Source organism: Salvelinus fontinalis, chromosome 12 (genome assembly GCF_029448725.1).
Source record: "Salvelinus fontinalis isolate EN_2023a chromosome 12, ASM2944872v1, whole genome shotgun sequence".
NCBI lineage: Eukaryota > Metazoa > Chordata > Actinopteri > Salmoniformes > Salmonidae > Salvelinus > Salvelinus fontinalis.
The window spans coordinates 38,079,187-38,196,789 of record NC_074676.1 but is presented as its reverse complement, the minus strand read 5'-3'; the positions used below and the strand labels follow the sequence as shown (position 1 = coordinate 38,196,789).

Here is a 117,603-nt window from a genome sequence, read left to right as displayed (position 1 = left end):
TGCAATGGGATGTTCCACAAAATGTTGCTACACTTCAGAAGTCTGATGCAACCTTGAAACTTTTGTTTGGCTGTCCCCTGCTAAGGCCTTGTCAATCTTCATGTGGGGGGGATTTACACAGTAGACAACCACATACTCTACATTGGGTCCGAAGCAGATAGCAGGAAGTTAGTGGTGCTCTTTAGTTGTAGACCACTTGTTCTCAACCTTGCACATACAGCTCCAGAGCCCTGATTTTCAGAAGAGGTTTCTCGTTCAGGTGGACGCTTCAGCTATGGGAATTGGAGCTGTACTGACCCAAGGGGAGCCAGGAGAAGATCTCCCCGTGCTGTACCTGAGTCGGAAGGTGTTGCCCAGGGAAACCAGGTATTCGACAATCGAGAAGGAGTGCCTGGCTATAAAGTGGGCACTAGATAGCCTCCGGTATTACCTCCTTGGGAGGGAATTTTACCTGCACACGGACCACAGAGCTCTGACCTGGATCCAGACCGTGAAGGACCGTAATTCTTGTGTGACCAGGTGGTATCTGGAGTTCCAGCCCTTCGGGTTCTGTGTCCGTCAGAGAAGTCCATCACTGGCCGCGGGCAGCGTTTGGTACACTAACACACATAGACACTCATCGCCCCCTCCCTGCTCTGTTATCAGCAACGTTACCAATGTGGGTTGACACACAAGTTAACTTCGCTATCTTAGTACATACATTAGATACTTTATTCTTACCTCCCGTCATTAACAGTTTGTTATGGTTTAAAGAATATTCAGACAAGCATTCATGTTTAAGTTAAGCAACGTTTATTGTACTTATCAATATTATGAATGGACGCACTGTTTGTTTGGTTCTGTTCCTCTCTCTCCGTCTCTGTAGCTTCCAGGTATGCTGGGATAAGGACCAGAGCTACAGCAATCGGGCTGGCTTTGTAGTGCCTGTCCCGACTGGCTCATTCATGTGAATGGGCATATTGGAAGTCACCATGTCAGTAGTGATGGGGTTTTGTAAATGTGTTATATTGTATCATGAGAAAGACTGCAAAGGTGCAATGTATATAATTCATGATGTTTAGCTGAGTGGAAAATGTAGGCTTTGATGATGGTAATTGCTTAATGAATTAGTGTTTGGTATGTTCTAATGGGATGGGATTCCCCTACAAAAGGATCCTCTCTTTCAGTTCAAAGGGGGGGGGGGGGTACCATTTTGGATTGAGCTGTTGCTGGGGAAGCATTGTTTTTAGCTCTCCCATAATGTATACTTTTGGTGGCAGTACTGTTGTTTTTCACTCCCAGATTCACTACGTAAATAAACACCCTTGATGGCTCCGCCATCTTTTTATTTGATAGAGGTTAGGTTTTTCAGTTTAGCCTTCTGGCCTACTCTACGCGACAAGGACCAACCTTGAGTCCTCCTGTGGTTGGCGATTGCAGTAAAAATAAACAATATATAATATATACTGTACATATAATATATACAGTATATCTGGGAGTGTGGTGCCAGGAAAATAACCTCTCACTCAACATCAACAAAACTAAGGAGATGATTGTGGACTTCAGGAAACAGCAGAGGGAGCATCCCCATATCCACACCGCAGTGGAGAAGGTGGAAAGCTTCAAGTTCCTCGATGTACACATCACTGACAAACTGAAATGGTCCACCCACACAGACAGTGTGGTGAAGAAGGTGCAACAGCGCCTCTTCAACCTCAGGAGGCTAAAGAAATTTAGCGTAACACCTAAAACCCTCACAAACTTTTACAGATGCACAATTGAGAGCATCCTGTCGGGCTGTATCAAAGCCTGGTACAGCAAATGCACCGCCCACAACCGCAGAGCACTCCAGAGGATGATGCGGTCTGCCAAACGCATCACCTGGGGTAAACTTACCAACCTCCTGGACACCTACAGCACCTGATGCCATAGGAAGGCCAAAAAAATCATCAAGGACATCAACCACCCGAGCCACTGCCTGTTCACCCCGCTATCATCCAGAAGGCGAGGCCAGTACAGGTGCATCAAAGCTGGGGCCGAAAGACTGAAAAACAGCTTCTATCTCAAGGCCATCAGACTGCTAAACAGCCATCACTAGCACATCAGAGGCGGCTGCCTATAGACATAGATTAGGAATCACTGGCCACTTTTAGAAATGGATCACTAGCCACTTGAATAATGTTTCCCTTTCTATATTATGGTCAAGTGCCACAAGTTGGCTCTTAAATGTACACAGAGAGCTAACATCAATGACATGCATGTCAATCTCTCCTGGCTCAACATAGAGGAGAGATTGACTGCATCACTACTTGTCTGTGAGAGGTATTGACATGTTGAAAGCACCTAGCTGTCTGTTCAAATGACTGGCATACAGCTCAGACACCCATGCATACCCCACAAGACATGCCACCAGGGGTTTCTTCACAGTCCCCAAGTACAAAACTGATTTGGAAAATGCACAGTACTACACAGAGCCATGACTACATGGAACTCTATTCAACATCAAGTAACTCATACAAGCAGTAAAATCAGATTTAGAAAACATAAGTACACCTTATGGAATAATGCAGACTGAAGAGACACACACACAGGCACACAAATTCTAGCACACTCACTACACACATGTATGTATGATGGTATTATACATGTTGTATTGTAGATATGTCATGGTGTAATATGTACTGTTATTTGATTTTTGGCTTAATTTGTTTGGACCCCAGGAAGAGTAGCTGCTGCCTTGGCATCAGCTAATGGGAATACTTAATAAATACAATACAAATTAAAGAGTAACTTATTTCTGACAAGATGCTCTTCTCAAGTGACAATTTCCACAACTTCTAATAGAATAAGCCATTGACAAAGAATGCTTTCAAAATATTTTAGTTCATGGAATTGATGTAATGAATACTATGTGCAAGCATTTGTAATATATAACAGCCTTGGACAGTGAAGTCAAAATTTGAATTTTTGCTCTATTCCAGCAATTTGGATTTGAGATCAATTATCCGAATGGGCTGATTGAGGCAAACGTACACCTTCTGCTTTTATTTTTTAAACAAATTTAAATACTATTACACCTTCTGCTTTTTTGCCTATGGTTACACAATTTTACTAATTGAAAAACCTTAAGAGGTAGGACAACTTTATAGCTTGATAAATCCAACTGAACGTGCTACTTATGCAATAGATCAGATGTATCAATATCAACTATTTTAAAGGTAGGTCATTTTTATAGGATGAGTGGGCTACTGATGAAATGTTGCAACACCCATCTCAAAATTATGTAATTTATTTACCAGATTTTGTGTCTAATAGACAAACTTGTGCATGCATTAGCTGTGTAATGTTGCCATGGCCATAGGCTATATATTGATGGGGAAAAACACATGTATGCTTAAATTCTGGACAGAATGTGTAGTTTATTTCAATCACCGAGATCAAAACATGGCCTAGCAAATATAATGCTGACGAATATTTTTGAGGATTCAACATAGGTTACACGTCTTTGTTTTCTTGCAGTCACCACCGTCCTTGGCCCGCTTTTAGCTAAATTGACGACACATACATTTGGGACAAACAGCGACCAAGACGCTCAATCTTAAACGACACGAGGCTTGTAATTATGAATGAAATAAACCCCAAGTTGTTGTGAAATTAATGTTGCTGCCTGTCCACATTGATAGCATCAGCTACTGGAGGTCCGTGTTCCTTTCTCGTGCCAGATATCTCCCAACTCCATCACCATTCTTCCGCGGCCCGGTTAGAATCCTCGTCTGCGACAGCGCAGTCCAGGCGTTGAATACCGGGAAGAGCCAAGTCTCTTTGATTCAATTTATCAAGAAATGATGAGAGGAGACGTTTATTTAAGTGGTCTGTAAGGGTCCTTTCTTCTTCAACATTTGTATCGGATTCTTCTACTGCCTCAGGCCTTGGGGTTTGTGGTGGTAAGGCCCCCGACTCATTGGACGACAAGCCGTTCGAATATTCCTCCTCCCCGGACTCTTGGCCTCTCTTACTCCCGGTATCTGTGGCTGATTCCGACTCCATTCGTAGAGAATTCAAGCTCGTTTGCAACGCAGAATTTTCCAACTCTTTTAATCTTTTGCTGTGTGTAGTGCCTGCGTTAGAGCATGCATGACTAGCTTCATTTCCAGACAACTCAACTTCGTTGTCGAGAGCTTCTTCAGCTGGCTCCATAATGCTTCATGTGACGTCATGAAAATAGATACGTCTGCTCCTCCAATTTTGACTGTTTAAATGTTCTATTTCTCTGTGTAGTGAGAAGGCTTGTTTGTTTGTGTTGAAAATAAATTGGGTTTATTTTTTAGATTCATTCTAATAATATCAACAAGCTGGTATGAAACTGGTGGAAAAAGCAAGTCCTTTTGCTTTTGAAATTTCAAAACCTTTGCTTGGAAACCATAATAATACTAAATATATAACTAGAATTTATTAGACACAAAGTGTAAATCTAAAAAACAAGTCAATCAAACAGATTGGGTTAGTTTGGGACGTCACTTAAACGAGCCATTTAAAAAAATGTTTTATTAACAAATATCAACAAACAAAAGAGGATTAGTCACCTACAAGCATACACACAAACTATTTACATTGCCAGGAATCCTAAATAAACATATCATATTCATTAATAATACAAGTTTTAATTGCCTTTTTGTTTTTCATTTTAGTTAAAGTAGTGCCATATTGTTTAAATTAATTTATAAAGTGAAAAAAGTTAGGTTTTGAATTAGACCATTTTCATTTGTGAATATGAAATTTACCTAGTATTATTAGCAGTTGAATTAAATATACTACACATTTATGTAGTAATAAACAGAAATAGGAATATTGTTTGTAATACTACAATTCCCTCAGCAATATTCTTTTGGTCAAATATCTATGGTGATATACAAATGTAAGAAAGCATGGAAAATTGCTAACAAATATTGTATCAGTAACAAAGTAAAGGAAGTTTCATTTAAAATGTTACATCGAATTTATCCTTTGAAACATGTTTTGGAAATATTCAAGCTGAATATTGACTATAAATGTGATTTCTGTGGAATGGAGAAGGAGAACATTTTGCATTTGTTTTTTGTCTGTATTTATAGTATACATTTTTAGATTGACATACAGAATTATGTTACAAAAAAATAGGACCGGTTGTACTATTTAATGGTTTTGATATAATGATTTATTTCAGAAATTATGACATTTATCTCTTAAACAAGCCATTTCGTTCAGCACGTCATCACGGTGCGTCGTCACGAAAGGGTTATTTCATAGCTCAATGGTCTGACACTCAGATGCCTTTTTCGAAACAACATCTGTCGCTCAGGTATAGCCCTTCTCCTTTCACACTTTTATTTATTTTTACATTGGTTAAGAGATTCAATTGGCACGGAGACACTGAAATATTGGTCTTGGCTAGCTAACTTGCTCATAACAGGCTGGTTAGCTAGCTAGCAGTAACTTGCTCATTTATACAGCCATCGCTATGGAAGCTGGAAACTAGCTAGGTTGCAAGACGTTTTATGTGTGGTTACTGGTAATATGTTGGGTAAATACATAACTCGTATGACTAAAGTATCTTGCTAGGTAGTTAACGTTTGTCGAATGTTTTGTAAGCGTGTTACTAACGTTACCTTGCAGGATTGCTGGAGTTAGGCTACATGGTTGATATGTATAACTTCTAATGTAATGTTACTTATATCAGCAAGCCAGTGTGTAACATGCGTTTGCCCGGTTTCCCAAAAACATCTGACGGCAAAGTTCATCCTTCGAAGGTGCATCATTAAATGTCCGAGCTGTTAACCAAAACCATCGTTAACGTTGCCTGCCTTATAACACTAGGCTGGACAATAGAACGAGTTAAAATTCACCTAATGCTTAAGAACGTTGGCTAAACTGGAACACTAGCGCGATCCCATAGCAAATTAATGGAATCGAACGTTCGCAGATCCTGTTTTGACTGGGGTGATGTTTTGAACTAAATTTCGCCTAAATGGCACAAAATGTATCCCTTTTTATTTTACCACTACAATCTGTTCTTCGGACGAAACTGAAAGAAAAAAAAACTTGTGTAGAAAGTAAACATCCGCACCTCAATGGTGTCAACTGTGCTTATGTCTGCGTAATGAGATAGTAAGGAAAAAATAAAAAGGTATATTTCTGGTTTAGCGATCGCCGCCCAAGACTTATACAATTACAGAGGAGATTCACATGATTAAAATGGCGTCCGACTTGAAAAAAATAAAAATACACACATTGCGAGATATTTGGCGAAATGGACAGACATGCCTATATTTCCCCATAGGAAACGATGGGAAGAACGCAGAATTCCAATATAATTTTTGTTTAAATTTTAACTATTAACAACGTGAGCAGGTATCATTGCCAACAATAGCCAAGCAGGTATTGTGAAGTTGAACAATAAACTGGGAATAGAATGTTCGGAAGGCAAGTTGGGGGTGCCACAGTGCTCAATAGAACTAATAGGGGCTGGCAGGGTGAACAATGCACTAAAATAAGGCCTGTTTTTTCGCGATTACTTTAAAACACCGAGTTAAAGACAGTTTCAAGTTGGATATTCGACGGATATTCGCTCTTTCAAACCTCAATAGCTTTCAAACCACTTGACCCACATACTCCAAAAAAGTTTAACGATGTTGGAAAAATTGCGCACAACATTGCACAGGTCTCATTTTCACGATTTGGACATTAATTCGCGTTCCAAAGCTAATACACGTGGAAATGTGTCCAGCATTTTGTATTTCTAGTTGAATTAGTTAGGGAGGTAAACAAAGTACAAACTTTTGTTTACATTCGAACTTCAATAGCTCCTTGGTCATGTGACCTACTTGACTCAAACAAGGTTCAGAATGTCCACTGACTGCCCTTCTATATTGCACATCCTTTGGTTTGTCCATTGTCATCTCACACATTTTTACATGAATTTTTCCAAAGTTAAAATTTCAATAGATCATTGGTCATGTGACCTACTGACTTCAAACAAGGTTCAGAATGTCCACTCAGTGGCCCTACACATTGCACACCTTTAGTTTGTCAATTTTCATCTCACGTTTTTACATACATTTTTCAGAATTTAAAATTTCAATAGCTCGTTTGTCATTTGACCTACTGACTTCAAACAAGGTGCAGAATGTACCCTTCTATATTGCACACTCGTGTTTGTGTAGTGTAAAATCACGTGGTGTAACGTACATTTTTCATAATTTTAAATTGCAATAGCCCCTTGGTCATGTCAATTACACACCTAAGAAGCGTGCAGTGGATATACACCCATATTGCATAACCTCTAGTCATGTATCTTCTATATTGTTGTACATTAATATTAGTTTGACAATTAGGGGGTTCAGTCCAGTGTTGTTTACCCTTTTCTTTCATATTTATCTAATAATAATTGGTAGTTCTAAGTAGTTATTTTCCCAGTTTTTAAAATATTTTTCCACAGTATTTAACAGCGCTACACAATAGGAGAGAGACAGATAATCTCTTTTCATCGTTAATATCAACCATAAAGGAAAAGGGCAAAAAGTACGAGTGTCATGTTATTAATTGTCCAAAACAGGGATGGAGAGTGAGCTAGTGAGGTAGGCTGCAGTGGGTTTGCTGGTCAATACATATAATGAACATGTAACCATAGTAATGTCGGCCAGTAAATCAATGAGTAAAAATGAAATATTGACAAATGAAACATAAATTGTAGACCTTTAATCTTTTCCAACGTGTCAACAGACACTTCAAATAGGTCTTTCTCTTTATCCCTGGTTGATGTACATTTCAGAGCCTCTTCAGTGTGGGTGGGGTATAGCATACATTTTCAACAACAAAGACTGCACTTCCAGTTTGTGTTCTTTACTCTGTTGAACTATTTTGTCTTCATTCCTAGGCACAGCACATGGAACCACCGTTGGCATGCAAAACATTCAATCTAAAACAAAGCGTAACACGTTATAAATAATATCAATGCAGTATGACAAATTAGCCATCCATTGGGTTATATCTTAAATTGTCTTACATGAAGCAGTTGTTGGCTTTGTTGAACTCTGAAATCATAGGCATGAACTGAACATATGGCTGTCCCACACAACTACATACAACTATAGAATTTACATTTACTTTGAATTAAATGTCATTACATACCAGAAAGTTTTAGTATATCCTCAGCCATTTCTTTTTGCAGTTGCTCCATGTGTTTTTGAAGGTTCTATATCAATTTGGGAGGGGATGTTGGGGAAGTTCTGTGCAAATTCCTTGGCCATCTACACCAAAAAATAAAATAGTTTTTGACCTAATTGTCACATAACAGCTAACCATTCATTATTGAAAATATAACTATCAAACCTGCATTACAAAGACCCCGCAGCTGAAGGTGTCCTGCTGCATGGTGTGAGTTATTACCCCTCCTTTCCACTTTATGTCCGCCCAGTCGTCTTTTCCATGGCAGGATCTTCTCATTTTGAAGTATTCTCTTTTTTTATGTAAACATAATGGAATTCTGATTAATTATAGGCAAATGAATACACAATCCACATTTGTATGCTGTTTTCCTTATCACCATAATCTAGTAGTAATTTATTAGTAGAGGTAATTTCCTTTATGCCCCATTCTACACTCAGCCTAAATGATAGGCACTGAACCATTTACAGGACAATAATAAAAGTAGCATATAGGATCCAACCCTATCACAGAGTGAATAAATGTAGAGCGTTTGTAGACTTTAAGAAAAAAATATTAAGTGACAGTTTCATCAGTACGTGCTTAAAGAAAGTCATATCACAAAGATCACAGATGACAGTGCCCACCAAATCTGACTTGTAAGCACAAAAGGGTGTTAAAGTGTGTTCTGAAAATGTCAGTTGTTGAACATAATACTTCTATTTGCAATAGTAATTTATGACAAATGCAGTTGAGGAATATTCCATGTATCAAAACTACATGTAGGACGGACATAAGACATTCCCACATACAGTATACATATGCATAGAGGCATTTTTCAGCTATTATTTTACCACTAAGAATCCAGAATGGATATGACAATGGGGCCAGCACAGGATGTAATACACCCTTACAACAATCTACTTTTTGATCTTCTTGACTTCTTATCTGTTAAACTGCTACTATGTGTCAAGAAAAGAGCCCCAATTAGAGGTTAGTGTACTCTAGTAAAAAAGGGCTGGTTTAGATTAAAAATTATTGCCCTGTGTCCCCGTTCATAGGGGCATGAGAGACTAGTCAGTGGTAGAATTGAGTTGGCACTTTATTGGCCCACAGACCCACAAGGTTGAGGTTACTCTTTTTTTTGTTTTGTTGTTGTTGCATTGATGCATTGTGTCTTCTAACTGTCCAAGAATTGGATCCAAAGTGTTGGGACATATTTGTTCCCATAAATACAAAGGAGGTTGTCTCTCCTCATACCTCTGGCACTTTGGTCAGACTGCCAGACTGTGTGTAAACTTTATGATGGGGCCGGCAACGGAGTTCCCATTGACTAAGCACCACAGAGCCAATCAGGAGAGAATGCACAGGTCAAGGGTGCCAATTGAAAGTCAAGGGGTGTGTCTGTGCCTTTTTGGATTACTCTCGCTTTACAGAGAACCCCTGTGGTTCAAGTCAAGAGCTACCCTTCCCCTTTCAGTCTGCTCTGTGCAAGTCTGAAAGTGACAGAGCCAGCATCCAAGTGTTTTTCACAGTATGTCATAAAAAAGTATTACACTTATGAATGTATGTAAAATGCTAATATGTATTAGATCCAGTACAATGGAATAACTAAGACCTGAATTTGAATGCAGCGTGTTGCGATTCCTCCTTCTCTTTCTGTCCAGCAGATTCAAACAAAAATACTTGGCCTGATGGTTCATGCAGATACTGGGGGAGCAATATAGAAATGTATTGATCAATTAAATTATTTAACTATTAAATGACCCATATCACAAAAAAATTATTTTGGAAAAAGGATTTTACACACAATGAACTTCCAGTGGTTCTGGTTCACATTCAAGAAACTCATGACAGCATTGTAGTTACTGAAGTTCACCTGAAATAAATAATTTCACATGCTTGCCACTAAGCCAATTCCACTAACAGATTGTATTAGTATCTTGGGCAGACTTTGCTTGCACACTAAACCTCTTTCTCCATTTAGAATGACTTGGGCTGAGTAGTGATTTAGGATGTAAATCTTTGTCCCATGACCACAGATTTTTGGGGTTGCTTGAAAGTACAATTCGATTGTCTGTATAAGGAGAGAAAGTAAAACTACAAATGCTTTGAATGTGAAGAACATTATACAAATAATTAAGCATAAACTAAAATGCATAGACATTTCAGAGAATATTGGTTAGTTAGAAGGATTGTTTATCGAGATTTAAAACAAACGTAATTACATGTGCCTTTTTATTTGTCTAATATATTCTGTCTACATGCAATTTAATGGGTAATTGTCACATACAATTGAAGTCGAAGTTTACATACTCTTAGGTTGGAATCATTAAAACTCGTATTTTCAACCACTCCACAAGTGTCTTGTTGACAAACTATAGTTTTGGCAAGTCAGTTAGGACATCTACTTTGTGCTAAATCTACTTTGTGATTTTTCCAACAATTGTTTACAGATTATTTCACTTATAATTCACTGTATCACATTTCCAGTGGGTCAGAAGTTTACATACACTAAGTTGACTGTGCCTTTAAACAGCTTGGAAAATTCCAGAAAATGATGTCATGGCTTTATAAGCTTCTGATAGGCTAATTTACATAATTTCAGTCAATTGGAGGTGTACCTGTGGATGTATTTCAAGGCCTTCCTTCAAACTCAGTGCCTCTTTGCGTGACATCTTGGGAAAATCAAAAGAAATCAGCGAAGACCTCAGAAAAAAAATTGTAGACCTTCACAAGTCTGGTTCATCCTTGGGAGCGATTTCCAAACGCCTGAAGGTACCACGTTCATCTGTACAAACAATAGTACGCAAGTATAACCACCATGGGACCACACAGCCGTCATACTGCTCAGGAAGGAGCCCCATTCTGTCTCCTAGAGATGAACGTACTTTGGTGCGAAAAGTGCAAATAAATCCCAGAACAACAGCACCAGAACTTATGAAGATGCTGGAGGAAGCGGCTACAAAAGTCAAAATGGCTTAAGGACAACAAAGTCAAGGTGTTTGAGTGGCCATCACAAAGCCCTGACGTCAAGCCTATAGAACATTTGTGGGCAGAGCTGAAAAAGCGTGTGCTAGCAAGGAGGCCTACAAACCTGACTCAGTTACATGAGCTCTGTCAGGAGGAATGGGCCAAAATTCACCCAACTTATTGTGGGAATCTGGTGGAAGGCTATCCAAAACATTTGACCCAAGTTAAACAATTTAAAGGCAATGCTACTAAATACTAAATGAGTGTATGTAAACTTATGACCCACTGGGAATTTGATGAAAGAAATAAAAGCTGAAATAAATCATTCTCTCTACTATTATTCATTTCACATTCTTAAAATAAAGTGGTGATCCTAACTGACCTAAGACAGGGAATTTTTACTAGGATTACATGTCAGGAATTGTGAAAAACTGAGTTTAAATGTATTTGGCTGAGGTGTATGTAAACTTCCAGACTTCAACTGTATATATGCCTTGTTAGGGAGATTAAGTATCATACATAAGGCGTTATGTAGTCAAAAAAAGTGTTATTGCTGACATTACTGTGTTTACGTGATGACACATCTTCACTATTTACTTTAAAGTGACAGAATAAGGACCATAAATATTCAAGTGTGTGTCATCAGAAACATTCAACTCCAATTCCAGTTAACTACATAATGATATTACTTGGTTAGGTGCACATCTAATGTACTTCTATGTTCATCCTTCATACGCTATGTTTACAATTGTGATAAATGCTTATTGTCATATTATGACTAGTATTTATTACCTCACCCACAAGCATTTGTGGGACTGCAGAGTTTTAAACTCTTAATTAATGATGGCGAAGGAAAGAGGACTTTTTGTCTGTACCACCTCACAATTGTTTCTTCGCCACAGAGCTTTGACCTGCAATATTTTATTTATTTATTTAACCTTTATTTAACTAGACAAGTCAGTTAAGAACAAATTCTTATTTTCAATGATGGCCTAGGAACAGTGGGTTAACTGCCTTGTTCAGGGGCAGAACGACAGATTTTTACCTTGTCAGCTTGGGGATTCGATCTTGCAACCTTTCGGTTGCAGGTCCAAAGCTCTAACCACTAGGCTACCTGTCGTCCCAATGTGCAAATGAAACACATTTAGAAGAGTTATTGTCCTCTTAAACATGAACTGAAAACAAACTCACAATCCTTTAACATTTGAAAAACAAACATTGTCACTGTGTGCTTGTATGTCATCTTTCCTGCCCTCTAGATTCTCTGCCTCATCTTCTGTCCCTCTGTCTCTGGAGTAATGATCTAGTTGGTGTTGAGTGAATTTCTGTCCATCATCAAGATTTCCCTTTCCATTGTCATCTTTATTTTCCAGTTTCATGACACGCTCTGTTTCTAATGTGTTAACTCAATCATTTTGTTTTCTGTTTTCTTTAATGACATTAAAAGTTAATTAATCACTATGTCGATACCTTTACGTCACTCAGAAATACAAAAAGCTAAGTTGATCACTGCACAGGAAAAAAAACTGTAGTTCAACATGTAGTTGTGGTTGGAATGTTAGACATTTTGGTGTTACACAAAAGAAAGGAATTTATTTTTCCAGTTAGAAATAGTAGGCCATGCATCAAATAACTATTTTCATCAGTAAAAGGAACCCTCAAATGCACTACAGCATTTTGTAAGTTGTCTGCAGGTGGCTTGTGAATGCACTCAAATATCAAGTCATTATCAGGTTATGTAAACTGTGTGCTAATACTCAGAGTAGAAGGATTTGTGTTAATGTACAGTATATGAAAGTGATTATTATTTCACGTCATCAATCTCACTCTGACAAATCCCTGCCTATTACTGTGATTAAAAAGAGCATATGAAACATTGTTTTTCATGAGGCCTACCTGTGCACCTTCCTTTAAGCACTTCTGTTTGAACACCTCTCCTGTCCTTGATCCATTCCACATACAGACATTTTTGCGGATCTTTTCAGTGTCCATGTGAAAGATAGTTATTGCGAGGATAGAACATTTGTTGACTTCAAATTTTTTTAAACACCCATGTAAAATGAAGGCCTGCAAGCTTACAGATTTAAGTCTAATAGCATGAGATGAAAGTAGACAAACATCAAAGTGTACGATATGAAGGTATAGTCAGTGGACATTCTGAACCTTGTTTGAAGTCATTAGGTCACATGACCAAAGAGCTATTGAAATTTTACATTTAGAAAAATTCATGTGAGATGAAAATGGACAAACTAAAGGGTGTGCAATATAGAAGGGTAGTCGGTGGTGGACATTCTGAAACTTGTTTGAAGTCAGTAGGTCATATGACCAAAGAGCTATTGAAATTTTACATTTAGAAAAATTCATGTGAGATGAAAATGGACAAACTAAAGGGTGTGCAATATAGAAGGGTAGTCGGTGGTGGACATTCTGAAACTTGTTTGAAGTCAGTAGGTCACATGACCAAAGAGCTATTGAAATTTTACATTTAGAAAAATTCATGTGAGATGAAAATGGACAAACTAAAGGGTGTGCAATATAGAAGGGTAGTCGGTGGTGGACATTCTGAAACTTGTTTGAAGTCAGTAGGTCATATGACCAATGAGCTATTGAAATTCCAAAATGTAAATAAATAATTGAAAATAGTGCGAGATGTAAATCGAAGAAAAAAAGTGTGCAATGTGTATCTATGCCAGTGAGTTAGCTACAACCAGTTTTAGGAGTAATGGTTAAAGAGCTATTGAAACGTGAACATTTTGATTTGTCACTGTTGACTGTCCCTAACTGCTGTTGGTGGACATAAGGAAAACTACAGGCAAATATGTGTCGAATATCCAACCTGAAACTGTCTTTACCTCGGTCTTCAAAACGACGGCAAGCAACTGGGAAATATGGTCATATTATGAAACTGGGTTCCACGGCGGATGCAACTAGTTTTTCTCTGAAAAGAACGTTGTTAAAAATGTAATGTGTCCAGCCTAATAACACCATGCCCAAACTGCGGACTTCATCGTGCGCAAAGTGATTTTGTCCCCCCACACCAAACGCGATCACGACACGCAGGTTGAAATATTAAAATAAACTCTGAACCAATTATTATATTAATTTGGGGACAGGTCAAAAAGCATTAAACATTTTATGGTAATTTAGCTAGCTAGCTTGCAGTTGCTAGCTAATTTGTCCTATTTTGCTAGCTTGCTGTTGCTGGCTAATTTGTCATGGGATATAAAGGTTGAGTTGTTATCTTACCTGAAATGCACAAGGTCCTCTACTCTGACAATTAATACACACACAAAACGGTCAACTGAATTGTTTCTAGTCATCTCTCTTCCGTCCAGGCCTTTTGTTGTTTGGACTTTATATGGCGATTGGCATCTAACTTTCATAAGGTGTATTACCACAACTGACCGGCCTCATTTCATCATTCAATCACCCACGTGGGTATAACCAATGCTTCTATTGCCCAATGCTTCTATAAACCAAAGATGAGATGGGAGAGGCAGGACTTTCATTCAGCGTCACAAATAGAACTCACTTCTATTTTAGCACTTGGCAGCGCATGAGCAGTATGGGTGCAATGATTGAGTAACATGTATGTGTACATTTATTTTGCAATGAGAGTGGTGTGGTTAGCATGTTACACGCTGCCCAAACCGGACATGTCGCGTGCGCTGCAAAATACATTTACATATGTTATTAAATCATTGCATCCACACTGCTCGCGAGGGTCTGCGTTGCCAGGTGCTAAAATAGAAGTTGATTTATATTTGTGGTACAGAACGTGCTGCAAGTTCTGCCTCCAACATGTCCTCATTGGCTTTTAGAAGCATATACCCACGTAGGTGACTGAAAAATGAACTGAGCTCAGTTATGGTAATACACCTTATTATGATAGTTAGTTGCCAATCGCCATATAAAGTCCAAAGAAGAAAAAGCCTGGAAGGAGGAGAGATGACTAGAAACGATTCGGTTGACCGTTTTGTGTGGATTAATTGTCAGAGTAGAGGACCTTGTGTATTTTAGGTAAAATAACAAATCAATGTCTATATCCCAGGACAAATTAGCTAGCAACTGCAAGCTAGCTAAATTGGCATAAATGTTTAATGCTTGTCGACCTGTCCCCAAACTAATATAATTGGTTCAGACTTTGTTATGATATTTCAACCTGTGTGTTGTGATCGCGTCTGGTGTGGGGGGACAAAATCTCTTTGTGCACACGGTTGTCCGGTTTGGGTATGGTGTCACATGCTGACCAGACCGCGCGTGCGCATGTTGATTTTGTCCACCCACACCAAACGATCAGGACACGCAGGTTGAAATGTCAAAACAAACTTTGAACCAACTATATTAATTTGGGGACAGGTCGAAAAGCATTAAACATCCTGGGATATAAACATTGGGCTGTTATTTTATCTGAAATGCACAATGTCCTCTACTCCGACCATCCACAGATAAAAGGGTAAACCGAGTTCGTTTCTAGTAATCTCTCATCCTTCAGGCTTCTTCTTTGGACTTTATATGCCTGTTGGCAACCAACTTTAAGGTGCATTACCACTACCAACTGGCCTGGAGTGTGGACCTCAGTTCATCTTTCAATCGCCCACGTGGGTATATGCTCCTAAAAACCAATGGGGAGAGGTGGGACTTGCAGCGCGTCACAAATAGAACCAAGTTCTAGTTTAGCGCCTGGCTACGCAGACGCTCATTGACTCGCGCAATGATTGAATAACGTGTACATTTATTTAGCAGCGCATGAGATGCAGTGTGGTCAGCATGTCAGCCACTTGTCAAACTAGCGGGTGTCGTGGATGATTTTTTTTGTTAAGTGCATTTTTATTGGTTCTGCCTAAAGAATTAGAATAAGCAGCGTCAATATTTGCAGCCGTAGGTGGTAATAGGTGCTGATCCATCGTCAGTATTGTGAAATAATGTTAAGGTAAGGTTTATATGGAGAAGGTTGATCCGAGAGCAGTGCTCCCTTTATTTCAATACTATCAGTATTGACACATGCTCCAACGACGCACTTAGCGAATGTTCTCTCTGCATGGTGTTTTGAGAAACGCATGTTACATCTTCAGCTGTTGTAGGAAAGATGCATTGTTAGCAATGGAAACCTGGCCCTTGTCAGATTGCTTGCTATCGGAATGGGCTGGCATCCTCAGTTGATCAGTGCCCGGTTTCCCAAAATCATCTAAAGGGATTTGCAGACAGTACGATTTTGGCTGTTTTATGCCACGATTTTGCCATCCCAGACAACATTTCCAAGAAGGTGGTCAAATTCTTAGGTCGGACATCTTGGCTCATTCAGTGTGACAGGGTCTAGGTCTGCCAATCTTTTTTTTTTTAAGTACCGCAACCTGCGGTACAATAGGCTCTGACAAAGTTCTAGCAGTGTACGATTTTTTTGTTGTTGTTGCCTTTATCGTGTAGTCTGGCTGGTGTTATGAGCCGATCCCAGTGACTGACCAATAGAAACATGGCCGGCACCAAGATTTAAACGTTTAGTCTACATGCTGTCAAGAAGAACGATTTCCATAATAATGACACATCTGAAATGACACATCTGAAATCAGGCTACCTGATGGTGATTTTGCGCATTTATCAAAATCCCAATCAAAATAAACGTTCTACCACTGCGACCATGTTATTTTGGGGAAGCCTATTTGATTCTGAGTTCAGACATATGAAGTTTGTATGTGAGAACTAATTCTAAGATGCATAATTACTCACTTTATAATTTTAATTGTCACACGCTTCATAAACAACAGGTGTAGACTAACAGTGAAAAGCTTACTTACAGGCCCTTCCTAATAATGCACTATACTCCCTCCAAAAAATTGTAACACAAGGAATAAAAACTCAATGATAGCTTGGCTATATACATGGGGTACCAGTGCTGAGTCGATGTGCAGGGGAACAAGGAAATTGAGGCAGATATGTACATATAGGTAGGGATAAAGTGACTAGGCAACAGGATAGATAAGACAGTAGCAGCAGTGTTTGGCGATTGTGTGTATGTGTTTGGGTAGTGTCCAGTGTGTGTGCATAGTTAAAAAGAGTTGGTGCAAAAAGGGCCGACGCAGACAACCCAATAGCTACTCGGACTAACTATTTAGCAGTATTATAGCTTGGGTGTAGAACCTGTTCAGGAGCCTTTTGGTCCCAGACTTAGCGCTCCGGTACGGTTTGCCGTGCGGTAGCAGAGAGAACTCTATGACTTTGGTGGCTGGAGTCTTTCACAATTTTTAGGGCCTTCCTCTGACACCGCCTGGTATAAAGGTCCTGGGTGGCAGGGAGTTCGACTCCAGTGATGTACTGGGCTGTAGGCACTACCCTCTAGCGCCTTACAGTCGGATGCCGAGCAGTTGCCATACCAAGCGGTGATTCAGCCAGTCAAGATGCTCTCAATGGTGCAGCTGTATAACTTTTTGAGGATCTAAGGGACCATGCCATATCTTTTCAGCCTCCTGAGGGGGAAGAGGCATTGTCATGACCTCTTCACGACTGTGTTGGTGTGTTTGGACCATGATAAGTCCTTAGCGATGTGGACACAGGAGCTTGAAGCTCTCGACCCGTTCCATTACAGCCCCGTTGATGTGAATGAGGGCATATTTGTCTCTCCGTTTCTTGTAGTCCACGATAAGCGCCTACCCTCACTACCCGGCCCATCAGGAAGTCCAGGAATCAGTTGAGGAAGATGTTCATTCATTACCAGGGAGCTTAGATTGGAGGGCATTATGGTGTTGAACGTTGAGATGTAGTCTATGAACAGCATTCTCACCTAGGTGTTCCTTTTGTCCAGGTGGGAAAGGGCAGTGTGGAGTGCAGTAGAGATTGTCATCTGTTAGGACTGTATGGAATTGGAGTGAGTCGAGCGTTTCTGGGATGATGGTGTTGATGTGAGCCATGGCCAGTCTTTAAAGCATTTCATGACTACAGATGGGAGTGCTACGGTGTGGTAGTTGTTTAGACAAGTTACCTTGGCGTTCTTGGGCACAGGGAGTATGGTGGTCTGCTTGAAACATGTAGGTATTACAGACTGTGTCAGAGAGAGGTTGAAAATGTCAGTGAAGACACTGAGTACTCGTCCTGGTAATCTGTCTGGTCCTGCGTCCTTGTGAATGTGAACCTGTTTAAAGGTGACATCACATCGGCTACGGAGAGCGTGATCACAGTCGTCCGGAACGGCTGGTGCTCTCACGAATGGTTCAGTGTTGCTTGCCTCAACGTGAGCATAGAAGGAATGTTGCTTGTCAGTGAAGCTCTCAGTTGGGTTTCCCTTTGTAATCTGTGATGGATGTGGCAGGGCTTGTAAACTGACGAGCATCCTGTATTGTTTAATGGTTTGCCTGAGTGCGTTTTGGGCCATAAGCCAATGGCTTTGCCTGTTTAATGGTTTGCCTGAGGGCGTAGCGGGATTTCTTTATAAGCGTCTGGATTAGTGTCCCGCTCCATGAAAGTGGCAGCTCTAGCCTTTAGCTCAGTGCGGATGTTGCCTGTAATCCATGGCTTCTGGTTGGGAAATGTACCTACTGTCACTGTGGGGATGACTTTGTCAATGCTCTTATTAATGAAGCCGGTGACTGATGTGGTAAACTCCTCAATGCCATCTGATGAATTCCGGAACATATTCCAGTCTGTGCTAGCAAAACAGTCCTGTAGTTTGGCATCCGCTTCATCGGATCACTTCCGTATTGAGTGCGTCATTGATACTTCCTGTTTTGAGTTTTTGCTTGTTAGAAAGAATCCGGAAGATAGATTAATGTAAGATTTGCCAAATGGAGGGTGAGGGAGAGCTTTGTATGTGTCTCTGTGGAGTAAAGGTGATCTAGAGTTTATTTTACTCTAGTTGCACAGGTGACATGCTGGTAGAAATGAGGCATCCCCCCCTGCATTAAAATCACCGGCCGCTAGGGGCACCCTCTGGATGAGCATTTTCTTGTTGGCTTATGGCCCTAAACAGCTTCTTGAGTGCGGTCTTAGTGCCAACATCAGTTTGAGGTGGTAAATAGACAGCTACGAAAATATAGATGAAAACTCTTGGTAAATAGTAGGGTCTACAGTTTATCATTAGGTATTCTAACTCAGGCAAGCAGAACCTTGAGACTTCCTTAATATTTTGGATCGCATACCAGTCTTTGTTGACAAAGAGAGACACCCCATGAGCAGAGTGAGGCTTGCGTTGCTGTCACATGCGCAGATCAAATACACCGCTGCAGTTGACGTAGCCTACGTCGACTTACGTAGCATCGCAAGTAGTACTGACTCAGATCTTTTAAACTTGTTCAGTCAAAATAATTGATCTTTCTACTAATTTTGTTCATTTAAGTAATGCCCAGAACACGCAAAACCCCCTACCGGTGAACGATGAACTGGAAATTTGAGTCATGATTCTACAAGACTCTCGTTCACCATAAGGGTCATATTGGAGCTGTCATTTGTGACTAAGACTTGCAAACGTGTGCTTTAAAACAATGTACATTTGTTGATTGCTAGGCATACAAATAAGATTATTTCTTGATACATTTGAAACTGTTTAGTTGTGGCCGCAACCGGACTAGATTGTGATTGACTCTCTGCGGAATGCATTGCTTGACTGCCGTGAGGGTGATGAGCACAATGTCGTTTGCGAACTGCAGCCCCACCCCCCAAGCGATTTGTTCTCAAGTTCGAGTTTGTTGAGCAGAGGCTGTGTACGTTTTGGTTCTACAGAGCTGTGTCCATAACATTCAGTAATCAATTAATTGCGTTAATTCTTGCACCATGCGATCAATTATGAGTTCTAAACATGTATTTTTCTTTATACTCATGATCTATTTCCCTGCACTCATATGACAGAGTTGGTAGTCTGAGCACATCTCTGGAGATGCTGAGCTGGAGGAGCGTGTATTAGTCCTGCTGTAGGACTCATTGCAGCTAGCACTAGCAGGTCAAACGAACGATTAACATTAAGTCTTTTCAGAAAAGCTAATCATAATTCTAGTCAATATAAAGAGTAGTTGGGGAAAAAAACAATTGTTCGAACTGATCATCACTACTCGTAAGCCAATCGCAGAATGTGATGACAGAACTGAAGCAAATTGTACAATCTGGCCAGGTTGATATCAAGATTTTGATTAGGTAACATTACACAGTGTGACTTGATAATTGTAAAAGACTAACATAGTCTGCAAAGGCCTTAAAGGCTAAGTTCATCGTTAGAATTGTACGGTTCTATGGTTCTATTGATGATCTTAGCCTTAAGATGCTTTTGGTTTGTTTAGTCTTATCTTTGGCCCATGGCTCAATTAGATGGTGACTCGGTAAGTTAGCTTGCCACCTGGTTTGGTTTATGATAGAATGTCTAAATAATACTTTGTTTGTGTCAGCTGAAGAGTAGGCCTAGTTTTAGGAATGCCGAAGAAGTTCCAGGGCGAGAACTCCAAGGCGATGACTGCCAAGGCCCGCAAGGCAGAGGCCAAAGCTGTGGAAGACTCCCACAAGAAGAAGGAGCTGGAGGATGCTTTATGGCAGGAGAATGATAAACATGTCCTGAAGAAAGAACAGAGGAAGGTGACTTTTCTTGCTCTGTTTCTTATTCCCACACTGGGTCAAATAGTCTGCAGCACTATTCAATTGGACTATATCACAATCCAATATCTGGCTATGTATGTACAGACCAGACGAATCTGTAATTCCCTGATATGTTGAAGTGGGTCTGATCATTTAGGCTTTAAATGTCTCCTCTCTGAACCTGCAGGACGACAAGGAGAAGAAGCGCCTTGAGGCCCTGGAGAGAAAGAAAGAGAACCAGCGGCTCTTGGATGAGGAGGCTGCAAAGATTAAGGGCAAGGCCAAGGAGGCGGCTGCTGCTGTGGCGGCGTGCAAAGTGACCCGGGCCCAGATTGAGGAGACGCTGCGTATTGAGCAGGCGCTACAACAGCAGGAGCAACCCAAAGAGAAAGGCAACGACCTCACCATTATTCCTTTAAGCATTAACCAGGCTCTTTTTCCTCTCAGGGTTCTGTTGTATTTTTATGTTCCCCCTCTCCTATGTTCGTGTCCACAGAGAAGAGTCAACTGGAGTCACCCCTGGAGGAGAATGTGAATCGCATCATCCCTGAGGAAGGTGCAGTGGATGCTAGATCCATAGAGGATGCCATTGCTGTGCTCAGGTACAGAATACTAAAGAGGCATAACCTCTCAATGTTACCCCCTACAAAAGCAATATTGAAATTACTGTATAGAACTAGGGGAGCCTTTCCATCAGTTTACCATACGTTATCAACATAAAGTGCTTTTGGTGTGACCTACAATGTAGACGTATAACAAGTTACTTTTCACACTCCAGGCTATATAAAGCAGACATGACAGGTATCATAACAAGTATGGGGTTCCATAGAGAACCAAGTTTCAGCCCTCTCCTCGTGTTTGTTTGTTTCTTTCCCAGCACGGCTGAAGAGCTCGACCGCCACCCCGAGCGCAGGGTGAAGGCAGCTTTCACCTCGTACGAGGAACTGAACATGCCCCTCCTTAAAAAAGAGAACCCCAACATGCGGCTGTCACAGCTCAAGCAGCAACTGAAAAAGGAGTGGATGAAGTCGCCAGAGAACCCCCTGAACCAGCGCTTTGCCAACTACAATGCCAAGTGAACCAACTCCAGCAGCAGCTAACACAAAACTGTTACCTATGCATATTGGACCTTACAATGGAAGATGCCTCCAACCTAGAATTATTCCCCCATTATGAATACGTTGCTGGAAAAGCTGCACTCACTCCCTAGGAAGGACCTCTGATGCAAGGATTCACCTTGGGACTTCAGCTTGTTTCATTTAGAGGAAAAGCAAATTCCCCCCATGTTCCTGATGATTTTTCTGTTACTGTGAATTCCCACTTGTGAAGCATCTCAGCGGTTTATGGATTTTATTCCCATTATCAGTTTTTGGCACTTAAGTTGAAAACGGGCGGGGGGTGTGACAGAAGTTTGAGATTAAAAGTAATTTATTACAGTTCACAATACTAGCATCTAATTGTTTCTGAGCGTGAGACTACAGGTATGTCGCTCTGTATAACAGCGTCTGCTAAATGACTCAAATGTGGTCTGCACTCTTGCTATAGTAACCGCCTCCTTTTAAAGGCCCGATGGAGCTGTTTTACACATATGACATTTCTGGGTTACAATTAAGTACCTTACTATACTAGTTTTCCATTAAAATTGTAAATTATTTTCAGCAAAACTTTCTCAGACTTTTCCTAGGACTGTCTGTCTGGGAGTGGTCTGAGTGGGGAGGGGAAAACTCCAAACTAGCTGTTTGGAACTCTTTGTTATTGGTCTAATTTACCACCTGGTGATGACCCAGGCAAGCTGAAAATCACCTGTTTCCATACATTTCATTTTAAAACCTGCTGATTTTAGATGGTCTTGTGTATATTGTATTTTCAACCAGCAATTATCAGGAAATTACTTATGAAATGTTTTATACTTTTACAGTTTTAGTTTCATCAGCTGTTGTACAATATGATACGAAGCATACAAACTGAGTTGTCTGCACTGGGCATTTAACCCTTAATGATAAAAATGACCCACAAAAGAAAATATCATGACCAGAGCCAGCTGTGGACTTATAAGAGCACTGCCCTGTTATAAACTGATATTTTCAGCACCATTGGAAATTACTACCCCTTTACCTATGATAGTGTCTTGTTGCACCTGTTTCCCATCCTAACAGGGCCTTATTAGGTGTACCTAGGGTTGCAAAGGGTCGGAAGCTTTCTTGTACATTTCCATGGGAAGTTACAGTAAGCCTGGGAATTTTGGGAATTTTGCTTAAATTCATCAAAAAAGTTAGCTTATAACAGTGAACCTTTTTTTGTGGGATACACAAGGCAATTCTAGGTCTTGTGGCATATTTTGGTTGAACTATCTCCAATTCAATGGAATTGCAACCCTCTGCATGCACAATGAATTCTTCCATCAAATGTGCATTGCACTCTTCATCACATGTACAGCTGATTCTCTAGCTCTTGCACACTAATGAGATGCTATTGAGCCCACATTACTACACTGTCTGAGCCAAGGACTGTATGCTTTCTGGTAAGTTTTGATTACAATACTGGGTGGGGGGAATATATTTTGACAATTTTTTGTTAACTAGTAAATAGTAGCCTACAGTAAAGTGTGTTTAAATAATTTCTAACTTAACTATTTCTGATAGTTTTTGCTACCATATGGGTTTTAGCTTGCTTGAGCGTGTTAACTGAGTGTTAATTCACCTGTTTCCATACATTTCATTTTAACACATTTATTTAACAAAGGAGTTGTTTAATCTAACTGCCTAACTATTTATCTGTACATGGAATTGTATTAGGGTTTCCCCCCCCAAAATTCTAACCTTTACAGGAAAATGCCACGGGTACTATCTGATGTGTGGAGACATTTCACTGCAGCTAATGTAGAAGGAAAAGCTGTGTACATTTGCAAATACTGTGCCAAATCATATGTGACGAATGCAAGAAAGATGCAGAATCTGATCAAGTGCATAAAGTTCCCTCAACGCTCACAACAAGCAACATCTGACAAAAGTCCCTGTACTTCTATTCGAGGTGAAAATGATGAATTGGACATCTTATCGATAACAACAGCTCATGGTCCTCCTGGAATCAGAAGTGTTTTTGACTCAATGGAGGAACGTAGTCAGAAATGCTGATGAATGTCTCGCTCGAGCTGTGTATGCAACTGGTTCACCTCTGATGCTCACAGGCAATGTGTATTTGAAGAGATTTCTGAATGTTCTTCGCCCAGCATACACCCCTCCATCCAGACATGCTTTATCTACTAATTTGATGGATACAGAGTTCAAGTGACGGTCAAGCAAATCATAGAGAAAGCAGACTGTAATGAAATCATCTCTGATGGGTGATCGAATGTTCGTGGGCAAGGAATAATTAACTAGATTTCCACCCCTCAACCAGTATTCTACAAGAGAACAGACACAAAGGACAACAGACACACCGGTCTCTACATTGCAGATGAGCTGAAGGCAGTCATCAATGACCTTGAACCACAGAAGGTATTTGCACTAGTGACAGGCAATGCTGCGAACATAAAGGCTGCTTGGTCTAAAGTAGGGGAGTCCTACCCTCACATCACACCCATTGGCTGTGCTGCTCATGCATTGAATCTGTTCCTCAAGGACATCATGGCACTGAACAATGGATACACTCTACAAGAGAGCCAAGGAAATGGTTAGGTATGTGAAGGCTCGTCAAGTTATAGCAGCAATCTACCTCACCAAGCAAAGTGTGAAGAATAAGAGCACCACATTGAAGCTGCCCAGCAACACCCGTTGGGGTGGTGTTATCATCATGTTTGACAGTCTCCTGGAGGGGAAGGAGTCTCTCCAAGAAATGGCCATATCACAGTCTGCCAATATCAAGAGGATCCTCCTGGATGATGTATTTTGGGAGAGAGTGGTAAGCAGCCTGAAACTCCTGAAACCTATAGCAGTAGCCATTGCACAGATTGAGGGAGACAATGTCATCCTGTCTGATGTTCAGACTTTGCTTGCAGATGTAGGAGGAGAAATCCGTACTGCCCTGCCCACTTCACTGTTGCTCCAAGCAGAGGAAACTGCAGTTCTGAAATGCATCAAAAAGCGTGAAGACTTCTGCCTGAAGCCCATACAAGCTGCAGCGTACATGTTGGACTCCAAGTATGCTGGCAAGTGCATCCTGTCTGGGGCAGAGATCAACAAGGCCTATGGTGTCATCACTACCGTGTCTCACCACCTTGGGCCTGGATGAGAGCAAGGTTCTCGGCAGTCTGGCAAAGTACACTTCCAAGCAAAGGCTTTGTGATGGAGATGCAATATGGCAGTCGTGCCAGCATATCTCATCAGCCACCTGGTGGAAGGGACTTTGTGGATCTGAGGCTCTGTTGCCTCCATCTTCCAAATCCCACCATCATCAGCCGCCTCAGAGCGCAACTGGTCCTTGTTTGGGAACACACACACCAAAGCACACAACAGGCTGACCAATACAAGGGTTGGAAAATTGGTGGCCATCCGGGCAAATTTTGGGCTTTTTGAGCCTGACAATGAGCCATCATCAACAATGTTTTAAAGTGACAGTGAAGATGAAGCGTCAGTCTGATGTTCAAGAGTTGGACATTGAGGAGGTCCGGGGAGAAGACATGGAACCCTGAGAGAAAGACAACCAAAGCTTTAGTCTAGAAACTATCATTTTACAGATGTATGTTGAAAATGTTTTTGGGAGATGCGATGGATCATTGGTTCATTCAATATTCCCTCTTGTTCAGTGAAGTCAATTAATTTCAAGTTCAATTGTTTTTTACAATTTCTATTGGAATGATTTAATCATTTGCAATTGTCTACTTATGACAGAAACATAAACTTTTTACCCTGTCTCCATATGATATGGTAAATATATCCAATGCAAAAAAACATCCACATTTTAAATGGTATTAATTCCCACGGAAAGTTTCCACCTCTGAATTTTCCCCAAAATGTGCAATCCTAGGTGTACCTGATCAATACTGTTGTTCCTAATCCTGTTAGCATGCTAAATTTGGTCTGAATTCTGCATCTGCTTGCAGGTTACAGCAAGTAAAGACTTTAATATAGACTGAATTGTATGGAGATTGCTTTTCCTAAGTGAGATTTGAAAAGACTATGAAAAAAGATCTTTCAACTGCAGTGATCTGTCTAACTCCAAATACCAAAAACATTTTAAATGCAAGTTTACGTACCATTTTCTCACCTTTGTTTTCAAGAGACTCCTGTCTGGAGTTCCTATTTCATTTATGGAGGCTTAAAGCTCCACATCTCTTGTCAGTTGTTTTAGTAGCTGCTGGTAAGTGTCTTTCAAACCCACCACTGTTATGTATCAAAAACATTATTAATTTAGCACAAATTGGTATTTAAAATGGACCAATCTAGTGCTTTTAAATGCATGACGGAGTCAATTTATGGGAAAGGAGAATTGGAACTCATCCATGTGACACCTATCGCTCTGTTCATCTTTGTTTCCCAGTGGCTCCTGAATGGGACACTCATGCTCTAACACTGGATGACAGTCATCTGACTACATTCACATCCTCTCCATTTATACTGAGCAAAAATAAAGTGTTGGTCCCATGTTTCATGAGCTGAAATAAAAGATCTCAGAAATGTTCCATATACACAAAAAGCTTCTTCCTTTTGAGTTTTGTGCACAAATGTGTTTTCATCCATGTTAGTGACCATTTCTCCTTGCCAAGATAATCCATCCACCTCACCTGACAGGTGTGGCATATCAAGAAGCTGATTAAGCAGCATGATGATTAACAGTGCAGTTTTGGCACAACAAAATGTATCACAGATGTATCAAGTTTTGAGGGAGTGTGCAATTGGCATGCTAACTGCAGGAAAGCCCACCAGAGCTGTTGCAACAGAGTTGAATATTAATTTATTTACCCTAAGCCGCCTCCAATGTAATTTTAGATAATTTGGCAGTACAACCACAGACTGTGTAACCACGCCAGCCCAGGACCTCCACATCTGGCTTCTTCACCTGCAGGATCTTCTTAGACAAGCCACCTGGACAGCTGATGAAACTGAGGATTATTTCTGTCTGTGATAAAGCCCTTTTGTCAGAAAAAACTCATTCTGATTGGCTGGGTCTGGATCCCCAGTGGGTGGGCCTATGCCCTCCCAGGCCCACCCATGGCTGCGCCCCTTCCCAGTCATGTGAAATCCATAGATTAGAGCCTAATGAATTTATTTCAATTGACTGATTTTCTTATATGAACTGTAACTCAGTGAAATTGTTGTATGTTGTTTTTATATTTTTATTCAGCATAGTTAATGAATTGCTTATCTAGAAGACATCAATGTTATAAATATAAGGTTGTATCGGCTGTTTGCGTTTACAGAGGAATACAGTGTTGTTGTAGCCATGCCTTTTACTCTGCTACAATACTGTTATACATACCAATAACATACAGGTGTAAGAAAATACTGTTACTGTAGAATATAATAGTCAAAACTCTCTGATCCAAATAATTATGCATAGGTAGTGTTCCTTCTTAGTTTCAATGAACGTTGTAACTGAGGCTGACCAATACATTTGCTGTGAAATCAACTGCCTTTTGATATTAATTTGTGTCACAATATTACAATTCACTTGGAACACAATAGACATTGCGCTTTGATGAAGCGTGGCAATTATATATTTGGCTTATGACAGTGTCCTGTGCTGCCTTTCTCTATAATGTTTTTTTTTTTTTTTTTTTTACAGCACAGCTACATTCAAATGGTAGCCTGCTGACCAAACACACCACAGTCTTTGTAGCGTTGCCTGCCACCAGTTTGAAAGTGTGCGACCACAACGTATTACTTAAAGGAAATGTTTGTAGCTTCATCTCACTGGCTTCTTGAAAGTAGAATTTATTATGATCGTTTAATTATAATAGTGAATATGAGTGTTCATTCAAATGTCATAACTCCATGCATGATTTTGAACCTCCAGAGTCTCTTTTGGTTTTTGAGAGAATATCACTGGTATCCATTGTGTTAATGCCCTCAACTCCATAGCTACATTAAGCATAATATAACACTTATATTAAGCCTATAGGTTTAATAATGTATACATTAGTCAATGACTGCATTAAGCAGTGTGCATGTTATCAAATGCTTTATTACACTGAACAAAAATCTAAACGCAACATGCAGCTATTTCAACGACTTTACTGAGTTACAGTTTTTATAAGGAAATCAGTCAATTGAAATAAATTCATTAGGCCCTAATCTATGGATTTCACATGACTGGGCAGGGGCGCAGCCATGGGTGGGCCTAGCTCCCAAGTGGGTGGGCCTATGCCCTCCCTGGCCCAGTCATATGGAGGTCCGAGGCTGGCGTGGTTACACTTCTTCTTCGTTTGTGAGGCCGGTTGGACGCACTGCCAAATTCTCTAAAATGACGTTGGAGGCAGCTTATGGTAGAGAAATTAACATTAAATTCTCTGGCAACGGCTTTGGTGGACATTCCTGCAGTCAGCATGCCAATTGCACGCTCCCTCAAAACTTGACACATCTGTGGCATTGTGTTGTGTGTCAAAAATTTACATTTTAGTGTGATCTTTTATTGTCCCCAGCACAAGGTGCACATGTGTAATGATCATGCTGTTTAATAATCAACTTCTTGATATGTCACACCTGTCATGTGGATGGATTCTCTTGGCAAAGGAGAAATGCTCACTAAGATGGATGTAAACAAATGTGTGATCAAAATTTGAGAGAAATAAGCTTTTTGTGTGTATGAGAGAGAATGTGAGGAATCGAGGAAAGATGAATAAGAAAAAGGCTTTGTATGGTCTGTCCTTGAGGGAGGAGATAAGAGGCTCTGTGTTGGCCTTTGAACTACAAAGCATCAATGACAAATTTCTCTGACCGCTAATTGACAATTCTGCTTTGAAGAAACAACAGTTCTTTTAGCTATTTATGGGCCTGCTTTGAGTCCATGTATGTGTGATCTGTGATGTGGTCCTTATTGCTTAGATCCAATGTCACACCCTTTTCTGTATCCTGTTGCTTTGTCTTCCATTCTATTTGCATGCCAAGCCTTTAATAAGCCCAGCAGCTGCCCTTTCTTCAATTTGAATTCTAATGATCACTTTCAAAGGAAAGCGGCCCTATCTCAAGTGTAGGAAGAGCCTGTCTAAGAAGAGCCTGTTGTCTGGCTCCCACTTCAGATGCCTTTCCCCGGCACTGGCCAAGATCACCTCCAAGTTGTGTCTGGATTTCTACAAGGACAGGGAGAGAAATGTATCTGAAGGATTAAGGTAAGAGTCCAGGCTATGACTACTGGTCTGGTCAGTTGTCTCATGCTTTGGGTCGATAGAGCAGAGAAAATGACAATAATACATACAATAGTTTTTCTTTTTCCTTAAAAGTCACACGATTGGGTACATTTTTTTTGAGCTAGCAAAGAGGGTCAATAGCAGTTCAGTTTAAAGGCAATAACTTAAAATGCATTTAACCAGTTCCTTGTGGAGTTTCTTGAATATTGTGTAGTTGCTTGATAAATTAGACTAGGTTTCTTGTCCTGAAATGCTTTCAAAGGTTATCAGTCATATGTGGAGGGCAAGTATTTGTGGTGCAGTTGTTAAAATAATGGAAAACTCACTAAGTCAGGAGACGGAAATTATGAATCATGACTAATCTGTGATATTGATTCTAATCATTTTCTTAAATAAATAGTACTGTGTATGTTTTAGCACAGTTGGCAAATACACAAGGCTACATAACGACAAAAAAGATTTGAGTACAAAAAAAAAAAAATGCAATGTAAAAATGTCGAAATAGTGTATTCAACATTGATGCGGCAGTTATTGTTGACAAGTTTTATTTTATTCAAGCCAGCCCTACATCCTTTCAGTAGCAATGGTGATATCCCTGTTGGAGGAGGATTCATATCAGAGGGGCTCTCATCTGGTTTTGACAGGGGCTCTCTAGTCTCACAAAATGTCTCTGTTAGAAGTCCTATTTTTGCTTTATATCTTTGTTAGCTTTTGCCCTCAACTGTAGTGCACACTGCTTTAATTCACTTAAAAAGCCTTCAGAAAATTGTCTTTATGATCAGATGACACTTTACAACTTTGAGGGAGTTAAGTCAATGTCTTTGTATTGTATTTGTTCATGTTTTCTCTACTTTCTTGCAGATTATTCTTGTGTTAACGCAACACCCTTTTAGCTGGATGACTGTAATACACCATGCATTGGCAAGTGCACATGGTTACACCAATATAAGAGGTTGCTTTGGGAAACATTTTTATTAGAATCTGGATTCCTTCCTAGCAAACTCTTTGCAGTTCATCAGTGTAAACAGTGTTAAAAGTGACGAGATTTTCCCAACTGCCTTCCCAGCATCACAGTATTGAAAAACCTGGACAAAATCATCGGATTATTCAAAAATTCTTAGTTAACTAACAAAAACAAAAAGTTTAATAAAAACACAATTAAAAACAACTAAATATGAATAACATTTTCAAAACGTACAGGAGCCATTAAGTTAAGCTTCCAGCGGATCTGGGGCATCATCCAACTGGGTGCTACACATTAGAGGCTCCCCCCTCCCACCACCGTTTGGATCGTTCTACTTCCATTCTTGCATCAACTCCCTGACTTTTACATTTTCTTGAATCACATTTTATTAATTGAAATGTGGTTCCTTGTATGTATTACTGCAATTTAGCTTTCAGCTGCCATAATACACATGAAATTAAATAAACCATCATCATCATACATTAATCATGAGGCTGGTTCTAGTCAAACCCACCAATGCAACACGTCGGCTTGATTCAACAGGAGACGCTTGCAATGACCGAGACCCCGATCACTGCAACTCAAGAGGGCAGTTCCTACCAGACAAAGCCCCTGAGGTCATGCAGGATTGCTACTCTGGAACTGCCCTCCACCACCAAACGTTAGTACCAGAGCAGAGCACTAACTGCATGTCCCCTTCCACTTCTCTGCCACTGGCTACTCCGAATGGAGTCGCTCCACCAAGGAAATCTCCACCATTAAAAACTACACTTTCACATCTGAGCAATCAAGATCTCCTCCGATTTTGTCGCCAGGTGGGTGGTACTCTTGAACTGCAGTGCGGAAGCCCACTCATGGCCGAGTGGCATGGGACCACGGTGGAACGTCTTGATGACGACTGTGGCTCTGTTTGCTATTCTCCTAGTACAAAACATGGTTCAGGGGTGGCAGGTTTCCAGCCACGATCAAAGCAGGGCTTCCTGAAGGACTGCCTCTCCACATTTTCTAAGAAGGGAACTCCTCCTTCTCTGCAGTATACTCACTCCTATCCTCAGAACACCCTGGCCTCATCGTCATCCCAGTTTTTCAGGCAGAAACCAAATCAAGCGGATCCCTCAACAGAGACCATCGATCACCAGCAGGACAATTTCAAATCCCGATACAGAGGAAAAGACTGGGTGAAGGAGTATAGTCAATGGCAGCAGACCCATAATCATTTCAAGCTTAAAGAGCATAATCTACCACCAGTATTGACTACTGAAAAACCAGAACCTTCACTCAATATACCTATGAATGGCAATGAGTTAAGTGAAGTTAGGCAGCTCTTGGTTTTGTCTCAACCTCAGAACCAGCAGCAACCTCCCATAGAAACGCAACACCAATGGATGTTAAGGAATGGTTTACCTAGCTGCTGTGCGAATGAGGGTGGAGTACATTGTGGGAGCCAACAACATTCCTTACACCAGCATCTACATCAAGACTCTGAATGGGAGCATTGTTGTGACCATTTTAGCACCCTAAAATGCCATCAGTTTTCTCTTTACCCATCCAGCAGCAGCAGCCCACGAGTGAGGAATTCATCCGTGGCTACTAGCAACAAAAGCAGTGTTCACTCCTCTTCCAGTTGCCATCGGTGGCCTGTGAACCATAATCTAGTGGGGAAAAGGCAACGACAAAGAGAGCAGCAGGTACATCCTCATACCAAAAAGCTTGGCTATGTTGGATTGATGCCTTCCCTGTCCAAGAGCAGTAGCCCACTCCTTCCTGACACAGTTGTGACCAGCGCTAAATACAGTGGGGATGTTGGGAGACCCCTGAGCAGCCTTGGAGCTTCGCCACCAAACCTTTCAGAGCTGGACTCCGAGAGACAAGAGCCCCATCAGACACTCCAAAGGTCTGTCTTGGAGGAGGTGTTCTCGAAAGGCTTTAGCGAGAACAACAGTAAGGCCAACAGCGAAGGAGGAAGAGACACGCCACAGAAGAGGACCAAGGACATTGGCTATAGATTAAGCCAGCGTAGGGCACTCTTTGGAAAGCGCAAACAGTTGAGCGACTATGCCTTGATCTTTGGGATGCTTGGGATCGTCATCATGGTGATGGAGACGGAATTGTCCTGGGGGGTTTACACGAAGGTAAGAAATGTTTCTATTGTAGTGGATTGACCTCAAATAATGTAAGCTAGCATTGGTAAGACAAGACTGATTCAAAAGATATCTTAATTGTCTGTCTTCTCTGCAGGAATCCTCATACTCATTCTCTCTGAAATGCCTTATCAGCCTCTCAACTGCTATATTGCTCGGACTAATCGTGATGTACCATGCACGGGAAATACAGGTGATATGCATCCCCATCTCTACAATAATACTATAGTTTTCCCCCTTGCTCTTATTTCCCCATTGAATAAATCCCCTTGTTCGCCCTACTCTCCTTTCACCTACACACACAGCTCTTCATGGTGGATAATGCAGCTGATGACTGGAGGATTGCCATGACGTATGAGCGGATCTTCCTAGTTCTGCTGGAGCTGCTGGTCTGTGCCATCCACCCCATCCCGGGCCAGTATGTCTTCACCTGGACGGCCCGGCTGGCCTTCACCTACATGCCCTCAGTAACTGATGCCGACGTGGACATCGTCCTCTCCATCCCCATGTTCCTCAGGCTCTACCTGATCAGTCGCGTCATGCTGCTGCACAGCAAGCTCTTCACAGACGCCTCGTCGCGCAGCATCGGCGCAATCAACAAGATCAACTTCAACACGCGCTTCGTCATGAAGACTCTCATGACCATCTGCCCCGGCACCGTACTGCTGGTCTTCAGTGTCTCCTGTTGGATCATTGCGTCATGGACAGTGCGTGTCTGTGAGAGGTACAGGCCCCGCCCCCATCGTGCATCATTCGTACCCAGTACATTTCACACCGAAGAAGATTCGTATTTGAGATCATGAGAGATTACAGCCTTAAGTTTAATTATGGCTCTACTTTGCCTCTCTGCTTGATATAGTTCATACATTTCTTTATGTTTAATTATATAAGATGTTAATACACTGTAGGAAAAACCCACTGAGCACAGACATCAATTCAATGTCTAGTTTGGATTGACATTTGGTTGTTATCAATTAAGCAGGAATTCATCATGAAATCAACAACAAAAAACTTCACCCGGTCATTGGATTTCGGTTAAAGTTGGTTGGAAAAAAGACAAAATTCCATTACATCAGTGACTTTTTGCAAGTCCAATCAGTTTTCCATGTTTATTTTACGTCATCACACAGAGTTTTTTGGGGGGGGGAAATGAGATGGAAGCAACATTGATTCAACCAGTTTTTGCCCAGTATTACAACAGGTATGTTTCTTGTTCCTCCAGATATCATGACACACAGGAAGTGACCAGTAACTTCCTTGGGGCCATGTGGCTCATCTCTGTCACCTTTCTCTCCATTGGTTATGGAGACATGGTCCCTCACACTTACTGTGGAAAGGGTGTGTGTCTGCTGACTGGAATCATGGTATGTTTCCAACACATTCCCCATTGACAAGTGCCAAAATAGATCTTTGACATTCATGATGAGCTAGCTCTAGGGCAGGGTTATTTTAATTTTAATTTTATTGTTGGACAAAAGACTAAAAACACCATCAATTGACTTTCATTTTGGAAGTCTGTTCCAAAGTAATCTAAATTAAATTAAAAAAATGTCATATACACGTGTTTAGCTCCAACAGTGCAGTAATAGAGGGTGCTCCCTCTGCTATTTCCTGAAGTCCACGATCAGCTCCTTAGTTTTGTTAACTAAAAGAAATGTATAAATAAATATTTTGTCAGACCCATGGTATACGGTCTGATATTCCATGGCTGTCAGCTAATCTGCTTTCAGGGCTCAAACCACCCAGTTTATGATATTAAATAAATCATATATAACGACTCTTGAAAGTATTAGTGCCTGTGTCTTTCTCTCCAGGGGGCCGGCTGCACTGCCCTGGTGGTTGCTGTAGTTGCCAGGAAGTCAGAGTTGACTAGAGCTGAGAAGCACGTTCACAACTTCATGATGGACTCTCAGCTCTACAAACGAGTAAGTGGACATTAGAGGTCTTCATGGCTATAAAAAGTTGTGCCTGAACTGAACCCGTGGATTATTTTATTTGAGTAATTTTACCCCCCTTTTCTCCCCAATTTCATGATATCCAATTGCGATCTTGTCTCATCGCTGCAACTCCTCAATGGGCTCGACAAGATCGTCATGCAAAACATGACCCGCCAAGCCACGCTTCTTAACACCCGCTCGCTTAACCCAGAAGCCAGCTGCACCAATGTGTCGGAGGAAACACTGTTCAACTGATGACCGAAGTCAGATTGCAGGCGCCCGGCCCGCCACAAGAAGTCGCTAGAGCGCGATGAGCCAAGTAAAGCACCCCCGGCCAAACCCTCCCTTAACCCGGACAGCGCTGGGCCAATTGTGCATCGCCCTATGGGACTCCCAGTCATGGCCGGTTGTGACACAGCCTGGGATCGAACCCCAGGCTGTAGTGACGCGGCAACACTGCGATGCAGTGTCTTAGACCACAGCGCCACTCGGGAGGCGGACCCGTGGATTTACTACCCAAACCTGATATTTTTTTAAATAAATAGACATTATAAAATAAGATAATGCCCCCAATCAGCAACCCAATAAGCAAAATGTTGTTGAAAAGGTGTATTTGTCTGATGTTGAAAGCATGTTTATTTTCAGTTCTAAGGGCAAGTTTAAAGGCCCAGTGTAGTCAACAATATGATTTTCCTGTGTTTTATATATATTTTCACACTATGAGGTTGGAATAATACTGGGAAATTGTGAAAATGATAATGCCCTTTTAGTGTAAGAGCTGTTTGAAAAGAATGCCTGAGATTTCAGTCTGTTTTGGTCTAAATATATAATAATAATCATTCTATTAAATTTAAATTACTATCCACCTTATTTAGTCATCCATTAACCCATAGGAAGCCCCACTCAGTTGCCTACTTCAAAATGGTGAAAGTCCTCAATGGCACTGCCCATGCTAACAGGTTTTTGGGCATTAGAGTCTATCTATCTCTATGAGCAAGACAGACTCCACTGCTAGGGCAGTCCATTGTGACAGTCTGCCATGTCAGCCAGTCTGTCATGTCTCTGTTTTCTGGAATGTTCCCAAAGGTGAAAAACACAGCTGCCAATGTACTCAGGGAGACATGGCTGATCTACAAACACACGAAATTAGTCAAGAAGATCGATCACGCCAGGGTACGCAAACATCAGCGGAAATTCCTGCAAGCCATTCACCAGTAAGTAGTGTGCCTTTTCAAACCGTTGTTAAATAAAGATTAGTTTATTTGTGTGTATCGGTGTATGTTACCCTAAGTTAACCCTTTCCTTTTCCCTCCATAACTCTCTCCCTCTCCCACTTCATCTAGATTGCGCAGAGTCAAAATGGAACAGAGGAAACTCATCGACCAGGCTAATACACTTGTGGATCTAGCCAAGGTGACTAAGCACCTTCATCATCTCTAATTGATAGATTTTTTTCTAAACACTGATTATGAAAGTTTGACACCATTTTTGCTCCACAGACTCAGAACATGATGTACGACCTGGTGTCTGATCTGCAGCGGCGCAGCAAGGAGCTGGATAGGAGGATCGGTAGTCTGGACGACACACTAGACTCCATCCTAGTCAGTCTGCAGACCCTGCCCAGCCTGGTCTCCCAGGCCGTCACACAACAGCACAGGGACTTTCTGGATGGCTTGGCCCCCCGTGTTCAGACATCCTCGAAGGGATGGGTTCCCGCCAGGTGCAAACGGTCCCCCGACACTGCACCACAGACCATACCTTACAGCTGACAGCCAGTGCCATCTCCACTGTTGTGACCTCAAATTATGCATTTATTTAATATTGTATTTGATACTAGCCAGGGACATTCTAGCCTCTGTTAGATCTCTCCAGCACCATCCCGCAGTTGTTTACCAAAACAAGTAACAGGGTGGCCGATTTAAAGGTTTTCAGAATAAAAAATAAAAAATAACCTAAAATTAAGTAAATTGTTTTCCAAAATGCCATGCCCAAATTCCACCGAATGACCAAGGTACACAGCCAGGAATTTGGGCATGGCATTTTGGAAAACAATTTACTTAATTTTAGGTTATTTTTTATTTAAAATTTATTTGGGTGTCATTGGTGTTATATCTTTTGTAACACCAATGACACCAAATGATCAGTGGAAATATCAAACATAGGCTATGTCATACTAAAGTGTGATTAGCTAATAATTGTCTTTAACCCCCTAAAGTCTAATTAGTATAGTAAAAACATCCCAATAAAAAAATCTGTCCGTTTAAGCTAGAGATATGTTTTTGCATTGGATGCGGCTCAATCCACCGCATCCGCCTATGTGGCAATTCCGCATCTGCGGTGAGAGGTGACAGAGCTAGGGCGGTGTTTGTCAGACCATGAGACGTCCCAAAAATTGGTCTTCTCACAAAATCGGTGTTCTCCGTTTTTCTCTACAAGCGTCTTGGGACTTGTCTGAAGTCGATATACAGCTGTTCTGCCAACTTCTGTCTGTAGCGTCCAAACAGTTTGGGCTACACACTTATATGACTCCTCTGTGGAAACAAACACATTTTGCTCTAGGACACCCACAGGCCTCACAAGACTTGTCTGAAGATCCCCCGGTACCAGTTGAAATAATGAATGGAAGTACAATTTGTACACACCTACTCATTCAAGGGTTTTTCTTTATTTTTACTATTTTCTACATTGTAGAATAATAGTGAAAACATCAAAACTATGAAATAACACATGGAATCATGTAAACAAATCAAAACATATTTTATATTCTTCAAAGTAGCCACCTTTTGCCTTGATGACAGCTTTATTCTTTCAACTAGCTTCACCTGGAATGCTTTTCCAACAGTCGGAGTTCCCACATATACTCAGCACTTGTTGGCTGCTTTTCCTTCACACCGCAGTGCAAATAATCTCAATTGGGTTTAAGTCAGGTGATTGTGGAGGCCAGGTCATCTGAAGCAGCACTCCATCACTCTCCTTCTTGGTCAAATAGCCCTTACACAGGCTGGAGATGTGTTGGGTCATTGTCCTGTTGAAAAACAAATAAAAACCCTGGAATGAGTAGGTGTGTCCAAACTTGACTGGTGCTATATATACACTGCTCAAAAAAATAAAGGGAACACTAAAATAACACATCCTAGATCTGAATGAATGAAATATTCTTATTAAATACTTTTTTCTTTACATAGTTGAATGTGCTGACAACAAAATCACACAAAATTAGCAATGTAAATCAAATTTATCAACCCATGGAGGTCTGGATTTGGAGTCACACTCAAAATTAAAGTGGAAAACCACACTACAGGCTGATCCAACTTTGATGTAATGTTCTTAAAACAAGTCAAAATGAGGCTCAGTTGTGTGTGTGGCCTCCACGTGCCTGTATGACCTCCCTACAACGCCTGGGCATGCTCCTGATGAGGTGGTGGATGGTCTCCTGAGGGATCTCCTCCCAGACCTGGACTAAAGCATCCGCCAACTCCTGGACAGTCTGTTGGTGGATGGAGCGAGACATGATGTCCCAGATGTGCTCAATTGGATTCAGGTCTGGGGAACGGGCGGGCCGGTCCATAGCATCAATGCCTTCCTCTTGCAGGAACTGCTGACACACTCCAGCCACATGAGGTCTAGCATTGTCTTGCATTAGGAGGAACCCAGGGCCAACCGCACCAGCATATGGTCTCACAAGGGGTCTGAGGATCTCATCTCGGTACCTAATGGCAGTCAGGCTACCTCTGGCGAGCACATGGAGGGCTGTGAGGCCCCACAAAGAAATGCCACCCCACACCATGACTGACCCACCACCAAACCGGTCATGCTGGAGGATGTTGCAGGCAGCAGAACGTTCTCCACGGCGTCTCCAGACTCTGTCACGTCTGTCACGTGCTCAGTGTGAACCTGCTTTCATCTGTGAAGAGCACAGGGCGCCAGTGGCGAATTTGCCAATCTTGGTGTTCTCTGGCAAATGCCAAACGTCCTGCACGGTGTTGGGCTGTAAGCACAACCCCTACCTGTGGACGACGTGCCCTCATACCACCCTCATGGAGTCTGTTTCTGACCGTTTGAGCAGACACATGCACATTTGTGGCCTGCTGGAGGTCATTTTGCAGGGCTCTGGCAGTGCTCCTCCTGCTCAAAGGCGGAGGTAGGGGTCCTGCTGCTGGCTTGTTGCCCTCCTACGGCCTCCTCCACGTCTCCTGATGTACTGGCCTGTCTCCTGGTAGCGCCTCCATGCTCTGGACACTACGCTGACAGACACAGCAAACCTTCTTGCCACAGCTCGCATTGATGTGCCATCCTGGATGAGCTGCACTACCTGAGCCACTTGTGTGGGTTGTAGACTCCGTCTCATGCTACCACTAGAGTGAGAGCACCGCCAGCATTCAAAAGTGACCAAAACATCAGCCAGGAAGCATAGGAACTGAGAAGTGGTCTGTGGTCACCACCTGCAGAATCGCTCCTTTATTGAGGGTGTCTTGCTAATTGCCTATAATTTCCACCTTTTGTCTATTCCATTTGCACAACAGCATGTGAAATGTATTGTCAATCAGTGTTGCTTCCTAAGTGGACAGTTTGATTTCACAGAAGTGTGATTGACTTGGAGTTACATTGTGTTGTTTAAGTGTACCCTTTATTTTTTTGAGCAGTGTGTATGGAGACTGTTTACTGCCAAAAATAAGGGGTTAAATATGTGTTCCCTGATCTTATATCTCAGATATAGGACAGACACTTCAGATCAAACTTCCTTTATATATTTTTGGGGACTGTTGTTTCATGTAGTGAATCTGTTATTCAACGTGTCTGTATGGGCTTATAGCAGTAAGCCCAAATAAAACATTTGACAAAATATTTTTTATACTTCAAGTCTTAAAATTCCAAATTAAAAAAGCAAAATGATTCTTGGTATGACCTTCTTAAAAAAATACCGCCTCCCGCCGGCCTAGATTTATGGGTTAAGGCCAGGATTCAATCAGATTAGTGGTAACAGTGTTAGCATAGCTTTTCATTGCCTTTGTTTAGATGATACCGGTGGTGTAACTGCGTCAGAGACGGTAAAGAAAGCGAGACACCCCACTCCCTCATTTTTTCAGGTCGGGTCGCCACTATGGTCTACCTATTATCCCCGGGAAGGGGGTGCCAGGGCCGGCGTTATGGGCGGGCCTTAGGGGGCCTGGCCTGCCCTAACGTACCTTGTTGCCCATACAAATAAAATATTGATAAGAGCCGAGACGCACGCCGACAGAAAGACACATCTCAGTTAAAGCATCTGAGCGAGTAAAACAGCGCCCCTCTGTCTCAGTATGTGTAGACCATGTATCTGATGCTGCCTAGACCAAAAGAGTATGGCATGTCATTCGCTCAGTTACTTTCTCCAGCGATATACTGTAGTTTTGGGCAGAGAGGAAGAGAAGAAGGGAGAGGGCTAACTCTCGTCAAAATCTGTCCAGAATAAGCCCAATGCATTTATATGGGAATAAAATGCAGCCCTAAACTTGTCACCTGCCTTCCCGCCTTTAGGACAAAGACTCCCAGTGTTAGGGCAGACATGAGCATCTCGTCATTACATATAGATCTCTGGATTAAGCCTCTTGCAAATTGGAAAGGAAAGTTGGCCGGGATTCAATCCAATCACGTTTTGTCTCCAAAAGGCAATGTTAACGCAGCATGCCTTCTCAATCAGAAATTAACTGTGTCAACAAAGCGTGATTGGATTGAATCCCGGCCTAAAGTTGAAGTGTTACAGATTCCACGATAGAAATGTAAAGGTCATTTCCAATTAAGCCGACATATGCAGCATTTACCGTGAATGCTGTCTCCACTAAAGCGGGAACATTGAAATTTAAATTTCAGTCACCGATGATGCGGATTGAATAGAGCTCTACATTTCTGCTCTGTTTTTATGGGATTTTTGACTACATAATGTAGCCTACTGTTCTCAGGAACTAGGCTAAAATGATAATATTGATAACATTTAAATATTTTTAGCTCCTGATATCTTAAATTATTCACTTTTTATTACTAAATCAGACAATATAGCACCAGGGAATTTATGTAAATGTATATTAATACCATAATCCCGCTTGTTTTATCAATGTTAAATCCATGCGAGATATGGTTCTGGGTGCCAACATTATCGTATGCAACATGCTATGCTGAAAAGAGGTTCCCAACTTTGGCCTCCCCCCCGACAGTTTTGTCTGTATGCGTAGCAATTGCCAAAATGGATCTGGGACAATGGCTTGAACAGGCACCTCGACAAGTTCATCATATAGTACCTATAGAGAAAGGTGCTTTAGACTGTACAAAAATATAAATGCAACAATTTCAAAGATTTTTCTGATGAAACAGTGTTGCTTCCGTCCCTCTCCTCACCCCAACATGGGCTCGAACGAGGGTCCCTCTGAACACAACTGCCTACCACGAAGCATCGTTACCTATCGCTCCACAAAATCCTCAGCCCTTGCAGAGCAAGGGAAACAACTACTTCAAGGTCTTCACAGATTGACCCGCTAACTAGCTAGCCATTTCACAGCGGTTACACCGAGTTACACAGTTAAGAAGGAAATAAATTCATTAGGCACTAATCTATGGATTTCACGACTGGGAATACAGATATGCATCTGTTGGTCACAATGTTTTATATTTTAAGTAGGGGCATGGGTCAGAAAACCAGTCAGTCTGGTGTGACCACCAGGCTGTTGATTGTGACCTCTTCAATGGAATTTTGTCCCACTCCTCTTCAATGGCTGTGCGAAGTTGCTGGATATTGGCGGGAACTGGAACACACTGTCGTACATGTTGATCCAGAGCATCCCAAACATGCTCAATGGGTGATATGTCTGGTGAGTATGCAGGCCACGGAAGAACTGGGACATTTTCAGCTTCCAGGAATTATGTACAGGTCCGGGCGACATGGGGCCATGCATTATCATGTTGAACCATGAGGTGATGGCGGCGGATGAACGGCACGATAATGGGCCTCAGGATCTCATCACAGTATCTCTATGCATTCAAATTGCCATCGATAAAATGTAATTGTGTTCGTAGCTTATACCTGCCCATACCATAACCCCAATACCACAGGGCACCCTGATGTCAACATTGTGAACAGCAAACCGCTCATCCATAGGATGCCATACACGCGGTCTGTTGAAACCAGGATTTATCCATGAAGAGCACACTTCTCCGGCATGCCAGTGGCAATTTGTTCACTGAAGTCGGTTACGAAGCCAAACTGCAGTCGGGTCAAGACCCTGGTGAGGATGACGAGCACGCAGATGAGCTTCCCTGAGACGGTTTCTGACAGTTTGTGCAGAAATTCTTCGTGCAAACCCACAATTTCATCAGCTGTCTGGGTGACGTGTCTCAGATGATCCCGCAGGTGATGAAGTCGGATTTGGAAGTCCTGGGCTGGCGTGGCTACACATGGTTTGTGAGGCCGGTGGGACGTACTGCCAAATTCTCTAAAACGACAGAGAAATGTACATTCAATTCTGTTGTAACAGCTCTGGTGGCCAACCCTGCAGTCAGCATGCCAATTGCATGCGACATCTGTGGTACTGTGTTGTGTGACAAAACTGCACATTTTAGTGTGGCCTTTTACTGTCCCCAGCACAAGGTGCATCTGTGTAATGATCATGCTGTTTAATCAGCTTCTTGATATGCCACACCTGTCAGGTGGATGGATTATCTTGGCGTAGGAGAAATGCTCACTAACAGGGATGTAAACGAATTTGTTAACACAATGAGAGAAATAAGCTTTTTGTGTTTGCAAAAATGTATGGGATCATTTATTTAAGCTCATGAAACATGGGACCAACACTTTACTTTATATTTTTGTTCAGTATACTTTAACCTGAAAAGTAGTCAAAAAATAGATGTTTATTTGACAACCACATTTATTGAAAAGAAAACGAAAGAAATTAGAAACACAATCCTAAGTAAAGAAATACAAATAAATACAAATAAATTACAAGTACAAAAATTTGCTAAGTAATCTACGTTTACAAAAGTTTTTTTTCTTTTTTTTTTCTCAGAGAAGCCTCTTAGGGGTTGGGAGATTGGATTTGGTAGCACAACAAGCAATCTACATACAATAGAACTGTAATAAAATGTTTACCAACAGGATTGTTTTTAATTCAGTTAGGTAATTAACTTCATTATATTTCTTGATTCGTTACAAATACACATTTCCCTGAGGAAACAATTCCACTGGAAGTTCAACAGACTCAGTGTCTGATATGTTCTAAATGCCTCTTAATGGTTTGTTTCAAATGGTTTGTTTCAAACACTTAAATAAAAAGCAGGTGATTAGAGATGTCAACAGGTGGTATAATGTACCTTAACAAAAAAAATAAAGAATTTCAGCATACACTTAATCGCTTTGATTGAGCCGATTCTTTGTAAGTGGAGGGGAAAATTAGGAAGCATAACTATTTGCAGGTTTTAGGGTTATCATTATTGATTGAAAGTTGAAGCATTAAGGTTAATCTGAATCATTCCCCTAGCAGCAAAATTATCCCTTCTAGATGAGAGAGACAATACCGGTTGCAATATCCACAGCAATGCACATTCTTCAGCCTGTAACATTGAGATTTTACAAAAAACACAGCGTATATAAAACTCAAAGCATGGTTTACACGTTTTAGGTGACAGGTGCTAGTGAAAACAAACATTGAGCTAAAAGGTCAGAATATTTCTGCCCGGAAACAGTGTTTGTCGAGCTGAGGTGCCAATATATTAATAGAATCATGGTAATCGTTTACAGAGTACTGAGAAGATATTTCTCACGACTAGATATTGGTCGTAGAGCACAGGCGTCAAAACGAATTTCATGGAGGGCTGAGTGTTCATGGAGGGCTGAGTGTTCTTGGAGGGCTGAGTGCATATTTTCACTCCTTCCTTGTACTTGATTGCTAAATTAAAGTTATTCATTAGTTGGGAACTTCCCTCACCTGGTTGCCTAGGTCTCAATTGTTTTCGCTCCTCCCTTGTACTCGATTTATGAATTAAGGTCACTAACTAATAAAACTCCCCATCACCTGGTTGTCTAGGCCTTAATTGAATGGAAAAAAACAAAAACCTGCAGACACTAGACCCTCCACAGACTGAGTTTGACACCCCTTCCCTACGAGGTCCGGCGCCTATCCGGTTCTATTCTACCTGATAATTAATTGCACAAACCTAAAATCAGTCCCTGATTAGAGAAAATAATAATAATAATAAAAAAAGAGTAACTGGCTTCGAGGTCCAAAGTTTAGTTTGAGGGCCATAGTAGTATCAGACAATTGCACCTCCACATCATTGACTTAAATAATTATAGAAATGCCCAATGGACTCATGTCTGATTCAGGAAGATAAAAACATAGCATCGCTTGTTCCATAACATTGATAGTGACAAAACCCTGAAACGAAATCCAAACATTACAACAAAAGTGTACAAACAACTGATTGTGACAAAACAGTACCGAGAGTAGAAAGCACCACTACAGCTCGAAACAATGTTTTTGAAGGGACATCTAAAAACACATACTGTAAATGTACATTTAAAAAAATACAGATAGTCCAATTTTATTTGTATTATTAACATGAAAAAGTCCATAATGTTCCAGTCTGATTTGGAGGTGAGCTTTTGAACTTTCTGGAAACATGACTTGTTTACAACCATTTAAAATGTTTTTTTACTCTATAATCATTCAACAAAAATAACCTTTTTAATTTAAATAACTAAATGTAAAATTGAACATTTTGTTCTGAAAATAAAAATCTGCATCTTGTACAGATATTTAGGAAAGATCCCCTCAACATAATTAAATACCAACACCAATGTAAATCATTCTTCAGAAACATTGAGTAAATCTACCTTTACTAAAAGCAGAACTGTCATGGATTCAATCTAGAGTTGGTTTGCAGAAACAGGTTCATTGTCACAGGAGGATGTACTCTTGTTCCTGGTCATATATTGTCAATGACCAATATTGCTGTATATTCCTGGAGAATGTGCTCTCTACTGTGCATTCTTTATACACCTGTGTCATATTACCAACGCTCCAAAGTCACCTGTGTCATATTACCAACGCTCCAAAGTCACCTGTGTCATATTACCAACGCTCCAAAGTCACCTGTGTCATATTACCAACGCTCCAAAGTCACCTGTGTCATATTACCAACGCTCCAAAGTCACCTGTGTCATATTACCAACGCTCCAAAGTCACCTGTGTCATATTACCAACACTCAATATCAGGAACAATATACACTACCGTTCAAAAACTGTTTGTCCTTGTTTTGAAAGAAAAGCACATTTTTTGTCCATTAAAGTAACATACAATTGATCAGAAATACATTGTAGACATTGATAATGTTGTAAATGACTATTGGAGCTGGAAACGGCAGTTTTTTAAAATGGAATATCTACATAGGCGTACAGAAGCCCATTATCAGTCCTGTATTCCAATGGCACATTGTGTTAGCTAATTCAAGTTTATCATTATAAAAGGCTAATTGATCATTAGAAAACCCTTTTGCAATTATGTTAGCACAGCTGAAAACTGTTGTTCTGATTAAAGAATCAATAAAACTGGCCTTTAGACTAGTTGAGTATTTGGAGCATCAGCATTTATGGGTTCGATTAGAGGCTCAAAATGGCTAGAAACAAAACTTTCTTCTGAAACTCATCAGTCTATTCTTGTTCTGAGAAATTAAGGTTTTTCCATGTGAGAAACTGAAGATCTCGTACAACGCTGTGTACCAATCTCTTCACAGAACAGCGCAAACTCTCTAACCTGAATAGAAAGAGGAGTGGAAGGTCACAACTGAGAAAAAGGAGAAGTACATTAGAGAATCTAGTTTGCGAAAGACTCCTCACAAGTCCTCAACTAGTAGCTTCAATAGTATCCGCAAAAACACCAGTCTCAACGTCAACAGCGAAGTGGCGACTCCGGGATGCTGGCCTTCTAGGCAGAGCTGCAAAGAAAAAGCCATCTCAGCTTCTTCACTGTTGACGTTAAGACTGTTGTTTTGCGGGTACTATTTAATGAAGTTGCCAGTTGAGGACTTGTGAGGCGTCTTTCTCAAACTAGACACTAGTTACCTGTTACCTGTTACTAGTTACCACTAATGTACCTGTCCTCTTGCTCAGTTGTGTACCGGGGCCTCCCACTCTTTCTATTCTGGTTAGAGCCAGTTTGCGCTGTTCTATGAAGGGAGTAGTACACAGCGTTGTAGGGGATCGGCAATTTCTCGCATGGAATAGACTGACGAGTATCAGAATAAAGTTTTGTTTCTGACCATTTTGAGCCTGTAATCAAACCCACAAATGCTGATGCTCCAGATACTCAACTAGTCTAAAGGCCAGTTTAAAAGCTTCTTTAAAATCAGCACAAGTTTTCAACTGTGCTAACATAATTGCAAAATGGTTTTATAATGATCAATTAGCCTTCTAAAATTATAAAAACTTGGATTAGCTAACAATGTGCCATTGGAAAACAGGAGTGATGGTTGCTGAAAATGGGCCTCTGTAGATATTCCAATTTAAAAAATCCGCTGTTTCCAGCAACAATAGTCATTTACAACATTAACAATGTCTACACTGCATTTCTGATCAATTATATGTTATTTTAATGTACAAAAACGTGCTTTTCTTTCAAAAACAAGGACATTTCTAAGTGACTCCACACCTTTGAACGGTAGTGTATGTCTAGTAGAGATCTGGAAGGTTTGATCATGTATAACTAGGACATCTGTTGTTGTGAATCTGAAAAATAAAAAAAATGAGTTAACACTGACTTAATGGCCCAGTGAAGTCAAAAATGTGATTTTTCTGTGTTTATATTTTCACTGAGGTTGGAATTATACTGTGAACTTGTGAAAATGATAACCACTTAGTGTAAGAGCTGTTGGGGTGGCGTTTTGGCCTGCTTGGTGACTCCACCAGGTGGTGAATTATTTAATAGACCAATAAGAAAGAGGTCAAAACCTCTGCCAATAATAGCTAATTCTAAGTTTTTCCCGCTCCACTCGGACCACTCCCAAACAGTCCCAGCAAAATTGCTATTTGCTAAGAAGCCATTTTTTGCTTAGAGCTCACATATAGACTACATGAGATTATTATGATTATGGACAAAAGAGCAAGACTATTTTTATTTGTTAAACTGCAGCCAAGAATGAATTATTATGTCACCAAAATAAGACCCTCGATATTTACTGGAAAGAATTAAGCGCATCTACTTGCATGCACTTTCACCACCCTTTGAAGTTCATCATCAATTATTTAGATCTGTAACCTAATAAACTGCATGCTTTCCTGATGAATATTAGTGGGAGGACCACACTTCATCGCGTGACTCCAAGTTCACTTCGATATGATGGTTACTATATCATAAAAGCATTACTTTTTCCCCCATATAATTAATTTTACAGACAAAAAGATCCCACCCTGTCTAGTGGATTTTGTTTTATCGACATTTGGAAAGTTTACCGGGGAAAAAAATGGTTTCCATCAGGCCTGTCATGACATTTTTTATGTACTTTACTCGCATAAAAAGGTTGGATGTAAACCTGGTTAGTAAGGAACTTAATTGTTACCCTGAAATGATTTGATATTGAGATAAAAACAGCTGCATTGGACCTTTAACACCAAGTAAATACATCATATTTAAAGATTTGAACTGGCATTCTAGCGATACCTCTCAGTATTGTGTTTCCGGCAATTCTCACACACATTTTGAATGTCATCAAATAAAATATTTACATCAGATGAACACAAACTAGGATCTCTGACGACCTGCTACTATGAGGAGAAAGACTGGCTTATGACTGACTGGCAGAAAATATGACATGTACAACACTGTCAACACATCATGAGGCTGGACAGCAATGCACAATGTACAAAATATATACAGTGACAGAGTGTGTATTGTATCTTTGAAAATGTGGATAACAGTGGTGGCTGGTGGGCGGAGATATAGGAGGACGGACTTGTAAGGGTTGGAATTAAATTAATTCATCCATTACAATGAGCACGTCATCCTATATCTCTACACAGCAGCCTGCTCTGATGGACAATGAGTTAAGCCCTTTGATTTCTCTTTTGACTGTGCAGTGAGCAATGCTAATACAATACATTCATGCTGCTATGGCTTTAGCGCAGTATACATTGGTAGTACAGTATCTTGCCAGTTGCATGGCTGTATGGAGAGAGACCACACGCATACGGCTAGGTAATGAATTTCACAATGCCTCGCCTTTCACCATTATCATACCTCAATTATTTTTCCAATACAGACAGGATCACATTTTTTTCTTTCTTTTTTAAAGACAGACCTTCTCCATGCGGAGCAACGCTAGCCCATGTGAGGCCAGTTTGACATGATTTTGCAAGTCTATTCGCCTTTGGATGGTTTCTACATGCAGGGGGGGGGGGTTGCTGCTACCCGTGATTCCAAGCCGTTTGCATGCTGCCTCTTGTTATGCCTTGTTTCATAATACAAAAAGGTTCTGGTCCCTGTTCAGCAATATTAATACTACAGTACTGTTGGGTAAGCAGTAGTATTCCAACCACCATATAACAATGGCTATACGGAGCTGGGTTCATGCACATCCATGCTTCAAGTCCCCTGTATGATATCCATGTTAGTGGAGATGGCTGGTGGCTGCTTACAAACAAAAGTAAAAATGCGAGAAGGTCTGGAGCTCCTGGAGGAATCACGGCAACACCAATTACAATTGTAGAAATCATTACCGTTTTAAGACTAAGATTGGAGTTTGTCAGTTTGCTGCATAGTTCTGCAAGGGTTAAAAAGCAGTGAGGCAATGATTAATCTCATAATAATGACACAGGGGTCTGACTCTGCCACAGGACCCAGCCTGTGACAACATGGACTGCAGGTAGACCAGCTGAAGGCGGGGTGGATATAGAGTAGACCATACTGGGGGTGTATTTGTGTAGTAGACCAACCATTGTATACCAGGGGGTGGTGGCAGGTTGAGGAGTTTGGTTGGTGAGGGTTACGTAACCAGCCAGGTTCTGAACAGTGTGCTGGATCTGAGCAGCAAAGAGCATGAAGAGATCCATACTACCATTTCTTCACCCCGAAATCCCTTTCTACCATCACCCCATCTTTCGCCTTGTTCTTTCCATAGACCACTGTTTCTTTTTGTCGTGAGTGTGTGTGTTTGCTTTAGCCAAGTGTGGGGCGGGGGGGTGCTAGGAGTCGGCCATTATCTGGTAGGAGGAGCCGTTTTCAGGGGGGTTGCTGGGCAGTGGGGGCTTGGCCTCGGTGGTGGTGGTGGGTTTGGGGGGCCAGTCGGGGTCCACGCTAAGCTCCTGGGCCAGGTGCATGTAGCGCGCCTTGGGTACCTTCCTCCGGCGGCAGCACAGCCACGACAGACACTTGGCTCCCCAGAGGTCGATGCCCCCCTGGAAACAGCACGATAACAACAACGAGAAAAGGGCAAAGGAAACGGCAAAGAAAACAATGAATATTCCCCTTTCATTCTCTTTCAAATTGATCCCTTTAAAATTATATATTTTTATTTCGTAGAATGACATCACATGCTTATGTCACCACATGCACTATATAACCAAAAGAAGGTAGCGATGGGATTCAGATTGGTTCACTTTATTGCAGAATGCACATTGTTTTATAATGGTTAAAAATTGAGACAAATAATTTCCTGGGGAACTTTCCCCTCAACAGAAAATGTTCTTAGGCCATTCAAATTAACATCCAGCATTGCAATACCTTTTGGGGATTGAAGTTTTTCTGCCAGAGAATTACCTCAAAACAAGCAGACAAGCTAAGATGCTGCGGTTCAGCAAAAAAGGTAATTATGACTATTTGCAATTGGAAATGGGAGCACATTTTACTTGCTACATATGGAAGGAGGCCAAGAGTGACCATGTGTGGGACATACCAGCTAACCTGCAGTGTATACATACCTGATCTAGGCCATGCTATTTCCACTCTTAGCGGCTTACAGGAAAGCTGTGAGGTACATGCAACGGGGGGAGCTTACTGGAGCTTACTGTACTACTGCTGGAGCTTTAGATAGGAGGGAAGACTGGGGCAATCTTGTTCCCAGAGGAGAGTAATAACACAGGAGACCCACCAGGGGGCGAAAGAGGGGCCAGAGCGCAATCAGGTCTGCACATGCAAGGTCTGGGGAGGGTATACAGAAAGAAGGAAAGAAAGAAGAGGGGGGCATAGGGGGAGGTGAAAAGCGACGGTGGAAGAGAGGAGGCGCGTCAGATTTTCCAACCTGTGTTGTTGGAGCGGCATGGGTGGTGCCATAGCCGCCCTGCTTGTCTCGGCTGAAGACAAGCTTCCATAAGACGACGTCAAGGACGAGGGTCTATGGAATAATAGGCGCAGTGGGCAGGAAAGAATTACAAAGAGTAGCGTGGCTACTTGATCACACAGCTTCTCTCAAGAAGATTTTGTACATTCGTTTTTTTGAATAGTCAAACTATTGAAAGGACATTTAGGGTGATTTCAGGGCTGTGCCTTAGTTGTGATGATAGGCAAAAGGAGTTACTCTCAAAAGAAATGAAAACAAATAAAGTGAGAGTGTTAACTTCATCTACAACAGAAGAACGGTGCTTTTTAAAGTGGATTTTGTTGTGATGATTTTGTGACAGATCCGTTGCTGGTGATTTTCCATTGAGCGTCATTGGTTGGGGAGTGAGAGGTTGGCAGCTTTGGAGAGAGCACCATCTTGTCACTGCTAAGCTGTTCTTGGGCTTGTGAGGCTTAAGAGGGGGGATAAGGGCAGCACAGTAATATAGAGTGTATTCTGAAAGTATTCATACCCCTGGACTTATTCCACATTTTTTCGCGTTACAGCTGGCGTTACAAATTGTTTTTTTCCTCACCCATCTACACACAATACCAAAGTAAAAACATGTTTTTAGAAAATGTTGCACATTTATTGAAAAAGACATACAGAAATATCAATTTTACTTAAGTATTCACACCCTTGAGTCAATACATGATAGAATCCCCTTTGGCAGTGATTACATCTGAGTATTTCTGGGTAAGTCTAAAGAGCTGTGCACACCTGGATTGTACAATATTTGCCCATTATTATTTTCTAAATTCTTCAAGTTCTCAAATTGTTGTTGATCATTGCTAGACATCCATTTTCAAGTCTTGCCATAGATTGTCAAGCAAATTTAAGTCAAAACTAACGCGGCCACTCAGGAACATTCACTGTCTTCTTGGTAAGCAACTCCAGTGTAGATTTGGCCTTGTGTTTTAGGTTATTGTTCTGCTGAAAGGGGAATTCATATCCCAGTGTCTGGTGGAAAGCAGACAACCAGGTTTTTGCCTGTGCTTTAGCTCCATTCCGTTTAAAAAAAAAACTTTTTCTTCTTTTACTCCAGTCCTTAACGATTACAAGTATACCCACAAGATGCATTGGAAATATGGAGAGTATTAGTTTGCCCCAAACATAACACTTTATATTCAGGACCAAAAGTGAATTGCTTTGCCTCATTTTTTGCAGGATTACTTTTGTTGCAAACAGGATGCATGTTTTGGAATATTCTGTACAAGCTTCCTTTTCACTCTGTCAATTAGGTTAGTATTGTGGGGTAAATAAAATGTTGATCCATCCTCAATTTTCTCCTATCACAGCCATTAAATGCAAACTGTTTTAAAGTGACCATTGACCTAATGGTGAAATCCCTGAGCAGTTTTCTTCCCCCCCTGTAACTGAGTTAGGAAGGACACCTGTATCGTTGTATTGATACACCATCAAAAGTGTAATGAATAACTTCCATGCTCAAAGGGATATTCAATATCTGCTTTTTGTATTTTTACCCATAAACTAATAGGTGCCCTTAGCGAGGCATTGGAAAACTGTGGTTAAATCAGTGTTCGAAATTCACTGCTCGACTGAGGGACCTTACAGATAACTCTGTATGTGTGGGGTAGTCATTCACAAATCATATTAACACAAATGCTACACACAGTGAGTCCATGCACTTATTAAGCACATTTTTATTCCTGAACTTATTTAGGCTTGCCATAACAAAGAGGTTGAATACTTATTGACTCAAGACATTTCAGCTTTTCATTTTGTATTAATTAGTAAAAATAAACATTATGCCATTTTGACGTTATGGGGTATTGTGTGTCGGCCAGTGAAATGTTTTCTATTTTAAATTCAGACTGTAACAACGTGGAACAAGTCAAGGGGCGTGAATACTTCCTGAAGGCACTGTAGTGCTCCTGCTCTAATGTGCAGGGTAAGCCAGGGGCATTTTCTAATAGTAAATCACTGGTGAGCCATTATCATTGGGCCACAAATCTTTAGGTCATCATTTTCTGACACCTGGAGATTGAAAGAGAAAAGGAACTAGGTGTGTAACCAACCACCAATTAGATTGAATGAGTGGACTACAGTATGGAAGTCACTGTGGTGATTGCAGGTTGTATTTACAGGTAGGAATTATGTGATGAAGGCGATTAAGCCAAAACGTTAAGCTTGTTTTTGTATGTCCCGTCAATGAATGTCAAATCTAGGCAGAAATAGTGTGTTCCTTCTTCCTTATGTTCCTGGATAGTCACCCGTTGAAGTTCTGGGGTAAGGAATGTTTTTTGGGAGGAATTGTGTGTATGTGTCTGCTAAAGGTAGAGTTTCATTGGGTTACATCAATGAAAGACAAGGAAGAATGTCTGGCTTTTTCATAATGAAAAGGTAGTCAAATGGTATGTCAGACAGACAGACACTGGCTCAGCCATCAGCTTCATCTGTTAAAATTCTGCGACAGTCACTCTCCAGTCGGTCAAGTAGGTCACTCTCCAGTCGGTCAAGTAGGTCACTCTCCAGTCGGTCAAGTAGGTCAAGTAGGTCACTCTCCAGTCGGTCAAGTAGGTCACTCTCCAGTCGGTCAAGTAGGTCACTCTCCAGTCGGTCAAGTAGGTCACTCTCCAGTCGGTCAAGTAGGTCACTCTCCAGTCGGTCAAGTAGGCCACAGTCACTCTCCAGTCGGTCAGTAGGAAACAGTCACTCTCCAGTCGGTCAGTAGGAAACAGTCACTCTCCAGTCGGTCAGTAGGAAACAGTCAACACACAATCCAGCACCACCTGACTGAACCTAAGCGCCACTAATGAAAACATTGCATGACAAAACAAAAATGGTACATGAGAAAAATGACCTATGTAACATGGTGTAAAGAGAGCTCAGAATAATGCAAAATGGACAGCGCACATCTCACTTTGATGTGCGTGCGTTCGTGTGTGTGTGTGTCTTACCTCCACCAATACAGACACGGCTGCATTGACTATGATGATGAAGAACAGAGTGATTCTCCATTCAAACGGAACACACACAATCTAAATAAAAAATATAAAAAAGAGAAACAGATTCACACGAGTACATTTAACAGACAGTGGAGCAGTGCCATGTTCATTCACAATGTCACTATTGTAGGACTCAATTCAACCGAAGCTTGAGGCTAATATCTGTATAAAGCTTGTCTCTCATGGTTGACGTCCACTCACCTCTAGGAATTCATCGATAGCAGACACAGGGTAAAACATGATGAAGAACAGAAATATGTACAGGCCAATACATGACACCACAAAAGGCCCTGCAGACAGAAGAGAGACGATAAAACCAACATGTCAATTACACAGCAAAAGATACTCACCCCAATGTTGCACTTTCAACAAATCTCAAACCGTCAACTGATTTTAGAACCAACACTTAAACCGTTATCTGATTTTCAGGTAGGTATGTGGGAACATTGGTGTAAGTAGTGATCCTCACAGTTTTTGTAGCTGGGCTGTCTGAAGGGCTTCCCCTTGGAGAAGACGATGGCCACGATGAGGTACTGGAAGGAGGAGACGTAGAACAGGGAGGTGTTCTCGTAGTTCTTGATGTTGTGGTCGTCCCTCTCCTCTGAGGAGTTGTGTTCTGGCCCCAAGTTGGCACGGAGGGACGAGTTGCAGGCACTGGGAGAGGAGACACACAGGGCACACAGATGTTTAGAAGGAAGCAGCTTTACAAGTCAAAAGCTTACTGGCGACGTCCCTACTCTTTGCGGTAATGATATACAGGAAGACATTCACGGCTAATGTTACTGTGTTTACAGTTGGTTATTGGTTTGTTTTGGGTCTGGTACAGTTGTCTCATTGGTCCATTGGTGTTTTGTTACAGGTGTCTTATTGGTGATTTTAGATTGATACAGCTATCCTCCAAATAGTGTGTTTTGAATAGGTCCAGTAGTTATCGTGGGGGTTGAACTTGGACTCACTCGGACTGTGGCGTCCAGATGTGGTACCAGGCCTGGTGTCGGACCCAGAGGAAGGCAATGGTCTGGAAGCCCAGACAGATGAGGATCTGAGTCAGCACGGAAAACAGCAGAGGGCCTGAGATCAGACCTGAGGGGGGACGCCTCGACACCAGCTCCTTCCACGCTGGGTTCAGAGACACTGCACAGAGAAGGTGGGAGAGAAAGAGAGAAGGAACCAGAAGATAGAAAGTTGGTAGTAGATCAAACAAGTAATGTCTGCAGCATCAAAAAAGGGAATTTTGCAATAACATAACGCTCCATCTAACTGGTGTTGTTTACTTACTGGTGAAGACTACGAGGAGGATGATTGCGATGTCGATGAAGAGGAACTGGAAGTCTCCCAGGTTACTAAGGATCTAACAGGGTTAGAGAGAGAAGGTCAGAGGTCAGCTACTGTATACACCAGAGAGTAATATCCATAGAATGACATATTTAACAGGATCTCTGAGGTAATCTCCTGACAGGAGTGCAGAGACTAAAGGAGGGGTACTGTACTCACAGAGTAGAGCAGGGTGACACTGATGTACTGGATGATGCTGTAGAGGGCCATGAACTTGAACACACAGAAGGAGGTGATGAGAGCCGCTCGCCCTTCTCTGTGGAGAAAGAGTCGATATTTTTTGCGGTGCAAACGAGTGAGTCAGCATGCAAGTTCATAAGGCTGGCTGATTAGCCTGGAAGCTTGGCAGTTTGTTAGCCATGTTCAGCTGTTGGTGTAGGGTAGTATTGTGGTGCTCGAGGCCCAGGGCAGGCCTACCTGATGAGGCTAGGCACACATGAGATGTTGGGGGTCCTGGAAGTGAAGGGAGATGCTACAGAGGCCTCCAGCTCAGAGAGAGAGATCCCACCGTGAGCCCTCTTCAAAGCCTGGAGAGCGAGGGTGAAGGAGACGGTAGAAAGTTGTCAGAAACAAGAAAATTTAAAGGAATGACAGTGTCTTTACTTCTATTTGCATGCTTTCAAAGAGTCTGTACTTACACCACAATCGTTTGCGCCGTCTCCACACATGCCCACAAAATAACTGCAGATGGGGAAAGAGAAGTTCATTTGACTGTTGTAAATGTAATTAATGAAATGTTTTTTAAATATTTGATCAGATCTATGAAGAGGGTGAGAGTGTGTACTGAGTCAACAGTGTTTCTACTCACTCCACACTCTGCAGTGCCTCAATGAGCTCGGTCTTCTGGTCGGGGGCCATTCTGGCAAACACGGTGCCATGCAGCACCAACTACACCAGATAGGTCAACAACAATGCATTAGACACAACCAAATCACAACAGCCGTAGCTATGCGTTTATAGGGGAATGGAGGGGTGGTGTACCTTCTGCAGCAGGTCCTGAAAGTGCTCGGTGATGACAGCGAAGGACTTGCCACTCATAGCAAAGTGGTACTGGTCCTGAGGCTTGTGAGTGTGACGCACATCCTCTAGATTGATCTCTACTTCCTGTTTGGACAGGAAGGTGCGGGGAAAAGCAGGTGCAGGTGAGCAATGGAAGAATGACATCTTGTAAATAATTGAATGGTACAACATGGCTTATGTAGATTAACAATCGTTCAAGCTAGAGACGAATAACTTCATTTTCCATATAAACTGATGTGGAGACCTCGAGGTATGCCACTAAATATACATATCCCTGATACAATCTGACACAATGACTGACTGGCTGTGTGATCTCTGTGTGTGCCAGTGTCTGGAACACAGAACACACACATTCATTCATCCATTCCTGCTGCGTGTGCTCACTGGGCAATTTCTGAGTTCTGATGTTTTCCTGCATGGATCTGAGGGAGATCAGTGTCTGTGTACGTTTGTGTGTATGTGTCTGTCAGAGCTGTAATGAGCCACACCCACCACCAGGGGTCCCTCACCTCCAAGCGTGGGGCTTTGCCCACGTGTTTGCTGGGGTTGTCTGCGTAGCGCCAAGTGATCTTGGCTGCCTGGCCATCTTTAGGGGGCAGCGCGTCGGCGATGATGACCTGGTCCTGAGGGGGAATCATGCCACAGTCCCTAGCCACCGAGATGGCCGTTAACATGTTGTCACCTTGAGGAGAGATGTTTTACACTGAGTATACAAAACATTAAAACACACTTTCAATGACAGACTGACCAGATTAATCCAGGTGAAAACTATGATCCCTTATTGATGTCATTGGGGGGGGAGAGGTGCAACTCAATATTATGAAGGTGTTCCTAATGTTTGGTATATTCAGTGTATGATGCCCTTAAAACTTCTTGTCAATAGAGGGGCGCTATTTCCACTTTGGAAAAAATCTTGCCCAATTTAAACGGCCTTGTGCTCTATTCTAGATCGTACAATATGCATATTATTATTACTATTGGATAGAAAACACTCTCAAGTTTCTAAAACTGTTTGAATTATATCTGTGAGTAAAACAGAACTCATTTGGCAGCAAACTTCCAGACAGGAAGTGAAAAATCTTAAAACGATGCTCTTTTCCATGGCCTGCCTATTCAATTGCCTAATTTCTATGGATTTGCATGCACTGCATACGTCGTCCACTATGTCAACAGGCAGTGGAAGGTGGAATGGGGTGTCTAGCTTGATCTGAGGTGGAACAAGAGCTCTTGGAACGACGTGACCACAATTTCCTTTCTCTACCTAGGCACGGGAAGGACATCAGTATTGGTTTCTGAAAAGCGTTCGGTATAGACGGTGGATGTCTCCGGCTCTGATTTTATTTGATAGATGTGATAAAAACATCATAAAGTTGTTTTTTTCAACCGAGTTGTATCAGTTTATTCAACGTTTATTGCGAGTTTTGGAATTTTCCTTTCTTTGCGTCAGGAGAATTTGGGCATGTTCGCGCCACATGGCTAGCTAATGTTGCTAATTCGACAGGAGAAGAGGACATTCTAAAACCAAACAACGATTTATTCTGGACAAAGGACTCCTTGTACAAGATTCTGATGGAAGCTCAGCAAAAGTAAGAACCATTTATGATGTTATTTCGTATTTCTGTGGAAAATGTTTAGTCCTATTTTCCTTTTTGCGGGCGCTGTCTCGCTATAACGTAAGCTGTTTGTTATGGTAAAGTTATTTTTTTTAAATCTAACACGCCGATTGCATTAAGAACTAGTGTGTCTTTCATTTGCTGTCCAACATGTATTTTTTAGTAAAGTTTATGATGAGTTCTTTGATTAGATTAGGTGACTGTCCAAAATATCTCCGGAGAATTTTGTGCATTTTGGCTACGTATTCACAATGTAAAACCAAGATTTGTACCTCTAAATATGCACATTTTCGAACAAAACATATATGTATTGTGTAACATGATGTTATAAGACTGTCATCTGATGAAGTTGGTCAAGGTTAGTGATTCATTTTATATCTTTTGCTGGTTTTTGCGAATGCTATCTTTGCGGTGAATGAATGTGGTTGTGTGTTTGGCTATTGTGGTAAGCTAATATAATGCTATATTGTGTTTTCACTGTAAAACACTTAAAAAAATCTGAAATATTGGCTGGATTCACAAGATGTTTATCTTTCATTTGCTGTACACCATGTATTTTTCATAAATGTTTTATGATGAGTATTTAGGTATTTCACGTTGCTCTCTAATTATTCTGGCTGCTTTGGTGATATTTTTGATGGTAGCTGCAATGTAAAACTATGATTTATACCTCAAATATGCACATTTTCGAACAAAACATAGATTTATTGTATAACATGTTATAAGACTGTCACCTGATGAAGTTGTTTCTTGGTTAGTGACTAATTATATCTCTATTTGGTCGGTTTTGTGATAGCTACCTATGCGGTAGAAAAATTGTGAAAATATGCGGTTGAGTCTTTTGCTATTGTGGTTAGGTAATAGAAATACATAGTGTTTTCGCTGTAAAACATTTTAAAAATCGGAAATGATGGCTGGATTCACAAGATGTTTATCTTTCATTTGCTGTATTGGACTTGTGATTTCATGAAAATTATGTTATATGACATCCCTGTGGCGTTAGGCTAGGCTATGCTAGTCAGCTTTTTTGATGGGGGGGTTCCCGGATCCGGGTTTGTGACTCGTTAGAGGTTAACTTCTTTGGGTTAGGGGGCGGTATTTTGACATCCGGATGAAAAGTGTGCCCAAAGTACACTGCCTGCTACTCAGGCTGAGAAGCTAGGATATGCATATAATTGGAAGATTTGGATAGAACACTCTAAAGTTCCTAAAACTGTTAAAATAATGTCTGTGAGTATAACAGAACTGAAATGGCAGGCGAAACCCTGAGGACCCCCCCCAAAATTAATCCTACCACTGATTTCAATGGCTGGCACTTTTATAATAGGGCAAAATCGTTCCCAATTGCAGTTCCTAAGGCTTCCACTAGACGTTAACAGTCTTTAGAAAGAGTTTCAGGCTGGTTTTTTGAAAAATTTGCCAGAAATTTTAGTTTTTCTAGGTGGCTCCCATTTTGGCTGTAGTGTTTCCAAGCGCGTGAATGAGAGCGCGTTCTTTGGTATTTTTCTGCGGTAAAGACAATAACAATTCTCCGTCTTAAATTTGATCGTTTATTTGCGTATTGGGGTACCTAAGGTTTGATTATAAACGTTGATTGACTTGTTTGGATAAGTTTATTGGTAACGTTTAGGATTCATTTTGTATACATTTTCAAGGAGGGAAACCAAGTGGAATCTTGACAGAAGCCCGCCAGCTAAACTGAGTTTTTATGGATATAAAGGACATTATCGAACAAAAGGACCATTTGTAATGTAACTGGGACCTTTTGGAGTGCCAACAGAAGAAGATCTTCAAAGGTAAGGCATATATTATATCGCTATTTCTGACTTTCGTGTCGCAACTCCCTGGTTGAAAATGATTTGTTATGCATTTGTGTGCTGGGCGCTGTTCTCAGATAATCGCATGGTTTGCTTTCGCCGTAAAGCCTTTTTGAAATCTGACACGTCGGCTGGATTAACAACAAGTGAAGCTTTATTTTGATGTATTGGACTTGTGATTTCATGAAAGTTTAATATTTATAGTAATTTAATTTGAATTTGGAGCTCTGCAATTTCACCGGAAGTTGTCAAAATGGGACGCTAACGTCCCACTGATCCGCAAGAAGTTAAGCTGCAAGACCCAGAACTTTATTCGTCAGGATTCCAGGAATAACTACATCAAACTTTGAAAACAAAATCAAAAAGTTAAGTCTACTGCAGGGAGGAAGGATAGATTTAGTGTGTTACTGAATGTCGGTTTATATGTTAAACATGTTGGTGTGCCAGCTTTCTCACCTGTGACCATGACGGTGCGGATGTGTGCCCTGTGGAGGTCCTGCAGTACCCCAGAGGTCTCAGCCTTCAGCTTGTTCTGCATGATGATCAGCCCCAGGAACTCCATGTTGGCCTCCATCTGATCCCTGTTGACGTTCTGTACTTTGTGCCAGGTGAGTTTGGACTCGAGGCGGCGGTGGGCCAGGGCGATGACCCGGAAGCCCTGCTTGGTGTAGTCCTCCAGAACCTCTGCAAAGTCTTCTGGAACTATACACACAGACACAAACAGACAGAGAAACACACACAGACAGAGAGAGAGATACAGACAGAAAGAGAGAGAGAAAGACAGACAGCGAGAGAGAGAGAGAGACACAGAGAGGGAGAGAAACACACAAAGAGAGAGTGAGACAGAGAGAGACACAAACAGAGAGGGAGAGAAACAGACAAAGAGAGAGTGAGACAGAGACAGACACACAGACAGAGAGAGACAGACACACAGAGAGAGAGAGACAGAGCGAGACACAGACAGACACACAGACAGGAGAATTAGACCCAACCAAATCATGAGAAAACAAAAAGATAATTACTTGACACATGGGAAAGAATTTATCAAAAAACAGAGCAAACTACAATGCTATTTGGCCCTAAACAGAGAGTACACAGTGGCAGAATACCTGACCACTGTGACTGACCCAAACTTAAGGAAAGGGGGTGACACTCTAGACCCAAACTGCTACAGACCTATATCTATCCTACCCTGTCTTTCTAAGGTCTTCGAAAGCCAAGTTAACAAACAGATTACCGACCATTTCTAATCCCACCGTACCTTCTCCGCTATGCAATCTGCTTTCAGAGCTGGTCATGGGTGCACCTCAGCCATGCTCAAGGTCCTAAACGACATCATAACCGCCATCGATAAGACACATTACTGCGCAGCCGTATTCATCGACCTGGCCAGAGCTTTCGACTCTGTCAATCACCACATTCTTATTGGCAGACTCGACAGCCTTGGTTTCTCAAACGATTGCCTCGGCTGGTTTACCAACTACTTCTCTGATAGACTTCAGTGTGTCAAATCGGAGGGCCTGTTGTCCGGACCTCTGGCAGTCTATGGGGGTGCCACAGGGTTCAATTCTCGGGCCGACTCTCTTCTCTGTATATATCAATGATGTCGCTTTTGCTGCTGGTGAGTCTCTGATACACCTCTACGCAGACGACACCATTCTGTATACTTCTGGCCCCTCTTTGGACACTGTGTTAACAACCCTCCAGACAAGCTTCAATGCCATACAACTCTCCTTCCGTGGCCTCCAACTGCTCTTAAACGCAAGTAAAACTAAATGCATGCTATTCAACCGATCACTGTCCGCACCTGCTCGCCCGTCCAGCATCACTACTCTGGACGGCTCTGACTTAGAATACGTGGACACTACAAATACCTAGGTGTCTGGTTAGACTGTAAACTCTCCTTCCAGACTCACATTAAGCATCTCCAATCCAAAATTAAATCTAGAATCGGCATCCTATATCGCAACAAAGCATCCTTCACTCATGCTGCCAAACATACCCTCGTAAACTGACCATCCTACCGATCCTCGACTTTGGTGATGTCATCTATCAAATAGCCTCCAACACTCTACTCAACAAACTGGATGTAGTGTATCACAGTGCCATCCGTTGTCACCAAAGCCCCATACACTACCCACCATTGCAACCTGTACGCTCTCGTTGGTTGGCCCTTGCGTCATACTCATCGCCAAACCCACTGGCTACAGGTTATCTACAAGTCTCTGCTAGGTAAAGCCCCGCCTTATCTCAGCTCACTGGTCACCTTAGCAGCACCCACTCGTGGCACATGCTCCAGCAGGTATATCTCATCGGTCACCCCCAAAGCCAATTCCTCCTTTGGTCGTCTTTCCTTCCAGTTCTCTGCTGCCAATGACAGGAACGAACTGCAAAGATCACTGAAGCTGGAAACACTTATCTCCCTCACTAGCTTTAAGCACCAGCTGTCAGAGCAGCTCACAGATTACTGCACCCATACATAGCCCATCTATAATTTAGCCCAAACAACTACCTATTCCCCTACTGTATTTATTTATTTTGCTCCTTTGCACCCCATTATTTCTAGTTCTACTTTGCACATTCTTCGACTGCAAATCTACCATTCCAGTGTTTTACTTGTTATATTGTATTTACCTCGCAACCATGGCCTTTTTTTGCCTTTACCTCCCTTATCTCACCTCATTTGCTCACATTGTATATAGACTTATTTTTCTACTGTATTATTGACTGTATGTTTTGTTTATTCCATGTGTAACTCTGTGTTGTTGTATGTGTCGAATTGCTATGCTTTATCTTGGCCAGGTCGCAGTTGCAAATGAGAACTTGTTCTAAACTAGCCTACCTGGTTAAATGAAGATGACATAAAAAATAATTTAAAAAAAGCTTTGACTATGTACAGAGTCAGTGAGCATAGCCTTGCTATTCTCTTGAGAGCCAGGTTTATGTGCACACTGCCCACAAAATGAGGTGCAAACTGAGCTACACTTCCTAATCTCCTGCCAATGTATGACCTTTTTAGAGACACATATTTCCCTCAGATTACACAGACTCAAAGAATTAAAGAACAAATCCAATTTTGATAAACTCCCATATCGATTGGGTGAAATACCACAGTGTGCCATCACAGCAGATTTGTGACCTTTAGCCACAAGAAAAAGGGTAACCAGTGAAGAACAAAAAACATTGTAAATACAACCTTTAAGTTTATTCATTTTCCCTTTTGTACTTTAACTATTTGCACATCATTACAACACTGTATAAACTCAACAAAAAAAAGAAACGTCCCTTTTTCCAGGACTTTGTCTTTCAAAGATAATTCGAAAAATCCAAATAACTTCACAGATCTTCATTGTAAAGGGTTTAAACACTGTTTCCCAAGCTTATTCAATGAACCATAAACAATTAATGAACATGCACATGTGGACCGGTCATTAACTTCTCTAGGGTAGCATTCGGAATTTTGGATGAAAAGCATGCCCAAATTAAACTGCCTGCTTCTCGGGCCCAGAAGATATGATATGTATATAACTGGTAGATTTGGATAGAAAACACTCTAAAGTTTCCAAACTGTTAAAATAGTGTCTATGAGTATAACAGAACTGATTTAGCTGGCAAAAACCTGAGAAAAATCCATTCGGGAAGTAGTTCTTTTTTTGGTTTTGTAGTTTTCTATTCAATGCCATTACAGTATCCATTGACAGGACTCACATTGCAGTTCCTATGCCTTCCACTAGATGTCAACAGTCTTTAGAAATTGTTTCAGGCTTGTATTCTGAAAAATTAGGAAGTAAGAGCAGTCTGAATGAGTGGACCCTAAAGTGTCAGAGCTTTTTCATGCGCGAGACCGAGAGAGTGCCTTTCTTGTTTACATTTTATATTGACGACATTATTGTCCGGTTTAAATATTATCGATTATTTAGGCTAAAAACAACCTGAGGTTTGAATATAAACATCGTTTGACATGTTTCTATGAACTTTACGGATACAATTTGGATTTGTTGTCTGCCTGTTTTGACTGCGTTTGAGCCTGTGGATTACTGAAGAAAACGCGCAAACAAAACGGAGGTTTTTGGATATAAAGAGACTTTATCAAACAAAAGGAACATCAATGTCTGCTGAGTGCAACCATATGAAGATCATCAAAGGTAAGGGATTCATTTTATCTCTATTTCTGACTTGTGTAACTCTTCTACTTGGCTGGTTACTGTTTGTAATGATTTGTCTGCTGGGCTATGAACTCAAATAATCGTACGGTATGCTTTCGCCGTAAAGCATTTTAAAAATCTGACGCCGTGGTTGGATTCACAAGAAGTTAATCTTTAAACCTGTAAAAAATATGTTTTGTTTTCTGAATTTTTACAATGAGTATTTCTGTATTTGAATTTGGCGCACAGTAGTTTCACTGGCTGTCTAAGAGGTGGGACGCTAACGTCTCACGTACCCAAGAGAGGTTAAGACACTAACAGCTTACAGACGGCAGGCAATTATGTCAGTTATGAAAACTTAGGACACGAAAGAGGCCTTTCTACTGACTCTGGAAAAACACCAAAAGAAAGATGCCCAAGGTCCCTGCTCATCTGCATGAACGTGCCTTAGGCATGCTGCAAGGAGGCATGAAGACTGCAGATGTGGCCAGGGCAATAAATTGCAATATTCGTACTGTGAGATGCCTAAGACAGCGCTACAGGGAGACAAGACGGACAGCTGATCGTCCTCGCAGTGGCAGACCACGTGTAACAACACATGCACAGGATCGGTACATCCGAACATCACACCTGCGGGACAGGTACAGGATGGCAACAACAACTGCCCGAGTTACACCAGGAACGCACAATCCCTCCATCAGTGCTCAGACTGTTCGCAATTGGCTGAGAGAGGCTCAACTGAGGGCTTGTAGGCCTATTGTAAGGCAGGTCCTCACCAGACATCACTGGCAACAACATCGCCTATGGGCACAAACCCACTGTTGCTGGACCAGACAAGACTGGCAAAAAGTGCTCTTGACTGACGAGTTGCGGTTTTGTCTCACCAGGGGTGATGGTCGGATTCACGTTTATCGTCGAAGGAATGAGCGTAACACCAAGGCCTGTACTCTGGAGCGGGATCGATTTGGAGGTCGAGCGTTCGTCATGGTCTGGGGCGGTGTGTCACAGCATCATCGGACTGAGCTTGTCATTGCAGGCAATCTCAACGCTATGCGTTGCAGGGAAGACATCTTCCTCCCTCATGTGGTACCCTTCCTGCAGGCTCATCCTGACATGACCCTCCAGCATGACAATGACACCAGCCATACTGCTCATTCTGTGCATGATTTCCTACAAGACAGGAATGTCAGTGTTCTGCCATGGCCAGCGAAGAGCCCGGCTCTCAATCCCATTGAGTACGTCTGGGACCTGTTGGATTGGAGGGTGAGGGCTAGGGCCATTCCTCCCAGAAATGTCCGGGAACTTGCAGGTGCCTTGGTGGAAGAGTGGGGTAACATCTCACAGCAAGAACGGGAAAATCTGGTGCAGTACATGAGGAGGAGATGCACTGCAGTACTTAATGCAGCTGGTGGCCACACCAGATACTGACTGTTACTTCTGATTTTGACCCCACCTTATGTTCAGGGACACATTATTCCATTTATGTTAGTCACATGTTTGTGGAACTTGTTCAGTTTGTCTCAGTTGTTGAATCTTGTTATGTTCATACAAATATTTACACATGTTAAGTTTGCTGAAAATAAACCCAGTTGACAGAGGACATTTCTTTTTTTGCTGAGTTTAGACATATGACATTGAAATGTCTATTCTTTTGGAGTTTTTGTAAGTGTAATGTTCACAGCAAATGTTTTATAGTTTATTATCCATTTCACTTGCTTTGGCAAAGTAAACATTGGTTTCCCATGCCAATAAAGCCCTTAAATAGACTTTTTTTGTGTGTGTGTGAGAGTGAGTGAGAGATGGGTTCAGAAACTTCTTGGAAAAGACAAGATTCCAGGCAGTAAACCTTTGAAACTGCTGGTCTTTGTGATCATGCCCCTACACCGTTGACATCAAAGCAGTCGATTATCTCACTTGGTTAGACCAAGGGACTAACAATTCAGTAGCAGAGCATTCGTTCGTTACTATACTGACCGTAACTTCTTCTCAATAGGAGCGTCTGCAAAGTATATAGGCACATTCAGAGTAAACAGTTAAGAGACCAACCAGTGTCTTTCTTGCAGAGGCTGGCCACGACCTCTGGCGCCCCCTTGAGGTAGGCGTCCATGCGCTTCTCCCCCAGCAGACGGGCCACCACACACATCCTCTGCAGCGCCGAGGAGAAGGGGAACTGACGCACGATACCAATCTCATAGGCCGACTGCATGAGGACACAACACACAGAATGACCTTTAACCTCCAGATCTTTCACCTCTACGTAAAGGTACAATAAATATTCAAAACTTGAGAGATTGCACTACTTACCGACAACTCATACAGCTCCTACAATGTGAAAGAAGAAAATAGAGTGAATGTACAATCAAACATTGCATTTCAACGAATGCGAGAGGAACATAGAATGTGAACATAGAAAACCCAGATACCATTCAGAACTATGATTAACATGAACTTAAACGTTTACACATGACCAAGAGCTAACAGCAACAGACCAAATCAACATGTGATGAGGGAGACATGATCAATGCTGAGGGTGGGTGTCCATTGGGGGCAGCACTGAGCCTTGCTCTCAGGAGGGGTAACCTGTTCGTACCATGTCCTGTTCAGGTGACACGACGGGCTCGGGGGGCATCAGTTGCTTGGGGGGCCGCACCACGGTGGGCATGATACGGTTGTGGAGGGAGGTCTCCTCCTCAGTGGCCTCCTCCAGGATCTGACAGGGAGAGGAGGTAGGAGAGAGGACACTGTCAGGAGAGGAGTCAACATTAGAAAATCTAAGCGGCATCGAAAGTCAAGATTTCAGCTGACCAGCATCTCAAAATGGATACCATAAGTGTGATCGGAACAACATTGAAAGTCAGGGAGAAGCAAATGTATGTCTGAAAATAGAAGGCCGGAAAATCTCTCAAAGCAACATATTTTGAGTCAACATTTCTGAGCATGAAACACATTGTTTTGGTAAAGAAAGAGAAGGACACACAGGTTAGAGATTAAGGGTAAAGTTTCAGTCACTCACCCAGCCTGTGGCCTCGAACATCTTCAGATCCAGAGGGTCTCCGGACAGCTTTCCATCGATATTTGTAAGAGAGTGGCAGGTGGCCATGCAGGCTACAAACTGGGACTTAACCAGAGTGTCATTATAGGCATTCTCCTCTGACAGGTGGAAAGTCCCCTTCTCCACTCTCTGGACTCCCCACAGGTCTAATCCATCCTCTGTGAGTGTACCTGTCTGAGGACAGAGGCACAAAGTGAATAGGGGAGATAAATAGCACTAACTGTTGAGCAGGGCAATTACCATACCGGATCACCACACCACGACTAGTTTCCCCAGCACAGCCTCTCCTCTACCAATGTGTGTGTGTATGTGTGTGTGTCCACCTTGTCGAAGCAGACCAGGTTGAGCTGGCCACAGATGTTGATCCTCTGGGGGCTGATGCAGAAGATGCCGATGCGTTTGAGGCGGCGCTGGGCGTAAACGATGCCCGCCGTCATGGCAGCGGGCAGCGCGGGGGGCACGGTGATGGTGATGATGTCCAGGGACTCAATGATGATGGTCTTGGCTGGCACCTGGGGTACAGTAGAGAAGGTAAGGAAAATAATGACAATACAGCAGGGGTTAATGTAGGGATTGAATTGGTTGTGGAGCTAACCAGCAATAATAGTCCACTGTGACCTATAAACCTTGTACACTCTCCCTCCCAATCCCTCCCCAGCCCCGCAGTAGCCCAGCCAGAGTATAGTGTACTGTGTGGCCCAGTACATTGTTCATGATGCTGAGGACGATGGAGTAGACAAAGCCGATGCCAGCTATAGCCACCAGGCACAGCAGGAAGAGATAGGCATCGCGGTACAGCTTGAAGTCGGTGGGCTTGGGGTAGAGGATGGAGCGCACCAGCTGGCCCTTAGCCGTGCTGAAACCTGGGGGGGATGGAGGAGGAGCTACATTCAGAATATGGTAAACGCTCCTTTTATTATCCAAAATCAGATCATGATCGTACAACAATTTGAAAAGGTATACTGTGTGTGTTGTGACTGAGGACACGAACGGACACACAGACGGCTAACCTGTGCGGACCACCACTGCCTTGACCAGCTCCCCTGAGTAGAAGCGGGTCTGTATGACGTGCGTGCCACAGAAGAGGGTGTGTCTCTTGTGCTCCTCCATGCTGTAAGCTGCGTCACCCTCCTTGTCCCCTTCGCCCGGGTTGGGGAGGTTGGTCTTGGTGACTGGCACACTCTCGCCTTGGGGGAGGAGGAAGAGCCAGGTATTTAGAGAGTGTAGTGTTGTGTGAGGCTTTGCACAAATGTCAAATAAATATATTTTTGAATTTTGTATTTGGCAAGTGACCAGCAGTGACAGAGAGCGAGAAGGCAGAATCTCCAAGTCTCACCTGTCAGCATGCTCTCGTTGACGATGCAGGTGCCGCTGACCAGCACCGCGTCGCAGGGCATAATGGTCCCGTTGCTAGGGATGACCATGACGTCGCCAGGCACCAGGTCAGTGGACAGGGCCTCCTCGATGTCTTAAGATTCAACAGAGGGTAGAGCAGGTGTGGAGAGAGGGGAGAGGGAGAGAGAGGAGGGGAATGCAGGGACAGTACAGAGGGAGAGAGGAGTGGAAGGAAGGGAGGATAAAAGAGAGGTATTCTGTGCGTCAGAGCCCCAGTCTTGTTCAGAACATCTCTCATTATTCACGCCCATCTGGGCAGCAGGGGGAAAATGCTGAGGCATCACATGCACAGCCTGAGCACGCCGTGGGAGCGCACACACACACACGGATAATTGTGCCGTTCTACTGGTGAATTGAACACTAGTCAAAGTGCATGAAATCTTAGTGAGGTATATTAGACAAACCGTTGCTGGCTCTGCAGACTGAAACTCGGACAATACTGTGTGCTGACACCATGTCATGAAGCGTGACGTATTGCTGAAAAGGAGAGAACAGCCAATAAGCATAACCACATCAGGTGCTACAAAAACAGGCCTCTAGTTAATAGATTCTCAATGTCCCTTGAAATTTCCAGACAAGACTTTGCTGCCCCCTCCCCATCCATCTATCATCCATCCAACCTCTCTCTTGATCTCCCTCTTCCATATGCTGTGTGATTCTAAGGGGGATTTCTCCTTCTCTTTGTGTAAACCTAGGGCCCCAGGAGAAGCCTTCACCCCTTCACCTCCCTCCATCTCTCTACTTATACAGTGTGATTGTAAGGGGGTGAACCCAGGGCCCTAGAGTGGGGAGGGGGCTAAAGTCTGTTTTAGTCCAGATGTGCCTAGTTCAGCCTGGTTCCAGCCAGTTCAGAAAGGCCCCAGACTCACCTTTTGATTATTGAATACATTTTTCCAAATTGTGGAAGGAATAATAAGATTGGGGATGAGAGGGGTTGAGAAAGAGTTAGAAAGGGAAGACAGACAAAAAGGGATAGAGGAGACCAAGAGGCAGGGACAGACGTACCTTTTTGATGGTGTACAGCGAGGTAGCTATGGAAATGACCGACATAAAGACGATGGCTGCGGCATAGTAGTAGTACTCATCAGCACTCCACAGGATCACACTGAAGAGCTGGAAGATGTAGAAAGGGTTGAGGACCTGCAGGAGGGAAAGAAAGAGGCATGTCAAACAACTTCTTCAAAACAACAAGCTGCAACAAGACATCCACTTTGACATTCACTAGAATAATGCCTGATTAAGCCCTATAGCAGACTAACCATAATATGTCATGTTTGGCTCAATAGTGTGAAAAGGGTATAAATGTGAAATATCTCTTGACACATATGGTTCAATTTGTTTCTTTATACAGAGAGTCAGAGAGGGAGACAAACAGAGACATGGAGACTGTCGCAGAGACCGTGGGGTCAAAGAGAGCGAGAGAGACGTCAGAGAGATAGAAAGACAATAAGGAGCTGAGAGGAACTGCGGAGGTGGAAAATGCTGTTTTACTGCCATTGTTGGCCCTGTTCACAGTGTTCACTCATTAGACTAAAGACAACCTCCCTGCAACAACTCAGAATCTAAATCTGTCTGGTCAGAAAAAAAGCTTAAAGCCAAGTTGGCTTCCATTCAACAGAACTTTCCCATTAGAATGCCAGGCACAGAAGCTCATTATCTTGATCATTATCTCAGCTAAATTAGCTATTGATTTCGATAGGCACCTTTGGATGTAAATAATTCATATAGACTTATGTTATCAATTAGGTGTCAGAGAAAATGAGCTCTGGTAAGAAAATCAAGCATCCTTTAAGTAGTGGGTATGAACACCTAATTCCCATTTACACCCAAAACCTCTCCTACCTCTTTGATTAGCAGCTTGAAAACTGAAGGCACTTTCACTGCAATTTCATTCACTCCGAAAAACAGTCTCCTGTGGGAAAGCACGAGAGAAGGTTGAACATTTACAGTTCAAACTAACAACTCATTCAACTTTATAACAAATGTCTGTCTCTCACACACACAGACACAATGTGTCTAATAAAACCATTGATAAGGTGTGACACTGACAGTGCTACATTAAGTAGGTCAGAGTCACACACATGAACACACCCTACCTCCCTCTAGATGCTGGGTGAGTGACACATGGGGAACAGAAGGCCAGCTCTGAGCAGACTGACATCCAACAGGGCTATTAGAAGGTGTTGTCAGGGCTTTGTAAGGTGACTGGGCATTGTAAGTCTGGGCGTCTAAGGTGACAGAGAGGCTGCTGTAGCCTGCAGTGGTATAACAGTATCTGCTTTCAACCGTGAAGTCTGGCACTGGGGGATGGGGGTAATGAATCTACCGTAGGAAGGTCAGGGTTAAGTGTAATAGAGTAACAATATACATTTTGCTGGTATCAGTACCACCTTTGAGTGACTTAGCTAATGCACCAAAACCAAGCATTCCTATGGGGTGAATTTAACCTCAACACATTACATTGCTCAAACCATCATGACCTTTCACTCTGTACAAGGTGTTTGGTATAACTTACCTGTACTCCTGCTGGTTGCTGGTGAGCCCCGTGCTGTGCTCTGAGTGGACGGTGGAACAGGTCACCTCTCGGTCCTCCAGGCCCCTGTGGTGTGTGTGTGTGTGTGTGTGTGTGTGTGTGTGTGTGTGTGTGTGTGTGTGTGTGTGTGTGTGTGTGTGTGTGTGTGTGTGTGTGTGTGTGTGTGTGTGTGTGTGTGAAAGAAGGGAAACAGGGCCTCCATTAGAACATTTACTTGGACACGCATTACACAAACCATTTGGAAAGTATCCAGGTCACTGGCTATAATAATGGTCTGTTAAATTTCTTACGTTAATACTTCAAAATTTTGGACCTCGTCGTTCCAGTAGTACTTTGTGCTATGGAGTGTAAAATAGCGAATCTGAAGGGAGAAATAAATAAAAATGTTATCAAAAATAACTAAGGCAGAAACTTTTTTGATTTGTGCTTTTCCCTCCCCATTTCATTGACCATAAAGGTGTATACTTTTGAGAGTGAATGTATGTGAGAAAGAAACCGGTAAAGAAAGCAAAAAAGACAGTCGTGTGTTATTGTGTGTGCCATCGCGTGGTATTACCTGAGTGGGTTGGTACTCTGCGTACTTCCTGATTAACTCCTGGGTGAAGCCGTCCGAGGGGTGGGGGGAGTGTCCATTGGCCATGGGGGGAGTGGTCTGAGTCTCCAGGCTGTCAAAGGGGTTCTTTCCAGGGGCCAGCATCACACGCACCTTGGCCAGGAACCAGCGCTTAAAGTCATCCTGAGACACACATATACCATCAGCGGTGACAGGTTCTCTGGTATTCACGTATTTGGACAGTGAAGCTAAATTTCCTTCGTATGTGAAGAGCCTATGATTCAGTGAAGGACAGTTAGATTTTGATGCATTATACGTGTTTGTACAGGTGGTGCAAAAAGTCAGATTGACACCTTAAGTCAACTTCTCTCATATCCTACAGTAGGAAGGAACATTGATATGATTGATAAGATTCCCAATAAGTATTTAATGGTGACGTGTGTCCTGAAAGTGGCCATTGTGATTACCATGGAAGTTTCGATGCTAATTGTTTACGTCACATTTTTTGTTGAATGTTGGCTGTATTTCATGAACCTACACAAATCCATAGTGTCAGGAAATCCTTATAAACCTTTGCTCATTGGTGTGGAGAGGTGTGGTTATTAAGGATTGTCCAGTAACACATGACTTATGTTTGAATAAGACAATACTTAATTAAGAACTAATAAATGGCTTATAAGATACTTATAAATACGCTAACAAACTACAAATTGGTGGCTGATAAATCTACTTTAAAATGAAGTGTTATGAAAATATTCAGATTGGTTGTCGCCGTGGTGAAGAGGACATTGGCCTACGGTGGATTGGAGCAGCACCACTTCGGCCTCTCTGACGGTGGTCCGGGTGCAGGTGGCCTTCACACACCACTCTGGCATCCAGTAGAGCAGCAGCAGGAGGAAACCCCCTGTACACAGCACCCCCAGGCTCACCACTGCCACACGCCACCGACACACACGGTACCCCTGGAGCTCCTAGCGGGGGCCAGAGGGGACGGTTAAAATGGCAGTTCATATGGGGTCATCAGGGGAGTTTGAGTCAAGTTTTAACGTGAGTTTGTATACCATTTGATTTGAATAAACTATTAGGCGTTGGCATATGTGCAATTCAGAAAGAGAGAGAGAGCGAGAAAGAAAGAGAGCGAGAGCGAGAAAGAAAGAGCGCGAGAGCGAGAAAGAAAGAGCGCGAGAGAGCAGGAGGGGTAGGAAGAGCGGGAGGGAAAAGAGAGCGGGAGGGAAAGAACTCGAGGAGGTAAAATAAGGACACACACCATCTCATCCTCCTCATCCTTATTCACGATCTTCAGTTCTTCCTTCTCCATTCTGCAGATAAGTCACCAAGCCCACAGAGCACAGCTTCATTGAAACAAGAACACAATGACACCACTACATGAGAATGTGAGTCTTCCCCAGTATGAGAGGAAAAGTATATCCCAGAGTATGTGTCCAACCCAGTGCATACCAGAACATCAATCAACCACACCACTAGTGTAGCGACTGAAACCAGAACCATATACACACAGACATCTGAATGAATGAATGATGAACTAGAACAGATCGGACAGGGCTGGAATATTTGGGAGCAAACATTAGGGCTGGGAATTGCCAGGGACCTCACAATACGATATTATCACGATTCTTAGGTGCCAATACAATATGTATTTGATACTGAAATATTATTGTGATTTGATGTTCAAAACATATTATTCACTATTAGGGTTTCACATTTTGGGGAATATTCAGAGGTGAAAACTTTCCGTGGGAATTAACAGGAATATATGGGAATTAATATTAATACCATTTCAAATATATATGTTTATTTGCATTGGATATATTTACCATATCATATGGAGACAAACATAAACCTTTTACCGTATCATAAGTAGACAATTGCAAATTATTAAATCCTTCCAATAAAAATAAAAAACAACATAGTTACGAAAATAACTTTAATTGATTGAGTGGACTCTTCACATGGGATGATTTCACTGAACAACAAAAGGGAATATTGAATGATCCCCAATGATCCATCGCATCTCCCAAAAACGTTTTCAACATACATCTATAAAATTCCTTAACTATTTATCGTAGATTGAATTGTATTTGGGGAAACAATTTTTTTCCCTAATCTTTACAGGAAAATGCCACGGGCACTATCTGATGTGTGGAGACATTTCACTGCAGCTAATGTAGAAGGAAAAGCTGTGTACATTTTGCAAATACTGTGCTAAATCATATGTGAAGAATGCAACAAAGATGCACAATCATCTGGCCAAGTGCATAAAGTTCCCTCAGCATCTCACAACAAGCAACATCTGACAAAAGTCCCTGTACTTCTATTCGAGGTGAAGTACAGGGACTTTATCCTTATCGATAACAACAGCTCATGGTCCTCATGGAATCAAAAGTGTTTTTGACTCAATGGAGGAACGTAGTCAGAAATGCTGATGAATGCCTTGCTCAAGCTGTGTATTGCAACTGGTTCACCTCTGATGCTCACAGGCAATGTGTATTTGAAGAGATTTCTGAATGTTCTTCACCCAGCATACACCCCTCCAACCAGACATGCTTTATCTACTCATTTGCTGGATGCAGAGTTCAACAGAGTTCAAGTGAAGGTCAAGCAAATCATAGAGATAGCAGACTGTATTGCAATCATCTCTGATGGGTGGTTGAATGTTCGTGGGCAAGGAATAATTAACTACATCATCTCCACCCCTCAACCAGCATTCCACAAGAGCACAGATACAAGGGACAACAGACACACCGGTCTCTACAATGCAGATGTCATCAATGACCTTGGACCACAGAAGGTATTTGCACTGGTGACAGACAATGCTGTGAACATGAAGGCAGCTTGGTCTAAAGTGGAGGAGTCCTACCCTCACATCACACCCATTGACTGTGCTGCTCATGCATTGAATCTGCTCCTCAAGGACATCATGGCACTGAACAATGGATACACTCTACAAGAGAGCCAAGGAAATGGTTAGGTATGTGAAGGGTCATCAAGTTATAGCAGCAATCTACCTCACCAAGCAAAGTGTGAAGAATAAGAACACAACATTGAAGCTGCCCACCAACACCCGTTGGGGTGGTGTTGTTATCATGTTTGACAGTCTCCTGGAGGGGAAGGAGTCTCTCCAAGAAATGGCCATATCACAGTCTGCCAATATCAAGAGGATCCTCCTGGATGATGTATTTTGGGAGAGAGTGGTAAGCAGCCTGAAACCTATAGCAGTAGCCATTGCACAGATTGAGGGAGACCATGCCATCCTGTCTGATGTTCAGACTCTGCTTGCAGATGTAGGAGAAGAAATCTGTACTGCCCTGCCCACTTCACTGTTGCTCAAAGCAGAGGAAACTGCAGTTCTGAAATGCATCAAAAAGTGTGAAGACTTCTGCCTGAAGCCCATACAAGCCGCAGCGTACATGTTGGACCCCAAGTATGCTGGCAAGAGCATCCTGTCTGGCGCAGAGATCAACAGGGCCTATGGTGTCATCACTACTGTGTCCCGCCACCTTGGCCTGGATGAGGGCAAGGTTCTTGGCAGTCTGGCAAAGTACACTTCCAAGCAAGGGCTTTGGGATGGAGATACAATATGGCAGTCGTGCCAACATATCTCATCAGCCAGCTGTTGGAAGGGACTTCGTGGATCTGAGGCTCTTTCCCCTGTTGCCTCAATCATCCTCCAAATCCCACCAACATCAGCCGCCTCAGAGCGCAACTGGTCCTTGTTTGGGAACACACACACCAAAGCATGCAACAGGCTGACCAATACAAGGGTTGAAAATTGGTGGCTATCCGGGCAAATTAGGCTTCCTCAACAAGGTTGGAAAGTGACAATGAAGATGAGGCGTCAAGAGTGATGTTCAAGAGGTGTTCATTGAGGAGGTCAATGGAAGCCTGAGAGGAAGACAACCAAAGCTTTAGTTTCTAGACTATAATTTTACAGATGTATGTTGAAACCGTTTTTGGGAGATGCAATGGATCAGTGGGGATCATTCAATATTCCCTTTCTTTTGTTGTTCAGTGAAATCATTCCATGTGAAGAGTCAACTCATTTAATTAAAGTTCTATTCGTAACTAAAACGTCTTTTTACATTTCTATTGGAAGGATTTAAAAACTTGCAATTATGTCTACTTATGATAAGGTAAAAGGTTCACTTTTCCAAATGATATGGTAATTATATCAATGCAAAAAAACATCTACATTTAAATGGTATTAATATTAACATGCATATATTCCTGTTAATTCCCACAAAGATTCCACCTCTGAATATTCCCTAACCCTAGTCCTTTACCCTAACCCTGGCTACCTACTAGTCGCACGTATGACCAAAATATGTTATCACGGTAAACCTTTTTTTTGTTGAGAAGTTATGACAGTATTTGACGGTATTTATGTTTTTGAATAATACAAGTTCAGAATTTCCTTTTATGAGTAGGGAATGACCCTAGGGTGGAAAAACATACAGTTGAAGTCGGAAGTTTACATACAATTAGGTTGGAGTCATTAAAACTACATATTCAACCACTCCACAAATTTCTTGTTAACAAACTATAGTTTTGACAAGTTGGTTAGGACATCTACTTTGTGCATGACACAAGTCATTTTTCCAACAATTGTTTATAGACAGATTTCACTTATAATTCACTGTATCACAATTCCAGTGGGTCAGAGGTTTACATACACTAAGTTGACTGTGCCTTTAAACAGCTTGGAAAAAGCCAAAAAATGATGTCATGGCTTTAGAAGCTTCTGATAGGCTAATTGACATCATTTGAGTCAATTGGAGGTGTACCTGTGGATGTATTTCAAGGCCTACCTTCAAACTCAGTGCCTTTTTACTTGACATCATGGGAAAATCAAAAGAAAAGATTGTAGACCTTCACAAGTCTGGTTCATCCTTGGGAGCAATTTCCAAACGCCTGAAGGTACCATGTTCATCTGTACAAACAATAGTACGCAAGTATAAACACCATGGGACCACGTAGCCGTCACACCGCTCAGGAAGGAGAGGCGTTCTGTCTCCTAGAGATTAATATACTTTGGTGCAAATCAATCCTAGAACAGCAAAGGACCTTGTGATGATACTGGAGGAAACGGGTACAAAAGTATCTATATCCACAGTAAAACGAGTCCTATAAATCGACATAACCTGAAAGGCCGCTCAGCAAGGAAGAAGCCAATGCTCCAAAACCACCATAAAAAAAAGCCAGACTACGTTTGCAACTGCACACGGGAACAAAGATCATACTTTTTGGAGAAATGTCCTCTGGTTTGATGAAACAAAATTAGAACTGTTTAGACATAATGACCATCATTATGTTTGGAGGAAGCTTGCAAGCCGAAGAACACCATCCCAACCGTGAAGCACGGGGTGGCAGCATCATGTTGTGTGGGTGCTTTGCTGCAGGAGGGACTGGTGCACTTCACAAAATAGATGGCATCATGAGGCAGGACAATTATGTGGATATATTGAAGCAAGACATCAGTCAGGAAGTTAAAGCTTGGTCGCAAATGGGTCTTCCAAATGGACAATGACCCAAAGCATACTTCCAAAGTTGTGGCAAAACGTCTTAAGGACAACAAAGTCAAGGTATTGGAGTGGCCATCACAAAGCCCTGACCTCAATCCCATGGAAAATTTGTGGGCAGAACTGAAAAGGAATGTGCGAGCAAGGATGCCTACAAACCTGACTCAGTTACACAAGCTCTGTCAGGAGGAAAGGGACAAAATTCACCCAACTTATTGTGGGAAGCTTGTGGAAGGCTACCTAAAACATTGGACCCACGTTAAACAATCGAACGCTGCCCACTCCTTGGCCGGTCCTGGCAATAGGACCTCAGGAACCTACCCACATCCTGGTTTACTCTCTCCACCTGCCCGTTACTCTCGGGGTAAAAACCTGAGGTAAGGCTGACCGAGACCCCCAGACGTTCCATGAACGCCCTCCAGACCCTCGACGTGAACTGGGGACCTCAGACACTACATCCTCAGTAGTGCCGGAAGACGTGTGTAAACAAGGCCTCCGCAGTCTGTAGGGCCGTAGGGAGACCGGGCCAAGGGAGGAGACGACAGGACTTCGAAAAATGATCCACAACTACCAGGATCATGGTGTTACCCTGTGAGAGAGGAAGATCGGTCAGGAAATCTACCGACAGGTGCTACCAAGGCCGTTGCAGAACGGGTAAGGGTTGTAACTTACCTCTGGGCAAGTGCCTAGGAGCCTTGCACTGGGCGCACACCGAGCAGGAGGAAACTCTCACGTCCGTAGCCAAAGTGGGCCACCAGTACTTCCCACTAAGACAGCACACCGTCTGACCGATACCAGGATGACCAGAGGAGGGTGACGTGTGGGCCCAATAGATCAGCCGGTCACTTCAACTCAATACGGTGCAGTCGTCCTGTCCCCTTTGCAGAAAAGCATCCCCAAAGAATGATGTTTCCACCTCCATGCTTCACGGTTGGGATGGTGTTCTTGGGGTTGTACTCATCCTTCTTCTTCCTCCAAACACAGCGAGTGGAGTTCAGACCAAAAAGCTCTATTTTTGTCTCATCAGACCACATGACCTTCTCCCATTCCTCCTCTGGATCATCCAGATGGTCATTGGCAAACTTCAGACGGGCCTGGACATGCGCTGGCTTGAGCAGGTGGACCTTGCGTGCGCTGCAGGATTTTAATCCATGACGGCGTAGTGTGTTACTGATGGTTTTCTTTGAGACTCTGGTCCCAGCTCTCTTCAGGTCATTGACCAGGTCCTGCCGTGTAGTTCTGGGCTGATCCCTCACCTTCCTCATGATCATTGATGCCCCACGAGGTGAGATCTCGCATGGAGCCCCAGACCGATGGTGATTGACCGTCATCTTGAACTTCTTCCATTTTCTAATAATTGCGCCAACAGTTGCTGCCTTCTCACCAAGCTGCTTGCCTATTGTCCTGTAGCCCATCCCAGCCTTGTGCAGGTCTACAATTTTATCCCTGATGTCCTTACACAGCTCTCTGGTCTTGGCCATTGTGGAGAGGTTGGAGTCTGTTTGATTGAGTGTGTGGACAGGTGTCTTTTATACAGGTAACGAGTTCAAACAGGTGCAGTTAATACAGGTAATGAGTGGAGAACAGGAGGGCTTCTTAAAGAAAAACTAACAGGTCTGTGAGAGCCGGAATTCTTACTGGTTGGTAGGTGATCAAATACTTATGTCATGCAATAAAATGCAAGTTAATTACTTAAAAATCATACAATGCGATTTTCGTTTTAGATTCCGTCTCTCACAGTTGAAGTGTACCTATGATAAAAATGACAGACCTCTACATGCTTTGTAAGTAGGAAAACCTGCAAAATCGGCAGTGTATCAAATACTTGTTCTCCCCACCGTATATACACACAAATCCAATGTGACAAATCCAATGGATGATGCTGCCTCAAATTACCCCAGTGCTCTGCTTTGTGCATTGACTTCAGTGCCAACCATCCAGCAATGTTTAACAATGAATGGCCTCAAAAGTCCCATACTTTAAATTTGTATATTTTTTTTCACCTTTATTTAACCAGGTAGGCTAGTTGAGAACAAGTTCTCATTTACAACTGCGACCTGGCCAAGATAAAGCAAAGCAGTGTGACACAGACAACACCCCGATACTGGTATACTGTCAACACTTGGGGTGTCCAACTAACTTTGTCCTGGGGGCTGCATTTGGTCTTCAATGAGGTCCGGAAGGCCGCAATGGAAATTGGTTATATCTCTTTGCGGTCAAAATTAGCAAAGAAATTGTGCGTTATTCATCATTTTTTGAATTTCAAATGCTCACTAACTGTTTAGCTTGAATTGAGATGATTATTAGCGAACAGGACACAGTCAAGAAACTAAGTCATTTTAAAGTATCTTGAGTTCGTCCCCGTCCCCCAAACTACCAGCGGGCCGGCTTGGACCCTCTCTCGGGCTGGATCCGGCACTCGGGTCATATGTTTGACACCCCTGGTATAAACTGTTATGAAATGTCTACTTGTTTTTATTAGACCACCCATGTCATTTTCACACAAACTAGAGGGTGACCTGCCCAGCTCCCCGTCGCCTGCCACGGGATCCTGACCTGCTGTTAAATAGTAGGAAGGGCTTGTTCCCAAGAAAAATATCCCGCTGTGTGCCAGGGGAAGAAAGGGCCAGAGAGCTGGGGGCAGATAAGATCAGGGCCGGGGGCCAGTGGCACAGGGCAGGGGCACGTTGCAGAGGGACGGACCAACGCCCAACCCACTGCTCCAGCGCCGGCCCTGACAGTCAGCCAGGGTAAGTCCCTCTGATGGGGAGAGAGGGAGCAAAGAAGGGGGGCCCATCTCTTTTCCCTTGCGTCGCTCCATTGTTTATACGATGGCATGTTCTGCCAAAAGTCTTTCAAAACGCTGCCGGCCGGCCTCCCTTTGGGCCTTGAGAAAAGACAGTCCCTTGAGAGCACAGGCAAAGTGTCTGCTCAGAGGCCTTGTTGGGGTAGGAATAGTCTCTGTAGTCTGTACCATAGAGTGACCTACACTGTGTATGTGGAAGCAGGAGGCACCTGCTGTGTGCAATGCTTCAATGGGGCTTGACCTATATGTTGCTGCACAACTACGGAATCTGTTTAATGTGTTTTTAGTGGACACACAGTGATGATTATAATAACCACTGGCAATAAAAAGCTTGTCGGTTTCCAATGTTATCTGGCAAGCTTAATCCTGTAAGAGCGACAGAGTTGGAGCCTTTTGTCCTTATGAGTGCTGTGTGTTTGCACAGCCCCCGCTACAGATATACATGAACTCATCGGGATTCTGTCCAGCATGATATGACACCAGCCCAGCGATGGTAAAACCCACCCTGTTTATGTTGGGGATGTGTTTAAACGTGCATCTCCCTTGCTGCAGCTAATCCCTGACATGCACGGGCTAGCCTGTTTTCTCCCTTAGCCCCCCTCTCAGCAATTAGCCCAGATAAATAATCTGGCCTTCAAGCACCACACTACCAGCACATGTACAAGGAGAGGATGGACCTCCCTCTGGGTTAACCAGGCTTGCTATTGTAAAAAATATATACACTGCTCAAAAAAATAAAGGGAACACATAAACAACACAATGTAACTCCAAGTCAATCACACTTCTGTGAAATCAAACTTTCCACTTAGGAAGCAACACTGATTGACAATAAATTTCACATGCTGTTGTGCAAATGGAATAGACAACAGGTGGAAATTATAGGCAATTAGCAAGACACCCCCAATAAAGGAGTGGTTCTGCAGGTGGTGACCACAGACCACTTCTCAGTTCCTATGCTTCCTGGCTGATGTTTTGGTCACTTTTGAATTCTGGCAGTGCTTTCACTCTAGTGGTAGCATGAGACGGAGTCTACAACCCACACAAGTGGCTCAGGTAGTGCAGCTCATCCCGGATGGCACATCAATGCGAGCTGTGGCAAGAAGGTTTGCTGTGTCTGTCAGCGTAGTGTCCAGAGCATGGAGGCGCTACCAGGAGACAGGCCAGTACATCAGGAGACGTGGAGGAGGCCGTAGGAGGGCAACAAGCCAGCAGCAGGACCGCTACCTCCGCCTTTGAGCAGGAGGAGCACTGCCAGAGCCCTGCAAAATGACCTCCAGCAGGCCACAAATGTGCATGTGTCTACTCAAACGGTCAGAAACAGACTCCATGAGGGTGGTATGAGGGCCCGACGTCCACAGGTGGGGGTTGTGCTTACAGCCCAACACCGTGCAGGACGTTTGGCATTTGCCAGAGAACACCAAGAGTGGCAAATTCGCCACTGGCGCCCTGTGCTCTTCACAGATGAAAGCAGGTTCACACTGAGCACATGTGACAGAGTCTAGAGACGCCGTGGAGAATGTTCTGCTGCCTGCAACATCCTCCAGCATGACCGGTTTGGCAGTGGGTCAGGCATGGTGTGGGGTGGCATTTCTTTGGGGGGGGGGGGGGGGGGGGGGGCGCACAGCCCTCCATGTGCTCGCCAGAGGTAGCCTGACTGCCATTAGGTACCGAGATGAGATCCTCAGACCCCTTGTGAGACCATATGCTGGTGCGGTTGGCCCTGGGTTCCTCCTAATGCAAGACAATGCTAGACCTCATGTGGCTGGAGTGTGTCAGCAGTTCCTGCAAGAGGAAGGCATTGATGCTATGGACTGGCCCGCCCGTTCCCCAGACCTGAATCCAATTGAGCACATCTGGGACATCATGTCTCGCTCCATCCACCAACAGACTGTCCAGGAGTTGGCGGATGCTTTAGTCCAGGTCTGGGAGGAGATCCCTCAGGAGACCATCCACCACCTCATCAGGAGCATGCCCAGGCGTTGTAGGGAGGTCATACAGGCACGTGGAGGCCACACACACTACTGAGCCTCATTGACTTGTTTTAAGGACATTACATCAAAGTTGGATCAGCCTGTAGTGTGGTTTTCCACTAATAATTTTGAGTATGACTCCAAATCCAAACCTCCATGGGTTGATAAATTTGATTTCCATTGATACATTGTGTGATTTTGTTGTCAGCACATTCAACTATGTAAAGAAAAAAAGTATTTAATAAGAATATTTAATTCATTCAGATCTAGGATGTGTTATTTTAGTGTTCCCTTTATTTTTTTGAGCAGTGTATGTTTTAATTAAGTGTTTATTTTCATTGCTACCCAGTGCACCTGGCACAATGCCTTTTTAAATGTGGGGAATTTCAACCTTCTGCCACCATACTCTCGTGGGCATCTTGAAGTCTGATGCGGTCATCCATCGGGAAGCCTTCTGTAGTGACTTCCTGGTCCCTTGCTTTGGGCATCGTTCCCATCATGTTGTCAGAATATGTGATAAAACATTCCATGGGTTATTCGGTTGGATTTCAGTCTGGGGCTGATATGTTGCTGATGTTGGAAGCTTTGATTGAAAGAAGTTGATGTAAGGGAATGCAGTCACTTCATGACCAAAACACTGGGGAAGTTTTAGAGTGGAGCAATCAGGCCCTTGGGAGGTTAGCTAATTGTTTTGAAACAGACTGTTGCTGCAGACACTACACATATTGTTGATTGAATAGATGTTTATTTAGCCAGCTGCACGTTCTGTAGCATCTTGCTGCATCTTTGATTCTCCTTTTATCGTTGGCTGTCCTGGTTTATTCCAACTGCCCGTTGACCTTTTTGTCCCTGACATTCCCCTTCAACACCGTCCTCTCTGGTACAGAGGCCTGGGTCAGGTTCAACTCATACAGGTGGCGGGAGCCTTCAAGATCATTGCAGAACACATCCACACACACACAGACTCCTGAGTCATCAGATGGGTGTTACTCAATGCCCCCCATGCCTCTTCTCTCTCCCTCTCAGCTGTCCTACAGGGCTGGCCAGCTGTTGGGAAAGGAGCTTGTCATTGTCTGTGGGAGTGTTCCATACTGGGTGTCACAGCTGCGCCACTCATGTGCTCTCAGGTCAACCGGCTGTCTGTGACTGTAGGACCCCGCATAGGCAAGCCCAGTCATACGCAAGCCCACTGTCATACAGTAGGGATACATAGACTGTCAGAGCTAGAAACACAAGCATTTTGCTACACCCGCAACAACATCTGCTAAACACGTGTATGTGACCAATAACATTTTATTTTATTTCGTTTGGCAAACTCGAGTAGGAGAGTGTGATTGGGGGGGGGGGGGGTTATGTTATTTTGAATTATATTATACAGATACTTTGACTGCAAGTAGGGTTGCACATTTTGGGGAATATTCAGAGGTGGACACTTTCCGTGGGATTTAACAGGAATATATGCAAATTAATATTAATACGATTTAAAATGTAGATGTTTTTTTGCATTGGACATATTTACCATATCATATAGAGACAGAAACATAAAGGTAAAAGTAGACATAATTCCAAATGATTAAATCCTTCCAATAGATTTAAATGAAAAAAAAATATTTAGTTATGAATTTAACTTTAATTAAATGAGTTGACTCTTCACATGGGATGATTTCACTGAACAACAAAAGAAAACAAATATTGAAAGATCCTCAATGATCCATTGCATCTCCCAAAAACATTTTCAACATATATCTGTAAAATTATAGTCTAGAAACTAAAGCTTTGGTTGTCTTCCTCTCAGGCTTCCATGTCTTCTCCCTGGACCCCCTCCCTGGACCTCTCGACGCCTCATCTTCATTGTCAACCCTTGTATTGGTCAGCCTGTTGCGTGCTTTGTTGTGTGTGTGTGTGTTCCCAAACAAGGACCAGTTGCGCTCTGAGGCGGCTGATGTTGGTGGGATTTGGAGGATGATTGAGGCAACAGGGGAAAGAGCCTCAGCTCCACAAAGTCCCTTCCACCAGCTGGCTGATGAGATACAATATGGCAGTCGTGCCAACGTATCTCCATTCCAAAGCCCTTGCTTGGAAGTGAACTTTGCAAGACTGCCAAGAACCTTGCCCTCATCCAGGCCAAGGTGGCAAGACACGGTAGTGATGACACCATAGGCCTTGTTGATCTCTGCGCCAGACAGGATGCTCTTGCCAGCATACTTGGGGTCCAACATGTACATAGCAGCGTGTATGGGCTTCAGGCAGAAGTCTTCAGAACTGCAGTTTCCTCTGCTTGGAGCAACATTGAAGTGGGCAGGGCAGTACGGATTTCTGCAAGCAGAGTGAACATCAGACAAGATGGCATGGACTCCCTCAATCTGTGCAATTGCTACTGCTATAGGTTTCAGGAGTTTCAGGCTGCTTACCACTCTCCCAAAATACATCATCCAGGAGGATTCTCTTGATGTTGGCAAACTGATCTGGCCATTTCTTGGAGACTACTTCCCCTCCAGGAGACTGTCAAACATGATAACACCACCCCAACGGGTGTTGCTGGGCAGCTTCAATGTGGTGCTCTTATTCTTCACACTTTGCTTGGTGAGGTAGATTGCTGCTATAACTTGACGACCCTTCACATACCTAACCATTTCCTTGGCTCTCTTGTAGAGTGTATCCATTGTTTTCAGTGCCATGTCGTCCTTGAGGAGCAGATTCAATGCATGAGCAGCACAGCCAATGGATGTGATGTGAGGGTAGGACTCCTCCACTTTAGACCAAGCAGTTTTTTTTTCACAGCATTGTCTGTCATCTGTGCAAATACCTTCTGTGGTTTAAAGTCATTGATGACTGCCTTCAGCTCATCTGCAATGTAGAGACCGGTGCGTCTGTTGTCTCGTGTCTGTGCTCTTTTAGAATACTGGTTGAGGGGTGCAGATGATGTAGTTAATTATTTCTTGCCCACGAACATTCAACCACCCATCAGAGATGATTGCAATACAGTCTGCTATCTCTGATTTGCTTGACCTTCACTTGAACTCTGCATCCAGGAAATGAGTAGATAAAGCATGTCTGGTTGGAGGGGTGTATGCTGGGTGAAGAACATTCAGAAATCTCTTCAAATACACATTGCCTGTGAGCATCAGAGGTGAACCAGTTGCATACACAGCTCGAGCAAGACATTCATCAGCATTTCACTGACTACGTTCCTCCATTGAGTCAAAAACACTTCTGATTCCAGGAGGACCATGAGCTGTTGCTATCGATAAGGTATCTGATTCATCATTTTCACCTCGAATAGAAGTACAGGGACTTTTGTCAGAGGTTGCTTGTTGTGAGCGCTGAGGGAACTTTATGCACTTGGCCAGATGATTCTGCATCTTTGTTGCATTCTTCACATATGATTTAGCACAGTATTTGCAAAATGTACACAGCTTTTCCTTCTACATTAGCTGCAGTGAAATGTCTCCACACATCAGATAGTGCCCGTGGCATTTTCCTGTAAAGATTATTTAAATAATAAATAAATACTACTCTATCTACAGATAAATAGTTAAGCAGTTAGATTAAACAACTTCTTTGTAAGATAAATGTTTTTAAATGAAACATGTTTGGAAACAGGTGAATTAACACTCAGTTAGCAGGCTCAAGCAAGCTAAAACCCACATGGTAGCAAAAACTAACCAGTAGAAATTGTTAAAAGATTAGAAATGATTTAAAACACACTTTGCTGTAGGCTACTATTTACTAGTTAACAAAAAATAATGTATGTCACAGAAAATATATTCACCCCACCCAGTATTGTAATCAAAACTTACCAGAAAGTATGTTGTCCTTGGCTCAGACAGTGTAGTAGTGTGGGCTGAATAGCATCTCATTAGTGTGCAAGATCTTGAGAATCAGCTGTGCATGTGATGGAAGAATGCACTGTGCATGCAGAGGGTTGCAATTCCATTGAATTTGGGATAGTTTCACAAAACAATATCCAACAAGACCTAGGATTGCCTTGTGTATCCCACAAAAAAGGTTCACTGTTATAAGCTAACTTTTTTGCTGAATTTAAGCAAAATTCCCCAAATTCCCGGGCTCAACTTCCAATGGAAAATATCCAGAAATATAACGGGAAAGTTTCCGACCCTTTGCAACCCTAAAAAGGGACTTCCGCACATCACGGACAAACCCGAACCACGTTTTACAACAGGCTAACGGACACACAGTTCCACAGGCAATTTGTAGTTGTACTTCATTTAGCCTTTTCTACAAGTGACTCAAACAAAGCTTGGTTTTCTAACAACGTTCTGAGTGAAATCAGTTCAATACTTTCAAATAGGCCTGGACGATATGATGATATATATATATATCGTGTGACGATAGAAAAACGTCTATTCTTTTATAGTATGCTCATCGTTTATTTAGTTGTGTTGCAAATCACACTTTACGGCAATATTTTTTGACAATACACACAAGTGCCGTGTGGAAGGAAATTTGCAACACAAAAAAATATTGAGGAGAGTGAACATGACACAGAGCACGTACCTAAAAGAGTGGCTACTTCGGTCGCATGGACGTGATTTGGGTATGAAAAGTCTGACACGGACCAGAAAACCGTCCTCTGCAAAATATGCCGCAGGCCGGTCAAGACAACAGGCTCAAACACCTCTAATTAGCCTCTTACCACCCACGCAAGAATCATGTGAAACAGTACGGAGAGAGTCTACGGATGAGATGCAAAAGTACAGTAGAGTGCTCAAAACAAACCCCCGACTCTGACGTTGCAAGAGGCTTTTGCCCGCAGCACACCATATGGCAAAGAATCAAGAAGATGGAAGGCGATAACAGCTGCCGTTACAACTTACATCTGCAAAAACGTGGCCCCAAATTTACACGGTCGAGAAACAGGGGTTCCGTGAGTTGGTGCGAACACTCGACCCAAGGTACCAGATGCAAATTGATATGTAACAAAATAACATGCAAAACAGGCAAGACCCCAAACATATATATTTACCTTTTCAGATTTTATAATTAATATATTTTGTTACATGCTTAAATGAAAATTTGCACAAAGGTTCTAAATAAAAGGAGAAATAATCAGAGGGGGCGGCAGCGTAGCCTAGTGGTTAGAGCGTTGGACTAGTAACCGTTGGACTAGTTGCAAGTTCAAATCCCCGAACTGACAACGTACAAATCTGTCGTTCTGCCCCTGAACAAGGCAGTTAACCTGTTTGGGCTGCAGGGGCAGTATTGAGTAGCCGGATAAAAGGTGCCCATTTCAAATGGCCTTGTACTCAATTCTTGCTCGTACAATTTGCATATTATTATTACTATTGGATAGAAAACACTAGTTTCTAAAACCGTTTGATATATATCTGTGAGTAAAACAGAACTCCTTTTGCAGCAAACTTCCTGACAGGAAGTGGAAAATCTGAAATTGATGCTCTCTTCTAGGGGCTGCCTATATAGGTCCTTGATATTTATTTCAATACATGCACTTCATACGTCTTCCACTAGATGTCGACAAGGAGTGAGAGAAGAAATGGAGTGAATAACTTGATCTGGGCTCGTATAAATGCTCTTTGTATGACTTGTCACCAGTTTCCTGTTTTCTGGAGAGCGCGTCAAGGGACCTGGATTTGCCTTCTGATAAGCTGTCGTTATGGACGACTAATATCTCCGGCTTTGATTTTATTTGACACGTGACAATATCATCGTAAAGTATGTTTTCAATATAGTTTTATTAGATTACTGAATTTTTTTCGGGAGTTTTGCCGTGTTCCGTTCTCTTCCGTTTGTTGACATGGAGAGATTCGCGCCACTTGGCCAGTGTGCTTGCTAAATCGAGAGGGAAAAAGGCCGTTCTAAATCCAAACAACGATTGTTCCCGACAAAGGACCCCTTGTACAACATTCTGATGAAAGATCAGCAAAAGTAGGAAACATTTTGATGCTATTTCATATATCTGTCGAACATGTTGTGCTAGTCGTTTGCGCCCAGCTTTTGGGTACTCTCTCGCTATACCTAAGCTGGATGTCGTAATGAAGTTATTTTTAGAATTCTAACACGGCGATTGCATTAAGAACTAGTGTATCTATAATTTCCTATACAACATGTATTTTTTAGTTATGTTTATGAATAGCTATTTGGTCAGAATATGTGTCAGAAAAAGTGTCAGAAAAATATTCGGACGTTGTGGGAAAAAGATGCTACGTTAGCACAATGTATAACCACTGATTTCAGCTCTAAATATGCACATTTTCGAACAAAACATAAGTGTATGTATAACGTGATGTTATAGAACTGTCATCTGATGAAGCTTATCAAGGTTAGTCAAATTATTTTTCTTTTGCTGGTTTGTTACGATCGCTAACTTTTGCTACTGGGAAATGGCTTGTGTTTCTGGCTATTGTGGTAAGCTAATATAACGCTATATTGTGTTTTCGCTGTAAAACACTTAAGAAATCGGAAATATTGGCTGGAATCACAAGATGCCTGTCTTTCATTTGCTGTACACCATGTATTTTTCAGAAATGTTTTATGATGAGTATATAGGTATTTGACGTTGGTGTCTAATTATTCTGGCTGCTTTCGGTGCAATTTCTGATTGTAGCTGCAATGTAAACTATGATTTATACCTGAAATATGCACATTTTTCGAACAAAACATAGATTTATTGAATAACATGTTATAAGACTGTCATCTGATGAAGTTGTTTGTTGGTTAGTTTGGTTGGTTCTTGGTTAGTTAGGTTGGCTTTGTGCATGCTACCTGTGCTGTGAAAAATGTCTGTCCTTTTTTGTATTTGGTGGTGAGCTAACATAAATATGTGCTGTTTTCGCTGTAAAACATTTTAAAAATCGGACATGTTGGCTGGATTCACAAGATGTGTACCTTTCATTTGCTGTATTGGGACTTGTTAATGTGTGAAAGTTAAATATTTCTAAAAAATATATTTTGAATTTCGTGCCCTGCACTTGAAGTGGCTGTTGTCATATTGTGGCCGGCCTCGGGCTTGCAGCCAGAAGAAGTTATGCCACTGTTCCTAGGCCGTCATTGAAAATAAGAATTTGTTTTTAACTGACTTGCCTAGTTAAATAAAGTTAAAATTAAAATGAGTAAGTACCTTTTAATTGTTATATTCAAAATATAATAAGAAATAGGCCTTTAAATGTGGTCATTTTATATAAACGATTTATTCACTGAATTTACAGAGAATGTGCTATATTGTGATATGTATCGTTATATGAAATGAATTACGGAATATGAGATTTTGGCCATATTGCCCTACTTTCAAATGTGCTGAGGTGTACTGAGATACTTGTTTACCAACATCATCAGATGTATATATTCATATGTATAGCCTACGTGGCTGATAGATCACAACCATCCGGCCCCTCCAACCTGATAATCACCTTCATGTGATTCATCCACAGACTGGGACTCTGTTCAGTCTTTACCCAGCAGGTTTGTTTTGTATTCTTTAACATTTTTGTCCTAAATGTCACGAGCAAGTTTGTTCTCAGGATGAAAACAGTTGTGATGGCAGCCGGGCAGATTTGTACACGCCACTCTATGGTTGAGCACTCTCTGTCATCAAGGAGGCTTTTCTTAGGCAGCAGCAACAATTCAGCCACCTCACACCGGCTCCATACATTTCAAAACAACCTGAATGAAAGGCTTGACTTCAGGGAAACCAAGCCTTCAAAAACCAGTAACTCAGCTATTTGGATGGCTCAGACGAGACAGACGCCAGTCCTTCTCTTCCCTCTCCTGTTCTTGGACACTGGGAGAGAATAGCTAACAATAAGCCCTGACCTAATGACGGCGGTCATAATTCATGGAAGCATTTGGAGGAAAAGTGTTTTGTTGCAGTCATGCTCTCAACTCAATATGCTTTCTTTATCACTTCCCCTCCTAATCACAGGGCTTTGTTCCCGGCCGTGCTAACATTCAGTGGTAGATCACCCCCCCGCCAGTGGCCTTGGGCTTGGTCACCTGCTCTCAGATCAGCTCTGGCCAGGACCCTGGACCCCCTGCCTCGACTCGCAGGTCAGCTCTGCCTTGGCTTTTGTTCTAGTGTGAACCCCCCTCTTGATAGAGCCTCTACTGAGCCAAATACCAGACAAGGTACTGTGAAATCCATGGTTGCAATTCATGTGTCCCTCTCTCGACTGTACATTTTGTGGTATGAGTTTAATTCAAAAAAAGAGCAAACATTTCTGTTAAACAGGTGCAATTAAAGTTGAATTGATTGTATACAAGTTTAAAATGTATCTTAGTTGTCTAGAGGTGAAGTAGAAAATAAATTTAAAAAAGCTTAACGTTTTAACAGAAAATAAAGAGCACTGGCCTTTTGCAAATGTTTATGCAGTGCTGAACTTAATCTCAACCTGTCAAAACAACATGACTCACCTAGTCAAACTCACCTTAAGATGCAGTAGGACTCCCTAACTCTAAGCCATAGCCCAAAGTCGTAGTCAGGTCTCACTCAATCTTATTAGTGTCAAGATGAGGGACTCAAGTAATCCTAAGTGGAGACCGCTCAAACTCTATATCTCAGAACAGACAAGACCATGGAGCTAATGTTAGAGATGGCATTCATACACCAACCAGGACGGGGGGGGGATACAATATATAATAAAAAAATAAAAATAAGAAATGAGATCAGGGAGTGAGGTTAAAAAGGTCCAATGCAGCCATTATCTCAATATCAAATTATTTCTGGGTAACAAGTACCTTACTCTGTTTCCAATTAAAATGGTCAAAAATAAAGCAATTTCTCAAGCAAGGATTTTCCTGGGAGTGGTATGAGTGGAGGTGAGAAAAATGAAAACTAGATGTTATTGGCAGAGGTTCGGAACTCTTTCTTATTGGTCTATTAACTAATTTAACACCTGGTGTCACCAGGCAGGCCAAAACTCCATCCCACCAGGCAGAAATTTTAGGCAGTCTTCAAAACAGGGAAGTGTAGAAATATATAAAACACAGAAAAATAGTTTGACTGCACTGGGCCCTAAAGGAGAATCCTGAGATGACACCCTGGCTAGAGGTATGTGTAGGCCAGGAGGTGTGTGTAGGCCAGGAGAGAGGAACCCATAGAGGAGAAGACAAAAACAAAATGTAGACATCAAAACGGCCGTGGAGCCCTAAATCAGGCCACATGCTCCTGGATTGGCAGTGGCATGGCCCTACAGCCTGGGAAAAACTGCTGATAACACCCTCAGAGATTAAGCTATATTTTTACATAAGAGACACACGCTTCTTGGCACGGAGTATCCCTCGGAACGGCAAGTGTAGGTCCTCGGAACAAACCGAGGAACTCTTTATGAATTAATTTTGTAATACAAAAAACACGACAGAGGTAATGACTTCCCTCTGATCCTGAACTAGCTAGCTAGATCTCTAGGTAAGTGCCTTTCAAGGAGAGACATGCTTGATAAGCACTTCAAAGTGGAAGGAGGTCCACATATATCACAAGTCTATGTCCACATGCAACAGTGAGGCTATAAAACCCACTGGGTTTAGTGAGTATACATGTGAGGACTCAACCCTAGGGATATCGTTTCAGCGTGCCATAACATCTCACTTCAATGTTCAGTCCTTGAGGGCACAAGTTTGGACTCCTCATTTTGGCAGAAAAGCTTGTCTCTCTGGTTCACGCCGGTGTGCAAAATTTCACGGTTGTTTCTATTTTAAATCTAAAGCTCTTAATCACGCTCTAAGTGATGGGGGTTGCTGGTTTGTTGGAGGTAAACCGCAGGGCCGGGACTAGAAAGGCCTCCCTATCTGCAACGTGGCCCGGGGGCTCGGAGTGCAAACAGTGCCGGGCTGCTGAAGGGACTTGCATCATGTCAGAATATTTCTCGTCCCAACATTGGCAGACCTTCTGTCATAGGCTGCTGTATTTCAGCTCACCTGTGAAACGTACACAGGCCTAGGGGAGATTGGCGCTGTGCTTCCCAAGCCTTCACTAACCACCTACAAATCTCCAGTTTGGCCAGGACATCCTGTATGCATTTGAAAATGCCAGAAAGCAGGGAGTTCAGGGGTCAACTGGGCAAGGTCAATAAGAGGCATTTCTAACCGTGATCCTGAACCCTGCAGCCAGACGCAGAAAAACAACAAGGAACTGGTCTTTACATCCTGAGAATGAAATAGACATTATCAATGGGATACAAATCAAGGCGAAAAATGATGCTGAAGAGCCTTGCATCAAGATTCTCTGCAGTTGGAGCATTCATGAGGAAACTAAGAAGGCCAAGAGGAGACTGTCAAGTCTTAACTTAAACTAAAGCTGATACAGCCAGGCTAATCTCCTATTATCAAAGATTTAGCCTACCTCCAAGATGCCTCATTACAGAAAATAAAAATAAATATAGGCTAGTAGAAATAATTTATTCCTCCCAAGCAGTTTAGCTATTTTTTTAAATAAACGCATTTCCTGTTCACTTTTATCCTAAGGTTTACTCGAGTTCCTTGATTTGGGGTAAACCCTAATTTCCTTAACTTCTTATGGCTGCAATCCCGGTAACGGGATGATTTGACAACATCCAGTGAAAGTGCAGGGCGCCAAATTCAAAACAGAAATCTCATAATTAAAATTCCTCAGACATACATGTGTCTTATACCATTTTAAAAGGTAATCTTGTTGTTAATCCCACCAAAGTGTCCGATTTCAAATATGCTTTTCAGCGAAAGCACTACAAACGATTATGTTAGGTCACACCAAACCACAATAAGCACAGCCATTTTTCCAGCGAAAGATAGTAGTCACAAAAAGAAGAGAGAATTAATCACTAATCTTTGATGATCTTCATCAGATGACACTCATAGGACATTATGTTACACAATACATTTATGTTTTGTTCGATAATGTGCATATTTATATCCACAAATCTCGGTTTACATTGGCGCCATGTTCAGAAATGCCTCCAAAATATCCGGAGAAATTGCAGAGAGCCATGTCAAATAACAGAAATACTCATCATAAACTTTGATGAAAGATACATGTTTTACACAGAATTAAAGATAAACTTGTTCTTAATGCAACCGCTGTGTCGGATTTAAAAAAAACTTTACGGAAAAAGCACACCATGCAATAATCTGAGACGGCGCTCAGATTTAACAACATTTCTCTGTCATGTTGGAGTCAACAGAAATACGAAATGACATCCGAAATATTCCCTTACCTTCGATCATCTTCATCAGAATGAACTCCCAGGAATCCTAGTTCCACAATAAATCGTTGTTTTGTTCGATAATGTCCATTACTTATGTCCAAGTAGCTACCATGTATAGTACACGTCCAAACGCTCGCGCAAATGCAGGCAAACGTCAGACGAAAACTTCAAAAAGTTATATTACAAGTCGAATAAACTGGTCAAACTAAGTAGAGAATCAATCTTCAGGATGTTGTTATCATATATATCCAATAACGTTCCAACCTGAGCATTCCTTCTGTCTGTAGAAGTTATGGAACGCAAGGCGATATGAGGAATGCGCGTGACCAGGAAATGGCAATCTGCCAGACCACTGACTTATTCCCCTCACATCCGGCCCCACAACACAGTATAAACTTCATTCAACGTTCTACCGACTGTTGACATCTAGTGGAAGGCGTAGGAAGTGCAAACAGATCCATATATTACAGTGAATTGAATAGGCGATGAGTTGAAAATCAACCAGCCTCAGAATTCTCACTTCCTGTTTGGATTTTTTCTCAGTTTTTTTGCCTGCCATATGAGTTCTCACCACATTCTTTTGGAGAGACTGGAAACCCAAATTGGTCTACACGGACAAGTTCTGGTAGCGCCTCCATGCTCTGGACACTACGCTGACAGACACAGCAAACCTTCTTGCCACAGCTCGCATTTATGTGCAATCCTGGATGAGCTGCACTACCTGAGTGGGTTGTAGACTCCGTCTCATGCTACCACTAGAGTGAAAGCACCGCCAGCATTCAAAAGTGACCAAAACATCAGCCAGGAAGCATAGGAACTGAGAAGTGGTGTGGTCACCATCTGCAGAACCATTCATTTTTTGGGGGTGTCTTGCTAATTGCCTATAATTTCCACCTTTTGTCTATTCCATTTGCACAACAGCATGTGAAATTTATTGTCAATCAGTGTTGCTTCCTAAGTGGACAGTTTGATTTCACAGAAGTGTGATTGACTTGGAGTTACATTGTGTTGTTTAAGTGTTCCCTTTATTTTTTTGAGCAGTGTATTACTCCAGTGCTAGCGTCCCTACACTGGCTTCCTGTTAAGGCAAGGGCTGATTTCAAGGTTTTACTGTTAACCTATAAAGCGTTACACGGGCTTGCTCCTACCTATCTTTCCGAGTTGGTCCTGCCGTACATACCTACACGTACGCTACGGTCACAAGACGCAGGCCTCCTAATTGTCCCTAGAATTTCTAAGCAAACAGCTGGAGGCAGGGCTTTCTCCTATAGATCTCCATTTTTATGGAACGGTCTGCATACCCATGTGAGAGACGCAGACTCGGTCTCAACCTTTAAGTCTTTACTGAAGACTTATCTCTTCAGTAGGTCATATGATTGAGTGTAGTCTGGCCCAGGAGTGTGAAGGTGAACGGAAAGGCTCTGGAGCAACGAACCACCCTTGCTGTCTCTGCCTGGCCGGTTCCCCTCTCTCCACTGGGATTCTCTGCCTCTAACCCTATTACAGGGGCTGAGTCACTGGCTTACTGGTGCTCTTTCATGCCGTCCCTAGGAGGGGGTTGAGTGGGTTGAGTTACTGAAGTGATCTTCCTGTCTGGGTTGGCGCCCCCCTTGGTTTGTGCTGTGGTGGAGATCTTTGTGGGCTATACTCGGCCTTGTCTCAGGATTGTAAATTGGTGGTTGAAGATATCCCTCTAGTGGTGCGGGGGCTGTGCTTTGGCAAAGTGGGTGGGGTTATATCCTTCCTGTTTGGCCCTGTCCGGGGGTATCATCGGATGGGGCCACAGTGTCTCCTGAACCCTCCTGTCTCAGCCTCCAGTATTTATGCTGCAGTAGTTTATGTGTCGGGGGGCTAGTGTCAGTTGGTTATATCTGGAGTACTTCTCCTGTCTTATCCAGTGTCCTGTGTGAATTTAAGTATGCTCTCTAATTCTCTCCTCTCTTTCTTTCTCTCTCTCGGAGGACCTGAGCCCTAGGACCATACGTCAGGACTACCGGCCATGATGACTCCTTGCTGTCCCCAGTCCACCTGGCCTTGCTGCTATTCCAGTTTCAACTGTTCTGCCTGCGGTTATGGAACCCCTACCTGTCCCAGACCTGCTGTTTTCAACTCTTAATGATCGGCTATGAAAAGCCAACTGACATTTATTCCTGATTATTATTTGACCATGCTTGTCACTTATGAACATTATGAACATCTTGGCCATGTTCTGTTATAATCTCCACCCGGCACAGCCAGAAGAGGACTGGCCACCCCTCATAGCCTGGTTCCTCTAGGTTTCTTCCTAGGTTTTGGCCTTTCTAGGGAGTTTTTCCTAGCCACCGTGCTCCTACACCTGCATTGCTTGCTGTTTGGGGTTTTAGGCTGGGTTTCTGTACAGCACTTCGAGATATTAGCTGATGTACGAAGGGCTATATAAAATAAACTTGATTTGATTCTGTTATACTCACAGACATAATTCAAACAGTTTTAGAAACTTCAGAGTGTTTTCTATCCAATACTAATAATAATATGCATATATTAGTAACTGGGACTGAGGGGCAGGCCGTTTACTCTGGGCACCTTTCATCCAAGCGACTCAATACTGCCCCTGCAGCCAGTTGGCTGCACCAAGTGAAGGCCAGAAATGACTAAATGAGTAAATGCTCCAGGGAGAGAGGTCTCATGATGATTTGGCATTTCAAAGAGTGACTCATCCTTCCCAATTAAAGGATGATTGTGACAATATAATCCTCATAATCATAGTATCATATCCCTGAAAGGGAATAGTGAATCAGTCAGTAGTAAAAACCCACTATGGGTCAACAGAACCTACAGCATCATATTTAGTTTGGCCAGTCTTAGCCATGACCGGTGAACCACCACAGGAAAGGTCAGACTCATACTTAAAGCCACACAAATAATGGGTTAATCATTGGTATGACAGCACCTCTGGACAGTTAGAAAAGAAATACCATTAACAATATCTGCCTTAGTTAGGCTAGACTTGAGCATATTTCTAAAATGACAAACTAGGCGGGCAAAAGCAGTGAGGGAGGAGCGCCCTTCTTAAAAGCTAACATTAAATATGCGCTGCTCAGTCATGTTGTCAACAACAGAGCAGGATACATTTTCAGAAACATAGAACATATCTTTTCGATAAAACATGTTTGAAATGTCAAGTTAGTCTTTATCTGCCTTCCCAATAAAAACTAAAAGCAATCATTTTTGAATTTGAAAACACAGAATCCTACTCATTACTCTGAATGCATTTGTTTTGAGTAGACATCACAATCGGCTAAAACAGGCCACCTGGCTCACGCCCGGGAGGCAGCCCGGTTCCAAAATAAGATTATACCATGTAGGCATACAGTATCAAAGGATATTGATACTGTATGCCTACTAATACAAAGAGCAAAAAAAATGGAAGGAACCGGAAAGAAAGTTGCGCATATTATATTTTTGCAGAGTTCCATATAGTTCTCCACTTCCTTCTATTCAACCTTCATTCATTGCTTTTACATTGATCATATCTACTAGAAAAACACCCACAAATTTCTATACACTCATGGATAATGTTTATTCTCAAGCCCTGAAGAGCATTTCAATGGACAAAAGAAAATATGCTATGTCACAAAACATGACCACTACGTCACTTCCACAGAAGTAGAATGTGGTTTAGCCAACAGGAACAATAAGCTAACCTACTTAACTAGAAACAACTGTCGGCTTTAATTGATTTTTCATTATCATTCATTTTGAATAAGAATCCAGATTCAACAATGAATGAATGTCCCACATAATGTGAACTAATTTAAAAGAGAGTAATGTATGACAGAAAAATGCAGATAATTTCCAAACCAAGCTGTATCCGTCTAAAAATCTAAATACAATTCAACCATCAAGCTTAAAATCATGGGAAGAAATTATTTACCAATGATGTCTAACCTGCATCAAACCAGTGTGTAGTACAGAGTAACTATCGCTGTAACAAAAATGGAGAAAGCATAGTATACACTACAGAAGGAAACATTGATATGACTAACTGGCACTGACTATCATCCAATCAAAAACAAAAAACTATAATGAACATTGGGGTTCAGTGTTTCGGTAGTGTCAACTGTCATTCAAAAAGCTGGCCATCAGTTGTGAAAGCTATAGCTAGCTGACTGACTTGACAGGTAGCTGAGCTGGCAAGTTCACTTGTTTACAGCTGAGAGAGAAAACTGCCAAAAGAAATCTAACAATCAAGTTTACCTCCCCATTCTCCAGCTGACAACTCTCGAGTTACATTGTTGAATGATTTCTAGTGCTCCCACTGAGTCAGTCAGTACATGGAAAAGAGAATAACGTTGGTCACACTTACTTATAATCATTATTTAAAATTGCTTATTCACATCCTGGGCCGTGTGATGTTGCGCTGTCTGTGTATGACCCATCTTGTGGCAAATCCTAATCATTCTGCGATGATGGAATGCACATGTAGACCGGCCAGTGAGCCAGACAGTGACGATACATTTGGAAAATATTCAGACTCCTTATATTTTGTCACGTTACAGCCTTATTCTAAAATGGATTAAAAATGTATTTTCTCCCCCCTCAATCTACACACAACACCCCATAATGACAAAGCAAAAACAGTTTTTTAGAAAGTTATGCAAATGTATTTTTGGATTTTTTTAATGAAATCACATTTATATAAGTACACAGAACCATTATTCAGTAATTGGTTGAAGCACCTTTGGCAGCAATTACAGCCTTGATTCTTCTTGCGTATGAAGCTACAAGCTTGGTACACCAATGTTTTTTGGAGATAATCCCATTCTTCTCTGCAGAACAAAAGGTTCTACAGCTGCACCATCGAGAGCATCCTGACGGGTTGCATGAGTGCCTGGTATGGCAACTGCTCGGCCTCCAACCGCAAGGCACCACAGAGGGTAGTGCGTACGGCCCAGTACATCACCGGGGCCAAGCTTCCTGCAATCCAGGACCACTATACCAGGGGGTGTCAGAGGAAGGCTCTAATAATTGTCAGACTCCACCCACCCTAGTCACAGACTGTTCTCTCTGATACCGCATGGCAAGCGGTACCGGAGCGCAAAGTCTAGGTACAAAGGGCTTCCAGACTATTTGCTTTGCACCCCATTTTACTTGTTACTGTTATTATAAATGCATAGTCACTTTAATAACTCCACCTATATGTACATATTATCGCAATTACCTTGACTAACCGGTTTCCCCGCACATCGACTCTGTACCGGTACCCCCTGTATATAGCCTCGCTAGTGTTATTTTACTGCTGCTCTAAGTATTTCTTACTTTTATTGCTTATATTTCTAACTGCATTGTTGGTTAAGGGCTTGTAAGCATTTCACTGTAAGATCTACACCTGTTGTATTCGGCGAGTGTGACAAATAAAATTTGATTTTGAGATCCTCAAGCTCTGTCAGGTTGGATGGGGAGCGTTGTTGCACAGCTATTTTCCGGTCTCTCTAGATATGTTCGATCAGGTTCAAGTCCGGGCTCTGGTTGGGCCACTTCAGAGACTTGTCCCGAAGCCACTCCTGCATTGTCTTGGCTGTGTGTTTAGGGTCGTTGTCCTGTTGGAAGGTGAACCTTCACCCTAGTCTGAGGTCCTGAGCGCTCTGGAGCAGGTTTTCATCAAGGATCTCTCTGTACTTTGCTCCGTTCAGCTTTCCCCTCGATCCTGACCAGTCACCAAGTCCCTGCCGCAGATAAACATCCCCACAGCATGATGCTGCCACCACACTTCACCGTAGGGAAGGTATTGGCCAGATGAGTGGTTCCTGGTTTCCTCCAGATGTGACACTTGGCATTCAGGCCAAAGAGTTCAATCTTGGTTTCATCAGATCAGAGAGTCTTGTTTCTCACGGTCAGAGTCCTTTCGGTGCCTGTTGGCAAACTCCAAAGCAGCTTTTACCGAGTGGCTTCGTCTGGCACTCTACAATAAAAGGCCTGATTGGTGAAGTGCTGCAGAGATGATTGTTCTTCCTTCTGGAAGGTTCTCCCATCTCCACAGAGGAACTCGGGTTCTTGGTCACCTCCCAAGGTCCTTCTCCCGATTGTTCAGTTTGGCCTGGCGGCCAGCTTTAGGAAGAGTCTTGGTGGTTCCAAACTTCATCCATTTAAGAATGATGGAGGCCACTGTGTTCTTAGAGTCCTTCAATGCTGCTGAAATGTTTTGCTACCCTTCCTCGGAACTGTTCCTCAACACAATTCTGTCACAGAGCTCTACGGACAATTCCTTCAACCTCGTGGCTTGGTTTTCACTCTTGACATATACTGTCGGACCTTATGTAGACAGGTGTGCGCCTTCCCAAATCATGTCCAATCAATTGAAATTACAACAGGTGGACTCCCAAGATGTAGAAACGTCTCAAGGACGATCAATGGAAACAGGATACACCCGAGCTCAAATTCAAGTCTCATTACAAAAGGGTCTAAATAATTATGTAAATGTGAAATTTCATTTATTATTATAAAAAAAAAAAAATTTTACCTGTTTTTTCCTTTGTCATTATGGGATAGTGTGTAGATTGACGGGAAAAGAGGTTCTGAACACTTTCCGAATGCACTGTATATCTACAAACACACACACTGCTCGTCCTAATATTTATACATTTCTTAATCCCTTATTTTACTTTTAGATGTGTGTATTGTTAGATATTACTGCACTGTTGCAGCTAGGAATACAAGTATTTCGCTACACCCACATTAAAATCTACCAAATAAACTCAGCAAAAAAAGAAAATGTCCCATATTCAGGACCCTGTCTTTCCAAGATAATTTGTAAAAATCCAAATAACTACACAGATCTTCATTATGAAGGGTTTTAAACACAGTTTCCCATGTTTGTTCAATGAACCATAAACAATGAACATGCACCTGTGAAACAGTCGTTAAGACACTAACGGCTTACAGACGGTAGGCAATTAAGGTCACAGTTATTAAAACTTAGAACACTAAAGAGGCCTTTCCTACTAACTCTGAAAAACACCAAAAGAAAGATGCCCAGTGTCCCTGCTAACCTGCGTGAACATGCCTTTGGCATGCTGCAAGGAGGCATGAGGACTGCAGATGTGGCCAGGGCAATAAATTGCAATGTTCGTACTGTGAGACAACTAAGACAGCGATACGGTCTCCCTGGACGGACAGCTGATCGTCCTCGCAGTGGCAGACCACGTGTTACAACACCTGCACAGGATCGGGACATCCGAACATCACACCTGTGGGACAGGTACATTATGGCAACAGCAACTGCCCGAGTTACACCAGGAACGTACAATCCCTCAATCAGTGCTCAGGCTCTCCACAATAGGCTGAGAGAGGCTGGACTGAGACCTTGTAGGCCTCTTGTAAGGCAGGTACTCACCAGACATCACCGGCAACAAAGTCACCTATGGGCACAACCCCACCGTCGCTGGACCAGACAGGACTGGCAAAAAGTGCTCTTCACTGACAAGATGCAGTTGTCTCACCAGGGGCGATTGTCTGATTCGCGTTTATCGTCAAAGAAATGAGCGTTACACTGAGACATGTACTCTGGAGCGGGATCGATTTGGAGGTGGAGGGTTCATCATGGTCTGCGGCGGTGTGTCACAGCATCATCGGACTGAGCTTGTTGTCATTGCAGGCAATCTCAACGCTGTGCGTTACAAGGAAGACATCCTTCTCTCTCATGTGGTACCCTTCCTGCAGGCTCATCCTGACATGACCCTCCAGCATGACAATCCCACCAGCCATACTGCTCATTCTGTGCATGATTTCCTGCAAGACAGGAATGTCCTTGTTCTGCCATGGCCAGTGAAGAGCCCGGACCTCATTGAGCACGTCTGGGAGCTGTTGGATCGGAGGGTGAAGGCTAGGGCCATTCCCCCCAGAAATGTCCGTGAACTTGCAGGTGCCTTGGTGGAAGAGTGGGGTAACATCTCACAGCAAGAACTGGCAAATCTGGTGCAGTCCATGAGGAGATGCACTGCAGTACTTAATGCAACTGGTGGCCACACCAGATACTGACTGTTACTTTTGACCCCCCCTTTGTTCAGGGACACATCATTTCATTTCTGTTAGTCACATGTTTGTGGAACTTGTTCAGCTTGTCTCAGTTGTTGAATCTTATGTTCATATAAATATTTACACATGTTAAGTTTGTTGAAAATAAACACAGTTGACAGAGGACGTTTCTTTTTTTTGCTGAGTTTGTGAATGCGACCAATAACATTTTATTTGATTTATTCTGGACACATTCTTAACAGTTTGGCCTGTCAATCCATCTCTGTCGGTGGGATTGTCAGGGTGGAGCAGGCTATTTGAGAGTCACAGAGTTGGTAGGGTTTCAGACTAGAGGTCGACCGATTATGATTTCTAAACGCCGATACCGATTATTGGAGAACCAAAAAAAAGCCTATTCCGATTAATCGGACGATTTATATATTTTTTATTTGTAATGACAATTACAACAATACTGAAGGAACACTAATTTTAACTTAATATAATACATCAATAAAATAAATTTAGCCTCAAATAATGAAACATGTTCAATTTGGATTAAGTAATGCAAAAACAAAGTGTTGGAGAAGAAAGTAAGAGTGTGCCATGTAAAAAAGCTAACGTTTAAGTTCCTAGGGTTTCAGACCTGTTATTTAATTATTGGGGGTGGGATTTTCAGGGGAAGGGAAATAGGTTAGTAGTCTAGTCATTTAAACACTTTCTCCCCAATAGGCTTGTGCGGTAACGAGACTGTCATACTGGGATGTTCGGTAATATTGGCACTGAACACAAGGGGCGCTGTTATCAAACCCCACTAATATTCTGTAATCCGAAGGTTAGCAATGCTAAAAAGTATACTGAACAAAAACAACATGAAACAATTTAAAAGATTGTACTGAGTTACAGTTCCTATGAGGAAATCAGTCAATTGAAATAAATTCATTAGTCCCTAATCTACATGATTGGGAATGCAGATCTGATCAAAATGGGCCTCAGGATCACGTCACGCTATTTTTGTGCATTCAAATTGCCACCGATAAAATGCAATTTTGTTTGTTGTCTGAAGCTCATGCCTGCCCATACCATAACCTCACAGCCACCATGGGGCACTCAGTTCACAACATTGACATCAGCAAACCTCTCGCCCACAAAACACCATACACATGGTCTGCGGTTGTGAGGCCAGTTGGATGTACTGACAAATTCTCTAAAACAACATTTGAGGCAGCTTATGGTAGAGAAATAAACATTGAATTCTCTGGCAACAGCTCTGCTGGACATTCCAGGAGTCAGCATGTCAATTACACGCTCCCTCAACTTGAGACACCTGTGGCATTGTGTTGTGTGACAAAACTGCACATTTTAGAGTGGCCTTTTAGGTGCACCTGTGTAATGATCTTGCTGTTTAATCAGCTCCTTGATATGCCACACCTGTCAGGTACATGGATTATCTTAGCAAAGGAGTAATGCTCATTAACAGGGATGCAGATACACAGATGATGCAATCTCAATTGTACTCCACACTGCCCTTTCCCACCTGGACAAAAGGAACACCTATGTGAGAATGCTATTCATTGACTACAGCTCAGCGTTCAACACCATAGTACCCTCAAAGCTCATCACTAAGCTAAGGAACCTGGGACTAAACACCTTCCTCTGCAACTGGATCCTGGACTTCCTGACGGGCTGCCCCCAGGTGGTGAGGGTAGGTAGCAACGCATCTGCCACGCTGATCCTCAACACTGGAGCTCCCCAGGGGTGCGTGCTCAGTCCCCTCCTGTACTCCCTGTTCACCCACGACTGCATGGCCAGGCACGACTCCAACATCATCATTAAGTTTGCAGATGACACAACAGTGGTAGGACTGATCACCGACAACGACGAGGCAGCCTATAGGGAGGAGGTCAGAGACCTGTCCGGGTGTTGCCAGAATAACAACCAATCCCTCAACGTAACCAAGACTAAGGAGATGATTGTGGACTAAAGGAAAAGGAGCCCCGAGCACATCCCCATTTCCATTGACGGAGCTGTAGTGGAACAGATTGAGAGCTTCAAATTCCTTGGTGTCCACATCAACAACAAACTAGAATGGTCCAAACACACCAAGACAGTCGTGAAAAGGGCACGACAAAGCCTATTCCCCCTCAGGAAACTAAAAAGATTTGGCATGGGTCCTGAGATCCTCAAAAGGTTCAACAGCTGCAACATCGAGAGCATCCTGACTGGTTGCATCACTGCCTGGTACGGCAATTGCTCGGCCTCCGACCGCAAGGCACTTCAGAGGGTAGTGCGTACAGCCCAGTACATCACTGGGGCAAAGCTGCCTGCCATCCAGAACCGCTACACCAGGCAGTGTCAGAGGAAGGCCCTGAAAATTGTCAAAGAACCCAGCCCCCCCAGTCATAGAATGTTCTCTCTACTAATGCATGGCAAGCGGTACCGGAGTGCCAAGTCTAGGACAAAAAGGCTTCTCAACAGTTTTTACCCCCAAGCCATAAGACTCCTGAATAGGTAACCAGAAGGTTACCCGGACTATTTGCATTGTGCCCCCCCCCCACCCCTCTTTTACGCTGCTGATACTCTCTGTTGATCTTATATGCATAGTCACTTTAACTATACATTCATGTACATACTACCTCAATTGGCCCGACCAACCAGTGCTCCCACACATTGTCCATGTTGCGTTTATATTTTTGTTCAGTGTACATGTACAATTCCATAGAGAATGCTAACTAAATGCTAATGTGCACTTCGAACATTTTGTAGAGCTTCTGACCTAAACTATACAAGTATATGTAAATAATAATGTTCTTAACTGTTTTGCCGAAATTTAAATTTTAAAAAATTATAATAAGTTACTCAAAAATGCTACTCACAGTTTGCTGCATGCGCAAAACAAATAATAGGTAGCAAGGCTCTTGATCTACGAGGGGATTCTATGCTGTTACCAAGCAAATGTTTGATTTAGGACATAGCTAACCACTTAACTAGATTGCTAACTACCTACTAAATTAGCAAACCAAAATGCACACCTGCAGAGCATTTAGCACATTTTAGACAGTTAACTTAATAGTTATAAGATATCTAGCTGGCAAACATGTAGCTGTGAATTCCTTACAGTAATTAGATCACCTGGCGCATGCTGCACAACAGTGAGTGACTCACAAGGCTTCGGACAAACACCACGTGACATGTGACTGGGGACTACCATAAGCTTCATAATATTGTGACAAGTGAAATTTAGAACGCAATGTTCTTTATCTCCTAACGTATTGTGCAAGTTGACTGCAGGTATTTACTTAAAGTACATATAAGTATTCAAATGTATATAAAAAAAATATATATATATTGAAAAAACATCCTGTGGCTTTTTGCAAATATCTCTGTATACAGTATATAATGTTTACCAAAAAAGGCTATTTTCCAGTATAATTTGTGGCTAAACCTAAGAAAAATAGTTGTGTTCCGTTCATAAATATGAATTCCCCCCGTTAAGAAACTGTGTTAAAATGTTTACACTCAAATTTTCTGGGGGGTGGACACTCTCTCCCAAGCTTTTGCACCCCCACTTTCAGACAAAGTTAGGCACCCATGCACTACCTACCTAGTAAGTAACAAAAGCAAATGCTTGTGTTATTTAATGTTAGTCATCTTAGTGACTTTAGACAGACAACGCAGTGATGAACTGCATACAATAGCAGCTAAAACATTTTCTCGCTAGTTAACCAAGTAACCTTAACTAGCTAATGTTCTCAGATAATAGGGAGAGGGGGACCAATATGACAGAGTAACAAAGCTAGCTCGCTCATAGAAATTAAATGAGCTCGATGAATAACTAGCTTAAGACGCTCGTTCTAGTTTAGCTGTCAATGTGAAACACAGGAGAGACACCAAACGGACTGGAGGAATCCCCATTTCGTGATACACAAGAACTGGCTACACTACTATGGTATGGCTGAGCATGACTGACACTGTGGCTAGTTGCTAACGTTAGCTTTCTTAGGCTGCGTTTAGACAGGCAGCCCAATTCAGAATTTTTTTCTCACTAATTTGTCTTTAGACTAAACAGATCAGATCTGAAAAAGAGCTGATGTGAATGCAATTGGTCAAAAGAACAATTAGTGGAAAAATATCAGAATTGGACTGCCTGTTTAAACGCAGCCTTTTAGCTCGCTAGCAAGCAAGCAAGCAATCTCCAACACATGGGGTAATGTGGAGAGCTCAAATTAAATAAAGACACTTACCAGAACCACCTGGACTCTTTGACGATCACCTGAGAGTCATAGTAAGACGAGAGCAGCTGTTTTCAAAAAGAAAAACGTTGTTGCAGAGAAGTATAGCTAGCTAGCTGGCTATATATATTTTATATCGAATGTAGTCGCCTCACAATTAAATGTTGACAGCTCAGTGAAACAACGAATGAGGCGTCGAATTAACTGCCTGAAACTTCCTCACTTACCAAGAGGAAGTGAGGGCGTGAGGCACAGGATATGAGATCACGAAAGAACATACGCGATTATAAACTCCGTTGTCAAATAGCGCACATATTTCTGCCTTACATTATCATCACAATATCTTCATTCACCTCGCTGGGGTCACATTTGTTGTATTTAAACATTACAATCTACATGTCATACATGCTTGTACGTCGGCACGCATACCCACAGCATGGAAGGGTGTTTTCCATTCATGATTCCATCTGACTAGGTGTGTTCCTCTTGCATGAAATATTATTGTATAAATAACATGGATACATTCAAGACCAGACAATATAGCTTAATTGCTTGAACAAGGCAATTTCTTGTATTTTACTTTGGATGGCAGAACATTATGAGATCTATTGAAACTACCGAGAACAGTCTCATAGCATATGACGAGCAAAAACTCATACAGTTTAGACCGGCTATAATACATCCCACGTCTCTCTTCCCTCAGAGCGAGCGACCGATGACGTACTCACCAATCCTAAAGAAAAACAAGAAAGCCCATTCAGGACTGCTGCTTCAGATGTTCTAATCCTTGCTCCCAGTCAGTTGTGCAAACAGAATTCCAACTATTTATATGGAAGGACAGTTTGTTTTAATGTTCCCTAGTCTCAGAAGGGAAAATGATCAACCTCAGGCCCTGGCACCTCACAGCCCAGAGGCTGGGCAATGCCAGCTCAGCATTCAGACTACATCAGAACACACACATATCAGAACACAAGGCACTGGCAGTGACAGGGCTTCAGGACCTGCATGTACTCTGTATGTGTGCTGTGCTGTCTCTGTTTTCAGCATGTCAAAGGAGCTTGAGACAAATATGGTAATAAGCCTTTATAGATGTGCAATATAAAAGAAAATGTCATGAGGACACTGCCATTCATTGTTACGAGAATTCATGTTGATGTAGTCAAGAGGTTTTAAATGAATGGCAAATGCCTACTGTTTACCAGCAATTGCTTGGCTAGCCCTCGTTCTTATCAAAGACCAATGTCTTCAGCAGACATTTCACCAAAGGAAATGTAATGGAGTGGAGAAAAATGTGCTTCACAACTTTGCTCTAATCTATGTATTGTCCTATTATCAGAACCCAGGAAAGTCACTTGAATGCCCATCAGTTAAAACAAGTCTGTGACTCTGGCACTGTACTACCCAGCCGCCAGTTTGAGAAACGGACCAGACAGGCAGGGGAGTGGGAGCTACTGGGAAGGACGGAGGAGGCCATTCTGTCTAGTCTGGCCCTTATCAGGTTTGCTGGGCCTTTTCCAGTTCAGCCCTGATAACCCGGCCTTACTAGTAAAATACAGGAAGTGAACCCTTGACCTTGCGAGGCAGCCAGGGAGTGACACTGTTTTATAAGGGGAGGTCTACGGTGACACATCCCTAATGGGTCTTGTTAGTTAGTGCAGCCCATGCAAAAGCCAGGCTGATGAGGAGTTTGGGTGTCATCCGTTTAATGAGCGGTGCAAACCCATAACAGGCAAGCTGTCTGCAAGGCCACCTGAGCATCTGAGGAGCGTTAACAGCATTTGTAGTCGACACACTGACAAAGAGAATAACAAGACAGATACATGGCCATATAATGTGTCTATGAGCCATTTAACCAAGTCATTCAATATTTCATGAAACAACAAACTGCTGGATCAGTGTCTAAATTGTTATGTAAACTCCACAGGACACTTATGATGGCAAACCAATAACTTAAATGACACCCAATGAAAGCATGAGACATGACAATAAAAACACAAAGTTTGATGACAGATACATTTTTTGCACTTTTATTACCTTATATAGTCGCAATCCAAAACATAGATCTGACACAATGTGATATAATGAGGAACTATTACCAGGTCATTCACCAGTGTTTGAAATGATCATACCACTCCAGTCACCACTCTGCTTGATATGCTCTTTATAGTCTGTCCAATGATGCCACAGAAAAAGACACCAGTGGGTTTTGGGCTTCGGTTCTTTGGTCATTTTTGCAGGGGAAACTGATACACTTTCTTGCTCTTTTGGCAGTTTTTTCCACTGTGCATTTGCTTTTTCAAAATCCCACTGGAAAGAAGACTGTTGTTTTGTTATAGGGCAGAGATACTGTTTATCAATTATGCATATTCACTATGAATGACATGTTGTTTATGTCTACATCTTAATCACATGATTGTGTTCTTGTTCTCTAGGGAAATATTCTACACTGCAATAAAAACACAACAATGTTAATTTTTTCACTTCAACCTGCAAACTGTGATACTCAATGATGTCACATGTTCAACCAATCAACTCCTCAGCCCTTGGAAAGCAGTGTACAAAATGTTGAGCCAAGCCCCTGACCAGCAGGCATCACACAGGAGACTGTAAACAGCTCCCAAAATATCAGAGCCAAGTGACGAATCCCCTATAGACTAGGCAACCATTTTGCTTGCTTCCGAGGCAGACTGGCCCTGCCTCAGTCTTTAATCAAAGATCTTTAACAGCAGAACAAATCGGGCCACAATGCAAATCTTGAACAATTCAACCCCTCCGCCTCACCCTACCCCGCTAGAACGAGCACTCAGCAGAAATGAGCGAGAAACACAATACAAAGCAAATTCCAAACAGCTTTCTTGTGGCTGGGGTTGTTTTTAGAGTACGAAGAAACAGAGCCAGAGTCCTGTGGTGAGATTATGCAGCCGGCAAATTGCAAAAGGCCTTATTTCCTCATGGGATTTCAATGCAAGAGCAATTAGTGAAATGCAAAACGACCTAAATTATTTCAGTTAACTTCATGATTTATGCAAATTATTTTAATATCATTCAGTTGTAAAACAAAATACTTTAAATCCTTAGCCCATTTGTTCTCCAAATAAGATCAAACAACTTTACAGCTCTATGGCATAGCCTAGAATTTAGTATTATAAAATATAAAGGTACACTACCGTTCCAAAGTTTGGGGTCACTTACAGTTGAAGTTGGAAGTTTACATACACTTAGGTTGGACTCATTAAAACTCGTTTTTCAACCACTCCACAAATTTCTTGTTAACAAACTACAGTTTTGGCAAGTCAGTTGGGACATCTACTTTGTGCATGACACAAGTAATTTGTCCAACAATTGTTTACAGACAGATTATTTCACTTATAATTTACTGTATTACAATTCCAGTGGGTCAGAAGTTTACATACACTAAGTTGACTGTGCCTTTATACAGCTTGGGAAATTCCAGAAAATTATGTCATGGCCTTATAAGCTTTTGATAGACTAATTGACATAATTTGAGTCAATTGGAGGTGTACGTGTGGATGTATTTCAAAGCCAAACTTCAAACTTAGTGCTTCTTTGCTTGACATCATGGGAAAATCTAAAGAAATCAGCCAAGACCTCAGAAAATAAATGGTAGACCTCCACAAGTATGGTTCATCCTTGGGAGCATTTTCCAAACGCCTGAAAGTACCATGTTCATCTGTACAAACAATAGTACGCAAGTATAAACACCATGGGACCATGCAGTCGTCATACTGCTCAGGAAGGACACGCGTTCTGTCTCCTAGAGATGAACATACTTTGGTGCGAAAAGTGCAAATCAATCCCAGAACAACAGCAAAGGGCCTTGTGAAGATGCTGGAGGAAACAGGTACAAAAGTATCTATATCCACAGTAAAACGAGTCCTATATCGACTTAACCTGAAAGGCCGCTCAGCAAGGAAGAAGCCACTGCTCCAAAACCACCATAAAAAAGCCAGACTACGGTTTGCAACTGCACATGGGGACAAAGATCGTACTTTTTGGAGAAATGTCCTCTGGTCTGATGAAACAAAAATAGAACTGTTTGGCCATAATGACCATCGTTGTGTTTGGAGGAAAAAGGGGGACGCTTGCAACCTGAAGAACACCATCCCAACCGTGAAGCACGGGGATGGCAGCATCATGTTGTGGGGGTGCTTTGCTGCAGGAGGGACTGGTGCACTTCACAAAATAGATGACATCATGAGGAGAAAATGATGTGGCTATATTGAATCAACATCTCAAGACATCAGTCAGGAACTTAAAGCTTGGTTGCAAATGGGTCTTCCAAATGGACAATGACCCCAAGCATACTTCCAAAATTGTGGCAAAATGGCTTAAGGACAACAAAGTCAAGGTATTGGAGTGGCCATCACAAAGCCCTGACCTCAATCCTATAGAAAATGTGTGGGCAGAACTGAAAAAGTGTGTGCGAGCAAGGAGGCCTACAACCTGACTCATTTACACAAGCTCTGTCAGGAGGAATGAGCCAAAATTCACCCAACTTATTGTGGGAAGCTTGTGGAAGGCTACCCGAAATGTTTGACCCAAGTTAAACAATTTAAAGGCAATGCTGCCAAATACTAATTGAGTGTTTGTACATTTCTGACCCACTGGGAATGTGGTGAAAGAAATAAGAGCTGAAATAAATCATTCACTCTACTATTATTCTGACATTTCACATTCTTCAAATAAAGTGGTGATCCTAATTCCTACAACAGGACAATGACCCACAGCACAGCTCCAAACTATGCAATAACTATTTAGGGAAGAAGCAGTCAACTGGTATTCTGTCTATAATGGAGTGGCCAGCACAGTCACTGGATCTCAACCCTATTGAGCTGTTGTGGGAGCAGCTTGATCGTATGGTACGTAAGATGTGCCCATCAAGCCAATCCAATTTGTGGGAGGTGCTTCAGGAAGCATGGGGTGAAATATCTTCAGATTACCTCAACAAATTGACAACTAGAATGCCAAAAGTCTGCAAGGCTGTAATTGCTGCAAATGGAGGATTCTTTGACAAAAGAAAAGTTTGAAGACAATTATTATTTCAATTAAAAATCATTATTTATAACCTTGTCAACTTCTTGACTATATTTCCTCTTCATTTTGCAACTCATTTCATGTATGTTTTCAAGGAAAACAAGGACATTTCTAAGTGACCCTAAACTGTTGAACGGTAGTGTAGGTAGAGGCACTGCAATAAGAATAGCACTTCTCAGACCTATAGGAACACATTTGGCAGGCTGCCAGCCCATCCCCATTTATAGATGATTTGTCAGTGTTAGTGATTGAAGATTATGCAATCTGTGTAGACGGAACTGAGCAGGAGTCGTTCCCCCGCCATATTACTAAGTAATTGGACGTCTGACCTTTGTCAGACCTTGGTAAATTCTAACCAGAGGGAAAGAATAACATTTGAAATGTTAAGTAATTGGATGAAAAAAACTCAAATTGCCACTGCTGACAAAATGACAATGACTCAATTAAAAGCCATGTTAACTACAATATGTTCTGAACCCCTGTTTGGGCCCTACTGCTCTTTGACACACTTAGCCAGGGGAGGTTCACATCATTAGTTTTTTCCTGTTTGGTGAATAGTATAAAGTTCCAATTGTTTTCACTCACACCATTTGCAATTGTTTCAGATTAAATTACATCCTCCATGACTCTGCTTTCAGCGGAGCCACAGAGAGCTCCATTATTCTAAAGATGTGAGGGACAAAAGGGTGCCAATAGAAAATGTATTTTCCACAAGGCACTAAAGACGTCGCACAATCACCACCCTAACAATTCTAAACTCTTCTCCTAATTATGAGGTTGACAGGTTGCTTATGAGTCGTTCCACATGATTTCAATCCCTTTCTGACAGCACCCCTTTCATACATGTTTGAATGTGGTAGAAGTGATCAGAAAGTGACTTTTTTGACCTGAATGCCAAAACATTCACAAGATAGAGGTGCTCAAAATTGATCCACTTTGCATACCATACCATTAGACATCCGTCTTCATCACTGAAAAAGAGAAACGGTTGAGTTTGATATAATTTGAAAGCTTTGTCAAACTAGGGTTGATTAAACTATTTCATACATTTCTTAAAAACAGATTTGTACCTTTAATGTCAATATCTAAAAACACATACACTTTTTTCATGTTCATATACAGTATGTTGAAGCTTAGAACCTATTTTACAGAGATGTTTGTTGTGCCCACCATCGGTTGACACTACGCATGCTCTTGAATACAGGGTGGACGTCATGTTTTGGCTGATAAATGTACTAAAATGTGAATCCAATTCAACTTTCAAATGGTACCATAAAGATGGTTAAAGATTCACACATCAGAAAATGTTTAATAGGAAACCTATTGAAATCATAGAAATATAGATACTAGAATAGACATTCCCATTAAAGTTGACATTCGACTGTGGGTGGACCAGCAGCCATATTTCTGGTTTAATTGGAAGTAAAAATGTAAATTCAATTTAAAAAATTGAATTGTGTACCAGCTAAATTGCAAGTCCATTCTATGAATTATGATTCTATGATTGAAATGACACCCTGTATTGAAGAGTATGCTGTGTCTGGCACAACACAAACTCCCAGGGCCGGCTCCAGCATTTTGTGGTTCCTAATCGATATATGGTTGTGGGACCCTCCCACCTTGCGGCAAAACATTTAAAGGCCCTCCTCTTGACATTTAAAATATATATAAACAGCTCTGGAAAAAATGAAGAGACCACTGCAAAATTATCAGTTTCTCTGGTTTTACAGGTATGTGCTTGGGTAAAATTAAAAATTGAGTTTTATTCTATGAACTACTGACAACATTTATCCTAAATTCCAAATAAAAATAGTCATTCAGAGCATTTATTTGCAGGCCATGGAAGAACTGGGACATTTTCAGCTCCCAGCAATTGTGTACAGATCCTTGCAACATGGGATCGTGCAATATCATGTATCTCTGTACATTCAAATTGCCATAGATAAAATGCAATTGTGTTCATTGTCCGTAGCTTATGCCTGCCCATACCATAACCCCACTGCCAACATGGGGCAATCTGTTAACAACATTGACATCAGCAAACTGCTCGTCCACACAATGCCATACACGACTGCCTGGTACAGTTGAAACCGGGATTCAGCCGTGAAGAGCACACTTCCTCAGTGTGCCAAAGGCCATCATTTGCCCACTGAAGTCAGTTATGACACCTGTTACGCACACCTCTTGGAGGAGGGAACACAACATTCTGCTACAACATTCTGCTACACTTTCACTCCACTCCCTGTGGAGTGAAAGAGTTATGTGACTGTAGACACAGTGCGCTCCACCGCATAACACGGTGCATGACCAGCACGACGCTCCACCCGGTAAGGATGACTGAGACATAGAATTTTACCGTTAACAGGGAATTTATTCCTTCACACGGTCATTTTGAGAAAAAGGGGCTGGACGGAACCAAAGAAAGTTAAAGTTAAAGAGCCCCCTCTCCTACCTTACTTACCTAACTAGCACCACCTGGCGCACTACCCAAAATGCAGGGGATGGTCCGCCCAGATCTTACCTAGTGTGCATAGACAGAGTACATACTGTAGCGGCTGTTGGAAGGAGAGGACCAAGGTGCAGCGTGGTACGTGTCCATATTTATTAAATGAACACTGAAATAACAAAAATAACAAAGAATAACGACCGAAACAGTTCTGGCTGGTGCAGACACACAACAGGAAGAACTACCCACAAACACAGGTGGGAACAGGCTACATAAGTATGGTTCTCAATCAGAGACAACGATTGACAGCTGTCTCTGATTGGGAACCATACCAGGCCAAACACCTAGAAATACAAAACATAGAATGCCCACCCCAACTCACGCCCTGACCAAACCAAAATAGAGACATAAACTGTCACGTTCCTGACCTATTTCTGTTAGTTTGTTGTATGTGTTAGTTGGTCAGGATGTGAGTTTGGGTGGGCATTCTATGTTTTCTGTTTCTATGTTGGTTTATGGGTTGCCTGGTATGGCTCTTAATTAGAGGCAGGTGTTTGGCGTTCCTCTAATTGAGAGTCATATTTAGGTAGGTTGTTTCACAGTGTTCGTTGTGGGTGGTTGTCTCCTGTGTCAGTGTTTGTCGCACCATACGGGACTGTTCGGTTTGTTTTTGTACATCGTCATTTTGTGTAGTCTATTTTTCCCTGTTCGTGCGTTCTTCGTGTTTATGTGAGTTCGTCGTCCAGGTCTGTCTACACCGTTTGTTGTTTTGTTAGTTTATAGTCAAGTTCGTGTTTTCGTGTTTTCTTTAAATAAATTATGTGTTCACAACCCGCTGCGCCTTGGTTCCATCACTACTCCTCCTTTTCGGTTGAAAAGGAGGAGGACCACCTTTACAGAACCACCCACCAATCCAGAATCAAGCAGCGAGGAAATCGGAGGAAGGGACAGCGCAATAAGGAGGAATGGACTTGGGAGGATGTTTTGGACGGAAAAGGTTGCTACACATGGGAGGAGATCCTGGCTGGAAGGGATCGCCTCCCATGGGAACAGCTGGAGGCACTGAGGAGAGCAGAGGCAACCGGAGAAGGGAACCGGAGTTATGAGGGGACACGTCTAGCACGGAAGCCCGAAAGCCCGTGAGTACCACCCAAAAATTTCTTGGGGGGGGGCTAAGAGGTAGTGGGCCAAGGGCAGGTAGGAGACCTGCGCCCACTTACCAGGCTAACCGTGGAGAGCGGGAGTACGGGCAGACACCGTGTTACGCAGTAGAGCGCACGGTGTCCCCTGTACGTGTGCATAGCCCAGTGCGGGTTATTCCACCTCCCCGCAGTGGTAGGGCTAGATTGGGCATTGAGCCAAATGTCATGAAGCCGGCCCTACATATCTGGCCACCAGTACGTCTCCTTGGGCCGGCTTACATGGCACCAGCCTTATGCATGGTGTCCCCGGTTCGCCTACATAGCCCGGTGTGGGTTATTCCACCTCCCCGCACTGGTCGGGCGACGGGGAGCATTCAGCCAGGTAGGGTTGGGCAGGCTCGGTGTTCAAGGGAGCCAATACGCCTGCATGGTCCGGTATTTCCGGAGCTACCTCCCCGCCCCAGCCCGGGTACCACCAGTGCCTACACCACGCACCAGGCTTCCAGTGCGTTTTCAGAGCCCTGTTCCTCCTCCACGCACTCTCCCTATGGTGCATGTCTCCAGCCCAGTGCCTCCAGTTCCGGCACCACGCACTAAGCCACCTGTGCGTCTCCAGAGCCCTGTACACACTGTTCCTTCTCCCCGTACTCGTCCTGATGTGCGTGCACTCAGCCCGGTGCCACCAGTGCCGGTACCACGCACCAGGCATATAGTACGTTCTGAGAATCCAGTGTGCCCTGTCCCTGCTCCCCGCACTAGGCTTGAAGTGCGTGTCCCCAGTCCGGTGCCTCCAGTTCCGGCACCACGCACCAGGCCTACAGTGCGTCTCAGCCGGCCAGAGTCTGCCGTCTGCCCAACGGCGCATGAACTGCCTGTCTGCCATGAGCCTGCAAAGCTGCCCGTCTGCCATGAGCCTACAGAGCCTTCCGCCAGACAGGAGCAGCCAAAGCCTTCCGCCAGACAGGAGCAGTCTGAGCCATCCGTCTCCGCAGCGCCGTCTGAGCCATCCGTCTCCCCAGCGCCGTCTGAGCCATCCGTCTCCCCAGCGCCGTCTGAGCCATCCGTCTCCCCAGCGCCGTCTGAGCCATCCGTCTCCCCAGCGCCGTCTGAGCCATCCGTCTCCCCAGCGCCGTCTGAGCCATCCGTCTCCCCAGCGCCGTCTGAGCCATCCGTCTCCCCAGCGCCGTCTGAGCCATCCGTCTGTCCCGAGCCATTAGAGCCGCCCGTCTGTCCCGAGCCGTCAGAGCCGATAGTCAGTCAGGAGCCGCTAGAGCCAGTCGTCAGTCAGGATCTGCCAGAGCCGCCAACCAGACAGGATCTGCCAGAGCCGCCAACCAGACAGGATCTGCCAGAGCCGCCAACCAGACAGGATCTGCCAGAGCCGCCAACCAGACAGGATCTGCCAGAGCCGCCAACCAGACAGGATCTGCCAGAGCCGCCAACCAGACAGGATCTGCGAGAGCCGCCAGTGAGCCATGAGCGTCCAGAGCCGTCAGCGAGCCATGAGCGTCCAGAGCCGTCAGCGAGCCATGAGCGTCCAGAGCCGTCAGCCAGCCATGAGCGTCCAGAGCCGTCAGCCAGCCATGAGCGTCCAGAGCCGTCAGCCAGCCATGAGCGTCCAGAGACGTCAGCCAGCCATGAGCGTCCAGAGCCGTCAGCCAGCCATGAGCGTCCAGAGCCGTCAGCCAGTCATGAGCTGTCCCTCAGCCCAGAGCGGCTATTTATCCAGAACTGCCCCTCAGTCCAGAGCTGCCCCTCAGTCCAGAGTTGCCTTTCAGTCCGGAGTTGCCCCTCTATCCTGAGCTACCTCTCTATCCTGAGCTACCTCTCTATCCTGAGCTACCTCTCTATCCTGAGCTATCCCTCTGTTCTGAGCTATCCCTCTGTCCTGAGCTATCCCTCTATCCCGGTGCTGCCCCTTGTGTCGATGTTACCTAAAAGATTTAGTGGGTGTAAGATGAGGGTGGTCATTGGTAGGGGGAGATGTAAGCTGGGAGTGACTATGGTGGGGTGGGGACCTCGCCCTGAGCCTGAGCCACCACCATGGTCAGATGCCCACCCAGACCCTCCCCTAGACTTTGTGCTGGTGCGCCCGGAGTTCGCACCTTATGGGGGGGGTTATGTCACGTTCCTGACCTATTTCTGTTAGTTTGTTGTATGTGTTAGTTGGTCAGGACGTGAGTTTGGGTGGGCATTCTATGTTTTCTGTTTCTATGTTGGTTTATGGGTTGCCTGGTGTTTAAGAGTGTGCTTAACTGTATTTTTCATTTACTTTATAGTTCTCACGGAAGGTGATAATTCTGACTAAATCTACAGAATAAAGCCGCCAGTTAAAATCAAGGAACGGTTGTGCTCGTGGTTACTGGAGGGAGCTAAAGTGAGAACTCAGAGGACGAGAAGAGAGAACTACTCTCTAACTGCAAATCTGTGAAAGAAGTCATGCACAGAAATGGGTCATTTCACAGTCTCTCACCACAACATGTTGTGACAAGCACACAACAAGAAGATGGCACCAAGACCATGTTCAGGTTACTAGCGGAATCAATCAGTGAAAGCCGCCTCCCCATACCAGAACCAGTAACATTCAATGGAGAACCACTCTCGTTCACTGACTGGAAGGTCTCTTTTCAGACTCTGATAGACAGGAAGAACATACCAGCAACTGAGAAGATATATTACTTAAGAAAATATGTCGGTGGGCCTGCCAAGAAAGCCATCGAAAGTTACTTTATGTTAGGAACAGAGTCAGCCTACCATGCTGCCTGGACCATTCTTGAAGAAAGGTACGGAAACAAATTCCTCATCGCCAAGTCCTTCAGAGATAAGCTCAATGCATGGCCTAAGATAGGATCCAAGGACAGTCTTGAACTTAGAGACCTTGTAGACTTTCTTCGCAGCTGTGAGGCTGCTATGTCTCAGAATAAGGGCCTGGAGGTGCTTAATGACTGTAATGAAAACCAAAAGATCCTCGCTAAACTTCCAGATTGGCTAACTTCAAGATGGAATAGAAAGGTCGTAGACATCTTAGAAGAAACTGAGACCTTTCCAAGCTTCAGTCAGTTTGTGAAGTTTCTCACGAGAGAAGCAAAGATCGCTTGCAATCCTGTAACATCCCTTCATGCTTTGCAATCAAGCGAAGATGGAAAACCTAAGACACCAAGGATTCAAAGCCCCGGAGCAAGGGTGTTAGCAACTAACTCTGATGAGAAAGATAATGTTACTAGTTGTGTCTTCTGTGAGAAGTCAGGTCACAGTCTCCACAAATGCTGTAAGTTCATGGATAAGCCCACCACAGAGCGACAAAAGTTTGTTCAAGAGAATAAATTGTGCTTTGGCTGTTTAAGGCCTGGGCATCACTCGAAAGATTGTGATAACAGGAACACCTGCGACACGTGTCAGAGGAGGCATCCATCCTGCCTGCACGAAGATCGTACTAAAGAAAGGTTAAGGGATAGGAAGACAGAGCCCCCACAAGATAAGGGGACAAGAGCGTCAAGTGAAGCCATATCCAACAGAGTCGTAAGGGACATTAACAACACTCACACCTCCACAATCATTCCAGTATGGGTGTCAACCACAAGCGAGCCAGATCGTGAAGTTCTTGTGTATGCACTTCTTGACACCCAGAGCGACACCACCTTTATCCTTGAAGAGACAACAAACGCTCTCAATACAAGGAAGGAGCCAGTCCAACTGAAACTCTCTACAATGGCTTCAAGGAATACCATTGTGCCCTGCCAGAAGCTGTCTGGTTTGCAGGTTAGAGGGTTTTACTTGGAGAAGGAAATCCCTCTGCCAACGACTTACTCGAGAGAGTTTATTCCTGCAAACAGAGATCATATTCCTACTCCAGAGACTGCAAGAGCATGGTCTCATCTTGAACACATTGCAGAGGAGATTGCTCCTCAACAGAGCTGTGATGTCGGTCTCTTAATTGGCTACAACTGCTCCCAGGCTCTGCTTCCAAGAGAAATTGTGTCTGGTAAGGAAAATCAGCCTTTTGCTCAGAGAACAGACCTTGGCTGGAGCATAGTCGGCTATGGAAACCCATGTATCGACCATGGCGACGCTATTGGAGTGAGTCATCGGGTTATCGTTAGACAGGTGATGCCAAGCCTTCAATCTTCTTCCAACGTCACAAATCAAGTACACTATGTTAGTAGAACACGCGTAAGAGAGGTAATCACAGCACTGGACATTATCAAGACGCTTGAATCCGACTTCAACGAGAGAACTGCAGAAGAGGACCTCGTATCTCAAGAGGATATCCGGTTCCTGACAAAAATGAAAGCGGGAATCAGACGCAAGGACAATGGACATTATGAGATGCCGCTGCCGTTTAAGGAAGAAAGACCCAACCTGCCGAACAATAAAACATGTGCAGTTCATCGTCTCAAGTGCCTGGAAAGGAGGCTAAGGAGAGACAAGCAGTACTACAAGGAATACACAACATTCATGGAAGAGACCATAGCTTGTGGAGATGCTGAGAAGGTCTCCAAAGAGGAAATTAACAAGCATCCAGCATGGTACATCCCACACCATGGGGTTTATCACCCACAAAAGCCTGGGAAGATACGAGTCGTCTTTGACTGCTCAGCTAAGTTTCGAGAGACGTCCTTGAATGACCATCTCCTTACCGGTCCAGAGTTGACAAACACATTGCTGGGCGTCCTTTGTTGTTTTCGTAAGAGTCCAGTTGCAATCATGTGTGATGTAGAGCGCATGTTCCACCAGTTTCATGTGAAAGCAGAAGACCAAGATTATCTACGGTTCTCTTGGTGGGAGAACGGAGATCTAGAGTCTCAACCCTCAGTGTATCGTATGAAGGTCCATTTCTCCGGCGCATCTTCATCTCCTGGTTGCGCCAACTATGGTCTCAAACATCTTGCTGCCGAAGAACGAGGAAGCTTCAGCGAGAAGTATATCCAGTTCATAGAAAGGAACTTTTATGTTGATGATGGGTTGACGAGCGTATCGTCTGAAGCTGAAGCGGCCCAGCTGGTGAAAGAAGCAAGAGAGCTTTGCAGCATCGGCAAACTCCGGTTGCACAAGTTTATCTCTAACAGCAAGGAAGTTATAGCCACAATTCCCAAGAAAGAACGTGCCGAGGGTGCCAAAGACCTGGATATGGCTCTGGGTGAACCACACACGGAGAGAGCGCTTGGTGTACTGTGGTGTGTCGCATCAGACGAGATCAAGTTTAGAGTAGTTGTCAAGGAACGCCCACTCACAAGAAGAGGAGTATTGTCTACAGTAGCCTCTGTATATGATCCGCTTGGGTTTGTGGCACCCTTTGTCCTGGCAGGGAAGCAGATCGTGCAGCAGATGTGTCGTGACAAGATCGACTGGGATGACCCCCTTCCAGATGACCTACGTTCCCAGTGGGAATTCTGGCTCCAATGTCTACAAATCTTGTCTGAAGTAAGGATTCAACGAGCCTACTTGCCATCAAGTTTCAAGGAGGTGCAGAGTTATGAGCTCCGTCACTTCTCCGAC

General features: G+C 42.8%; 3 protein-coding genes across 8 annotated transcripts; 2 read left to right on the top strand and 1 right to left on the bottom strand.

The window, feature by feature from the left end:
* The first annotated feature begins 5,207 nt into the window (after positions 1-5,207).
* Positions 5,208-26,301, top strand: LOC129867331 (coiled-coil domain-containing protein 124-like). Its single transcript, XM_055940663.1, has 5 exons — positions 5,208-5,317; positions 20,499-20,682; positions 20,870-21,074; positions 21,179-21,284; positions 21,560-26,301. The coding sequence occupies exons 2-5, from the start codon at positions 20,524-20,526 to the stop codon at positions 21,759-21,761; spliced, it is 672 nt and encodes a 223-aa protein (XP_055796638.1). The 5' UTR covers positions 5,208-5,317; positions 20,499-20,523; the 3' UTR covers positions 21,762-26,301.
* Positions 26,302-28,465: 2,164 nt separating this feature from the next.
* On the top strand, positions 28,466-35,950 carry kcnn1b (potassium intermediate/small conductance calcium-activated channel, subfamily N, member 1b). 2 transcript variants are annotated; one of them, XM_055940661.1, is made up of 9 exons: positions 28,466-28,948; positions 29,828-32,062; positions 32,169-32,264; positions 32,377-32,795; positions 33,294-33,435; positions 33,886-33,996; positions 35,095-35,222; positions 35,352-35,421; positions 35,508-35,950. In XM_055940661.1, exons 2-9 carry the CDS (start codon positions 30,419-30,421, stop codon positions 35,775-35,777), a joined length of 2,880 nt encoding a protein of 959 aa, XP_055796636.1. In that variant the 5' UTR covers positions 28,466-28,948; positions 29,828-30,418; the 3' UTR covers positions 35,778-35,950. The 2 variants fall into 2 exon arrangements, with proteins under 2 accessions (XP_055796636.1, XP_055796637.1); XM_055940662.1 differs by having other exon boundaries at positions 28,466-32,062.
* A 5,935-nt stretch (positions 35,951-41,885) lies between these two features.
* LOC129867329 (polyamine-transporting ATPase 13A3-like) lies at positions 41,886-103,711 on the bottom strand. Of its 5 annotated transcripts, none has more exons than XM_055940658.1 (31): positions 103,477-103,705; positions 71,042-71,126; positions 70,572-70,745; positions 69,778-69,957; positions 69,512-69,582; positions 69,204-69,287; positions 68,531-68,600; positions 67,694-67,828; positions 67,093-67,165; positions 66,630-66,761; positions 66,304-66,480; positions 65,999-66,156; positions 65,617-65,805; positions 65,255-65,467; positions 64,832-64,951; positions 64,546-64,563; positions 64,288-64,441; positions 58,553-58,798; positions 55,176-55,348; positions 54,628-54,750; positions 54,455-54,534; positions 54,285-54,327; positions 54,064-54,173; positions 53,806-53,902; positions 53,590-53,662; positions 53,268-53,445; positions 52,781-52,965; positions 52,513-52,601; positions 52,264-52,344; positions 49,265-49,357; positions 41,886-48,422 (listed from the first exon to the last, which is right to left on the bottom strand). In XM_055940658.1, the coding sequence occupies exons 2-31, from the start codon at positions 71,090-71,092 to the stop codon at positions 48,210-48,212; spliced, it is 3,783 nt and encodes a 1,260-aa protein (XP_055796633.1). In that variant the 5' UTR covers positions 71,093-71,126; positions 103,477-103,705; the 3' UTR covers positions 41,886-48,209. The 5 variants fall into 5 exon arrangements, with proteins under 5 accessions (XP_055796633.1, XP_055796634.1, XP_055796632.1 ...); XM_055940657.1 differs by having other exon boundaries at positions 48,329-49,357; positions 103,477-103,532; positions 103,620-103,711; XM_055940659.1 differs by lacking the exon at positions 49,265-49,357.
* Between the last annotated feature and the right edge of the window lie 13,892 nt (positions 103,712-117,603).

What these genes read in the sequence shown, in the direction of transcription:
- LOC129867331 (XM_055940663.1), top strand. Translation starts at nt 20,524, where the DNA reads ATGCCGAAGAAGTTCCAGGGCGAGAACTCCAAGGCGATGACTGCCAAG. An exon ending in TGAAGAAAGAACAGAGGAAG is followed by an intron (nt 20,683 to 20,869) that starts GTGACTTTTCTT and finishes CTGAACCTGCAG; the next exon opens with GACGACAAGGAGAAGAAGCG. An exon ending in GATGCCATTGCTGTGCTCAG is followed by an intron (nt 21,285 to 21,559) that starts GTACAGAATACT and finishes TTTCTTTCCCAG; the next exon opens with CACGGCTGAAGAGCTCGACC.
- kcnn1b (XM_055940661.1), top strand. Translation starts at nt 30,419, where the DNA reads ATGAGGCTGGTTCTAGTCAAACCCACCAATGCAACACGTCGGCTTGAT. An exon ending in TTCCTGCAAGCCATTCACCA is followed by an intron (nt 35,223 to 35,351) that starts GTAAGTAGTGTG and finishes CACTTCATCTAG; the next exon opens with ATTGCGCAGAGTCAAAATGG. An exon ending in CACTTGTGGATCTAGCCAAG is followed by an intron (nt 35,422 to 35,507) that starts GTGACTAAGCAC and finishes TTTGCTCCACAG; the next exon opens with ACTCAGAACATGATGTACGA.
- LOC129867329 (XM_055940657.1), bottom strand. Translation starts at nt 71,092, where the DNA reads ATGGAGAAGGAAGAACTGAAGATCGTGAATAAGGATGAGGAGGATGAG. An exon ending in CCTCTGCAAGAAAGACACTG is followed by an intron (nt 58,799 to 64,287) that starts GTTGGTCTCTTA and finishes CTGTGTGTATAG; the next exon opens with TTCCAGAAGACTTTGCAGAG. An exon ending in GAGGCACTGCAGAGTGTGGA is followed by an intron (nt 54,328 to 54,454) that starts GTGAGTAGAAAC and finishes CCCCATCTGCAG; the next exon opens with TTATTTTGTGGGCATGTGTG.